The sequence below is a fragment of the Gigantopelta aegis genome, chromosome 3 (assembly GCF_016097555.1).
Source record: "Gigantopelta aegis isolate Gae_Host chromosome 3, Gae_host_genome, whole genome shotgun sequence".
In the NCBI taxonomy this organism is placed as follows: domain Eukaryota; kingdom Metazoa; phylum Mollusca; class Gastropoda; order Neomphalida; family Peltospiridae; genus Gigantopelta; species Gigantopelta aegis.
The window spans coordinates 71,527,254-71,645,497 of NC_054701.1; the positions used below are offsets into that span (position 1 = coordinate 71,527,254).

Consider the following 118,244-nt stretch of genomic DNA (forward strand, 5'->3'; position numbering starts at 1 on the left):
AGTGTACAGGTGTCCTCTATTGTGATATTGTGAAGTAATTAGCAATGCAGGCTCATTACTGCTTAAGCTTGTTTCACCAAGTTGGATCTAGTAGCGTCTAAAACAACGCAACTTATTTCAAAGCTGCACCGCTAACTACCTGTATGTTACATGTCGTAGGATGTTTTCAGTACAATATGCCCAATAAAGATAATCTTTAGCTCTTCCCTTTCAACTTGTCTGGTTTCTGTTTGCTTTACCAATTAAGTGTACAGAAGTAATTATGATAAATGTTTCACCAAGTTGAATCAAGTCGCGTCTAAAACAACACGCCTTGTTTTCTCCACTCCATACTGTGAGTAGAAGACGACATAAAACTCCAATTCTTGTCCGATGTTGTTCATTTTGATTTCTTTTCCCAATACAATGAGCAATATCTGTATTTCGTGCAAAAAGTGTGTTCGACCCCGCCAGGAAGGATTGCTGTGTGATGGGTGCTTTAAGTGGCAGCATCGAGTTTGCGATTTCGGTGAGTTGATATTTATTTTGTTATTATCGTCATAAACATATACATGTGGTGTTTACTCTTGAAATTAAAATAAAGATGTCAGTAAACAGGTGATTTGTGACCTTTATTAAAGATTCTATTTTCTACTCGTAGATAAAATTATTTTGTTTGAATCATTTGTGGGCGTATTAGTGTAGTTACTTAGAAATGTCTATAAATATTGGAGAGGGATAGGGGTGAACCGTCATCAGAGACAGTCAGAGGTAAATTATTATTAAATAGGTATATGGAAAAAAAGGACCTCCAGCCTCAAGTCCAAAGGATTGTCTCAGACTTTGAAGCGGCAACGTGGGCTGCGATACATGCAATTCTACCTCAGGTGGAAATAAAAGTATGTCATTAAAATTATTGTAGTCTACTACTATATAAATTGCATAATGTTACTTTTTAAAGTAAATAAACTGAATAATACTTTACTTTACTTTTCTTAGGGATGCCTATTCCACTGGACACAAGCTGTATTCAAAAGAATACGCCAAGAAGGGCTTGAGAAATCGTACAACGAAAGCGGCAGCGTACATAAATTTCTTAAACAGATCCTGTGCCTCCCATACCTGCCAGCGGATGAGATAGAAAGTCAGTTCGGAAGACTATGCAGTGTCAACAACATACCGCCAAAAGTGTTGAACGTCATGGCGTATGTTCGGAGAACATGGCTTCGAAGCACCGTGTGGAAGGTGGACAACTGGTCCATATTTGGAATGCCAGTAAGTATTGAATTTTGAAATGACAATAACAGCTTAAAAAGTTCTCCATGACATCATGAAAATGTTGGTAAAGGTACGTTTTAGTATAATTTATTGTACAGAAAACATGAGCACACCACCTAAAACTTGTAATTCTGTTAATTGTGTTTTGTTTCTTATAATTTTTTATGCTGTTTTTGCTGGACAACAAGACTGTATTTACATTATTTCTTATTTATTTATTTTTTGTTATTTACTTTCAGATTAGAACAAACAACAACACTGAAGGTTGGCATCGGCGAATTAACGCCAGAGCAACACGAGATGGAATACAATTTTACCTGCTGGTGCCTCTGCTTTTCCGAGAAGCCAAGTTGGTGAATATGACGATGGAACGAGTGAGCGATGGAAAGAGTTGGACGGATGCAATGGCTGAAGCATAGGACCCGGCAGGGAGGTCTTTGCCATTTGGAGATGCTACAGCAATGACGAAATCACTGCCAAAGAATTGATTCGTGCTGTTGCGAGATTATCCATTCATTAGTCGGCTGACTGGATAATATGATATTTGAATGGATATTTGAATGGATAATATGTTACCTTTTGAATGACATTTGTTGTTTTGTTGAATTGTTTTTTAATGTACATTTAATTAAATTGAAATTGAAGACAACACGTTTTTTTTTTATTTCGAGGTTATTGGGCACATGGGGATAACATGTGATTTACGCCATTGAAGGAGAACATGACATGGGGTGTGTGTGTGTGTGTGTGGGGGGGGGGGGGGGGTAATAAAGTCTTCTGACGCGGAGGCTTGAATAACCTATTTACCACATCGTGACATGTGAGATAATGTACTGAGCGAGTGTCGTAGGATGTTTTTAGTACAATATGCCCAGAAAAGATAATCTTTAGCCCTTCCCTTTCAACTTGTTTGGTTTCTGTTTGCTTTACCAATTAAGTGTACAGGTGTACTCTATTGTGATATCGTGAAGTAATTAGCAATGCAGGCTCATTACTGCTTAAGCTTGTTTCACCAAGTTGGATCCAGTAGCATCTAAAACAACACGCCTTATTTCAAAGAGGGTACAGTGGATAGAATTTACGCCATTGAAGGAGAACATGACGGGTGTGTGTGTGTGTGTGTGTGTGTAATAAAGTCTTCCGACGCGGAGGCTTGCATTACCTATTTACCACATCGAGTACGAGCGAGTGGACGAATCATCCGCATGATAATGAATACAAACAGTTAATAAAAACTGGATAGTAATGTTGAATTCTAACTCTATTTTACTTTTTTGGTTATAGTATACACAAAATAATGTTAATATGTTTGAAAAAAATGCAGTCATCGAGTGGACGAATTGTCCATTGTCCATTGGACGAACCGTCTGAAAAGCGAAATAAATGGCTTTAGAAGACACAACATCAATAATTACAAGATCATGATCATAAATTCCTAGTACACATATAACTAACTTAGTCTCAGCAGTATGACAAGAAATCACAAATATTTTATTAAAAGGAATTATAGTAAATGATGTATACTTTTTAATTTGATATTTTTGACAATGTGCATGAGACACGACGATAACATCAAGACATGGACTTGGATCCAAAATACACTGAAGATGGATCTGGGTCTGGCGAGTGTGGCAAAGTCTGGTGTATACTGACATCTGCGTCTGTAACTGTTACGTGTTATCAACATATATTGACAACATTTATATCTTTAGATATATTTTCTGCTAAAAACCCAACAATAATTATGCATATTCTACACTGAATTCTACCTTTCCTGTTATTTATTAAGAAAAATTAAAAATAAGATTCGAACACTGTGCATCTGCCGGTCTGGCAGTGTGAAAATATAGCGCATGCTCTATGCCATCTGTTACCAAATCTGTTACGTCTGTGCTGTGTTTTGTCATATTTGATTCAGTGCAATTTTTTCTTCAACTGGTACCATTCTCGCCAGACCCAGATCTAGCTTCAGGTATGTTTTGGACCTTAAGCTTCTGTAAATATTTGGACAATCGTGAACTCAACAATGTACAGGAAATGAATACCCTATGCCAGGAACCATACGTTTCAACCAAAAATATTGTACAACATTGTAAGAGGGACATGGACCTTTACTATCTTTAGTCTCAACTTTGAGAATACTATGTTAAAACTAAAATCTCTATGCATTTACTGCCAAACACAGACCAGTATGTGAAAAGTATGAAGAATAAAATTGGTATTGGTCTCGAGCTCGAAACAATTTCTACACACCAAGTCAAACTAGTTTTGTTCACTGAGACCAGTGAACAAGGTTGTAAGGCATATGTCTCCATATTCATAAATGTACCCAAGTCAACATATACTAATCTACATAATTTAAGTACTGTATGTTGATTTTTTAATCGTTTATAAATTCAGAGTTTGGGTAGGTTTTTGCCGTACATTCAATTTTTCAGGTTATTTTCTCCCTCTCACACGAAAGAGTTTTCACAAAGCAGACTGAATTTGACTTAAAATGCTGAAAAATAACATTTATTCAAGTATGGTATAGAGTTTCAGGTTTTTTGAAAATAATTATCAGCTCTTATTTATAAATGGGTATCATATCCCTAGGAAGGTTTGGCATTTTGTTTGTTTTTTATTGGAAAATGCCCATACTATAGGAGCTTGTTACTCGGCCCCACCCAGTGCAAGTCGGCAAGATTTTAGTTCCACCACCGTTTCAATATTTTCGTGCAGCTACAATTTTTTATTAAATAACATCAAAATATAGTCTACCTACTTAACATCAATAGCACCACTACACTGCAGACAGGCTAAGAACAATAATCTTATCTAAATAGGTTCATTGCAAGTATTTAATTCATATGGTTTAACTCATTAACTTTTCCAATTTTAGTAATGTTTTACTGTTGCAATAACAAGTTCTTGACACGTCAGTTTTATCTTGAAGGAAAAATAAAAATAAGAGAAACAAAAGAATGAAGATAGATATTAAATATACATACGTAAGTAGGTAGAAAGTTGAGCTGACACTGCTCAACTCATTTCTATATCACAACCATGAGTTTTTGTTTTTTTAAATGGTGGCTAAAATCCTACTGTCTAAAATGAGAAAAGTACACATAGGTTTTTTTGTTTGTTTGTTCAATAGATAATAAAACCAAGAGCAAATACAATCATTATATAGATACTATTGGCAGAGGCAGATGCTTTTGCCTGACTGGTGGAATGTTCACAGGATTAAACAAGATCTTTAAGAATAGGATGTACATTTCGAAACAAATGGGTCATCATAATCTGTACAATGGTATTTCTCAGCCCATGCTAATAAAGAGTTTTAACTCAAATCTTTAATAACTTAACATCCATGGAATTTGTATATGTTGTCATGAGTCTCAAAACATAGACTTTAGTCGAGACTTTCAAAAACATTTAGAAGCAAGGAGCCTGCTTTGAATGCCAGTCTAAATAACAGTCTTGTTGTTGTTGGTTTTTCAAATGCAATTAGGTTATATCATTTCAACTTATTTCCATGCTTATATCCAATTGAAGGTTCAAGCATGCTGTCCTGGGCACACACCTCAGCTATCTAGGCTGTCTGTCCATGACAGTGGGTTAGTTGTTAATTGTGCGAGAGAAGAGGGTGTAGTGGTCTTACACCTACCCACCGAGTCGCTAAAACTCGCTCTGGGTGGGATCCAGTACTGGACTGCAAACCCTGTACCTACCAGCCTTATATCCAATGGTTTAACCATGACACCACCGAGGCCAGTTAGGTTATATCACTATTACACTAAAGACTTCTACAATAATTTTAGTAATTACAGATCATTATTCAACATTTCTAACTGATTAGTTTCAAAATAGGTTATAACATTTTGTAATGTCTATGAGATGATTTGATTGGTTCAGCAAATCGGTTCAGAAGAGATCACATGAAACAAATAATTCAAATGGTTTTGAAAAACAAATTACACACAAGGGAAACAACTCTTCTTGAGTCACCACATGGGGACATAACATGACACATTATTTGTCATCTGGAATATTTATTAACAGGAAGCGATTTGTTCATTTTTGTTTTTGTTTTTTTGTCAAACATTTTTTCTTTTGACATCACCTGTTTTAATTATCAAGTGTTTTCTTGGGTTTTTTTAGGGTCATATAATAAAATAATACTGCCTTCTCCATAGGCGAGTATTCAATATTGTTTCCGTGGTTGTTTTAGCCCATTCTTGATGGTGACTGACAAAAACGGCTATACAGTCAACCAAACGAATACCATCACCTCTAATTAACACCCACCTGTCTTTACAGGTCAAGTTAATATTCTCTCAAATCATCTGGCCTGTATTAAACAGTCAATTGTCAAGCCTTTCTTTTTTTAACTCTCTTGGGTGACTGTATAACCTAAATTTGATAACCTAAATGTGACTATGGTAATGGATGATCGCTACAATGATCGGACAGTATGGAAGGTGTAGGACTACCAGCTAGCAGCATGTTTCTGGGCAGTTTCCTTGATGAAACTCTCGTGACTGGCATAGAGTTTGAGTGTTTTGCTTATGTCCATCCACTGAACACCAACGGCATCATCACCTGTAAGCAACAGAACAGAAAATTAGGATATTATGTTTAATGACATTTAAATACTGATAACATATATACTCCTTGCTCATGATATCGCGGCATTTACATTTTTGCCGTTTAGCATGTGCAACGCCCCCTGGTAGCACGTTTATTGTTTTGCCCGTTAACAAATTTGAAGAAATGTAAAAAATTTGGGTAAGTATTCATAATTTTGCTGTTTGGTCATAAAATAACAGTGTGATTTTACTGACACCCCCATGCTTATAAATAGTCCCAGTACCTAACATACACGCATACAATTCTGCTCCGACAGCTATCAGACTGTCGTCTGGTTGTTGACAATCAAAACAAGGCTATACACGGTCATGGTGTTACTATATTTAGAATGTGCGACCTCTAGAAAAGTATAGAAACATTTAAGGGTCATGCCTATATTTATTGGCAATTTAAACAAAACACATAACTTTTAATATGTTCTATTCTTGGTTTCACTCGATAAATATTGATTATATAACTGTTGAATCTTACTAATATGAAGAACAATTTAAAAAAATGCCCACTTTCTTGTAGAATTTAGAAGAAGAATTATTATTACCGACTTTTCCATTGGAAAATGTAAATATGTTACTACAATTGAAAAAACGAAGCGTTTCAAGTTGACTTTTCTTTGTTCTTGTGTTGAAGTTTGTTTACTAAACATTACTTCAACTTCATAAAGATGTGTTTACAAAAAGAGCCATTTTTGACTTGTGCAGTCCACCGTATTGTAATGTTTGCGATTTACCGCGATATCATGGTAACCTCCCTTGAACGAAAGCCAGTGCTATGGTGTACTTCCATCAACTGTTTTAATTTTAGAACTGCATTTATTTGTCAACACAGTGGCATGGACATGATGCAGATACAGCAAAAATTGCAACCCAAGTATGTTTACCTTCATATATGTTAGTGCATTTCTTTATTTCTTCCAAATAGTTAAGTACTGCGATATCGTGGTACCCCAGTATACCACAGGGCTTTAGAATTTTTACAAAATCCACTAGCCATGGAATCAGTGATTTTTAAAAATATACTAGCCAGCCATAATTAACAATTAACACTAGCCGTACTTTACTTAATACAATTTTACTAAATAATAGTAATAATCAGGAGCCTAATTCACAAAGCTCTCTTAGGCTCTGCTAGACAACAAAGCATCCTCTTTGCAAGTATTTTAGTATTGCACTGCGAGATAGCAAAGTTGTGAGAGTTTAGTGAATTAGGCCCCAGATATCTTACCTAAAGATGGAGATAGCAATTAAAAACACTAAGACTGGTGGGGTTGGGGGCATGGCAATAGTAGTTATTTACTAGCCCAACACTGAATATTACTAGCCATGGAAGAAAGTCTGAATATAAATATACAACTGTTGTTTCCAAGAAACCACGGTCATCATGTGTTTTATCCTGTTATAGCCCTAATGAACTTAATTCCCATTTTCATTCATTTCAACTTAATTTCGTGCTTATATCCAATTAAGGTTCAAGCACCTCAGCTATCTGGGCTGTCTGTCCAGGACAATGGGTTAGTTGTTAGTTGGTTAGTGAGAAAGAAGAGAGCGTAGTGGACTTACACCTACCTACTGAGCCTTTAAGAACTAGCTCTGGGTTGGAGCCGGTACCAGGCTCCAAACCCTGTACCTACCAGCCTGTAGTCCGATGGCTTAACCGCTGCGCCACCGAGGCCAGTCTTAATTTCCAAAATTCCTGTGGATAAATGTTTTGAACTGTACAGTGTACTGGGGTATGTCTACTTGTACGTACCATGTTTTTGTCCAAATCCATTTGGACTTTGAATGAAACCCCAAAATAACACTTGTGTAGAATGTCCTTCCCAAATATTCACAAACTTTGGTCCAAAATTTGTTTTAATATTAACTGTCCATCAGGGAAAATCTTCACACAAAAGATTAAGTCAGCCAAGTCATTAAATGACTATTTAAAAAGACCAAGGAGTGACAGAAGTCTTTAATTTATCATGTTCAACAATAAGAGCTTGTTACCTGCGTGTAATTTAAAATTAGCAACACTTTTACCATGGTCGTCATGGAAATTCATTGCAATGGTTTCCATCCAAGAATTATCTGTGTTTCTCGGATCATCTACGTAGCCTCTGTAAATCTGAAAGGTTTAATGCAAATCCACCTTCATTTCAAACAGAATGATGTAAACATTAGCAAATGCCATTTTTAAAACTCATATCTAGATTTGTCCTTACAATATAGTTTTTAAAAATATACCACTCTGACAATATTTGGATAAATATTCTATTATCTATATTATGATAAAAATAACACCATTTCTAACAAAATAACACCATTTTTTTCTAAAAGGCAACTATCACTAATTCACCAAGCAACACCACTAGCCGAAATTCCTGACCAAAAACGCATCTTAAAAAAAACGTAACTTAATGCTAAAAAACAATAACATACAATTTGATATTATTTTACACTTTTATTTTATTTTACTATTTATTATATATTTTTAAAAGTATTATATTATTTTTTAACACATGTATTTACAGTAATATAAAGAGTAATTAAAGAAAACAAACCTGAGGTGTGAAACCATAATAGATTGGTAAACAGATACATTACGCTTGCTTTGTATTACTATATAAAGAATATTTAGGGTACCAGTTCAGAGGAGATACTTTCCACATAATTGTTTTCATGAAAAACATTTTGCTTTACTGTTTAAATTAGACTTCAATAAAGTTATACTGGTAAGTAAGATTAACTTTAGAAATGGATATTAAATTACTGGAGGCTAAATATTCAACAAATAGTGAAGCTCAGAAATTTTTTTCTTTTCTTTTAAAGCACTAGCCCATCACACTAGTAGTTTAGTGTTTGTCATTAGCCATAATGGAAAAAACACTAGCCTCTGGCATTTGGCTGGCCTGTTTGTTTAACTTTGTTCTAATTACTGATATGCAAGGCAGGGGGTCCACATGCAACTATTTAAAGAAAGAAAGAAATGGTTTATTTAATGATGCACTCAACACATTTTATTTACGGTTATATGGCGTCAGACAGATTTTGAGGATCACACAGATTTTGAGAGGAAACCCACTGCCGCCACTACATGGGCTACTCTTTCCGATTAGCAGCAAGGGATCTTTTATTTGCGCTTCCCACAGGCAGGATAGCACAAACCATGGCCTTTGTTGAACCAGTTATGGATCACTGGTCGGTGCAAGTGGTTTACACCTACCCACTGAGCCTTGTGGAGCACTCACTCAGGGTTCGGAGTCTGGATCTGGATTAAAAATCCCATGGCTTGACTGGGATCCGAACCCAGTACCTACCAGCCTGTAGACCGATGGCCTAACCACTATGCCACCGAGGCCGGTACAACTATTTAAATAGAGGTTGCATATTGAATGTGCAATAAGTGGGAATTTTTTTTTTTTTATGAGCAAAGGGTGATCCAGACCAACTTGCACCCTCCATGGATCTGCACCTGCCTGTACCATTACATGCAAGTTATTCATTAGTTTATTTTGTTTAACAACACCACTGATTAATTACAGGGATGTGAGAGGGGCTGGAACAAAAAGGCTTACTGCGGCAGGGGTCCAGGGGCCGCTCAAGGGTCCCTGAAGAAAAATTGTTGTTTGCAACCCCTGGAACTGCCAAAAATTGCATTCAATGTTAACAAATCTAAACTGGTTATAACATATAATATAAGGGACACATCATAAACTTGAAACCGTGAAAACATGCAAATGAACCTTGTGTTGAACATCATGTTTTTGTTTTTTAAAAACGAAATGGAAAAGCGCATTTACACGTAGCTCTCACATCTCTGTAATTAATCATCGGCTACTGGATGTCAAACATGTGGTTATTCTGACTTGTAGTGATTATTCATTAGATAGTCAGAGATATCCATCTGAACAGGTTTGACTGTTTATTTGATGATTGAACAATACTTCAACATACCTCATCTCCTTTAGAAAACAAAGCATTAACAGCAGTTTCTATTTTCTTCTTTTCAGTAGAAGAGGCCTCCAGTTTGTTAAGAGCTTCTTCACTGAATTCACGTCGTATCGTGACTGTGACGGATTCACCAGGATCCACCATTCCCTGTAATTGTACAACATACATTTAACAACAACAGCAATCTAAGATAGAAAGAGAAAGAAACAGGGGATCTAACCCTTTGGCCCTCCATCATCAATCTAAGACAGAAAGAGAAACAAAACAGGGGAGCTAACCCTTTGGCCCTTCATCATCCCCATAAGACTACTCCAGGTAGAGTAATTTTTACTCCTGCTTAGGATATGAAATCACCTTTAGTTAGAAGTTTGTTTAATTTCTTTGAATAATAGGATAAAAAGAAGACTAATTTTGAAAAAAATTAAACATAAGCTTTGTCACAAAGTGAGCTGGACCAATGATATTCAGTTATTCACTTTACCAAAAGTTAGCTAATTTTCACAATATTGACATTTGATTTTACATAAATGTTTCAATTAAAAATTGAAATTTTACCCCAGGAAGTGCCCACTCTTTGTTGTCTCTGCGTTGAACAGCAATAAACTGCAGGACTGGTTGACCATCTTTATCCTTCACTACTTCATTTGTTTTATTTTGTCTTTTCCACCTGGTGTAAAAACATAAACTGTTAATAAAACACATAAATTATAAAACAATATTCAAAGAAATAATATTTGAACAATACTAAATTGGTAATCGAGGATCATCTTTTTTAATATTATACTTATCAAACTTTACAGAAACATTTGCTTCTTCGTAAAAGTACAGTAAAGTAAAGTTTGTTTTATTTAACGATGCCACTAGAGCACACTGATTTTTTTATCTTATCATCGGCTATTGGACGTCAAACATATGGTAATTCTGACACTGTTTTTAGAGGAAACATGCTGTTGCCACATAGGCTACTCTTTTATGACAGGCAGCAAGGATCTTTTATTTGCGCCTCCCACAGTCAGGACATATGAGTACAGATGCCATTAGCACAAGAAACAAACTAAGATAAAAGAAGAATTTCATAAAATAAAAAAATATATATTTAAATTACAAAAAACTACAACTGTTACAGTACTGCCGAAATGTTCCATAATCACCATCTAAGGAGTTACAGAAAATGGCTACATAAAAATAGCTCTTATAAACATGCAATTCAAAATATATACATCTGTATATGCAAAAAACATGTCTAAAATTACCTCTGTAGATATATGGTCATTACACCACATGTACATGTATTATTTGAATATGACCTTTACATAGGTTTGTCTGTATGTTAGTCAGAGTTATATTTCCTGCCACTGTCCATACTAGGTAGATTCTGCCACCAGATGTCGTCCTAAAGTACTTACCGTGTGACAATGGGATCTGCTGCATGATTTGGGCCCCAGCGACCTAACAAACCCCGTCCTCGCAAACCAGTTCTACCTATTGGATTTCTAAAATAGAAAAAAGTTATATTTGATTCAAAATGTTTGTTCTACATCAAAAGGAAAAATATATATTAAGTTTAAATAAAACAAAATAACTATATATATATATATATAAAGAGAGAGAGAGAGAGAGAGAGAGAGAGAGAGAGAGAGAGAGAGAGAGAGAGAGAGAGAGAGAGAGAGAGAGAGAGAGAGAGAGAGAGAGAGAGGGGGGATATATATATATTTTTTTTTTTTTTTTTTTTCTGAGTATTTCTGTGTAAACAAACATACATGGTAAAGGTAACAACAACTCTTGGTCTAAAACATGAAAGAAGAAACACATTTTGTTTTAGTTTATTTTCATGCTTATATCCACTTACAGTTCAAGGATGCAGTCCTGGGCACAGACACCTCAGCTATCTGAGCTATCTAGGACTCGAGTTGAGAGTTAATTAGTGTTCACTTAGATATAAGTTGATGTAGTGGTCTTGCACTTCCCAGAAATTAGCTATTAAAAAGTCATTTTGGGTTGGAGACAGTACTTAGAAGCAAAACAATAACGTACATGTACCAGCCTAAAGACCGATGGCTTTACCAATCCATCAACAAGTGCATAAGAAACCCACTTCTACCATAAAAACCACTTGCAGTGAGTGGGTTCAATGAGGGAGATCGATTACCATTTCAGTGTAAACTTTACCAGTGACTTAACCGCTGTGATAAGTCTACTTACCGAGGTGCTTGTGACAAGTCTACTTACCGAGGTGCTTGTGACAAGTCTACTTACCGAGGTGTTTGTGATAATCTACTTACGAGGTGTTTGTGACAAGTCTACTTACCGAGGTGTTTTATTGACTATCAGAGATCTAACCGTTGTGACAAGTCTACTTACCGAGGTGTTTTATCGACTATCTTGTATTCTCCTATATGACTCCTCCTATTCACATTGGCTGCCTTGTCGTAATCATTCCACTTAATAGAAGTGTCATTGGTAGTTCTGCAAATACAATCATTTCAGATAATGCTTATTTTTCAATGGATGTAGTTCTTCAAATGCAATAAAATAATTTCATTTGATATGATTTTCACTGGTAATTCTACAATAAATTACAATAATTTCAGCATAGGTCTTCAATGGAGATGGTTTTGCTTGTGTAATAAAATAATTTTATTTCTGCCACATATTTTGTACTTGCTTTATAGTGTTATCCAGTGAAATAATGGTATCCCAATATTGTTTACTGCTATTTTGTAATGTTATTTGGTGCAAAAATCGGAAAACTGATGGGACAAAAACAAAGTATGAGGTAAAAGTAGGTTTTTTTCAGCTAAAATACTCTCTGCCTCAGCATTTGTATTATAACTACCTAGACTAAGGTGATGTATATGTAGTAAGTAGCTCTGTTTACTAATACATGTACTTCTGTGATTGCAGATGCTAGCAGATTTTTACCAATCACTTGTTAATCAATAGTGCTCAGGCAATGTAGAAGCTAATTCAGACAGCTAAATAATTAAAAGCCCCACATTACTTGTAATTGCTTATATTGAATACATTAATTATTCAGTCGTACAAAAGGCAAGTCTGCAAGGACTTGATTATTCTTGTATTTCTACTAACTGCAGTGATGTGTTACAGACATTTGTTTTGATTGGCATAAGTCCAACTGCAACCCTGCAAAACGTCTTAGGAGTATAATAAAACAATGCACCCTTACTTTGTTTAACCGTCACCATTATTTATAATTTACCAGATCCAGTTCACAATGAATAAACCAACTTATGTTTGTTCGGTTTTAGCAGTGAACAAAACCTAGGTGAGCTTCACAATCAGTCTCCTGAAATGGTTGTAGCAGGGGTGGGGAAAAGCCCTTTTTTCCCGGTCTGGGACCGATTCTCGATCTCTGAGACCATTTGCCGGTCCCACTTTTCTCATTCTTGTCGGTCCGATGCACCTGTCCATTTCTATTATTGGAACAAATTCCTATCGGTCAGCCCAGACATCGGTATCTCGTGTTTCAGACATTTGTGATTTTAAAGTCTGCCTAAGTATATCGCCAGTCACTGAAGTCAGACCTACAGTAGTGTCAATCGACTGCCACTAGGTTAGACATTTGTCAAAGTCGCTGAGTCGGTAAAGAGATTACACAGACATTAACGATAGCACCATTCTTGGTTTAGAGAGCCATCAAGGTATTACACTCCAATTAAAACAAAGGACCCAGAATTTGGAACTGGTTACAATCAACACCTGTGTACGGAGCTCTGTCGGGTCGAGTGTCCTAGTCCGAAGCAAGAGGCTTTTGTGCAATACAAACTGCTTAAAATAGTATAAAATATAATGAAATAATCTATAAATGTATTTATTGTTGACTGTTCAATGTAGTGTATCCAATAATTATAAAGGATTTTAAAATTAACAAAAGGTTTCCACCTTTTTTTTTAACAAGTGGGGGTAAGCAGAACAGCTACATGTAATGTTATCTCATCTCATGAGCCAGTAGAGGTCAAATTTCATCCAATCAGTGATGACGTTATTACTCTCTTTGTCTAAACATGTGCTAGCTCAGGCTGTCAAACGCTTCAACGGTGCCATCTTTTATTAATTTTCAGGACACAGTACTGAATACTCGTACTTTTTATACATATATGGGAATTAAAATTCATAACTTTTATTCCTTTTTTATATTATTTATTCTATTATGTAAAATATATACAATTTGTGGGGGTTTTCACTGATCATATGTGATTAATTTTTTTTTAATTTTTTTTCATGTTTATCGTTTCGCGTTCATATATAAATATCACTATGATTTTTAAAAAAAACTACTTGGCAAATCGTTTCAAGGCATTTTCCATGACCATTTCAAGGATATTTTTTACTATCCTCGCTTAAATGTATGGGTATTATTTTTTAAAGAGAATAACTAACTGCATTAAGCATATATGTAATACTTATCATATGTGTATAACTTTTTGTAATTGCCTTTTAATGTTCAGAAAACATTCTCCGAGTACAACAACTAATTGGCCTTTTGTTCTAACAAGTGTTTAGTGTAACATGAAACAAACAGGTGTGGGTATATCGATGCCCAGTGTTTTGAGAGGGATTAGCAATTTTTTTTAATGCATTACTTTTAAATTTTAAGTAGCAAAAAAAAAAAAGGATTTAGATAGATTTTCATTTTCCATGACTTTCCATGACCAACATCAAAATTCCACGACTTTCCAGGCCTGGAAAATTACATTTACAAATTCAATGACTTTCCAGGATTTCCATGACCCGTATGAACCCTGTATTGGCATTTTGTTTTACCATGCATTATTCTTGTATTAACAACAACAAAAAATTCAAAGTAAAATATGACCAAGTTTGTGTTTTTATTAAGAAGTATGTTTCAAATTTAAATATAAGGATTGTCTTTTCTTTTAGATTCATCTGGATATAAAACAGTAAAACAAGCATGGCAAACTTTTATGTGACTGGCTTTGGCGATTCATACAATTTGTGCTTGCTTCCCCCCCCCCCCCCCCCCAAAATGAACCTAAAAGAAATTACAGACAAGCTTTCAATGAACATAAAAGAAAAGTTTGTTTCACTATTAAAATGGAAATAATATTCCTACATTCATAGCCTGTCATATTTATTATTACCTGCATGAACAGCTGGTGAATCTTTAAAAGTTGATTCTGAGTCTTACCTCACATCTGGATCCGCCCATGGTGGTTTTGACAAGACTGATGGAGCTGTGTAATCTGGTGGTTCATATTCCTGATACTTTACATTCCACGGCACCTTTTCATCTGGTACCTTGAACCGTTTAACGTCATCAGTACGAGGGTAGACCTCAATTCGGGCCTTTATGTGGGTCATCGTGGTAAGCCTCACGGCACGTCCTCCCATGTAACTACTAAACTGAAAGACACAATGTCATAGAAACACATCTCAAATGTGCTCAAGGTATTACGAACTTACATGTAAGAGGAATAGATGTTTAACAACACTCACAGGACAGTATGTATACATAAAAAAACCCACCTACCAGTGGTTGCAAAACAAGGTGTTGCGCGTCGCATGCAACGTTTACTACCCTCATTTCCGACGTCTGTTTTCGCCACAGTTTCTCAGACTCCAGTTCATATTTTCTTGGTTCTTGTCTGAATGTATAGCTCGGCTTCTATGGGTTAATTTTTTCAGGAAAACTTTGAGTTTCCCACGAATAAAGCGTCCATTACTGCTCATTGCATTTGTTTTTAAAATATATTTTGTTTTGATTCATGAGCACACTCACTGGTAGACCCAGTCATTTTCCGCGATCACGGAAAACAGACGGAATTCCCGGAATTCCCTTTTTGAAACAGAATTTACATTTGGAAACGGAATTACGATTTTCCGCGAAGCTAAAAATTTGTTTATACTATTTTACTATTGCCACAGGCTGTAAAACTGATGATTGACCCATGCGCAGTACTATTGGCAAACGCTAGACTGGATTATGCACTTCACAGTAAACCAAATAGTCACATTAGGAACCAATCAAATACTTCGCGAACGTTAGCGAAACTTTTGCTGGCTGAACTGGGGGCTGGTTTACTACTTAGTCTGTTGCGCCTGCGCAGATGGGACAGGGTTGTTTTTTTCCAGGAGTAAGCTTAGCCAGCAGTTTGTTGCTAACGCTTGTCTCGGAAGACAGATTTTTATGCTACACATTAAACCGAATGACCATTTCGGGAACCACCAGTCAAAATATGTTTGCCAACGTTTAGCAAAAAACAGCTGGCTGAACGTTGCAATGTTACTTTATTTCTGCTGTGTCATGAGCATACTTCAATTTGCAGACGACATTAGACTGTCAAAGAGATGATAAAATAAATGTTTACGTTTTGTGAACCCTAAGCCCCGTTGAATAAAGCAGTGCACTTAATTGTTGGACAATCATGCTTTATGTAGTTATTACAATTGTAGCCTTTGCTCCTGATGTGATTTTTCGCTACTCATATGTAGGCTTACTTTAATTTAATGACAAATAGCGACGCCAGTAAATTTTCAGACCCTTTAATTTGTCACAACTTGTGTTAGTTCAAATGTTAATTACATATTGTAGTCTGAAACGGAAATGAAACGGAATTTACAAAAACATGAAACTGAAAATAGCTTTTTAAAAAAACCCGGAAAACCACTGAGTCATACTTGTTCTATTAATGGGCCAACAATTTCACCAACTTTATGCATTACAAGTGGACTACATTGCACACTTCTGTGGTAACAGAGTCCAGCCCATAGAGCCCCCCCCCCCCCCCCCCCCCCATTACTGAGTGTCTGTAGCAGTTCCAACACCTACTAGTACTTCGTTTTGCAACCCCTGCCTACATTAGGTCCCATGGTATATTTTTGTTATGAACAAATAGTGAAGCACAGGAGCAAGGAACCATACTCATACAGATAAAATTACATGACATGTAGAAAAGCATACATGTGGATTATGTCCAGTAACCCAGGGCTTCTAGATTATGATAGCCCCAATCCCATGGCTAGTGATATTCAATGTTGGGCTAGTAACTTAACTACTATTGCCATACCTGATGGCTAGTGATTTTTGTGTGTCAAATGCTGCATTTAAGTCTGTTTTGTAACTGTGAATATCCTGCCCCTTCCTCCCATCAAATCTAAGGGTTTTTAAGCTCTATCTCCTTCTTTAGGTAACACATCCAATTATTCCTATTAGTAAAATTGTATTTAATTAAAGTAGGGCTACTGAAATTTTAATCAAGGCTAGTAATTTTTTTTAATCACTGATCCCATGGCTAGTGGATTTTTATGACAATTCTACAAGCCCTAAGTAACCAACCAACCACAAAGTAAACACCATGTGTATAAATCATGATCCATGAAAGTCCAAGTGGATTAAAGCTGCACACCCTAGTTCCATCCAGCGAAAATAAATTATAATTTGGTTAATCTACAAACCTGTAACACACTTAGATCACGTTTTTATCAAATGGAGTGAAAAAGCAGGTTTTATATAGATAAATACCATGGGAATCCCCATGTCCCAATTGCTTGAAATAATTTTGAAAGTTAGTATTCTGATGTCACCGGTAGATGTCGCTCGAAGTACAACAATGCCTACGTCACGACAAATTTCACAGACTTGGGGTGTTCTTTTCACCTCTCCTGTACATGTTCCAACTGTTCTGTCCTGGTTGTATCCCTTCTCCAGATATCGTAAGACTTAGCAAAATTATTGGTTTTAAGGGTTTGTAACGTTTTGTATTGAGACACTTACTTGTCTGAACTTTATTGTTACTAAAAATGTTCACAAACTGTGAAGAAAAATCTCACAAATGAACAACAACAAATCGGATATTGATTGCGCGAACCGTGCACGAGAAAACAAACCGAACCAAAATAATAACGGTCACGTGATATACCAATGTCGGTGACATTGAAATGGAAATATCCCCTCTAAAAATAGATTGGACCTCGCTTGCTTAACGTTTTTTTCTCGACAGAACGTCTTGTGAAAAAAATGCAAAAAATGCACTTCGTGGTTTTACAAACATCAGGATTACCAAAAAGCACTTCAGGTGAATGGAAATGTGTATTTTAAATAATAAAATGTAAGTAAAGTGCAATTTTATTTGTGAAAAATGGGGTTTAATAGCGAAAAACAACGCCGTAATGGTTAACAAATAAACGTAACTAGGGTGTGTCCCTTTAAGGCCTCTAAAAGCTAACAAACTACAACAAACCATGTAGATTACGGACTGACAGCCCATAAAAATAACACATATGAATTATGACCTATGATATACCTCAAGGATTGTGGGTGGCCTGTTTTTGTATAACAAAAAAACTACATTGTCTTAGCATTACTGGGTACAGATTATAATAAACCATAAGCAGAGAGGAAAGCAGCATTTCGAGAAACAAATTCAGAAATATTAATATTGGTGGTCGGGTTCAGATATTGGTCCCAGGGTTCCGGTTGCACAATAGTCTATAAATGACAGCCCCAATGCAAAATGTATCAGCTGGAACCATAATGTACATTTTAAAGGGACATGCATACCCTAGTTTCAACCAGTAAAAATTAACACTAACTTTAGTTAATCTACAAACCTGTAATACATTTGGATAAAGTTACAACTGAGTGAAACATAAGTCTGTGACTTTGAAATGGTGAAATACCATCTAAAAATAGACTAAAACTTGAATCCATAACTGTTACTTCTCAGACGCACAAGTGTTTTTAAAAATATGAGAAATGCATTTTGTGATATTAAAAACACCAGGATGACCAAAAACACTCCGAATGTAAGGAAATTGATAATCTAAACAATAAAATCTAATTATGATTTAAGTTATCAAAAACGGTTATAATAGTAAAACAATATGTTAGTGTTTAAAAATTAGGGCATGTCTGGAATTCCAGATAAATCCTGCAGATTTTTATTTATGTAAAAGGCAACACCATCACCTTGTAAAAACAAAAAACTAACCTTAATATTGAGAAAGCTGACTTTGGCTCGGAAGATATTTGGAAAGTAGAAAAAAGCAAATGCGGGAACAGCAAGAAGCAGACCACAGGTCCATATAACCAATGTGTACTGGTTGAACTGCTTCAATGCACAGCGCTCCTCTGAAATCAAAACATGCAAGATAAAACTCTGTTCAATTTACTTCATCAATTTAACACATGTACATGTAACTGCATGAAAATCATATTTTAAAATATAAACATGTCAGCCTTTGTTTGGTGGGATTTAGCTCAGTCGGTTTAATGCTCGCTGGAGGTGCTTGCGTCGCAGGATCGAACCACCTTTGTGGATCCATTCCACTGATTGGGCTTTATCTTGTTCCAACCAGTGCACCACAGCTGATCAACGTCCGAGGTATGTGCTTTCCTGTCTGTGGGAACATGCATATAAAAGATCCTTTGCAGGGGACAATATTTCGAAATCTGAAATAACCGGAAGTCGGTTCACGTGGTTTTTACCTAGGTAACCTGTGGATTACCTGATCGGTTACCTCAAAATTATGTTGAAATTATATTTTAAATACATAATTTTTTAGCTCAAACATAAAATTAAAACAAAATACAAAAGAAAACAGTTTCTTTAATGCTTGCAAATCGAAAGAAGTGACTTGTTACGTTGTAGATGTTTCTTTTGTTTTCGTACGATCGTAGCGTTGTAGATTTATTACTATTATTATTATTATTCACCACTTGCCATCGGGATCGCAAAAAGTCATTTTTAGTTTCCCGAATCTAAAAACCACTGTCCTTGGGCATCGGGCCACCGTATTCTAGAACCTCTGTGCAGCTTATGGAAGTTAATACTATTGTAAAAGGGCTAAATATCAGCCCATTACTGAAACAAAATAGATACATTTGGAGGAAAAATGCCCATTCCGTGGTGCATGATTAGACTAATAATTTTCTTTCATAAATAACAAATATTAAAGGCTACCATTTGTCAATGATATGTAAAATTTAGTATACAGCAGATTAAAACAAAAACCCGACAAAAACCCAAACAAATGTCCAGTTCCTCTGAACTATAAAACAGGATACTCATTGGTGCATGATTAGATTAATACAAATAAATCTTATAATAACATAAAAAGAAAGACCACAATTTGACACTGATATTTTGCGGTGGTGATGCTACTTTCACTTTATCGCTGGTACTTCTATACTACAGTGACGTTCCAAATGTTTGTTATTTAAAGATCATTATGCGATGTTAGTATTTGTGACATTTTTGCATTTTTGTATACGTTAAAATTGTTTTCAACCTTTGTAAAATTATAGGCAATCCAATATGTCTACATATATTCCTTTAGAGACAGAATAGCAGCAGATAATGTAGGCGCCTTAACGGTCATGTCCCCATTTCTTTAAAACTTTTGGCTCGACTCTATATTGAGCCTTTGGTTGGAAGTTACAACCGTTGCAATGTCTACTGGTTTGCCACGCATCAAGTATTTAAAAATCAGTCTAAAACATGTTTCGTAATACTAGTACTAGTAGTAGTATGTCTGCATGGTTAAAATTACGGTAATCATGAAGTCTGCAAGTTTTAATTTCTGAACGTCTACAGGTCACGACGTAACCGATTTGCGGTTCGTGTAAATTTAATTTTGCGTAAACGACACGCGAACAGAACGGCGAAATATTGTGCCCTGCTTTGCTGCATTTGGAAAAATGCAGCATGTTTCCTCTGATGATAGCCTGAGTACTCTGTAAGAGAGCTAGATGGACATTTGGACAGTTAGTTATACGCTCTCATTACAGTCAGAGACCAAGCTATGTATTTTTTTGGCAATAATGTTTCCTAAATTTTACACAGCACACCTTTAGTTTGATCATTTTTTAAGTTCACTCATATTGAACCTACAGGTTGGTAACTCATGTCTCAGAATAATGCAAGAATTATAATTTCATTCATGTGTCCCTCACACAAATATAAATCTGCCCGCACTCCCCCCTCCCCTAAGCCTAACCCTAACTAAAAATAATAATGGGGGGGGGGAGGGGGGGGGGACCAGGCGGATATTATACCCTAAAGGTATGTTGTGTTGGATTTATGAAAACATGTATTTCTGACACAGTTTGGTAACTATTTGGTTGTCAAACGTTGACAAACTGTTACATATAGCGGTGCGATGATTTACCCAATACTACCCCATACTACCCAATACTTACCCAATTAGTTACACGTGTTGTTTGCGGCGAATTGTATACACCGCAGACTCCAGTACGTTGACTTACCTCCCTTCGTTCACCCTTCTATAATACAAATAATTTTTATAAAATAAAAAAAGAGGTAAGTATAAAAAAATATATATAATTCTAATCTTGATGATATGGAAAAATTTTATCACATTACTGTGATCAGAAAACATTAAAAAAAAAACCTCCACAAAACCCCCCAAACAATTACAACAGGTGTGAAAAAAATAAAAAAAATTTTTGAAGCGTCTGCCAAATCAGGTACAAGACCTTTAGTCATTAGATATTATATATTTACATTACCAGTTTATTAGATGCAGTTTTTGAACGGGCAAGTCTAAAAATATTTTTTAATAAATTATTTACTTAGGCCCTAAGTGGAAAGGCCTCAATTTGTCATTTCACCAATTAAGACCAAACATTGTTTGCTTCTGGGTTATACAATTCGCCGCAAACAACATGTGTAACTAATATCCAGGTTTAGGGGTTCTTACGTGAAGATATAATAGTTAGTAATGGTATTGGGTAAGAACTGAGTAGTACTGGGTAAATCGTCGCACCCACATACAGTGCTCTCTAACCCTGTTCAGTGTTCTCACATAAACAGAAAAAGGTTAGATTACACAATGTGACAATGGTAAGCTACACCCACACAATAATTTGAATAAACCCCTGGGTGGGCGGTGAGAGGCTGTAATGTTATTGTACATAGTGTTTATTACATAGATAAGAATAATTTATTTGCATAACACTCGAATATGGGCTGAGCAAAAATAACAATATAATATACATTTATCTGCAGTAACAGTAACATAACCCTGTTCATTGTTCTCACATAAACAAAAAAGGGTTAGATTACAAAATCTGACAATGGTAAGCTACACCCACACAATAATTTGAATAAACCCCTGGGTGGGCGGTGAGAGGCTGTAATGTTATTGTACATAGTGTTTATTACATAGATAAGAATAATTTATTTGCATAACACTCGAATATGGGCTGAGCAAAAATAACAATATAATATACATTTATCTGCAGTAACAGTAACATAACCCTGTTCATTGTTCTCACATAAACAAAAAAGGGTTAGATTACAAAATCTGACAATGGTAAGCTACACCCACACAATAATTTGAATAAACCCCTGGGTGGGCGGTGAGAGGCTGTAATGTTATTGTACATAGTGTTTATTACATAGATAAGAATAATTTATTTGCATAACACTCGAATATGGGCTGAGCAAAAATAACAATATAATATACATTTATCTGCAGTAACAGTAACATAAATATACATTAATTACATGAACAAACATCTGAATCAACAAATACATATGTAATTTAAGCCTTATTACTAGTGATATTAGTATTTAGGTAAAAGCAAATATTGTCAGAAGTGTAGTGCCATTAAAAAACCCATCAACTATGGCGTTCGTGAATTATTTTTCACGAATCCACACACCCTTGTACATTCTCCATTAGTTTATACAGACGTGAAATGCAAACAATTTGAAATTACTTCCAAATCATATGCTTTCACGCAACTTAAATATAACACCACGGCATTACTCTTCAGGGTGTCAATGTTTGGGGTAACCTACCTGCGAGTCTGACTGTGAAGGAGGAATTTAACCGATCCTAGTTCATCAAGATAAACTCGAATGTAAGTGCACATTGTGCACAATGTGCACTTACATTCGAATTTATCTTGATGAACAAAACCGATCCCTACCTTAAAATAGTATACGGACACCTGTCTTGTATATTTATCATTGATTATAAACATTTGACAATATTTAATTTCAGACACTTAAACAACAGTAACATAAAATGATCCATGATCATGGTAGGAGTTTCCTTTGGCACTGTCACGTATAAAGAACATTATAAATACTTATCATAGAGAGTTAGGGTTAGGGTTAGTGACAGTGCCAAAGGAAAGTCCTTCCTAAATGATAAATAGTTACAGTTCGTTGTTTCATATAATTACTTTAGATACCTTGAAATGGTCGTCGATTGATACCCGTGAAATGAAACACGCCACTAACAGCAACAATGTACACATTAGTGACGTCATGTCATAGCATTTCCGGAAAAACACAGACCTTCGAGCGCATCACAATTGCTATCTGCGTAATGACATAAATTATGAAGACCTGAGAACTTATCGATTCTTTGAAGTAGATATACACCGATACAAGTATAGAAACGACAGAACGCGGACGTTACGTAAAAAAAAAAAATATCTGCCTACAATTTATTTCGATTAAATATACGTTCGTCAAAACCATGCATGCAGTCTTTCGAGTGGCAATCCTAAATCTGACCGACAGCTAACTTTAACGCTGTTTTGTCGGTCAGATTTCAATGCCGACTTAACAAAGCCTGTTTTTGACTTACACGCGTGTAACTACATGCATTTACAACGCTTAAATACCTGCATTTACGAAAAACAGGCTTCATAAATCCGGCCCCTAGTTATCGTGATCGAAATCGTATCTCTGCATAAAGCAGAGTTAAAGGCAGATACACCTATTTTAACAAGGCAGTGACAACGAACTACTGTCATGTGCTTTGTCTATATGAACTGTCACGCCCAAGCCGATACATCTTACACAGAGCCGGTTTAAGGATCCGCGATGCCTGTAGTACAAATAACAGCGCGACCTCCTTCCCAGGATATATATTTTGCAACACCCTCGAGGAGAGGGGAAAAATTACCTGGGGAAAGTAAATATACACATCACCGCGGGTCCCCCTGAACCGTGGGACCCGTAGCACGTGCTACATGTTCATTTCATTTCAACTTATTTTCGTGCTTATATCCAATTAAGGTTCAAGCACGCTGTCCTGGACACACACCTCAGCTATCTGGGCTGTCTGTCCAGGACAGTGGGTTAGTTGTTAGTTGGTTAGTGGTTAGTGAGAGAGAAGATGGTGTAGTGGCCTTACACCTACCCATTGAGCCCTTAAGAACTCGCTCTGGGTTGGAGCCGGTACCAGGCTGCGAACCCTGTACCTACCAGCCTGTAGTCCGATGGCTTAACCACTGCGCCACTGAGGCCGGTTACTACATGTGCTACTAGGATAAACCGGCTCTGGTTATACGATGATCTCAAATAGGCCTACTCCGTTGGTCGTTCTCCACTTAGCGATTGTGCTCCATCCCCCCCCCCCCCCCCCCCCCTCCCAACCGGTGTTACACGACTGGTACATCAAAGGTCGTAGTATGTATTGTCTATAAAAAGTGCATATAAAAGATCCCTTGCTTGCTTCATCACTTAGAGCAGCCCGCATTCCCAGTTATGCAGCCTTTGGAAGTAGTCGTAGTTGACTGTGCTGTGCAATTACCCCCCCCCCCCCCCCCCCCCACCTGGGGGGACTAATTGCAACTTATGGCTCCCTACTGGAGTATCGAGTCTCGTACACCGGGTCACGGGCAACCGTGATCTTGGTGTACGGAGACCGAATACAGAAGAAAGGAAGGTGGAGGAAAAGGAGACGTGCGTCAGCGGCGGCGCAGGGGGAGTCAAAACCGGTGGCTAAACCGCCGGCGGCGACTCCTTCTGTTCGACCGCCGAACACCGCTTACCCGAGCAGGAAGACCAAGACAGAAGCGGTTCCGGCCCCGGATGTCCCAGCTTCTACGCCAGCGAAAGAGTCAGAGTTGACGGAGTTTGACACAGAGATCTGTGACACACCGATCAACCGGCCACCTGCACCAGAACCTTCGCGAGCGCTTCCGGACTTGTCGCCGATTAATCGGCGACACCCGTTGAGGCGCAGGCCCGGAAGGGAGCAGTTGTTAAGAGGAAGGCGACCACTCCCCCGAGTGCCACTCCAGCCAAGCCAAGTCGCCCCTCTCAACCGCCGAAACCAGAGACACAACCAGTGGAGCAGTGGTCACTGCAGGCCGGCCGACTCCAACAGCGTTTCCAACAACTGGTCAAGACCAAACTTGAGGACGTACGCCAGCTCATCACCACGCCGAAAGAAAACTCTTACCAACCTGTGCCAGACAACCGTGAAGGGGAATTCGCCGTCCATCGACTCAGGATGCAGGAGGGACACAACGCAGTTTGCGTTACCATCCGCCGGAACGGAAGATATAACCAAGGACTGCTACTATCGGAGATGGACAACCCGACATTACATCGCGTCCTGAAAACCGTCGCGGGACCACACTACCCAGCCATCACCAAGGCCTTAGCAGACTCCGCTTACCGGCAGTTCCTCCCGCAGCTTGAGACCACCGAGTTCATCGGATCACCCTAGACGCCAACCTTTGCTAGGACAGGTATCAACCTCCTTTTTGGGCTAGTTAGACTTTAAACGTTTTCGATCGAGTTCAAAATTCTTATGTTTATTTTTTTATAAATAGTCTGACGCATTTTACTTTGGCGCCCGATCAATTGCTCAAAATCACCCTTAAAACTTTTCGGCCGAGCAGTCTTAACTATTTTGGGTCAAATTTTAGAGTCCAGACATGTTTTTGGATGCAGTTATTCTTTGCAGACTTAGGTTCTTGACAGGCTTTACCGAGGAATCGAAACTTAGCCAATCAGAGCACGGCTCCCACTCGGTGTTACTTGAGGTCTGCGAAGTGTCTGCTATTTGGTCCGCGCTTGCGTTTGACCTTACTAAATGACTTTTTTCCAAATTCTGCCCACTTCAAACTCAAGGGGATTCTACTTCAGGCAGCCGAACTATGAAGTTGTGTTCGCAGCTCGTGCAGATTTCTCTTCCCCCCACGCTTGGGGCCGTGTTATGTGAGCTTGGAGTTCTCTTCAAGTATCGCATTCAACACGATGGGAGCTCAGCAGTTGTCACTCTCATTTATGGGAGTGACAAACCTCAACGCGCACCAAGTAGAGGAAGGAGAAGGCGACCCAAGGCTACTCAGGGGGTACTAAACCCGGCGGTTCAACCGCCAGAGGCGGTCCCACCTGCTCCCAAGAAGAAGGCGAGACCGACAGGGGCGACTCAGGGGAGACCAAAGCCGGTGGTTAAACCACCGGGGACGGTCTCTTCTGCGTCGTCGCCCCCATCAGCGACTCAACAGGAGCCTACGCCAGGAGCGGCCCAGGGGGTACCAAAGCTGTCAGCTCCACTGACAGTGGCGGTCCCTTCTGTTCCAGCACCCACGCAGATGGAGACTGGTCATATGATCATTATTGATCCACCAGCCAGTCCACCAGCGCCTCCAGTTTTTGCTGTTGCCACGGAAGATGTCCAACGTGAACACAAGAGGAGGAAGGTGTCTACGGCCACCGATCACTCCCCTTGGACGATAGTGTGTGACAAGCTGCCGGCGAAATACCGTGGAGCTATCCAGGGCGACTTTACCGAGAAGTCACAGATCAACGGGCCGTGGAGCGATTCATCGTGGCGCCAACTTCCATCTCGCCAAGGGAAGTACCAGATCCAAGGAGCCAAGCACTCGGCCAAGTTGTATGTGACGGCGGAGCGGGACGGGCTGTTCCGACAGGGACTTCTTAATCCGATCATGGACAACGCATCACTACACCGCGTTCTCAAGATGGTTTTACAAGGAGATTACCAGGAAGTTATGAAGTCCTGCTACTGGAATCTACAAAAAGACCTCCCGAACTTCAACTTCGAACAGCCCATCAACTCGCCATGAGTCGCCTTAACCTAGGACAGCAACCTCCTTTTTTGGGCTTAGTTGGACTTAAAACTTTTTGGCCGCAGTTCAAAATTTTTATGTTTATTTTTTGGTAAACAGTCCAACGCAGTTTATTTTGGCAGCCCGTCTAAATTGCTCAAATCACCTTAAAATCTTTTTGGTCGAGCACTCTAATTTTATTGTTTGGACTTAAATGTTTGTAGCTCATTTTGGTTTTCGGTCTTTGACCTAACTACTAAATTCGTATTCCAAATTCCCCCTACCTCCAACTTACCCTCCCCCCTAGCCTGGACCATATAAATCGGACTTTAAACTTTTAGACCTCCGTTAAAAAATTATGTCGAAATTACTTTTTTTTTTTTATATTATTAAATAGTCCGATCCTCTCTTCTTTCTCTTATTTATTTTTGGACTGTCCTTCTAAAATGCTCAGCATTATATAAATATTCGGCCGAGCAGTCAATTCATTTTATTTTTGGCTTGTAATTTTTTTTTATTATTTTAATAATTTAATTTCTTTTACTAATTGTTAATTTCAAAAATTCTGTCCATTTCACACACACACACACACACACACACACCCCCCCATCCCAAGTTAGGCCACCGATCTTATCGGAGGTCGGACTCGGGATGGGCGTGTTCGGGGCCCTGGTGGTATACGAACACGTTAAACTAGTTATCTATCTATCTATTTTCTTTTTGACCGCCCGATCTAATCTAGCGACCAAATTTAATGAGTAGAATTTTCTTTATTAATTAGAGATTCGCATCAAAATTTTAAAGGCCCACTTTTGGATGTAAATTTCAAAATTGTCCCCTTAATTTTTTTTTCTGTCCCAGAGCAAGTCACTGGCTATCCAGAGACAGGCCCCGGGACGGACGTGCTCGAAATTCTAGTGGTATATGAGCATGTAAAAGCGAGTTTCCTGTCTTTGTGTCTGTCAGGGGCGGGACGTAGCCCAGTGGTAAAGCGCTCGTTTGATGCGCGGTCGGTCTAGGATCGATCCCCGTCGGTGGGCCCATTGGGTTATTTCTCGTTCCAGCCAATGCACCACGACTGGTATATCAAAGGTTGTGGTATGTGCTATCCTGTCTGTGGGATGGTGCATATAAAAGATCCCTTGCTGCTAATCGAAAAGAGTAGCCCATGAAGTAGCGACAGCGGGTTTCCTATCTCAATAGCCATTATGTCCGACGCCATATAACCGTAAATAAAATGTGTTGAGTGCGTCGTTAAATAAAACATTTCATTTCATTGTGTCTGTCGACCATATGTTAGATAGAGAGTCTGGTTCAGCCGGATGAGCGCGCCTGGGCCCAATTTCACTAAACACCGTAAGCCCAGTTTTGCACGTAATGGTAAATCTACGACTATTTAACCACAATTCTTCTTACTATTATAGTACAACAAATATAGTTAGAAGTAGCCTGCACATATTTCATATCCATTCGTCCTTAAAATACTCTATTTTCCGTAATGATGTACTTTTATTTGTGAAATAGATGCATAACACGTGTAAATGTATGCCCGGCATAACTGCTAGTCGCAGACGTAAACGATGTTTTGTGAAATTGGCTCCAGAACCTTAAAACAAACAGGGATGATCAAATTATTTGGCTTTACTTAAATATACATGAATATCAGTTATGGAGCATTGGTTGGGAACAACAGTACTTAACCAGCTAGACATACACGTGTGTAACTATGTCGATCCAAGAGCTTAAAGGATAATACATATTTGTATATACCGTATAAATTGTAATATAGATTTAAATATTGATTGTAAACAAAAAGGAAGAGCATATTCATACATAAATAGAGATAGACAGGCATGTGGTCTGGTGTGTGTGTGTGTGTGTGTGTGTGTGTATATATGACAGATTATTTGTAATACCAAATAATCCCATTTAATGGCAGAAAAATATATCTACGTTAAAGTTAACTAGGGGTTGAGACCCAATAAAAAGCGCCCCCTTTCAAACTAAGGGAGATAACTTTAAATGCATAGATTGATACTAGCTATATAAGCGCAACACATAGAAATATCAGTCTCTGCAACAGGCGGGTATATGCGTAAAATGGTATGGGAATAGGGGAATGCGGTGGTCGCAGTTGGATCAGTTTATCTCGGGCAAGTTGCAACATCAAACCCCACCTAATTCCATGATCTTGCAACTGGGGTCCAATGATATGGTTACGGTAAAAAACAGGGTCCTTATCCAGGAGATTACTTGTTCAGTTTTGCGACTGAGGTCACTACTTCCCTCTTAGCCCGAGTACTCTGACTGTAAGAGAGCTAGACGGACATTTGGACATAAACACGCTCTCATTACAGTCAGAGACCTACCTATGTCTTTTTTTGGCAATTCCTGACTACCAAACGGTAGGCAACGATTCCCGCTCTAATACCACAACAATCCTATGTTTGACGTCAAATACCTTTACATCAATCATTTTCGAGTTAAGTGATACAAAAAAATCCACATATTAATCACTAATACACATACTACAGAAAGAAACCCGACAGCACCCACATTCAGCTACGCTTTGTGACACTCCGTCGCAACAATTGCAAAGCTCGGCGATCTATTTCGAGACGTAGACCACGTGATCGCGCACTGGGCGATTCCGCCTTGTGCAGCAGTTACAGGGGCCGTCTCATATCAAGCGAAGTTACAACTTGGAAGAGTTGGCTAATGCCGTTTTGGATGAATTTGGATTTCATTACGTCATTAAACCAAAACAATTACACATTATTGATTCCATTTTGAATTTGAAGGATACATTTGGGGTGTTATCGACAGGATACGGCAAAAGTATGTGCTACGTACTGCCTCCTCTTATGAGATGACCCCTGTAACTGCTGCACAAGGCGGAATCGCCCAGTCTCGAAATAGATCGCCGAGCTTTGCAATTGTTGCGACGGAGTGTCACGAAGCGTAGCTGAATGTGGGTGCTGTCGGGTTTCTTTCTGTAGTATGTGTATTAGTGATTAATATGTGGATTTTTTTGTATCACTTAACTCGAAAATGATTGATGTAAAGGTATTTGACGTCAAACATAGGATTGTTGTGGTATTAGAGCGGGACTCGTTGCCTACCGTTTGGTAGTCAGGAATTGCCAAAAAAAGACATAGGTTGGTCTCTGACTGTAATGAGAGCGTGTTTATGTCCAAATGTCCGTCTAGCTCTCTTACAGTCAGAGTACTCGGGCTACTTCCCTCTGTAAGGATCATTTGGTCGAATATGTTGCCGCGCCTCTACTGGCATGGAGCGGAACATCCAAAGCAGGTGGACAAAGCTCGGAAAAGGGTAAACGGTGCAGTGAAAGCACTGGTCCTTGCAGAGGGGGGGGGGGGGGGGGGCAGTGATTGGGCACCCCGCTGTGACCGTAAAAGAGTTGGAGTTGTTCAGGAATGATGGAGTGCATCTGTCGAGCAAAGGAAATGGGGTGTACCTGGATGGAATGCGGGGTGCCGTGAAAGCGTTGCTCTTGGGAGGGGGAAAGGTTTTTCCATAACTGAGCTATTGAGGGTATGGATGGAGTGGATATAGACTCACTCCTGTGGCGGGACCCTCGGGGGACAGCTACAGAGCTAAGGTTCATCTGGCCCAGGGTTAGGTCCTACCTACTGGACAGTAGGGGGACAGGTCAATATAAAGGATTCACTCGAGACTGCCTGAGGGATCCGCTCCACCTTCGGGGCCGAAGGGGAGTTTTTCAGCCCACCTACGATTGCCGAGGGGGCAGGTTAATTAGATACGCTCGACCTTTGGGGCCGAAGGCGAGTTTAGCCCACCTACGTTTGCCGAGGGGGCAGGTTAATTAGGGGGGGGGGGGGCAGTTAACAGATTGGGAACCTTGGCTCGCTGACTTGCCACATACTGTCTAGTGAGGGCAGTCAGTATGTCCCCAGGGGGTTCTGTTATAGGTAATAGCTGCGGCCAGGGTTTATCCAAAACATTAAGGGGTTGGGGGGGGGGGGGGGGTTCACATGTACATAAAGTAAATATGAGGGCAAGTAATATGTAGTAGGTAACATGTATATAAAATTGAAGTCTGTAATAAATATGTAATATGATTCCTTCGTGTTGTGTATTTTATCTCGACATTAAATATATATATATATATATCTGTTATACAAAACATATATATATATATATCTCGACATTAAATATATATATATATATATATGTTATACAAAACATATTCCGAGGAAGAAACTATTTAACTACCCTACATGGTCACGAACTAAACCAGTGATTGATATATCAAAGGCTGTGGTATGTGTTATCCTGGCTGTGGGAAAGTGTATATAATAGATCCCATGCATGTTTGCTCTTAAGACTACATGTCAGAATTATCAAGTGTATAACATCCATTAACCGATGAATAAATCAATGTGGTCTAGTGGTGTCATTAAACAAAACAAACTTGATATAGTCGTGGGAGACATGCGCGCGTGTATGTATGTGTGTAATATGTGCGTCTGTAATGTGTGTGTGTGTGTGTGTGTATTTCGCTATTTTTACATTTATTTGCGATAAATAACAATTAATTAATCTGTTCCACACACAATACGTTTGATACTGCCTCTTTCAACATTATATGATTCATATAATAAGATTGCTATTATATTTCACCATAAAACTAAACAAACTAATGTCACCCTGGCCGCATTTGTTGGTTGATTTCCTCTATAGTTTGATTTTCCCTCGTCCCAGCCAGTGTCCCACGTCTAATACATTAAAAGTCGTGGAATGTACTGTCCTGTCTGTAGGAAAGTGCATAGAAAGTTCATTGCTAATTTTATTGGTAGGAGTAGCCTATGTGACGATAGCGGGTTATTCTAAATTTTATTTTTACTTGACTGTGATATTTGTTTTTTTTGCACAGCTCTTACACTGTTTTAGTTCAACTGTTGAATGTTTATATTGACGTTGAGCATCACTTCATTTTTGCATTTACCTCAGTTTGACACCCAACAGCCGAGGAATTTTTCGTGCTGGGGTGTCATTAAACATTAATTCAGTCACTCCCCCCCCCCCCCTCTCCTGATCTCTGTCTGTCTGTCTGTCTGTCTGTCTGTCTCTCTCTCTCTCTCTCTCTCTCTCTCTCTCTCTCTCTCTCTCTCTCTCTCTCTCTCTCTCTCTCTCTCTCTCTCTCTCTCTCTCTCTCTCCCCCCGTGCGTACATGCGTGCGTGTGTGTATGTATGTGGTATATATGTGCGCTCCGGGAGGGACGTATATTTGCCCAGTGGTAAAACACTCGCATCATGGTATATCAAAGGCCGTAGTGCTATCCTCTCTGTCTGTAGGATGGTGCATATAAAAGATCCCTTGCTAATAATGGAAAAAAGTAGCGGGTTTTCTCTGTAAAATTGTATATGTGAAAATTACCAATTTTTTTATATCCAACAGCCGATGATTAATAAATCAATGTGCTCTAGTGGTCTCGTTAAACAAAACAAACTCAATGTGTGCGTTCGGCTGACAATGTGAAGAAATAACCACAATTATGTTATATCAAATAGGCATAGTTTTAAAAATATGCTGAGGTGTCGTCAAACCAATATTAATTTTCTTTATTCGCAAAATAAAATAGAGAAAAGCATTGCACGACAAAATAGAGAAAAATATTGCAACATGTTTTCTCCAAAATAATAGTTATTTGCGTATTATATACCAGTCGTGGTGCACTGGCTGGAATGAGAAATAGCCCATTGGGCCCACCGATGGGGATCGATCCCAGACCGACCGCGCATCAACCATTTCTAAATTATTCTCTTTGATAGGCTTGGCCCGTATATATGCATGCAACTAAATCATGCTATTGTGAGCATCAATAAATGTTTTGATCATGGGGACATTTAGTGCCTCTCCAAAATATAGCCTATTGTGAAACACATTTACTGCTCAAACATAGGCTACTTAGGAACACGGAGGAAGCAAAATCTGTGATTCAAGTTAAAAAAATTTAATTAATAGAGAAAACAGTAAAAGCAATGGCAGGAATGGGCAATATTTCTGGTGATGGGATATAAACTTGTTTAACAATTTAGAAAGATGTTGAATTTTACTTTAAAATTATAAAATTTAATATACTAACCTGTGATATTTATATATTTCCACCGTGTTAATTTAACTTTTGAATTTTATACTGATGGTTTTAAATCACGAATTGCTTCATATACTTCATACACCTTTGTTTGACACCCACTAGCCAAACCATTATTTCATGCTGGGCTTTCGTTAATGGATGATGTTAATTTCTAAGTGTATGACATCTGTTTGTTTTTAGACACCATTGTTAATATGAGTTTTAGGATTTTTTTCTCTCTCTTTTTATGTCTTCTTCTCCGCACCTTGCCTTCATTTTGACTCTAATCAGTAAAAAAAACAAAAAAACAAAAAAACAAAACAACTCCGCATGAAAAGTAAGGTCTCACTACACAGTTCACTTACGGGTGAGAAAAAAATATTCTATTTAACGACGCACTCAACACATTTTATGTACGGTTATATGGCGTCAGACATATGGTTAAGGACCACACAGATTTGGAGAGGAAACCCGCTGTCGCCACTACATGGGCTACTCTTTCCGATTAGCAGCAAGGGATCTTTTATTTGCGCTTCCCACAGGCAGGATAGCACAAACCATGGCCTTTGTTGAACCAGTTATGAATCACTGGTCGGTGCAAATGGTTTACACCTACCCATTGAGCCTTGCGGGGCACTCACTCAGGGTTTGGAGTCGGTATCTGGATTAAAAATCCCATGCCTCGACTGGGAACCGAACCCAGTACCTACCAGCCTGTAGATCGATGGCCTAACCACGACGCCATCGAGGCCGGTTTCCGGGTGAGAGTTCATTGATCACCATTATAGTTCCTAATTGTGACACATGTTGTGGTTCACATATTATTCGCTTCTAGGAATTAGGGAAGAATTAAAACAATACCTTTTGTCTGTATTTTGCCCATGCTATTTTGTAATATTGTGCATTGACGTTTTGGGACATGGGTGTATAAGTAGCACAAAACCTTGTGCTTGGAACATGTATGGGGTACCTGTAAAAAAGTACTCAAATTTTGTACGAAACTAGGGGTGTTGTAGAAACATCTGGTTATACCGAAAATGAGCCATGAAAGGTATCATTTTCTGCAGTTAATACTTTGAGGTAGGGGTTGTAGTACTGATGTTTATAGATCATAGTTTGGTTGATATATTGCATATCGTGTTTTTAAACACAAACGTTAACATTGTCGCCTATGGGTATTTGGTATAGTCCAACCTATAGTGCAAGAGACAGCCGGAGTGAATCGGTTAATGAACCACCCGTTCGGATCGGTACTACAGCCAGATGCGGTCATATAGAAAAACACTGAGACGGAAATGTTCTCAATTTTTTAGTGAAAATAAATGCTTATATAATGTATGTTCGTAATGGTGTATGTTGTTAGTGCCAACGAGAACCAGTTCTATTGGCAATCTTCATTTGTGGTTGGGCAATTTAACATGGATTTCAATGACAGATGACATTTGTGTAGTGAGACCTAAGCAAAACGCCCGCAGTACCCGGGAGTAACCATACAGTGGGTTATATCCATGTGAAAGTTACACACATGCATACATGGTCACATATCACAATTATCGTCTAGTAGGGTATCCGCTCTAGTAGTCTTGTGACTGTGCTCATGTTATGGCAGACAGCTTTAAAATTTCAACTATTAGACTGAGGTTGACAGGGTAGAGCATATAGTTTGCAAATTTATGTTTATCGTCTCAGGCAGTGCACCACGATTGGTATATCAAAGGGTGTGGTGTGTGCTATCCTGTCTGTGGGATGGTGCATATAATGGGACAATGTAGCGGGTTTCCTCTATAAGACTATATTAGTCCGAATCGAATGTAGCAATTTACTAGCAAATAGGTTAGGCCTACATGTCAGAATGACCAAATGTGTTACATCCAATAGCCGATGATTAGTAAATCGATGTGCCCTAGTGGTGTCGTTAAACAAAACAAACTTTTAACTGTTTGCCAGTATTTGTAACTTGATAACACTGAAGACGTTTTTGTGGTAATTCCAGCCCAAAACAATATAGTGATTTTTTTATTATTTGTTTTTGTTTTGTTTGTTGTAAAATGGGTGCACTCCGGCCAGGTTTAGTGTGTATGTTTGTTTAAACCAATATCCTGGGAGAAAGAGCTTGGCAACAGGTATTCTTACACACCCGTTGGTGAGAACACCATGCGTTATTTTTAATAACACATACCGGTAATTGTTTACACAACAAAGTGTGTTAACAATTTCAAAACATACGACTGGCTGCTCCTAAGTGATAACCAGTTCACCAATGCCATACGTCCAATACAAAAACACCACGGTGGAAATCGATTACACTGTGACGTATAGTTAACCTGGCAACCATGTGGCTATGACGCGTAAGTCAGCTACAAGTGCAACGGCTGTAAATAACTTTTAGTCGAAAAGGATGTTAAAATTTGCTTAAAACCTGGTTTTTGGTGGGGGGGTTTTAGGATATGTAAGAAATAGAATAATACAATCGTGTCCGTTAGATACCATTTATCTCACAACTCGTTGTTTAAAAACGCACCAAACTCGCTTTCGCTCATTAAATACATTTTAAAACAACTTTTTGCGAGATAAATCGTATCTAACGGCCACTCATGTATTATTCTTTATTTTTCCTTTTTAGCATATGTTGCTCCCATTCAGGAAAAAGATGCATAATAGAAAAAACCCACGGGCCAACTGATATTAAGCACTGACGCTATATAAAAATATATAGTTATATACATAAATATATAGAATAAATAATTGTGGTCTGTGGCCATGTCATTCTAAATATGAATGTCATTACTTAAAATATTAATATTATGGTGGACAATAAAAGGTGGCCATCTTAGAATCAACACGTTTGTACCGATGTAAAAGGAACGCAGGTCCGTGGGAACCTCGATTCCTAGGAACAGTAGTCCTATCGGACCTCCATATCTTAGGAACCATAGTCCTACCCGGACTTTCATGCCTGATTCATTTTTAAGGTTTTTCCCTAGGACTTGTATTCCTACCGGACTTAAATTCCTTCTACAACAGTGACAGAAATACTAGTCCGGCAAATTAGATGTCCGTTTGTTATACTCTGCAATGTGCACGAGCTGTCAAAAATACACTAGAAAAAAAAGAGAGGTTTTGGCAGCCTTCCCTCAAAGTGTGATGGGTAAGTGTACGATTCTCATAAGATGATTGTGGGTCCAAATCTCTATATAAAAAAACCAACACATTTTTAAGTTTGAGTATCAACTTAATTTGGGTTTTTTTTTTACGTCATAGACATTTTTGTTAGCATATTGAAGTAGGACGAGTATCTTGCTTTGTTCATAAGTATATAGTGAAACTACAGATATAAAGTAGGCTATATGCAGGAAATATATAATTAAAAAAAATATGGAGCCCAAAATAGTTTTTTAAAACATATATACGAAAACTGGTAACTCAAATAAACTTAGGCGAACAGCAAAAGCCAATTTCTATATACACCAACATAATTTTTAATAATACGTTTTCTAAGTTTATATTTTGAATGTAAGTCACAATCTGATTAATTGTGATTTTCTTAATCTTTGTCCGATCGGACTTCCATTCCTCGGAATCCTAGTCTGTGGAACTTGTATTCCTAGGAATTTAAGTCTGTGGGACGTGTATTCCTAAGAATTTAAGTCCACAGGACTTTCAATCCTAGTATTCCAAGTCCGCTGGGATTTTATTTCCGATACTGTACTTAGTTCTAGTTGTTAGTACTAGTAAGTAGTACTATAATGACCAGTTACTACAGCATAAAAATAACAAGAATAATAAGCATGAAAAATTGCCTTTTATAGATGAACAATTAAAAATCGCATCAATACACGTGAAATTAATTATCACTGACTGCCTTACGGCAGTTTTGACCATCATAAGCATAAGAGACGAGTTGGGGAAAGGGTCTCTGTATTATTATACATGGCCGTTAGGAACATCATAAGCGTACGATACAGGGTGGAGGTGGGTGTCGGGGAGTAACTCTCCCCCAATGCTGGGGGAGGGGGGGGGGGGGGGGTTGACACGTTCGGGTAAAGTGAGCTGGCCTGAAAACTTCACCATGTATTTCCATCATTCTACTCACAATATTAGTTGTAATCCATGTAAAAATGCAGACTGATTTGTTTGGAATCTTATATAGCTGCTTGGTAGTAATGCGAATATATAAATATACGTTGTGTTCCTGATTCGGACATTTTCGTTTCAATCGGGCAATAAAAAATCTGCCTGTCCTTTCCACACATCCACACCCTTTCTCTCAAAAAGCGAGTCTGAATGTCTATTTTGACCAAAACTGTCAGGTGTAAAAGTGTCATGAGTAATTGGTCTGCAGACCTTCGTTTTTGACGGGCGCGAGTGCTATCACGCCCGTGAACCCCCGTCAACTCAATCTGACGGGCGCGAAATAACGCGCCCCTAAATTGAACAAATCACGTTTGTGTTGTTTGTTTTTTTACTCCGCCATTTTAATTGTTTATTGAATCCAATCCACAACGCCACAAATCTTTCCATTCTGTTCACAATGAACTTCCTAGAATACTTTTTACATACTGAAACACGATTGGTTGGTTATCTTTACACTGAGCCAATCAGCTAGGAGTTCACTTATTATTAAGATCTCGTCGGTTTTGTTTGTTTAATTTCGTACAATGCAGGTAATGATCGCGAAATGTATTTATACTGTCGTCGTTTTGATCACTTACAGGAAAAATAATAGGTGCGTTGTCCAATATATATAATGTTTAATGTATAATGTTTATACATGTTGATATCACAGTAAACGCGTACACAAACAAACAAGTAATTTAGTAAAGCAGGTTTTGTTTTCGTTAATAACATAGCGATGTACTCGTAGACATTTCTACTTTCTGTTTCACAATACTGCCACGTGATTTAAAGCAAAGGACATTGCCCTTGGTAGAGTCAGATTTCTAGTACATGTGATCGGTTGACGGGACCCTGAAACAAACATACACTGATTTAATTTCGACTCAGTAATTTGAATTTGCCAAGTGTAAAGCATGTATATTTTAAAATTAAATTTACATAAGGGTGGTTATGTTGGTTGTTTGTTGTTGTTGTTGTTGTTGTTTTGGGTTTTGGGTTATTTTTTTATGGGTTGCTATGATTCGAGTTAGTAGTATAATAAATGACGTGTTAACTACAGTACACAGATAATTAAAGTTAATCCAGTTTGTAAAAATATATATTTATAAAAATTGTAGTAAGAGGGAAGGGAACTATTTTAACGTGCCCACATCCTTACGGTTCAGGCACGCCTACCATGGATTCAGGTTCTGGCATAGACAGTCCGCGATTCCATGGCGGGAGGGGTGTAGTAAGATATATTTGGGTAGAAAACAATAGATGTTGATATTATCTCTGTTATGCCATTATTATTATTATTATCATTTTTAAGTAGAGACTTTGAAGGTACATGACGTATATTATGATATCATGATAAATGTGATAACCCTGTGCCATGTGGTTGTTACACTTTTAATTTCTTTTTAGTTTAAATGATTTACAAATAGGCCTACTGACATTATTTTTGTTAGTGTTTTATTAAATATTTTACAGTTAGAATTCTTAATAACATACCATAGTTGTTACAATGCCAATTCACATTCAGTTCACAGGTTTGTGTCCATGGAGAAATCATATCATTCTGCGATGAAGATTAAAATTATTGTACTTGTTTTAATTAAAACAGAATAAACACAAACAAATCAGTTTCAATTCTTTATTCATAAATAGTCAACAGATTATCATGATTCAGAATTTTAATGCAACATAATATGCATATGATATATAAGAAATCGATAAGTGTTGTGTTCATGGTGTTTCTTTTTCTTGTGAAAGACTGCAATGGCCCATTCCTTCATCTTTGAGAACAACTGTCATATTAGTTAAATTAAGATATTTATTTTGAAAACACAAAACATTAACTCTTAAGATATTTAATTTAGAAATCATTACTCCTCAAACTTAATCATGTTCATGGGTGCAATTCCTCTCGGTCTTTTGCCTCCAATTCTGATTATTTTGAGGGGTGCGATTTTTCCCTCCTCTGTATTTTGAGGAGTGTCATTTCTACTCCCCTCGTAAGCATTTTGAGGAGTGCGATTTTTTAGGACTCCTGGGTTTTTCAAAAACGAAAGTCTGCCGTGACGGTCTGTTTAAAAATATCTGTAAATTGTGTGTGCATATTATTGACAGTATGATAATTGTTCAGGTTTACTGTTTTGTTTTAGTGGGTGTTGTGACCTATTGAGCTGTTAAAACCCACTCTTAGTCATTGATATTTCTATTCATTGATAAGCCTTAATGAAAACTATTTTTTTTTATCTGGGGGCCTGGACTGTGGTAAGTAGAAATTTGCTTTGAAGAGGAGTGTTTATACCACGCCACCCCACCCCACACCCTATGTACACGCGGCTGCAACATTACTGACAAAAATGCACAAACTTAAAACATAAAATAACAAGATAATTTATATAACGCAGATATCACATTTTTATATTTGAATTATTATTATTATTATTATTATTATTATTATTATTATTATCAAATACCAGTACATAATGTTTAACAGGCAACTTTGTTGGTATATCAGGCAACTTTGTTGGGCAAGCTCTACTTATTTGCGAGTACTAATACGTGTAACATGCTTCTAATTATGGAAAACGTTTTCGAGTTTTCGAAGATTACTTTTAAATGTTTAAATTCCCAGTCTGGAACTCCACGCGGTAAGACGTGTTTGTTTCGCTTGTGCACACTGCACGTGCTTTCGTGTGCTCGACTTGGGGGTCCTTCATTTCGTTGTTTTTGTCAGCGAAATGAAGTTTTCTACTGGGATGTATGCGGCCATTGGAAATGATTGAACGCTGGAACGCTTCTCGTTTCGACAGTCTGCACCACCAGGTTGGATTCTTTTTCAGCGAGATTCCTCGCCTCCACGTCATTTCTCCGTCTGACTATGTTGACTTGTTTTTTCGTGACTCGTATGACGGCCATTCTGCAGAACGCCACGGTTGTTCGCGTTTAGTCTCTACAGTCCGAGCCTGTCCTAGCAGCACTGGAAGATTGACCGCCCCACTCTAAGAAGAAATAGGAAGCGGGGTCGGCCCCTACTACTCTTTTTCTAGACTTTACATTGCTTTATAGTGATACCATCTCGTATCCTCCGGAGTCGGGCCCGTCCGCACCACTATACCAACCCATGACGACTGGACTATACCCTAGTCTGATACTCTACTCGTTCAGACGGATCCGGCTTCTCAAGATCTGTATTTCAGCACAGCACTACACCTTCAACGTCTATCGACTGCCAATCTAGGGGTTTTCTTGACGGGATGCAACCCATCTTGTCCCTTTAAGCTGTGCACCCAAACGGCCTTAACGAGGCCACTCGCGTGGACATATCGATCGGACTTTAAACGTTTAGATCTGCGTTCAGAATTTTATGTCGAAATTACTTCTTTTTTGTAATATTATTAAATAGTCCGATCCTCTCTTCTTTCTCTTATTTAATTTTGGACTGTCCTTCTAAAATGCTCCAAATTATATAAATATTCGGCCGAGCAGTCAATTCTTTTTTATTTTTGGCTTGTAACCTTTTTCTTTTTTTTCTTTAATCTATTAACTTTTTTACTAATTGCTATTTTCAAAATTCTGCCCATTTTCACCGCCCCCCCCCCCCCCCCCCCCCGCTCCATCCCGAGTCAGGCCACCGATCTTATCGGAGGTCGGACTCGGGATGGGCGTGTTCGAAACCCTAGTGGTATATGGGCACGTTAAACTAGTTATCATCATTAAATGTTTAAGCATTTATTAGTTTGAACAACACGCAATGTATAAAGACTTTGGTTTTGCTCATGTGAAAAGGTCAACAAAATGTGTACATACTCTTGAACATGATATAAATGGAAAATAATGGAATCAATCAAAAATATTTAAATAAAGAGAGGCGCCAGTATCCTAAGTTAATTAAATAATCCAGAAAGGAAACGGCTTTTCGTTTTGTTTACATTATAATTTAATTTCTATGTGTACCACCGGACTTAAATTTTAATTGTCCAGGAATGCAAGTCTGGCCCGGACTTCATATCCTGGCAGTCAGACCAGCATTTCTTTAGGGAACGTAAGTCCTAAGACTTGCATTCTCAGGTATATTATACCTATGTCGTACATTCCTAGGAGATTAAGTCCGGGCAGACAACTGTTCCTACGGACTTGCATTCCGTTTACACCGGCACAGACAGCTTGGGAATAAAATGTATTGTCATTGTCATTGTCAAAGCATCAAGTGATCATTTTCTCTTAGCAAACAATATATAATGATGACACGTAGCGTCATGTAGTTAATTTATTGATTTATATCTTGTATTTATTTATAATTCCTAACTGGGTTACGGCTTAACTTCATTCCATGGATAAATAATGGGATAAACCGGACGTCTGTTTAACGACTGGTAGGTACTGGGTTCGAATCTTGGTACCGACTCGATTTCAGAATCAGCATCAATGGGTATGGGTAACTATATTTACGTGCCCCTATCCACGAGGGTTCAGGCACGCCCACCCCGGATTCAGCCTCTGACATCGCCAGTTGTCGATTCCGGGGCGGGAGGGTACCCAGCATCAATTGCAACTCGGTGGGTGAAGTGGCTATCTTATAACCTCTAAGCTTACTTCTTTCGAGCTTATAATCAGTATCATTAATGAATAGACAAGCCATGTGGCAATTTGACTAAAATCATACCACACTGCTTATACTACTCCAGGGGCCTAATTCACTAAACTCTCGCAACTTTGCGATATCGCAGTGCAATGCTAAAAGACTTGCAAAGAGGATGCTTAATTAAGAGGGGCCTAATTCACAAAACTCTCTTAGGCTCTGCTAGACAACAAAGCATCCTTTTTGCAAGTCTTTTAGCATTGCACTGCGAGATCGCAAAGTTGCGAGAGTTTAGTGAATTAGGCCCCTGGTTGTTAGTATAATCCAGACCCGTAGAAACGGGGGAGTAGTGAGGGAGGGGGAAGGCATAGACCCCCACTTGAAGAAGAAACTATATTTTTGTCCTACTGTGTATAAATAAAGATTTAAAAGTCTGGCCTGTGCCCCTCACTAGACATTGACCCCCCCCCCCCCACACACCCACCACACACACACAGTTGAGATATTGTCTAACGAACCTGTGATCTCTGATTTTAATTAGAATGGCCCAGGTAGCTGAAGTACTTGCCCAGCACAGAGTGCTTGACCCACTATCTGAGGAATTGGGGGCACAGTAATACAGAAGAGGAAAGGAATGTTTATTTTATGACACCTGAATACATTTCAAACTACTGGCTATCCGGTATTTAACATGATTATTTTGTCATATTGCACAGAGAGAGAGAGAGAGAGAGCGAGAGAGAGGGGGGGGGGGGGGGGGGAGTGAGATGACTGACATACAGAGAGAGAGAGCGAGAGAGAAAGAGGGGAGGAGTGAGATGGCAGACATACATAGAGAGAGAGAGACAGACAGAGGGGAGCAGGCAGGCAGGCAGGCAGGCAGGCAGACAGGCAGACAGGCAGACTGACCGAAACAGAGAAGTAACAGTAACAATAGTTTTCTATAAATATTTCGGAAAAGTCATGCCAATATTGTTTAATAACAATACAACAATAACAGCATGCTATTTTATTTGCCATCAGTATCGATCATGTAGCTCGTCACTACAACTGAAACACTTCCAAGTTTTGTTATTGTTGGTTTGTTCTTAAGCGGATATTGTGTCCAGCATTACACCACAAGTTTACTCCCACTTAGAATGTACCGATCTGCAATATTCCGTTAGTAGGGATATTAATGTTGCACCCGTCGCAGGTGTGAAGAAACCGAACAGCTTGTCAGTTCGTGGCATATTGTTCCGTGATTTGATTCATTCTCTGCACTGGAAATAATTTCTAATAAATGATTTAAAAAAAAATCATACTGCAATATCCTGTCTGACTGAAATTGAATCATGCTGTTGTTATTATAATTCTAATAAACCTATAGTTTCATTGAGACCGTACAATATCCATTTTTAATTGTTACAAAGTTTTAAAATCAAAGAAAGAAAAAAGATAGAAGAATTTGTTTAACGACACCTCAGTATATTTTGAGTTACGGCTGTTTGGTATCTAACATATGGTTAGTTCGACCTTTGGTATCTAACATATGGTTAGTTCGACCGTTGGTGTCTAACATGTGGTTAGTTCGACCTTTGGTGTCTAACATATGGTTAGTTCGACCTTTGGTGTCTAACATGTGGTTAGTTCGACTTTGGTGTCTAACATATGGTTAGTTCGACCTTTGGTGTCTAACATGTGGTTAGTTCGACCTTTGGTGTCTAACATGTGGTTAGTTCGACCTTTGGTGTCTAACATGTGGTTAGTTCGACCTTTGGTGTCTAACATGTGGTTAGTTCGACTTTGGTGTCTAACATATGGTTAGTTCGACCTTTGGTGTCTAACATGTGGTTAGTTCGACCTTTGGTGTCTAACATGTGGTTAGTTCGACTTTGGTGTCTAACATGTGGTTAGTTCGACCTTTGGTGTCTAACATGTGGTTAGTTCGACCTTTGGTGTCTAACATGTGGTTAGTTCGACTTTGGTGTCTAACATGTGGTTAGTTCGACCTTTTGGTGTCTAACATGTAGTTAGTTCGACTTTTGGTGTCTAACATGTGATTAGTTCGACTTTTGGTGTCTAACATGTGGTTAGTTCGACCTTTGGTATCTAACATGTGGTTAGTTCGACTTTTGGTGTCTAACATGTGGTTAGTTCGACTTTTGGTGTCTGACATGTGGTTAGTTCGACTTTTGGTGTCTAACATGTGGTCAGTTCGACTTTTGGTGTCTAACATGTGGTCAGTTCGACCTTTGGTGTCTTACATGTGGTCAGTTTGACCTTTGGTGTCTAACATGTGGTTAGTTCGACTTTGGTGTCTAACATGTGGTTAGTTCGACCTTTGGTGTCTAACATGTGGTATTTCGACCTTTGGTGTCTAACATGTGGTCAGTTCGACTTTTGGTGTCTAACATGTGGTATTTCGACCTTTGGTGTCTAACATGTGGTGAGTTCGACTTTTTGTGTCTAAACTGTGGTCAGTTCGACCTTTGGTGTCTAACATGTGGTCAGTTCGACCTTTGGTGTCTAACATGTGGTCAGTTCGACCTTTGGTGTCTAACATGTGTTTAGTTCGTCCTTTGGTGTCTAACATGTGGTTAGTTCAACTTTGGTGTCTAACATGTGATCAGTTCAACTTTGGTGTCTAACATGTGGTTAGTTCAACTTTGGTGTCTAACATGTGGTTAGTTCGACCTTTGGTGTCTAACATGTGGTTAGTTCGACTTTGGTGTCTGACATATGGTTAGTTCGACTTTGGTGTCTAATAACATGTGGTTAGTTCGACCTTTGGTGAAAAAGAGAAAACCTGCTGTCGCCGCATAGGCTACTCCTACCGAAAAGCAGCAGGGCAGGAAAACAGGAATCCCTTGATGGCGATTGATCCCACTACACATCGCACCTCGGATAATTTGTATTATGTCTGTTTAGAATTTGATAAAAGTCAAAGTTAAACACTTGGAAATATGTTGGTTGAATCCGAAAAAGGGAAAATGATTATGGATTAGTCTGGTTTAGCCATAATTTCAATCGTGTCTTATAATTAAATATACAGCTATGGTTTAAGCATGTTATCCTGGGTATGCAATCCATATATAAATGTCGTCGACAGTAAAGCAGTCATTCTGGACATTTTTTTTTTATCAGCGTTCCTCTGTGTCGGTATGGAGCGTGACAAATGAATAGGACATTCTTATTTTAAAATGTTATTTAATGCAGTTAAATCTATTTATGTAAACTGTTGAATATATCCAAAATTAAGCATAAAAAGACAACTCGTCCTATTACTTGAAACTCACGGTTATGGTTCTTGATCAAAGATCTAATAGAGGGCGCTATTAAGTAAAACAATTTGGTAATTAGTTAATCAACGAAGATTCCATTAAATAACCCTCCATCCCACCCAATACACTGAGTTATATAATTTTGGTATTCACTAGTAGAGTTTTCGTCTTCCGCTTATTTTGAATATTCAACAGTATGACATTAGTTTTTAAGGGCGTATAATGTTGCCCACATCTTTGATGACATGTTAAATTTAATTCATTACATATATATTGTTATGTAACTAGTTAGATATGTATATGAATATGTCAATTCTCGTCATTTATTACATCACCAATAAATGGCCTTTTTCAATTCAACTAGCTGTTCATGTATTTTATTCTAGTTAGTCATCAAACTTAGCAAAACATTGTAACAGGTTGACATAAAATAGTCTAAAACAGTTGTTAACAATTATAAATCGAAACAACGTACTTTTTGGTATGGTTCACAAAACGAATATGGGTTGAGGGGCATGCAAAAAGTCTTGTCATTGTAAATAACCATTGTACAATAATTCCGCACAGGTAGGTAGGTAACTAGTTTAACGTGCTCATATACCACTAGGGTTTCGAACACGCCCATCCCGAATCCGACCTCCGATATGATCGGGGGCCTGACTCGGAACACATTCCTCATATGATGTTTTTTGACGGTCTGAGTGTGTCGTAATAAAGTTTCAAAGTTTCAAAGGCATGCAACATGTCTGTAGCTGTTCAGTATACAACATTAGACGTTCCGTGTGATCTACTGATAGTACCACTGGTCAAGGAAGGAAGGAAATGTTTTATTCAACGACGCATTCAACACATTTTATTTACGGTTATATGGCGTCGGACATATGTTTGAGGAGTGGGTGGGAATTCTCCTCGGATCAGCTGTTTTCCTATCATGGAACATTGCGTTTCCTCGCATTTTCATCGTCCTTTCCTCCAAAAATATGTCAGATGGCACAGATTTTAACCAGGATTTCAAGAATTTACGGAACCCCTCTAGATTTCCTCTTTTTTACAGTTCACCAATTCCCACCCCTGCTTAGTATTTAGAAAAGAAAAAAAGTTTTGATAACACTTGTCAGTTATTATTGCTTATATTGTATCGCAGGATAATTTTGTGATTCTCAAGTGATTAGAGGCCTGGTAAGAATGTAGTCCCTGCAATTTAAAAAAAAAAAGACCACGGCAAAAAAAGAAAAGAAAACAAAGTGTCCGCGTGTTTCCAACTGGATTCATTAGGCAAAATTAGGCTCGGAAAGTTACAGAGGAAGGAAGGAAGAAAATGTTTTACTGCACGACGCACTCGACACATTTTATTTATGGTTATATGGTGTCGGTTATGGTTATGAACCACACAGATATTGAGAGAGGAAACCCGCTGTCGCCACTTCATGGGCTACTCTTTTCGATTAGTGGAAAGCTGCAGAGATGCATTTTGATCCTACATGATAGTAAACCAGTTCAGGTTTCTACAGGAATGAGTAACACTGTGCGGGACCGACATCGGATATTGGTACTGTCGTAGAGACAAATAGTGCTAGCACAACTAGTAGAAGTTCATTGCAGAACTAACTAAACATATTAAAATTGGAACTGTTTTTCATGTATCTCAGGCTTGATAAGGTTTTGTGTACCCTTTCATTCTTAAGGGTCCTAAAAGATCCCTTGCTGCTAATCGGAAGAGTAGCCCATGTAGTGGCGACAGCGGGTTTCCTCTCAAAATCTGTGTGGTCCTTAACCATATGTCTGACGCCATATAACCGTAAATAAAATGTGTTGAGTGCGTCGTTAAATAAAACATTTCTTTCTTTCTTTCTTTCTTGCGGGTCCATAGACCTCTGTTTTATAATTGCTAGGTTAGAATGCTAGCCACTTAGTGTGAGAGGAGAAACCAGCCTCCACGTCATCGGCTATTCTTTTAGATTAAAAGCATATTAAAAACTATAACCATAAGTCATAACACAGGATAGTTTTAAAAACGCAAAATCAAAATAGCGCTTGGTAATCAGTAACATTAGGCCTAATCCCACAACCAAGCGAAGAAGAAGAAACAACAACTACGATCCTTCAACCCCACCAAAAACACACAAAACTCCCCAACCAAATTAGATAGAAAGACCCCCCCCCCCCCCCCCCCCCCCCCCCGAAAATTACCACCAACTACAAACCCCCGACAAAAACAACAACAAACAAACAAACAACCCGCAGCAGTCTGTCCAATAAAGACGATCGACCATAAGACGCATTAATTCTTGGACGTGTGTACACGCTCTACCCAACACAGGCCTTGTCGTAATATGGGACGGAACGTAGCCCAGTGGCAAAACGCTCGCTTGATACGCGGTCGGTCTAGGATCGATCCCCGTCGGTAGGCCCACTGGGCTATTTCTCGGCCCAGCCCATGCACCACGACTGGTATAACAAAGGCCGTTGTATGTGTTATCCTGTCTGTGACATGGTGCATATACAAGATCTCTTGCTACTAATGGAAAAATGTAGCGGGTTTCCTCTCTAAGACTATTGGTCAAGATTACCAAATGTTTGCCATCCAATAGCCGATGATTAATAAATCAATGTGCTCTAGTGGTGTCGTTAAATAAAACACATTTCTGATTGTCGTAATATGATATCTCAGACACGCATGAAGAATATTAATAATAGGCATCGGTACAATCCGTATGAATCCATTGATTATTCCATAAAGTGAATACGCAGGTTTTTTATTTTCTTTTTTATTGACGCTGACGATTGTTCTACATTTATAGCAAATCATTTATTGCTAGTTATGAAATTCTAGCTCGCGTTGTCAAGTGCATCTAAAAATTTAAGGTGCGGGAAATAGCCCAGTGGAAAAGCGCTCGCCTGATACGCGGTCGGTCTAGGATCGATCCCCGTTGGTGGGCCCATGCCCATTGGGCTATTTCTTGTTATAGTCAGTGCATTACAACTGGTAAATCAAAGGCCGTGGTATGTGGCGAACTTAGAGGATGTGCCCACAACCGGCGTACTTGAACGGATTTATGATGGAAGCACACGCCAAACAAATTCCCATGCCCATGCCACAAAGCCAGGGGTCACCGTGTGTACATCTAATTAATGTTCACTATTGTCCACCTTCAAATATCGCCAGCCATTGGGTGTGGAGTGGAGGACCAAGTCAGTTTTCAAGCCAACAAATAAATCTGGCTTAAAACACACACACACACACACACACACACACACACACACACACACACACATATGGTGTCGGTTATGGTTATGAACCACACAGATATTGAGAGAGGAAACCCGCTGTCGCCATTTCATGGGCTACTCTTTTCGATTAGTGGAAAGCTGCAGAGATGCATTTTGATCCTACATGATAGTAAACCAGTTCAGGTTTCTACAGGAATGAGTAACACTGTGCGGGACCGACATCGGATATTGGTACTGTCGTAGAGACAAATAGTGCTAGCACAACTAGTAGAAGTTCATTGCAGAACTAACTAAACATATTAAAATTGGAACTGTTTTTCATGTATCTCAGGCTTGATAAGGTTTTGTGAACCCTTTCATTCTTAAGGGTCCTAAAAGATCCCTTGCTGCTAATCGGAAGAGTAGCCCATGTAGTGGCGACAGCGGGTTTCCTCTCAAAATCTGTGTGGTCCTTAACCATATGTCTCACGCCATATAACCGTAAATAAAATGTGTTGAGTGCGTCGTTAAATAAAACATTTCTTTCTTTCTTTCTTTCTTGCGGGTCCATAGACCTCTGTTTTATAATTGCTAGGTTAGAATGCTAGCCACTTAGTGTGAGAGGAGAAACCAGCCTCCACGTCATCGGCTATTCTTTTAGATTAAAAGCATATTAAAAGCTATAACCATAAGTCATAACACAGGATAGTTTTAAAAACGGAAAATCAAAATAGCGCTTGGTAATCAGTAACATTAGGCCTAATCCCACAACCAAGCGAAGAAGAAGAAACAACAACTACGATCCTTCAACCCCACCAAAAACACACAAAACTCCCCAACCAAATTAGATAGAAAGACCCCCCCCCCCCCCCCCCCCTCCCCCGAAAATTACCACCAACTACAAACCCCCGACAAAAACAACAACAAACAAACAAACAACCCGCAGCAGTCTGTCCAATAAAGACGATCGACCATAAGACGCATTAATTCTTGGACGTGTGTACACGCTCTACCCAGCACAGGCCTTGTCGTAATATGGGACGGAACGTAGCCCAGTGGCAAAACGCTCGCTTGATACGCGGTCGGTCTAGGATCGATCTCCGTCGGTAGGCCCACTGGGCTATTTCTCGGCCCAGCCCATGCACCACGACTGGTATAACAAAGGCCGTTGTATGTGTTATCCTGTCTGTGACATGGTGCATATACAAGATCTCTTGCTACTAATGGAAAAATGTAGCGGGTTTCCTCTCTAAGACTATTGGTCAAGATTACCAAATGTTTGCCATCCAATAGCCGATGATTAATAAATCAATGTGCTCTAGTGGTGTCGTTAAATAAAACACATTTCTGATTGTCGTAATATGATATCTCAGACACGCATGAAGAATATTAATAATAGGCATCGGTACAATCCGTATGAATCCATTGATTATTCCATAAAGTGAATACGCAGGTTTTTTATTTTTTTTTTTTTATTGACGCTGACGATTGTTCTACATTTATAGCAAATCATTTATTGCTAGTTATGAAATTCTAGCTCGCGTTGTCAAGTGCATCTAAAAATTTAAGGTGCGGGAAATAGCCCAGTGGAAAAGCGCTCGCCTGATACGCGGTCGGTCTAGGATCGATCCCCGTTGGTGGGCCCATGCCCATTGGGCTATTTCTTGTTATAGTCAGTGCATTACAACTGGTAAATCAAAGGCCGTGGTATGTGGCGAACTTAGAGGATGTGCCCACAACCGGCGTACTTGAACGGATTTATGATGGAAGCACACGCCAAACAAATTCCCATGCCCATGCCACAAAGCCAGGGGTCACCGTGTGTACATCTAATTAATGTTCACTATTGTCCACCTTCAAATATCGCCAGCCATTGGGTGTGGAGTGGAGGACCAAGTCAGTTTTCAAGCCAACAAATAAATCTGGCTTAAAACACACACACACACACACACACACACACACACACACACACACACACCAGTCATTAATGTGTAAGCAGTAACCTTGTTACTGCAATTAACCAGTCCAAGTTTTCGTTTTTCTCGAAAGAAGACACAAGTGAATTTCTTGATTTTGTTACGGGACAGTAGTTTTTGCCTTACACCACAATAATTTTGCCTCGGTCTAGATTATCAGGCGCGTGCGCAGGGGGGGGGGGGGGGGGGGGTTTGGGGGTCAAACCCCCCCTGCTCAAGGCGAATTTTTTTTTCATATCCCGTCAGACCCCCCGCCACGGGCTTCGCGCCTGCGGCGCTCGCGGTGTCGGGCTTCGCCAGACACCTCGACACCCCCCCCCCCCCCTGCAAAATTTCCTGCGCACGCCCCTGGTCTAGATTATCGTAAATTATAATTCCCATATAATTAAGTAATTAAGTAACAGATTTGACAATATCATCAATTTGTTGTAAATAGGTAGTCATGGTATATCCATTTGCATTATTAATACAATCATAGGCACGAAGTGCAGTACATACAATCACAACAAGGAGAACTGGTTACAGATCGAACATTTGGACTTTAATTGTGTTATTATTCTAATTGTGTTGTTATTCTAAGGAATTTCTGAGTTTTATTGTCGCAGTGATAGCGGGACCCTCGGGGGACAGCTACAGAGCTAAGGTTCATCTGGCCCAGGGTTAGGTCCTACCTACTGGACAGTAGGGGGACAGGTCAATATAAAGGATTCACTCGAGACTGCCTGAGGGATCCGCTCCACCTTCGGGGCCGAAGGGGAGTTTTTCAGCCCACCTACGATTGCCGAGGGGGCAGGTTAATTAGATACGCTCGACCTTTGGGGCCGAAGGCGAGTTTAGCCCACCTACGTTTGCCGAGGGGGCAGGTTAATTAGGGGGGGGGGGGGCAGTTAACAGATTGGGAACCTTGGCTCGCTGACTTGCCACATACTCTCTAGTGAGGGCAGTCAGTATGTCCCCAGGGGGTTCTGTTATAGGTAATAGCTGCGGCCAGGGTTTATCCAAAACATTAAGGGGTTTGGGGGGGGGGGGGGGGGTTTTCACCTGTACATAAAGTAAATATGAGGGCAAGTAATATGTAGTAGGTAACATGTATATAAAATTGAAGTCTGTAATAAATATGTAATATGATTCCTTCGTGTTGTGTATTTTATCTCGACATTAATACAATATTTAACATCTGATATATAGACAACCGTGTCTAGCAACGTTTTGTTTTACAAAAGGGAAACTAATATAAAATCTTTTGCTTGACCTTTATAAAAATGTTTGGATGCGACACCAACGACAATCACTGTAGCTACGATCGATATGAATTTTAGCAGGTCAGGCTAGGTTTCCATAGACGTTCACTGTTTACGTGTCCTGATTTAAGCTGTATCCTAGCCGGATGCGAGCGACGCGAGCGATGCGAGCGATTATTTTAGAAATCATTGATTTCCACCAAGTTGACGTAGACTGAGTTCCTTTGTCACCATACCATACCATACCATACCATACCATACCATACACACCATAATCTAATCATATCTAATCATATCTAATTATATCATATCATTTCCAACCAGTTAGCAACCAAACATCTATCAAAGATTTTTGTAAAATGTACCCAAAATCCATTCAGGAAGAAACTACATTTTCAACATAATGTAATAGTTTTTGCAATATGTAGGCTCATTTCGCTACAAAGCTATTTTTGCCAAACAACAAGGATAAAATTATTTACAAATCTAGTGTAATTGTACTTCGCTGTTCATGTCACACACACAAAACAACAACACGAGCATGTTCGTTCTTTTCTTTATTCGCGCGTGACCCATGACATGAAGGTGTAAAGTGACACGTGAACGCCTATGGGGCCTGCACTTTGAAAATGACTTGTTCGTTCTTCTGTTCACACGTGAATGGTGAAAAGTGAATCATGACACGTGAAAAGTGAACGTCTATGGAAATCCAGCCTTAGGGACGGTAGTTGTTTGTTTGTTTATTTGTTTTTTTTACGAAAGGTAGAACTTATTACTGTCAGTTGAAAGGGTCATTTTTGGTTTGTAAGTTTATGTTTATTTATTGGATAAGTTACTGGTTTAAAATGGCTATAGTCGGACTCCAAATTGCGGCTGCCTACGATATAAACCTATCACATTTGTCCTAGGTAACGCATTCTTAAATTCGATCCATAATTCTGTTGTTTGTTTGTTCAACTCCGTACGTTCTGACACTACATCAGCATGGTATTTATAGGGACATTCCTGAGTTTACTGCAATGTTTAAGATGTTATCGACTAACAGAGACTTTTTAACGATTGTAATTACATATCAAATATATGTTTCTGCATAAAATATTAGTGGCTATATAATAAACGTGTTTTTGATCGTTCTAATATTTATACTAGGTTAAATTTTATTTTATGTCCTAAAATATTTTTAGGAATCAGGAATGTCCCATTAACATATGGTTACCGAGACACTTGGTCTCCTTAACGAGACATCTTTCAAACAGCAGGACGATAGATTTTATAATTTTATAAATGTTTATTTAAAAAAAAAAAAATTCACAGATAGGACATGGTTATTATATGGTATGGTTTGGGACATTTTGGGCGCGCTTCCATCAGAAAAATGTTCAAGCACGTTTGTCGTGGGCACAGCCTCTTACTTCGACAGAGAGTTCTGTCCGAGACCAGAAATAAAACGGCAGAAAAAATGTTTGGAAGTACATATATATCATTTGTGAGACATCGTTTGTGACAGGTTGAAATGCAACGATTCCGCCGTGGGTAGTCGATCCCACGACTCGTTCTACCTCGCTTCAGGTGCTTGCTCCGCAGGATCGAACCACCTCGGTGGATTAATTCAACTGATTTGATTTTTTTTCTCGTTTCAACCGGGGCACCACAACTGGTCAAAGGCCGTGGTATGTGCTTTCCTGTCTGTGGAAAAGTGCATATAAAAGATGTAACAGGTTTCCTTTGATGACTGGTGTCAGAATGACAAATTGTGTTACATTTTACATCCAATAGTCGATGATTAATTTTATCAATGTGCTCTAGTGGTGTCGTTAAAACAAACAAACAGACTCGTTCCACATTAAACGTTCACTTTATATCTGCAAGTAAAGCGCTCGCTTCACGCGCAGTCGGTCAAGGTTCGATCCACTTCGGTGGGTCCTCTGGGTTATTTCTCGTTCCAGCCAGTGCATTACGGCTGGTAGGCTATATCAAAGGCCCTGGTATGTGTTAACCTATCTGTGAGATGGTGCATATAAAAGATCCCTTGCTACTAATGGAAATGGGGTGGGACGTAGCCCAGTGGTAAAGCGCTCGCCTGATGCGCGGTCGGTCTAGGATCGATCCCCGTCGGTGGGCCCATGCCCATTGGACTACTTCTCGTTCTAATCTAATGTGCTAACCTGTCAGTGGAATGATGCATATAAAAGAATTCTTGCTACTAATGAAACAATATAGTGAGTTTGACATCCAATAGCGGCCGATGATTAAAATAAATTAATGTGCTCTATTGGTGTCGTTAAACAAAAAAACCTTTATCTATATCTGAGCTAAACATCCACTCACCCACAATCGTGCAACAAACGAGTTTTTAAAACTTCAAACTAAATGCTGCAGGTTTTTCTCACGAATCCCTGTCAGCTAAAGGTTATTGAATCTTACTTAGATGAATATAATAAATACCAACTCTCATTATTTTAGGAACCTTTCATATGACCGAGGTACGGGACTCGATATAAAGAGGTTGCAATATGAAGAAAAGTCTCGTACTTAATAAGGAGCCGGACAAAGAAAACCGGCTCCATGTACACACATGAAAAGATCAAAGAGGGAGTCGGACAAAAGAATACTGACCCCCGCTACCCAAACCCAAAAACTACTAAAAACGAGTCTCCCATGAGTTGCCCCTGCCAATCGGCCATGTCCTTTTAAGGAAAGAAGCAAAAAAGAAATTAAAAAAAAGAATACAAAGCATGATCCCTCAAGAGATTAAGCCCCTTTAAGGGTTAAAAGCTAGGGGGCAACCACGGGAGGCCAACGACGACGGCCACAAATAGGCTAGATACACGCTACTCTTGGCAAACTAAGTTCAAATTAACATGTAGCTTCCTTTTTTCCCTTTCGATGAACCGTTCAATAATGCGCCAAAATTCCTGCAAGAAATTGCGCACTACTTTCCTACGGGATATTCAAAATTCAATAGCACCAAAATTGTTCCAGCCCGCTACCGATTCCAGTCGGGCTGCTGGTGCTTCCTTGCACTGTCCAGCGCGAGCGGTTCTCTCTCCCACCCACCCCAACTTTTTTCCTGTCCTGGGGCCAACTTCAATAAGCATCGTAAGTTTACGTCTGCTACTATTATAGCAGTTATACCGGCCGTGCGTTTGCACGTGTTTGGCAACAATTTCACCCAGAAAATTACATCATTACGGAAGCTGGAGTATTTTAATGACAAAAGAAAATGACATATGTGTTCTTCTAACTATATCTGTTGAACTATAATAGTAATAAGAATTGTAGTTTAGTCGTAGATTTACGTTTACGTGCAAAACTAGGCTTACATGTTTTGTGAAATTGGGCCCTGAATTGAGGAGCCGGTCGAGGCCGGTGTAACGTGGTATTTTCACTCCCGTTGAATACATGACAGGTGTGCGCTACAACAGCTTGTTCTGAATGTGCACGCAAAACACCATGACCTAACCTGAAGAAACATATGTACTTTTGCTTGGATTGCTACAGTTTAAACGCCTGTCATATGTTTCTCCACAAGCTGTTAATAAAACACACTCGTGTTTGTAATATAATACAGGTGTACCCTATCGAAAAAATCGATACAAGTATTTTATACAGTTGGTAAAATATTGCGTGATGTGACATGATATAGTAAAAATATATAAATACTCGTATATATTACAACACACTATCCCTCGTGTTATCTATTATGATAATGTCTTTATGTTTCAAAACGGTGGAAATATAATACATTCTCATTGTATGTGTGTGTGTGTGTGTGTGGGAGGGGGAGGGGGAGGGGGAGGGGGAAGGGTTAGAGAAGGAAGGGAGGACTGTTTTATTTAACGATGCCCTCAATACATTTAACGATGCCCTCAATACAATTAAGGTTGTACGGCGTCGGACATGGTTAACTATCACACAGATTAGAGAGGAAACCTGCACCCGTCATACAATGTGTTACTCTTTCCGATATGCAGCATCCCACAGACAGGATAGTACAAACCACGACCTTTATTACACCAATTGTTGAGTACTGGCTGAAACAAAAAATAGCCCAATAAGCCCATCGACGGAGATCGATCCTAGACTGACCGCGCATCAAGCGACCGCTTTACCACTGGGCTAGAGGGGGGTCGAGGATCGACATTTTTCTTGCTCAAAGCGATTTTTTTATTTCAATGTATATTCCGGGGGAGCATGACTCGAAATCTCCCCTCTCCGAAACTTCGCCCGACCCCTGCATTATTTAAAATGTCCTGCACACGCGCCTGGTGACTTCCATGGGAAAAGCCGTACTCCATTTACCCGTTGTCAAAGTATTTTATTCTTGAACATTGAGGGGGAGCTTGTAACCCCCCCTCCCCTCCCCCCCAAAAAAAAAGAAGAAGAAAAAACAAACAACAACATACCCCCAAAATCATAAAGATTCATTCAGTGTATATCATTTATAGTTATTTTCGTGCTTCTATCCAATTAAGCTTCAAGCACGTTGTCTTGGGCACACACTTCAGCTATCTGAGCTGTGGGTTAATGGTTAGGTGTTATTGGTTAGTGAGAGAGAAAATAAAGATATAGCTTCCATCAATGCAACACAACCCCTTTTTTCGCCGACCAGACCCCTACCAGGCCATTTAAGCATATACGCTGCTGAGATACTTGAGACCCCTTCGTTTCACAGTTTATTTGTAATTTTTGTGTTTGCTTAACTATTGTCCGACCTTATATCACAACATAAGGCAAATGCCAGAAGCTTTCGATTAGTGGTTGAACCACCGGACTTAAGGCTGGTAGTTACTGAGTTCGCCTCCCGGTATCGGCTCCCACCCAGAGCGAGTTTAACGACTCAAAGGGTATGTGTAAGACAACTACACCGACTTATTTATTCCTAACAGACAGTCCAGATAGCTATGGTGAAAAAATAAATGAATGAACTAATTCTAATGGCTTGGGCTAACTAATCCTTTAATCGAGCCTGTACAAGTCATCGTTAATCCTCCATTTGAAATGCATTCACACGTACGCACGCACGCACACACGCACACAAACACGCAGATAATCTGTTTAAAGGACCTATCCCAAATTAACTGCAGTGTACGATCTTTTGGACTAATGACATTTTGTAACTATGAGTATTACATATTAAATATATGTTCTTTGTTTAGAATATCGATATATGTTTGTATATGTATATTCAAGGTGTTTCAGATCACCCTAATGTTTGTAAGTAGCCCATTCTGGATTTGGTATACCAATTCTTCTTCTTGAAGCGTTCGATTGGTTGTATTATATCCTTTGTCCCGTGAGAGTCGCAAAAAGGGCTGTCAGGCGTAGAGCTTTTGCAGAGCCCCACAGCTTGGCATCCATCGTGGTATAGGGGCGGGACGTAGCCCAGTGGCAAAACGTTCGCTTGATGCGCGGTCGGTTTGGGATCGATCCCCGTCGGTGGGCCCATTGGGCTATTTCTCGCTCCAGCTAGTGCACCACGACTCGTATATCAAAGGCCGTGGTATGTATTACCCTGTCTGTGAGATAGTGCATATAAAAGATCCCTTGCTGCTAATCGAAAAGAGTAGCCCATGAAGTGGCGACAGCGGGTTTCCTCTCTCAATATCTATGTGGTCCTTAACCTTATGTCCGACGCCATATAACCGTAAAATTAATTTTGCTGAGTGCGTCGTTTAATAAAATATTTCCTTTCCTTTCCATCGTAGTACTCACAGGCCAGATTTGTTGCCTCTCTCTGTTATAGAGTGGACAGGACTGCGGGAAGTGTTGTGGTGTTTGGTCATCTTTTCCACAATCACAGAGAGCCGAGACCTGAATGCCAATCTTTTTAAGATGTCCTTTCAGTCCGCAGTGACCTGTCCTTAGGCAAACATTTCATACGTACGAAAAACAATATAATTAAGAAATAAAATGAAGTTTGACATAGTGCAAGCATTAGGACGTCCAGAAACACGTTTAATATACAAACACCAATATTTTATTTAGAAAAATGTATATTTAATATGTAATTAAATGAAGGAATGAATAAATAGTCTCTGTTGATCGCCATCATATTAACAATCGCCAAAAACTCTGGATAGTCCCTTTAAAGTTAAAGTTCGTTTTATTTAACGATACCACTGGAGCACAATTTGATTTACGAATAATCGGCTATTGGATGTGAAACATTTGGTGATTTTTGACATATCTAGTCTTAGAGCGAAAACCCGCTAAATGTTTTAATTTGTAGCAAGGGATCTGTTATATGTACCATCTCACAAACAAGATAGCACATACCACGGTCTTTGATACACCAGTCGTGGTGCACTGGCTGGCACGAGAAATAACCCCAATGAGCCACCGACAGGAATCGATCTTAGACCGACCGCGCATCAGGCGAGCACTTTACCACCGAGCTACGTTCCGCCCCAGTCCTTCCCCCCCCCCCCCCCCGAGTCTGCCTCCTTTGGTAAAATGTTTCCAAATAAAATTATGATATTGAATACATTTGTCTTGCTTAAAATATCAGAAGAAGAAGGAAGTGTTTTATTTAACGACGCACTCAACACATTTTATTTACGGTTATATGGCGTCAGACATAATTATTATGGGCCGCCCCGCTTAAATGGAGCAGCGAGAACACTGTCATATGGTTAAGGACCACACAGATACAGAGAGAGAGGAAACCCGCTGTCGCCACTTCATGGGCTACTCTTTCCGATTAGCAGCAAGAGATCTTTTATATGCATCATCCCACAGACAGGATAGTACATCCCACGGCCTTTTTTTTTTTTTTTTACACCAGTTGTGAAGCACTGGCTGGAACGAGAAATAGCCCAATGGGGCCACCGACGGGGATCGATACCAGACCGACTGCGCATCAAGCGAGCACTTTACCACTGAGCTACGACCCGCCCCTTCTAGTAGCAAATCAGACTTTATTTTACTTTCTAATGTGCACTTTTTCGTTAGTATGAAAGTATTGATGTGGAATTCCATTTTGGCCACTTCAAACATTATGATGACCAGAAACACATCGGATATGTAAACAATGATGTTAGTTCAAAATTATTTTAAGTATTTATTGTTAGAGAACCGTCAAAAGTGCGTTCAATTTTCTTAATTTTTTGGCTCGACGAACAAGTCAAATATTTGGCATTAAGTAAAATTTCCAAAATTTTAATATTATTATTCCTTCTATTTTGTTTAAATTGCAACTGGCAGATACCTTTATTATTGTGGGGGTTTTAAAACATTTTTTATCCCATCCACCTATTGTCTTGGGTAAAATGCCCGGCCTAAGTCAGACACTGTATCCACAACAAGCGTGCTTCAACATTTATTTGATACTTATATTTAAGCACGTTATTTCCCCGACATTTGACCTACCAGTCTCTTGTCATACTGATATTGTAAATAAGATAATGCATTTAATGGGTAATTTTAATCATTGGCAGCAAAAGGCAGGGATCTCATTAAAAAGACTGCGTGCGCGTACGTTCGAGTGTGTGCATGCGTGTGAGTTTGTTTGTTTTGTTTAACGACACCACTAGAGCACATTGATTAATCATCGGCTATTGAATATCAAACATTTGGTAATTCTGACTCATAGTCAGAGGAAATCCACTACATTTTGTTTTCTAATGCAGCAAGGGATCTTTTATATGCACTTTCCCACAGACAGGAAAACACATACCACGGCCGTTGTTCAGTTGTGGTGCACTGGTTGGAACGATAAAAAACCAATCAGCTGAATGGATCCACCGAGCTGGTTCGATCCTGCGACGCGCATGTGTGTGAGATGAATATATGATATTAATCATGCAAGGTTTTGGTCCAATTACAGAACTATTTGACAAACTGAGGATAGTCTCTTTAAGGCGTTTTACTACTTTTTAGGGTCATATCCTATAGAGGAAGAATATCAGCTACGGTTGTGCATAACACTTCTTTTTATTATATAACATTTAGTGAAATATCTTAAAATATCAGTGAAATAAAAGTGTTATCAGTCACCGAGTGACGATAAAACATTTTAGAGTAAAAATTTCACTCTAAAATGTTTTATCGTCACTGTAGAAAGAGTTATCTTCATTGTAAGAAAGCCGGAACTATTTTGCTGCTGGCATTTTAAAAATAAAGGTAAATTGCCAAAAATTATATAATAAATAGAAATTTAATGTTTTTTGTCAAATATGATTTATATATCATCTCGTGAAATTTGCAGTCATAGATCACACTCGTCGCGCAAGCGCGACTCGTGAGATATGATTGCAAACTTCACTCGATGAGATATAAATCATATTTGACAAAAAACATTAAATATCCTCTATATATCACATATATGGGATTACTTACCTTCACCGGACTTCCTTGGCAAACACGACGTCATACTTTCATTCGATTCTGTTCGCCAAAATCTCCACTTGGAACAGTCACCCTGATTATTGTTCAGCCATATGTTCTGTGTGGTTAATTCTAATCACAATATTCCCAAACTTTTAGTGCAGAAATATGACCTATTCCTTGTTCTATACTTTAACTAAATTCTAAAAAATGCTGCAATTAGTCGAGATATTATTTTAGAGATAATTCAATTCACATTTTAAACTGATTAACAAGTGACATTCGTTAATCTTTTGTTCTTTTTCTTTTCGGCTTTCAGCACCGTTATATTCAAAATGTTCTCCTTGATTAAACGTTGTCGTTTCCAGCTTCGGTTTAATACTCAGACAGTGTGCCCATACAAATTGCGCTTGATAACCTGTCTAAAAGTTATAACTGTGTTCCATCAGGCGTCATCTACCACCCACTGTTCACCGTCGGACGCTTAGGGCTGAAAAAGGACGATTTTTGACAAGGATGTTTGATATACACACACAAACATATATATTTATAACCAACGTTGCACATATGTTGTTGTAATTGCGAGCTGGAAGCAGCTGGGCTGACAATGGGAAACTGCGACAAAATATGACGTCGATAACAGAATGGTCGCATATATTGTCAAGTGTTCAATTATCATATATTCCGGCAAAGGCGGTTATACCTGGTTCCACATGGCTAATTTCCAGAAAGTTAACTAAACAGAAAATAGCGCAGTGGTTAAAGGCGCAGATCCCAGTTTCAGTCCGTGAAAATGGACAATAAGTTTAGTTAATCTACAAACTTGCAACACATTTGGATAAGGTTATAACAGAGAGAAACTAAAATATGTGCTGTTTAAACAGGGAAATACCGTAAAAAAAACAAAAAAAACCCCAACCTAGTTTGTCTCGATAATAATGACTTCTTAGACAAACGTTCGTTTTTAGAATGATAAACAATGCTTTCGGAATATTATAAAAACCTGAATGACCAGAACCACATCAGGACTACGAAAATAATTATTCTAAATAATTAAATGTAAGTACTTCTAAGTTAAATAAAAAACCCCAAACGACTTTAATATGAGAGAGAGGGAGGGGGAGGGAGGGAGAGGGAGAGAGAGAGAGGAGAGAGAGAGAGAGAGAGAGGGGGGGGGGGAGAGAGAGAGAGGGAGAGAGAGGGGAGAGGGGGAGGGAGAGAGAGAGGGGGCAAGCAGGCAGACATACATACAGACAGACAGACAAAGACAGACAAACCAGGTTTTCTCTACAGGTATATCAATATTAATGGTTGTTGTTTATGTTATCCTGTATATGGGAATTACACCTGAAAGATCTTGCTACTAGTTGATAACTTGTTTTGTTTTTAGTTTGTAGCGAGTTTTGAAGACAGGATATAATATTGCCTTCAGCGGATACATCGGGCTTTTTTCCACCCCATCCAGTGCCCCACGGCAGGCGAAACAAAGGGTATGCGCCGTCATATTTATGGAAATTAGTAAATTACAAGGCGCGTGTGCAGGAACTTTTGCAGACGGGAGGGGTCCAGACTGTGGTGATCGAAGTTTATAGGGGGTTCAAGTCAAGATCCCCCGGAAAATATACTGAAAACCCCCCAAACAATTTGCTTGATTAAGGGTGTGTTTCGAATCTTAATACCCCCCCCCCCCCCCCCCTGCAAACGGGCCTAAATTACGTATAAAAGATCGCTTGCTGCTATTCGGCAGAACAGAACAGAACTTTATTTACTCTCATGGCCTCCATTCGGTGGCATCAGAGGAATATAAATAATAATAAACATACAAATTGTCAAGATGATTTCAAAAACATATATACCACGATACAAACAGATTAGCAGCTAAATGTTAAAAACAGTTAAACTTACACATAAGTCAAGAAGCACAAAATTGTTTGTTAATAATTGATATAAATTTACACAATGTTTTAAGAACACTAATACGTTTTGAGCTGAAGAGTTGCTGGAATTTGTATATATTTGGTCTATTCACATAGTATTTGTTAAGATATTTGAGTCTTTCTTGTCTAAATTTTGTGCATATAAATAAATAATGAAATTCATCTCCAATAATATTGCCTTTACAAAGCGTACAGGTTCTATTTTCATATAAAATGTTTGTTCACCTCCCCTTTTCCCCTGGTAAAAAGTGATTTTAAATTCTAAATCGAAAATTTTGTGTTGTGTACATTGTTTTATCCAGAATGTTAAATTATGATTCTAGTTCCAATTTCTCTTTAAGTAGTTCCTTTGCTGGTCGTAAAGATATAATTTCTCCATGTTTGCTGGTCGTAAAGATATCATTTCTCCATGTTTGCTGGTCGTAAAGATATCATTTCTCCATGTTTGCTGATACCTCAATGGAAGGAAGGAAATGATTTGTTTAACGACACACTCAACACATTTCATTTATGGTTAAATGGTTAAGGACCACACAGATATTAAGAGAGGAAACCCGCTGTAGCCACTTCATGGGCTACTCTTTTCGATTAGTAGCAAGGGATCTTTCATATGCACCATCCCACAGACAGGATAGTACATACCACGGCCTATGTTACACCAGTTGTGGAGCACTGGCTGGAACGAGAAATAGCCCAATGGACCCACCGACGGGAATCGATCCTTGATCGATCGCGCACCAGGCGACCGCTGTACAACTGAGCTAGGTCCCGCCCCTATACCTCATAGGCAACATAAGCCTTTGCGGTAGGTCGAGTCTTCTCTAGCCATCGTGTACTTACATCACGTGATTAGACCACAGCTAGAGGGCACTCGAGCTGTGGGGACGGGACGCAACCCAGTGGTAAAACGTTCGATTGATGCGCGGTCCGTCTAGGATCGATCCCCGTCGGTGGACCCATTGGGCTATTTCTCGTTTCAGCCAGTGCACTACGACTGGTATATCAAAGACCGTGGTATGTGCTATTCTGTCTGTGAGATGGTGAATATAAAAGATCCCTTACTGCTAATGGAAAAAAATGTAGCAGGTTTCCTCTCTAAGACTATATGTCAAAATTATCAAATGTTTGACATCTAATAGCCGATGATTAATAAATCAATGTGTTTTAGTGGTGTCATTAAACAAGACAAAGTTTAATTTAAGTGTCAAAATACCTATACGCCACACACTGAATATGGTAGCTGTACTGTGGCTTATCAAAGATATTAAGCTTACATAAATCAAAATTAAAAAAGAGAAAAATATTATATAAAGAAAAATATCAACAGAAAGGAAATGAATGTGAAAAACCGCAGACGGAACGATATGAATAAGATATGAATTCAATTAACATTTCAGAAATTCTTATCTTTTCGCACAACTCAACAAAACAGCGTACCAGATCAACAAAACTATAGGATATGCACGTGCACACACAACGAGACATCCGCAAAACAGCAGGGAATCCAAAATAATATTTATATAATTATACCAGATTATGTGGTTCTACGCAGCAAGCTAAAAAGGCACACCCATTAGAACACTTTATGACATTTTATTTATCTTGTCGGTCGGTCGGTCGGTCGGTCCTAATGCCCGTTCGTTCGTTCGTTTGTTCCTACCTTCATGCGTTGTTTCCTCGTCGCTAAACTATGTGACAACGTTTATTTATTCAAATAATGTTGTATTTATTCAGTAAATTAATATTCATTATTCAGTGTACAGTTGATATATTATACTATATGTCACGGGGATCCTATAATACCCGTAACTGAATGAAACACGATTAAAAAAATATCTCTCCTAACTGTATATCTATTATATCTCTCTGTAACAGGCAGTTATACCCGCTGGCTCGTCTAGGTATGATCAGAGATAAGATCTTATATAAAGTATATATAATATAGCACGTTTAGTTCACTAGAAAACACAACAAAAACACAATACACTTTGGAACCTGTATTAACCTACGCTGACAAATGTACTGCCGCAGTAGTTAATTAACAACAACAAATAATAACAACCCAGAACTGATCACTTAATTAGTTAATCTCTAGGTGTCTAGTTTACACAATATGCTAATCACTTCACCGTGACACAACACCCACACGTGTGATAATTGAGAAACGCTTCCAGGAGAACTTAATTAATAAAGGAATTACAACTCTATTCCTAACTGGTTAATTTTTAATTAACCCTTACTACTCGTTCAATAACGTGTGATAATTGAGAAACGCTTCCAGGGGAACTTAATTAATAAAGGAATTACAACTCTATTCCTAACTGGTTAATTTTTAATTAACCCTTACTACTCATTCAATAACCTTGTAATACAGACTTAATACTGGTACCTATCACAATAAAGACAATAACCTACAGTTTACCTAGGTCCTCTAGGATGACTGGCTAAGCTTTATATATATAGAACAGTAAGCCTACAGTATTACTGCGTCAGATGACCGGCAGCACCGTCTAAATAATATTGGTATAATACAGTATTAAAATATTTAAAGTCACATCAATCACATCAAGGTTATACACAGAGCAGAAAATATATAATTACCAAGTCCAAACGGACAGCGATCCATGGGAGCCTTCCTATGTTTCTCCCTGATATCTCTAAAACCCTAGCTATTTATCATAAAATTCAGAATATCGCCTGGGGGCACAACGCGGTACCTCACGTATCATGAGATATTTCCCCAACTCCCAGAGACGCATTTTTCTCTTTGAAGACCAGACTCAATGACGCCTAGTCGCCAAATCACGGTTGTAAAAACCGCACTCGCGGAGGTATTACGTAACTACTGGCCACCTGGGCTTAAGTGCATATTGGAACTGCACACGGCCCTCTAAAACAATTAATATCGCCACAGGCGAAAACAAAATTAAGAGCATGTGCCGTCACACTATACTAGTGGACTGGTTGAGATCAGAATAAGGTGCCAAATACAATCCATATGCGATTTCAGGGGGAGGGACGTAGCCCAGTGGTAAAGCGCTCGCTCTATGCGCGGTCGATCTGGCATCGATTCCCGTCGGTGGGCCCATTGGGCTATTTCTCGTTCCAGGCAGTGCTCCACGACTGGTATATCAAAATCTGTGGTATGTGTTATCCTGTCTGTGGGAAGGTGAATATAAAATATCACTTGCTACTAATGGAAAAATGTAGCGGGTTTCCTCTGTAAGACTATGTGTCAAAATTACCAAATGTTTGACACCCAATAGCCGATGATTAATAAATCAATGTGCTCTAGTGGTGTCGTTAATCAAAACAAACTTCATCCATCTGCGATTTCCTGCAAATATGCGTGTGATGTACGACTGAAATATGTACGAGTTTATAATTCTATATATCAGGGGTCTAATTCACTAAACTCTCGCAACTTTGCGATCTCGCAGTGCTGTGCTAAATGACTTGCAAAGAGGTAGAGCCTCTAAGAGTCCAAATTTTGGACTCGGTACTCAAGGGTCAAACTCGACCCGGATCCGAGTACCCGACACTTACTAGATGATAATGAGACTAAAAAATAAAGTAAAATAGCATTATGCATCTTAATTCCAGCACTGAACATGGATGCAAAATCATGCCATTGTATTGCATTCCACGCATTCGACTTTTATTTTTTCTCAATGTCTCATAGCCCTACAATGTAATCGGCGGCAAACATATGGCAAAATGACGTAAAGATATAATTAAATGAGAGTGCTGTTTCTTGCACAGGTACTCGAGTCCTGTGAACGGACTCGAGTCTTAGGCCCTACTGGACTCGGCCCCTGTCCGAGTACTCGTACAGACCTACAAAGATGATGTTTTGCAGCGGCGTAACGTGATTTGGACCTGGCGGGGGGGGGGGGGGGGGGGGGGGGGGGGGGGGTTCGAATATGAACCAAGTGGACCTTTCTCTATTTTGTTTTTGCACCACCAGAAACTCCATATGTATAAACCTGTATGTTTTAGTTCTGAAAGCGGACCATTTGCTTCAGCGGAGGGGTTCGTCCGAACCCCCCTAGCCTACGCCCCGGTTTTGTTGTCTAGCAGAGCCAAAGAGACCTTTGTGAATTAGGCCCCAGTTCTATTAAAAATATGTAAACTTTATCGGAAATGAAAATTGTTTTTGTGCATGGAAACCTCCAAAAAATAAGCCAACAGGGGAGTTAACTTGGTAACCTTTGATCTGTGGTGTCCACGTTGGAGCACATATTTTCATTTATAAATCCAGACGGTTTGAAGATGCCTGCTCTCATCAATACTGACGTCGTCGTGGTTGGTGCTGGCATTGCGGGTCTATCAGCAGCAGCGCACCTCGTCAAGCAGGGAGTGCGACGCATCACGGTCTTAGAGGCGTCCAACAGGTGGCGTTGGTTACACTACTCAAAACAAGTTAAACGTCAGCAAATGTATTTTACCATAATACCATTATACTGAATGCAGTAACAGGTCTGTGTACAGTGTGTGTGTGTGTGTGTGTGTGTGTGTGTGTGTGTGTGTGTGTGTGTGTGTGCGCAATCTTCAGTGGTGGGTGGCAGTCTCAAGTAAGGGGAGAGGTTACAAAGCTAGTTTGTTTTGTTTAACGACACCACTAGAGCACACTGAATCATTGATTTTGATTAATTATTCATCGGCTATTGGATGTCAAACGTTTGGTAATTGTGACTCGTAGTTAACAGAAGAAACCCGCTACATTTTTCCTAATGCAGCAAGGGATCTTTTATATGCACTTTCTCACAGACAGGAAAGCACATACCACGGCCTTTTGACCAGTTGTGGTTCACTGGTTGCAAGAGAAAAAACCCAGTCACTTGAATGGGTCCACCGAAGTGGGTCGATCCTGCAACGCAAGCACCTCAGGCGAGCACTGAACCGACTGAGCCCGGTGTGTGTGTGTGTGTGTGTGTGTAAAAGCCAGGGCCCAATTCCACAAACATCGTAAGCCTAGTTTTGCACGTAAATGTAAATGTACGACTAAACCACAATTCCTATTACTGTTATATATATACATATATTTCATTTCATTTCGTCCATCTTCCGTAATGATGTAATTTTCTTCGTGAAATAGATGCCGAACACTTCTAAATGTATGTCTGGTATAACTGCTAGTCGCAGACGTAAACTTACGATGTTTTGCGAAATTGGCCCTAGATTTTTATTTTTATTTATTTATATAGAGGACAAAATAAACATACTTTGTCTTTCGTCAAGTACGGGCACATACACACACATACGCATACATATATATTTATATATAAAATAATATAATGTGCACACTGCGGGGAATGGTATGTAACATCGGGTTACAATCAATAAAATTCTATAGTAAATGGGTAATGCCTGCATAAGCAATAATATACAATATAATAACATATGTCATGTATCAATGTCTGTTCTATGCGTGGTAGCAGTGTTTAAATACTTACATAATTTAATTAGCTGTTTTGAATTGTCGCTGGACAGTAGTTGCGTTAATTTAAATGTTGATGGTTTATTGTAATAAAAAGGTTTAATATATTTATCTCTTATATTACTGAAGAAAGGACACACTAGAACAAAGTGATATTCGTCTTCTACTTCATTCATATTACACAGACGACAAATTCTATTATTCAGTAATATATATTGTTTCACCAAAAATAGGGGGGCCTGGGCCTCTTGGGCCCCCGCCTGAATCCGCGCCTGGGACTATTTTCTGGCTTTAAAATAGAAAGTCACAAAATATTTAGTCTAATTTATATTACCCATCTCTGTATGTCTGTCTGTCTGTCTGTCTGACTGACTGACTGTCTGTCTATCTATTGTAGAATTGGTGGTCGTATGAGAACCCAGCCATTTGGCAGTGGCATCATTGAATTAGGAGCGAACTGGATCCACGGGGCCAGTCTTAACAATTCTGTCTTCACCCTGGCGAGTCAACACGCCTTGCTCACACCGTATGTCACTTTAAACAGGTACGAATCTACTGCGGTTAAACTTCACAGACGATATTATGTGTTATGTAGAATTACAATGGTCAGAAAAGGTATATAAAATACGGTACCGCAGTCAGTTCTAGCGACCATGGTATTCCATGGTGCGTATAGAAAACGGCCATCTGCTACTGTTAACTTCTGCCCAATCCCTTTGTTCGCTGTATGCAATACATTTTAAAATATGTTTCAGTCAGTTAAGCACCGGTCACACTGTCAAGGATCGTCTGGCCGGATCCACAATGGATGAAAACCTCACGGATGACCCCGCGGTCCCCTATGGATGCACCACGGTTTAACTACGGTTTTCGACGAATAAACCAAGGATTATTAAGGATAGGGGTTAGTTGACAACGGGGAGCGCTACGGATCGGTACAGTTTAGTACGGACCACAACGGATTGTCACGAATTGATGCCGGATCGTATCCGTGGCTAACCCGGCGTCCTGATCCTTGACAGTGTGACCGGGGCTTTACCGTGCTTCTTTTCAAAATGTGTTGACTGAATAAAGCTTATTCGTTGGGGATTGTGTGAGGTGGCGTGAGACTGTTACCGTATGTACTTTTCTGTTGAGAATATAAAGCATCTCATGTTTGTTGGAAACGCTGTGATCGATCGCAACTTCTAGTTTCTCTCTGTCCAGTGAGTATTGCTATATGATATACATATAAATATATATGTTGATATATTTGGTAATGGTATCGTGATCACGATCTCTTCCAAGAAAGTAACTTCACAGACTAGTCTTTGAGTGGCAGTCCTCCTGGGTTGAAAGACAACACAGTCATACGACGGTGATTCATAGTAACAGTCATGATTTTGTAAACACATCCTTTTCATAGACATGGCATATATATGATTCTCAAAGTGATAAATTTTGTTTTGTTTTGTTGTTGTTTTGAGGGGTTTTAAAATAAATAATTAATAATAATAATAATAATAATAACTTCTATGATTCTCAAAGTCTTCTTCCTTTTGTTCCTTCTTGTAATGATATCACAGGGAGATGTTGGGATTCCTGGTCTCCATAAAGTTTGTTTTCTATGTTTTTCGGTGTTGGCCAGTGAGCATCTCTGAGTTGGCGGTGTTGTTGCTTTGTTTTGTTGTTGTGAAAAATATATTCTAAATTACAGTAGTATACTCATTACCACAATGTGGGTGGGGGTTGGGTTTCTCTCACAAGTTAACCATATACTAGTGATTATATACATACCAATGGTTTCTTCTTTCAGAATGGAAGGCTACTGCTACACTGAAGACGGACATGCCATTTCGACAGACGTCACAGAAAAAGTTGTATCTGCTTACCACCAAATTGGAAAGGATCTGGAGGAAAGTGACAGCTTCAAAACAAGCTATGTTTCGTATGAAGAATTTGTGGATACACGAATAGACGAATGCCTGTCAACGATGCGCCAGTCAGACCAACGCGATGCCAAAGCAGTGTTTAACTGTTTAAAGAACCGTGATCGATTCCACAATGGTTCAGATTTGGGGGATTGTTCACTGAAAGGCATTGGAATCTACGAAGAGCTTCCCGGGGGTGAGGTCAAAATACCAGGACGTGGCATGGAGGGCATCATTTCAGTGTTGCATAACTGTCTACCACACGGTACTGTTCACTTAGACACGGAAGTATTAACTATTCAATGGAGAGACACTTCAAGCAATAACCAAATCAAAATCGTTTGCAGTAACGGCGACATCTTTTATGCAGATCACATCATCGTGACCTCATCTTTGGGATATCTGAAAAAACATCATCGCAGTATGTTTGTTCCGCCGTTGCCAACGTGGAAACAAGAAACTATTGATAGAACTGGGTTCGGAACAGTTAACAAAATATTCCTCGAATTTGAAAAGCCATTTTGGACACGGGGTCGCGGAGGCGTCAAATTTGCCTGGACGGACAAAGAAGCAGAAATGAAATCGCCATCTGAGTGGTACAAGCGTATCTTTGCGTTTGACGAAGTGCTCAATAACCCCAACGTCCTGGTGGGATGGATCGCCACAGAGGCAGCGGTCCATCTCGAGTCCCTTGACGTCAGTGAAGTATCTCAAACCTGCATCGAATTTCTGCGACGATTCTTGTCTAGTCCTTCACCGGAGAAACCAAAACGAGTGGTCGTGTCTTCTTGGAAAAACGACCCGTGGGCATGTGGGTCCTATTCCTTTTGTGCTATGGAAACTCCAAATGATTTCGCAAATCAGTTAATGGATCCAGTGATGGAAGGAAGAAAGCCTGTGGTGTTGTTTGCTGGGGAAGCTACCCACTTTAAGTGGTACTCCACCATGCACGGGGCGCGATCGTCTGGTTTGAGAGAAGCAGAAAGGTTGCTTCATTTTTACAACGTTTCTTCACATCTGTGACAGCTGTACGTGTATGTAGCAAGACAGGGTCATGCTACCCCGACATGTATTTGTTTTTCACCCTATTTTTAAAGTTATCATAAAGATTATTTACAATGTTTCAGATTGCAACTAACAACATTTACAATTAAAACACCTAGCAGGTGTGTATGACCTGGCTCGGCCTTAAGTAGACTGCAAACATACTTCGGAATAAACTTGATCATTGTTTATATTTATACAAGCACACCTGCCTCTTCAGTTTCGAAATTATTTCTGTCAAGTACAGAGTACAAATCTAGTCTAGTTTTATAAAGGTTCTTCATAATAAAACAAAACAAAACAACTGAAAACCCCCACAAAAAAACAACAACCCCACAACAAAACTCCAGTTAATCTCTCTATCTCTCCCACTCTCTCTCTCTCTCTTTGTGCGTGCGTGTGTACGTTGGTTCAGGGCTTCTAGATTATGGCAGTCTCACTCCCATGGCTAGTGATATTCAATATTCAATGTTGGGCTAGTAAATGACTAATATTGCCATACCCGACGGCTAGTGAATTTATTTTGGTCAAATGTTCCATTAAAGTCTATTTTTGTAAATATGAATATCCTGCCCCTACGCTAACCCTCCAATGTTAGTGTTTTTAAGCTCCATTTCCTTTTTTAGGTGATATATCTGATTATTACTATTATTTAGTAAAATTGTATTAACTTAAAGTAAAGTAGGGCAAGTGAAGTTTTAATCATGGCTAGTAAAAAAAAATTAATCACTGATCCCATGGCTAGTGGATTTTCTCAAAGTTCTAGCTCTGGTTGGATGGATATACATTTGTATTGATTTGGTAGTTGTGTTACGGCTACGTATGTGGTTGTCCTAATGGTTTTATTGTGATTCATGGGATATGCTCATCATTCAGACAGATTTATATCACGCCGTTTCTGTTATTTTATTAGCATGTTTTATGATTCTGGTTACCTCATGTTTGAAGGCCGGCCGCAAATCCTAATCAAAATATTACACAACCACATTATGCTTTTTATATAGTCCTACGATTAAAACAAAATAGAACTACCCTGGCATACAAACCTGAAAACAGAATTCATATTACAACGACCTGTGATTACGGCTATACAAGACAAATTATCATAAACATTAAACTAATTGCCTTATATAGTTGATCAAGTTTTGCTTTTAAGAAATGAAATGCTGTGTCAGTATAGAAACTTTGAAACAGATTGTAACCCCTGCATGACACAGATTTCCATTTTGAGCGTGTTTTATGTGATGTATAAAATAAAAATTAATATCTTTCATTTGTTAAAGATAACGCTTTTATTCTTTATTATGTCTGTTGTCTAGAATATGGAGTGCTTAGAATTCTGCTGTCCGGAGTTTGCCGAAGTTTAGCTGAATGTGGGTGCTGTCGGGTTTATTTCTGTGGTGTGTGTATTAATGATCGATGTAAATGTATTTGACGTCAAACATAGGATTCTTGTGGTATTAGAGCGGGCATCGTTGACTACTTTTTGGTGGGCAGCGATTGCCAGAAAATTACATAGGTTGGTATCTGGCTGTAATGAGAGCGCATATAACTGTCCAAATGTCCGTCTAGCTCTCTTACAGTCAGGGTACCCGGGCTAGGCCTAACAATACACATATACACATTTGAATTGTTATGCATATTTTACAAATATAAAATATATTATAAATACTATCGATATTAGTTAAAACATTGAAAAATAGAATGCATATTCAACCATGTTTACAATATTATGCATTATAAGTGATATAAACAAAACCAAATGTATCGCATTTCTTAAGAATTTACTTCACCTTCCAAATAAGTAACCTTCAAAATAATGAATGAATGAATGAATGAATATTTAACAGCACCCCAGAACAAAAAATACATCGACTATTGGGTGTCAAACTAAGGTAAATGTAAAAATGAAGTGATGAACATCAATATAAAAATTCAACACTTAAATTAAAACTCAGTGTAAAGAACTACACAAAATATAAATATCACAGATATGTAAAAATAAAATTCTGTATCAGGAAGACATTTTAACAAAAGTTCAGGATGGATTCCATCACATTTCTTCAGCCTTTCAACATTCATCTATGCCAAAAAAAGGGGGTGGGGCGAGGACTGGACGTAGCCCAGTGGTAAAGCGCTCGCTTGATGCACGGTCGGTTCAGGATCAATATTCAGCTTATTGGGTAGAGTGCGATGTCGCGTAAGGTATGAAATCGATGGTTTTTATACTAGTCCCAACCATTGCCCAACTTGCCTCCAATCTTCTAACAATTGGGAGACGTCATTTGTTATTGTAACATGATGACAATATTGAACTAAGTGTGTAAAGCGGGTTGGGTGTAGGGTATGAATTCGATAGTTTTATTCTCGACCAAACCAGTGCCCAGTGATTTGTAGATCCTTGTCTGTACTGTGAACAGCCAAAATTCGCACGCGTGACGTCATTTGTCATTGTAACATAATGGAAATGTTGAGATTAAAGGGTAGAGCGCCATATTGTGTAGGATATGAAAGAAAGAAAGAAATGTTTTATTCAACGACGCACTCAACACATTTTATTTACGGTTATATGGCGTCAGACATATGGTTAAGGACCACACAGATTTGGAGAGGAAACCCGCTGTCACCACTACATGGGCTACTCTTTCCGATTAGCAGCAAGGGATCTTTTATTTGCGCTTCCCACAGGAATTTTTAAATTAAATATTTGTGTTACTTTCATCATGTGTCAAAACTGCATGATTTTGGGTGCATTTTTACCAATGTTCACACACCCCTCTATTAGAACCATACTTATCTGCCCTTGATTTGCATGTGCGCTAAGCGGCCCAAACATGCATTAAATTACTTCCGGCGCATTCACGCATGTCGCTTGCAACAAAGCTTTTTGTTCCTACGGAATCGTGAAGGAGTCGTCGACTTGTTCTTTTATATTTTGACATTAATAAAGTTTCCTATTTCTATTATTATTTGTCAGATTGTGTGCAATCTCCTTCTTTTACAGAAAAGAAAATGTACAATATTTTTTTGTGCTCAACAGAAATACTTACGCCCACGTCTTGGTGAGACCACAAAAAAGGGGCTCATTGATCCATGATTGACTTGTTAAAACGACATCTTAATAAACTTTTGATATTTGCAATTAATAAGCATGTGTTTATGTATATATCAATGTGTATGAAGGAAAGTGTACATTAAAATTTGACTACATGCGATTTTCTGTACCGCTAGCTGCATTATTAATTACGACCAATATTCCATAGTATGTATATATGTGTGTGTGTGTATATATATATATATATATATATATATATATATATATATATATATATATATATATATATATATACTGTAAAACGGGTATTATTCGCGAATGTGTAATTTTCGCGTTTTTCGCGTTTTTAATTTAGCCGCGAAAATTACACTTACGCAAATAATAAAATCCATTAGAACCAAAAAAAACCCCACCAAACCCCCCCCCCCCCCCCCCCAAAAAAACCCCCACAAAAAAACAACAACACAACAACAAACAGTTTAGCAATTTTGGCATGCTGTTCTGCATCATACAGTCTATTCACCGTGTTTTTGTTTACGATTTGTAGAAGTGTTTAATTTATCAACGGCATCATTGGCGGTCTGTGTCGATTGAACTTCTTCGATCGTTAAACACGTTGAAGGGTCAGGTAAACCAACGGGTTCAGGAGTGAGTTTGAAGTGGGCGGAATTTGGAAAAAAGCCATTTAGTACGGTCAAACGCGAGCGCGGACCAAATAGCAGACACTTCGCAGGCCTCAAGTAACACCGAGTGGGAGCCGTGCTCTGATTGGCTGAATTTCGATTCCTCGGTAAAGCCTGTCAAATACCTAAGTCTACAAAGAGTAACTGCATCCAAAAACATGTCTGGACTCTAAAATTGACCCAAAATAGTTAAAGACTGCTCGGCCGAAAAGTTTTTAAGGTGATTTTGAGCAATTGATCGGGCGCCAAAGTAAAATGCGTTAGACTATTTATAAAAAAATAAACATAAGAATTTTGAACTCGGTCGAAAACGTTTAAAGTCCAACTAGCCCAAAAAGGAGGTTGATACCTGTCCTAGGAAAGGTTGGCGTCTAGGGGGATCCGATGTAGTCTCAAGGTGGTCTCAAGCTGCGGGAGGAACTGCCGGTAAGCGGAGTCTGCTAAGGACTTGGTGATGGCACGGTAGTGTGGTCCCGCGACGGTTTTCAGGACTCGATGTAATGTCGGGTTGTCCATCTCCGGTAGTAGCAGTCCTTGATTGTGTCTTCCGTTCCGGCGGATGGTGACGCAAACCGCGTTGTGTCCCTCCTGAATCCTGAGTCGGTGTACAGCGAATTCCCCTTCATTTCGTCCGTCTGGCAGAGGTTGGTATGCTTCTTCTTTTGGTAAGCTGATGAGTTGACGTACATCGTTCAGGTTGGTCTTGACCAGTTGTTGATAACGCTGTTGGAGTCGGCCGGCCTGCAGTGACCACTGCTCCACTGGTTTTGTCTCCGGTTTCGGCGGTTGAGAGGGGCGACTTGGCTTGGCTGGTATGGAACTCGGAGGAGTGGTCGCCTTCCTCTTAACAACTGTCCCCTTCCGGGCCTGCGCCTCAACGGGTGTCGCCGATTAAAGTCCGGAGGCGCTAGCGAAGGTTCTGGTGCAGGTGGACGGTTGCACGGTGTGGTACAGATAGCTGTATCCAGTTCGTTCGGCTCGTCCTCGTCCGTGGGTGCAGAAGCTGGGACAGCCGGGGCCGGAACCTCTTCCATCCTAGTCTTCTTCCTCGGGTGAGCGGCGTTCGGCGGTCCAACAGAAGGAGTCGCCGCCGGCGGTTTAGCCACCGGTTTTGACCCCCCCCCCTCCCTGCGCCGCCGCTGGCGCACGTCTCCTCTTCCTCCACCTTCCTTTCTTCTGTATCCTATCTCCGTACACCAAGGTCACGGTTGCCCGTGACCCGGTGTACGAGACGCGATACTCAATCAGGCTTCCATAGGTAGCAATTAGTCCCCCTAAACTATACGGGGGGTAATTGCACAGCACACTCTACAACGTCTTGTCGGATCGGCTGCATTTTGGAACTGAAAGTATAGAATGGAACAGACATTCTTACTGGTATTGTTAAGCTATGAATAAACATTTAGAAATTAGTATAATGAGCCATTTTTAATTGGCCAATCAAAATAAAGGACACAAATGGTTTTGTAAACTTCCGGAAAAACGTCATCGACAAGTGACAAAAACAAAAGAGGTGAGACGTTTTTAACAACCGGTGTTTAAACATTAAAACAAGATTACTAGTACAAGTGTTTGTCTTTATTTCACACTTTCTGGAGATTTGATTGAACCACATCCTGGATTAATTTCATTAATTGTATATACAGTGTGGTCTCCGCTGGACATGTAGCTGCAGCACTTAGCGGAGTCGCTCAGAAAGGGATAATATTACGTATACCTCTGTTGACCACTCTAGTATCGATTTAATGTTATGTACCAAAGTATAGTTTTGTACGTGTTAGTAATTTAAAAACCAAAGAAACAAAAAACAAAAACCATGACACCGCGAAAATTAAAAACCGCGAACTGCCTGCATTTTTGATATCGCGAAAATTTACTGCTGCGAATAATACCCGTTTTACAGTATATATACTCTTCAAAAAAAGAAACGCAAAAGGGTACAAATGGGTTATAACTCCGATTTTATGTTTCCTACCAGTTCATGCTTTGTGAATATAAGGTCATTGCATGTCCCAAACACATTCCCACGGTTACATTCGATAAAACGCAGCTACTGTACAATAAAGTTCCAAAATGTGAATATTCGCAAAAACGCAGCCACGTGCAAACCATGTCACCACTGCACGTGCGTTGTCTGCACGTGCAACATGAACACCGACAGTATAAAAGTGCAGGGTGTTCGCTTGCCTGGCCTCTGTATCTGGCCGACAGTTGACAATCCAGGACATGCCACGTCTCAGTGAACCGCAGAGAAACAATGCCATCGGCCGACTAGACGCAGGCGAATCCAGAACGGCCGTTGCCAGGGCATTCCATGTGTCCCCAAGCACCATCTCCAGACTGTGGGACCGTTACCAGCAACATGGATCAACACGTGACCTCCCTAGATCCGGTCGACCAGGGTCACTACCCCCGGGCAGGACCGCTATATCCGGGTACGCCACCTTCGGGAACGATTGACTACTGCCACCTCCACAGCCGCAGCAATACCAGGTTTGCGCAGGATATCCGACCAGACCGTACGGAACCGCCTACGTGAGGTAGGAATTCGTGCCAGACGTCCAGTTCGAGGTGTCATCTTAACACCACAACACCGTCGACTCCGACTGCAGTGGTGCCAGATTCATCGACAATGGCCTCAACTACGATGGAGACAGGTGTGGTTCAGTGACGAGTCCCGATTTCTGCTCCGACGTCATGATGGAAGATGTCGCGTGTATAGGCGTCGTGGTGAACGTTATGCGGCAAACTGCGTGCAGGAAGTGGACAGATTCGGCGGGGGTAGTGTCATGGTGTGGGCAGCCATCTCACACACTGTAGAACTGACCTGGTCCACGTGCAGGGCAACCTGAATGCACAGGGCTACATTGACCAGATCCTCCGGCCACACATCGTTCCAGTTATGGCCAACGCCAACGCAGTGTTCCAACATGACAACGCCAGGCCTCACACAGCACGTCTCACAACGGCTTTCCTACAGAACAACAACATTAATGTCCTTCCTTGGCCATCGATATCACCGGATTTGAACCCAATTGAGCATCTATGGGACGAGTTGGACCGACGCCTCCGACAGAGACAACCACAGCCCCAGACCCTGCCCGAGCTGGCAGCAGCCTTGCAGGCCGAGTGGGCACCATCCCCCGGGACGTCATCCGTACTCTGGTTGCTTCAATGGGCAGGCGGTGCCAGGCAGTTGTCAACACACGCGGAGGCCACACCCGGTATTGACTCCAGATGACCTTGTTTGGTGTGTCCTACACTTGCTCAAAAACAGAGTAATTGTGAACTCCTGCACATTTGGTAATTATCGTCATTTCAATAATTAAATCAATTCTCCAAATGTTACGACAATGTAAAAGTAAAATAAATATCAGTTATGTATTGCTAATAGTATTCATATAATATATTTATTAAATAAGTCTATTTTACAGCAATCTGATTGGTCCAGCAATTCGATTTTTTTTAAGGCCTTCATGCAAACGTTCGCATGATGCGACCGAAAACAAACGATGTGCAAACAAAATAAATTCAGTTGTATGCTACCCTCTAAATTTAATTATAAGTAATTATTTTTGCATGTATGAACCGAAAAAAAAAATGTCCACACTTTTGTATATGTATATATCTCTCTCTCTCTCTCTCTCTCTCTCTCTCTCTCTCTCTCTCTCTCTCTCTCTCTCTCTCTCTCTCTCTCACACACACACACACACACACACACCCACACCCCCACACACACACACACACACACCATCAGTATTAGAGAGCAACCAACACAAATACATATCACGCAGACCAGTGTCATTGTCAGGCAATGTGCAATTGACGCACTTTTACACATATATATACGATGTACTAATCACCAGCAAATAATATCTATAGTCGAAAAGCACCATGATAACCAACGTTTTGCTCACATAGTACTATTGCCAGGATGGATCCTTGAAATAGCCTGCGATGTAGGAACATGCTAATGATTTGAGAAATGTCAATTTTCATAGAACGATGAATATGCATCAAGGCTAGTCTGGTCAATCTTCTCACATGCTGTTTCGGAAATAGGTTTTTTTGACACGCCGTAGTAAAAAAAAAGCCCCCCAAAATAATACAAGTGTAATTAATGTTTGCCACTGTTAGGCACTGTATATCACTTTTCTGTATCCAGTAGCAGCAAACATGGTGTGTGTGTGTGTGTGTGTGTGTGTGTGTGTGTGTGTGTGTGTGTGTGTGTGTGCCCCCCAACCCGTTACCACCTTCCTACGCCACTGAAATATGTACACAAATAAAAATAGATAAAACAATTTTAATGTGCGTGTTCGTCTGGGTTATGTTTTTGGTTGTGCGTGTGATGTGTAGGCTTTTTTTTTGTAGGCTATTATTGTTACTGAGGCTGTCTTCTGGGTGGTGGGGGGGGGGGGGGGGGTAAAATTGTTGCGGGATTTTTATTTTTAAAATATTATTATTTTTTGTTTTGCCTGCCACTTAAGCTTATAATCACTGGTGTCAGGATTCATATATTACCCTCGCTATCGCTCGGGCAATACAAAACTCCTGACACTCGTTTCGGAAAATCAGTAGGACACAATCTCGTATAATAATCTCTATAGAGTTCATCTGCTACATGATATCGCCCTCTGCTCTGTTGGTAAATATTGTGATTATGGTACAATGACAAATGACGTCACGTAATTGTTATACGCCTGGAAGGGATGTGGAACTCCTCACAGCATAAACAGCGATCTGAGAGTCGTTGGGCACTGGTTGGGAAGGAAGGAAATGTTTTTTAATTTCACGACGCGCTCAAAACATTGTATTATATGGTTATATGGCGTCAGACATATGGTTAAGGACCACACAGATATTGAGAGAGGAAACTCGCTGTCGCCACTTCATGGGCTACTCTTTTTCGATTAACAGCACGGGTCTTTTATATGCACCATACCACAGACAGGATAGTACATACCACAGCCTTTGTTGCACCAGTTGTGGAGCACTGGCTGGAACGAAAAATAGCCCAATGGGGCACTGGCTGGGATGAGAAAACCACTATCATATCCTACACGACATCCCGCTTTACCCACTAAGCTCAATCTTTGCATTAATTACAATAGCATGAACAACAAATTACGTCGTGCAATTGTTAGAAGATTGGAAGGGATGTTTTGCTCCTAATAGCATGAACAACGATCTAAGAATCGTTGGTCACTGATTAGGACGAGAATGAAACCATCAACTTCAGGAATATTCTTCACGTCATGGCACTCTAACCACTGGGCTCAATATTGCCCAATATGTTACAATGAGAAATGACGTCACGCAATTGTTAGATGCATGGAAGCGAAATTTGGCTGTCCACAGCATAAACAAGGATCTACGAACCATTGATCACTGGTTCGGTCGAGAATAAAATCACCGAGTTCATACCCTACACACATCCAGATTTACCCACCACGTTCAATGTTACCATTAGTTTACATTGTAAACTGACTGCGAGTGTGTTCTGTATTGTGATAGGTTAATTACATTCTTTTTTCGGGATCAAATAGACAATAACACCCAAAAGTTAATGACGTCATTAGAAAATGACATCATTAGCAATTGGAAGAGGCGAAGTTGACGATTCAAGGGTCTACAGTTAGATTGTAGCCAGTTATTTTTTTTCTCAAGAAATACCAAATATATAGTTAGTTCCGTAGAAAAACGATTCCGTTTACAGTGGACATAACCATATGGAGTTTTTAGATTTGCGGGTGTTATTGCTATTTGATGCCTGCAAACGTTTGACTCCCCACAGCATAAATGACCCTCTAATGGTCGTTGAGCTCTAGCTGGGACACGAATAAAACAATAGACTTAAATTCCTACACCACATCTTGCTCTACCCAATAAGCTCAATATTCGGATTATGTTATAGTGACAACTAACGCCACGCATTTTTGTTAGATGCTGAGAAAAACACTATCGGGTTCATATCCTACACGACATTCCGCTTTACCCACTAAGCTCATTCTTTGCATCAATTACAATGAAAATTACGTCACGCCATTGTCAGAATTGTGAAGAGACGTTTGGCTTCCAATAGCATGAACAACGATCTAAGCATCGTTGGGCACTGGTTGTAAAAAGAATAAAACCATCGACTTTATATTCTACATAGCATGACGCTCTACCCACTAAGCTCAATGTTGCTACTATGTTAGAATGACAAATGACATCACGCAATTGTTAGACGCTTGGAAGTGAAGTTTGTCTGTCCACAGCAGGAACAAGGATCTAAGCATCACTGGGCACTTGTTCGATGGAGAATAAAACAATCGAATTCATACCTTACACGCATCCCGCTTTATCCACTACGTTCAATATCAAGCCCGTAACCCGAACCCCCCTTTTTCTGAAGTGCCCTTTCAAACTAGGCTAGAGCCCCCCCCCCCCCCCCCCCGAGTCATGTCCTGCCACTCTGAAACATGCTGAAACCGACAATGTGCTCGCAAGTGCCCTTTTAATACCAAAAAGAACCCCTCTTCAAAACTCCTGGCTACGGGCTTGAATATTGCCATTATATTACAATAACAAATGACGTCACCCATTTATTAGACGACTGGAAGCGAAATGTGGCTGTCCACGGCAGAAACAAGGATCTAACATTTGTTGAGGCAGTGGATAGGACTAAAATAAAATCATCGACTTCATATCCTACACGACATCGCGCTCTACCCACTAAGCTGGATATTGCAATTATGTTACAATGACAAATGACGTCACGCAATTGTTAGGTCATGGAACCGAAGTGTGACTCCCCAGAGCATAAACAACGCTCTAAGGGTCGTTGAGCTCTGGTTGGGACAAGATTAAAATCATAGAATTCAATTCCTACACAACATCGTGCTCTACCCAATAAACTCAATAGTGTGACTATGTTACACTGACAACTGACGTCACGCAACTGCTAAACGCTTAGAAGCGAAAGTTGGTTCCCACAGCATAAAAACGCTGTAAGGATCGTTGGGCATTGTTTGGGAGGAGAATAAAAACATCGAGTTCATATCATACACCACATCCCGCTTTACCTACTGAGCTCAATATTTGCATTAATTACAATGAAAATTACGTCGTGCATTTGTTAGAAGCTTGGAAGCCAAGTTATGCTCCCAGTAGCGAGAACAACGATCCAAGAATCGTTGGGCACTGGTTAGGACATGAATAAAACCATCGACTTAATTAATATTCTTCACGACATGGCACTCTACCCAGTAAGCTCAATATTGCCATTATGTTACAATGAGAAATGACGTCACGCAATTGTTAGATGCTTGGAAGCGACGTTTGGCTGTCATCAGCATAAACAAGGATCTACGAAGCACTGGACACTGGTTGGATCGAGAATAAAACCATCGAGTTCATACCCAACACACATCCAGATTGACCCACAAAGTTCAATGTTACCATTGTGTTACACTAACAAATGACGTCACCCAATTGTCAGATGACTGGAAGCGAAGTGTAGCTGTTCACAGCAGAAGCAACGATCAAAGATTTATTGAGCTCTGGTTGGGACAAGATTAAAACCATAGAATTCAATTCCTACACGACCTTGTGTCCTACCCAATAAGCTCAATATTGTGATTATGTTACACTGACAAATGACTTCACGCAATTGTTAGACACTTAGAAGGGACATTTGGTCCCCCACAGCATAAAATCGCTCCAAGGATCGTTGGGCATTGGTTGGGACGAGAATAAAACCATCGAGTTGATATCGCACACGACATCCCGCTTTACCCACTGGACTCAATATTTGCATTAATTACAAGGAAAATTACGTCGTGCAATTGTTAGAAGCTTGGAAGCGAAGTTTTCCTCCCAATAGCATGAACAACGATTTAACACACTGCTTAGGACAAGAATAAAACCATCGACTTCATGAATATTCTTCACGACATGGCACTCTACCCAGTAAAGCACAATATTGTCATTATGTTACAATGAGAAATTACGTCACGCAATTGTTAGATGTTTGGAAGCGAAGTTTGGCTGTCCACAGAATAAACAAGGATCTACGAATCATCGGGCACTGATTCGATCGATAATAAAACCATCGAGGGCATACCCTACACGCATCCAGATTTACCCACTAAGTTTACCATTGTGTTACAATAACAAAATGACGTCACCAAATTGTTAGACGATTAGAAGCGAAGTGTGACTGTCCTCAGCAGAAGCAACGATCAAATATTTGTTGGGCGTTGATTGAGACTAAAATAAAACCATCAACTTCATATCCAACACGGCATCGTGCTCTACCCACTAAACTTAATAGTGTTATTATGTTACAAGGACAAATGACGTGACGCAATTGTTAGGTGCCTGGAAGGGAAGTTTGACTCCCCACTGCATAAATAACGCTCTAATGGTCGTTGAGCTCTGGCTGAGACAAGAATAAAACAATAGACCTAAATTCCTAAACCAAATCTTGCTCTACCCAATAAGCTCAATATTCGGAATGTTACATTAACAACTGACGTGACGCATTTGTTAGATGCTTAGAAGCGAAATTTGGCCCCCCACAGCGTAAAAACGCTCTTAGGATCGTTGGACACTTGTTGGGACCAAAAAAATATAAAATCAACTTCATATCCTACACAACTTTCTGTTTACCCACTAAGCTGAATATTATTTTGCATTAATAACAATGAAAACTACGTCACGCAATTGTTAGAAGCTATGATGCGAGGTTTCGCTCCCAATAGCATAAACAACGATCTAAGCATCGTTGGGCACTGGTTAGGACGAGAATAAAGTCATCAACTTTGAATCCTACACGGCATTCCGTTTTACCCTCTAAGTTCAATATTTCCATTATGATACAATGAAAATTATGTCACTCAATTGTTAGATGCTTAAAAGCATAAACAATGATATAAACATCGATGGTCACTGGTTGGCACGAGAATAAAAACATAGAGTTCGTCTCCTACATAATATCGCCCTCTACCCCGTAGGTAAATATTGTGATTATAGTACAATGACAAATGACGTCACGCAAGTGTTATACGCCTGGAAGGGAAGTGTGATTCCCCACAGCATAAACAGTGCACTAAGAGTTGTTGGGCACTGGTTGGGAGGAGAAAAACACTATCGGGTTCATATCCTACATGACATCCCGCTTTACCCACTAAGGTCATTCTTTGCATCAATTACAATGAAAATTACGTCACGCCATTGTCAGAATTGTGAAGAGACGTTTGGCTTCCAATAGCATGAACAACGATCTAAGCACTGGTTGTAACAAGAATAAAACTATCGACTTTATATTCTACATAGCATGACGCTCTACCCACTAAGCTCAATGTTGCTACTATGTTAGAATGACAAATGATATCACGCAATTGTTATATGCTTGGAAGTGAAGTGTGTGTGTTCACAGAAGAAATAAGGATCTAGGCATCATTGGGCACTTGCTCGATGGAGAATAAAACAATCAAAATCATACTTTACATCACGCTCTACCCACTAAGCTGGGTAGTGTAATTATGTTACAATGACAAATGACGTCACGCAATTGTTAGGCCATGGAAGCAACGTGTGACTCCCCAGAGCATAAACAACGCTCTAAGGGTCGTTGAGCACTACACTGGTTGGGACAAGAATAAAACCATAGAATTCAGTTTCCTACAATACATCGTGCTCTACCCAATAAGCTCAATATTGTGATTATTTTGCACTGACAACTGACGTCACTTAATTGTTAAACGCTTAGAAGCGAAAGTTGGTTCCCATAGCATAAAAACGGTCTAAAGATCGTTGGGCACTAGTTGGGACGAGAATAAATCCACTGAGTTCATATCCTACAGGACATCCAGCTTTACCTACTGAGCTCACGATTTGCATTAACAACAATAAAAATTACGTCGTGGAATTGTTAGAAGCTTGGAAGTGAAGTTTTGCTCCCAATAGCATGAACAACGATCTAAGAATCGTTGGGAACTGGTTAGGACGAGAATAAAACCAGCGACTTCATTAATATTCTTCTCGACATGGCACTCTTCCCAGTAAGCTGAATATTGCCATTATGTTACAATGAGAAATGACGTCACGCAATTGTTAGATGTTTGGAAGCGAAGTTTGTCTGTGCACAGAATAAACAAGGATCTACGAATCATTCGGCACTGGTTCGATGGAGAATAAAACCATTGAGTTCATACCCTACAGACATCCAGATTGACCCACTAAGTTCAATGTTACCATTATGTTACAATAACAAATGACGTCACCCAAATGTCAGACGATTGGAAGCGAAGTGTGGCTGTCCACAGCAGAAGCGACTATCAAATATGTGTTGGGCCGTGGTTGGAACTAAACTAAAACCATCAACTTCATATCCTACATGACATCGCGCTCTACCCACTAAGTTGAATATTGTCATTATGTTACAATTTCAAATAACGTGACGCAATTGTTAGGCGCCTGGAAGCGAAGTTTAGCTCCTCAATGCATAAACAATGATCTAATGATCGTTGGGCACTGGTTGGGACAATGTCAAAAGCATCATATCCTACACGACATCCCACTAAGCTCAATATAAATTTTTTTATTAATTATAATGAAACTTATGTCACACAATTGTTAGACGATTGGAAGCGGGGTGTGGCTCGCAATAGCATAATCAACGATCTAAAAATCGATGGGCACTGGTTGGGACGAGAATAAAAACATATAATACACGACATTGCGCTCTACCCACTAAACTTAATATTGTCACTATGTTACAATGACAAATGACGTGACGCAATTGTTAGGTGCCTGAAAGCGAAGATTGACTCCCCACAGCATAAATAACGTTCTAATGGTCGTTGAGCTCTGGTTGGGACAACAATAAAACCATAGACTTAAATTCCTACACCACATCTTGATCTACCCAATAAGCTCAATATTCGGATTGTTACATTGACAACTGACGTCACGCATTTGTTAGATGCTTAGAAGCGAAATTTATCCCCCCCCCCCCCCCCCCCACCACACACACACAGCGTAAAAACGCTCTTAGGATCGTTGGACACTTGTTGGGACCAGAATCACAAAATCAACTTCATATCCTACACAACTTTCTGTTTACCTACTAAGCTGAATATTATTTTGCATTAATAACAATGAAAACTACGTCACGCAATTGTTAGAAGCTATGAAGCGAGGTTTCGCTCCCAATAGCATAAACAACGATCTAAGAATCGTTGGACACTGGTTAGGACGAGAAGAAATTCATCAACTTTGAATCCTACACGACATTCCGTTTTACCCTCTAAGTTCAATATTTCCATTATGATACAATGAAAATTACGTCACTCAATTGTTAGATACTTAAAAGCAAAAACAATGATCTAAGCATCGATGGTTACTGGTTGGCACGAGAATAAAAACATAGAGTTCATCTCCTACATGATATCGCCCTCTACCCTGTAGGTAAATATTGTGATTATGGTACAATGACAAATGACGTCACGCAAGTGTTATACGCCTGGAAGGGAAGTGTGATTCCCCACAGCATAAACAGTGCACTAAGCATCGTTGGGCACTGGTTAGGACGAGAATAAAGTCATCAACTTTAAATCCTACACAACATCCCGCTTTACCCTCTAAGTTCAGTATTTGCATTATGGTGCAATGAAAATTACGTCACTCAATTGTTAGACGCTTGAAAGCGACATTTGGTTCCTCAAAGTATAAACAACGATCTAAGAATCGACGGGCACTGGTTAGGACGAGAATAAAAACATAGAGTTCATCTATATGATATCGCCCTCTACCCTGTAGGTAAATATTGTGATTATGGTATAATAACAATGACGTCACGCAATTGGCATACGCCTAGAAGGGAAGTGTGACTCCCCACAGCATAAACAACGATCTAAGAGTCGTTGGGCACTGGTTGGGATGAGAAAAACACTATCGGGTTTATATCCTACAGACATCCCGCTTTACCCACTAAGCTCATTCTTTGTATCAATTACAATGAAAATTACGTCACGTCATTGTCAGAATTTTGAAGAGATGTTTGGCTTCCAATAGCATGAACAACGATCTGAGTATCGTTGGGCACTGGTTGGAACGAGAATAAAACCATCGACTTTATATTCTACATAGCATGACGCTCTACCCACTAAGCTCAATGTTGCTACCATGTTACAATGACAAATGACATCACGTAATTGTTAGAGGCTTGGAAGTGAAGTTGTATGTCCACAGCAGAAGCAAGGACATAAACATCATCGGGCACTTCTTCGATGGACAATAAAACAGTCGAATTCATACCTTACACACATCCCGCTTTATCCACTAAGTTCAGTATTGCCATTATCTTACAATAACAAATGACGTCACCCAATTATTAGACGACTGGAAGCGAAATTTGGCTGTCCACGGCAGAAACAACGATCTAAGATTTCTTGGGCAGTGGATAGGACTAAAATAAAACCATCGACTTCATATATATGCACTGAGCTGAATATTGTAATTATGTTACAGTGACAAATGACGTGACGCAACTGTTAGGCGCCTGGAAGCGAATATTCGTTTCCCACTGCATAAACAATGATCTAAGGATCGTTGGGCACTGGTTGGGACGAGAATAAAACCATCGAGTTCTAATCATACACTTCAACTTCATATACTGTACGACATCGCACTCTACCCACTAAGCTGAATATTGTCATTATGTTACAAGGAGTAATGACCTGACGCAATTGTTAGGCGCCTGGTAGCGACGTGTGACTCCCCAAAGCATAAACAAGCACTGGTTGGGACAAGAATGAAACCATACAATTCAATTCCTACAAGACATCGTGCTCTACCCAACAAGCTCAACAAGCTGATAACTGACGTCACGCAATTGTTAGATACTTAGAAGCAAAATGTGGTCCCCACAGCATAAAAACGCTCTAACGATTGTTGGGCTGTAGTTGGGATGAGAATAAAAACATCAACTTCATATCCTACACGACATTCCACTTTACCCACTAAGCTCAATATTATTTTGCATTAATTACGTCACGCAATTGTTAGACGCTTGGAAGCGAAGTTTGGCTCTCAATAGCATAGACAGCGATCTAAGCATCGTTGGACATTGGTTGGGACGAGAATAAAACCATCGACTTCATATTCTTCATGAAATGGCACTCTACCCAGTAAGCTCAATATTTCATTATATTACAATGACACAAATGACATCACGCAATTGTTAGATGCTTGGAAGCGAAGTTTGGCTGTCCGCAGCATAAGCAAGGATCTAAGAATCATTGGACACTGGTTCGGTCGAGAATAAAACCATCCAGTTCATATCCTACACACATCCAGATTTCAATGTTGCCATTATGTTACAACAACAAATGACATCACGCAATTGTTAGACGATTGGAAGCGAAGTGTGTCTGTCCACAGCAGAAACAACGATCTAAGATTTGTTTGGCACGGGTTGAGATGAGAATAAAATCAGCGACTTCATATCCTACACGACATCACTCTTTATCCACTTCATTCAATGTTCGCTTGGAAGCGAAGTTTGGCTCCCTACAGCATAAACAGCGCTTTAAGAATCGTTGGGCACTTTTTGTGACAAGAATAAAACCATCAATTAATTATCCTACATGACATCGCGCTAATAAGGTCAAACTTGTCATTATTATAATGACAAATTATGTCACACAATTGTCAGATGCTTAGAAGCGAAGTTTGGCTCCCTACGGCATACATAACGCTCTAAGGACCGTTGGGCACTTTCTGTGACAAAAATACAACCATTAACTTCATATCCTACATGACATCGTGCTCCACCCAGTAAGCTCAAGATTTTCATTATGCTATAATGACAAATAACCTCATACAGTTTTTAGATGTTTGGAAGCGAAGTTTGGCTCCCCACAACATAAATAGCAGGCACAGAAAATATGTACTGATCACCTATGAAAACAGTGCTACATACGTTCGCTTTGTGCAACGAGTCTCTCAAAGATATACTGTAACAGTACTGTGTGTCACATCAAAATCAGTGCTATGATCATGGATGACCGCAATGAGGATGGACAGAGACCAAAAATGAAACGCTTCTCTATTGGTGCTGTCGTGGGGCGGGACGTAGCCTAGTGGTAAAGTGCTCGCTTGGTGCGCGGTCGGTTTGGGATCGATCCCCGTCGGTGGGATCATTGGGCTATTTCTCGTTCCAGCCAGTGCACCACGACTGGTATATCATCAAAGGCCTTGAAGAACCCTTGCTGCTAATCGAAAAGAGTAGCCCATGAAGTGGCGACAGCGGGTTTCCTCTCTCAATATCTGTGTGGACCTTAACCATATGTCCGACGCCATATAACAATAAATAAAATATAGTTGTTAAATAAAGCATGTCCTTCCTTCCTACTGGTGCTATCAGTGTATGTGAAAGAAAGAAAGAAGTGTTTTATTTAACGACGCACTCAACACATTTTATTTACGGTTATATGGCGTCAGACATATGGTTAAGGACCACACAGATTTTGAGAGGAAACCCGCTGTCGCCACTACATGGGCTACTCTTCCGATTGGCAGCAAGGGATCTTTTATTTTACACCTACCCACTGAGCCTTGCGGAACACTCACTCAGGGTTTGGAGTCGGTATCTGGATTAAAAATCCCATGCCTCGACTAAGATCCGAACCCAGTACCAACCAGCCTGTAGACCGATGGCCTGCCACGACGCCACCGAGGCCGGTCAGTGTATGTGAATGTTGAAAGGATGTTACATGAAACATCACGTGATAAAATAAAGCAATACAATTGGCTATCGATCCGGTAACAATATATTAAAATCCATAGAGTAAATATTAAAATAAACTAAATTACACAAATATTTACTTCCTCTACATACTCCCCGCAGTTAAAAATGTCATCCCGATATTTAAATTATGGCTTAAAGGAACTTGTAATGATCTGGATAAAAACATTCACTTTATCAGCCGGCATGTTATTAAACAACGTCCTAGAGAAAATGACAGTAAGAATACTGACATGTTCTTTCCAGTCACAACCAATAGACTGGGACATGACGTAATCATTCTGAGTCATCCATCTAAGTGAATGTCTGTCCCGTGTAGAACCCCTTGGAGCAGGCACTGGAATACAAAGATCTTCTTCAGACTCTGGAGAAAAATCTTAGTCTGATCCACCCGAAGCATCCTCTACAGCTGATGCGTCAGTCTGTTTCAGCTACTTCATCAACAAGAGACGTCTCTGAATCCCCTGATGTCAAAGCCCTGGCTGTATCCACGGCACATACAGAATCCGTGTCAGCAGCTCGTGGGGTGCTACATCTGTAGGTTCTAGGACTGCTGCATCTCTGACCAACACAACAGAGTCCACATCAACATCGAAATCCTGATTCAACGAATCTGAATCGATGTGCTACTCTGGCGAAGATACTCTCGCAGCAGGAATGTCTAATTTTCTTGGTCTAGGTTTTGGTAGTTGTGGGCTATCGTGGTCATGTAAATCATTGGGAAAAGAAGATTCCTGTGCAGTGTTCTTCTCCTTCACTACCCATTCTCCTCCCGCACCACAAACACTGGAACATCTGTCAATAATGATGTAGCAATTTTCCTCCCATCTATCTGCAATTTTATTTTTACCATCAAATGAAATTTTTTTAACCAAAACTCCATTGACTGTCTGTAGAATGAACCCTCAAATTTTGACATCATAGTTCTTCTGTTGTCTTCAGCTGCCTATGAAGCCAATTTGCAAGAATCCTCCAAGCTGTAGCGTAAAGCTGAAGCGTAATCATTCAATGCTTTTCTTGTCCTGTTTTCATTCTAAACCTAGAGCAATATCCACCTGTAATCGTGTATTCCTGCCAAACATACGAGAAAATGGTGAATAACCCGTAGACTCATGCCTAGTACAATTGAAAGCATGAATCAACGAGGCTACGTGATTCTTCCAATCACCTTTTCAACAGGACCAAGGGTACCAAGCATGTTTAACACCTTCCTGTTAAAGAGCTCAGTCATACCATTGCCAACTGGGTGTTATGGCGTTGTCCTGGATTTCTGTATGCCTGAAATATAACACAAAGCCTTCGAAAGTTTACTTTCAAAATCTGCACCCCATCGGAATGCAAACGCTGAAGAAAACCACAATGAAAACTAACATTGTTAAATAAATCCTCTGCAGTTATCCTAGCAGTTTGGCTCCTCATAGGTATAGTTTGAGCATAACAGTTAAATGATCTGTTATGATCAGTACGTTTTGAAAGCCACCTTTAGATGTTTCTATTGTTAGAATGTCCAACATACTAATAAAGAGGCTGACTTGTAGTGATGTTGATAAGTGGTGCTCTGTGCTTAGTTTGTTCTTTCCGATGAAGACATCTGTCTCAGCCTTTGATCCACTCGTCTACACATTTGTTCTAGGCAGACCAGTAGAATATGTCCTTTAAAAGAGGAAGTGTTCCCTCTCGAGCCATGTGTTCAACATCATCAGGAAGACCTCTATGTGCTATGGCACGAAACTTCGCAGTACGTACAGCGAGGAAGAGCATCAATGGATGGCCTGCTACCTTGAGACAACTTTCTCGGGAATGGCTCAATAACTGCATCGTTGCTTTGATGACGTCTCCAATTCCTGGACGTTATGTTACTGACTGAAGTACCATCACCATCGTCAACACTACTGTATATAATTTATGGCATCCTTTAAGCAATAGAGGAAGAGAATACAGGCGTCACTGCCCATGAAACCTATACTGGGCAGGAGCTCCTGCACCAGTTTGACAACCAGCTGGGCCGTTCCATGGTATCACGTCTGAGTCACATAAGCGTACGACACAGGGGGATGGGGTGGCAGGATGCATGTGGGGGCAGGCGGTGGGGTATCGGGGATCGGGGCAACTGCCCTCACGGTATGTACAGCACACTGCAAATAGCAACAGGCTTATGTGAGAAAAGATACCGACCACCAGGCAAACACTGATGCGGCTCTTCCAAGATCATTACCAAGACGTCGAACTGAGCACGACATCCGGTGGCTGAGAGATCAGGCCGACACCATACCCGACACTCAGTCCCTTTAAGGCCCGAGTGGTAGCCCTTTTAAAGGCCCCAACCCCCAACACATTGATGTTCGCATTATATCTCGGATATTCATTTGGAATAAATAAAAATAAAGAGTCGGACCATTTCATTTTGGGTCGAACCGCTAAAAATTCAGCGTCCAAATCACCTTAAACAATTTAGGGCGCGCACTATTATTTTTGGGGATTAATTCTCCTGAGAACATTACGCCCCTCGCAGTCCAGGATAAAAAAGCTGGCAGTTGTCACAACTTGCGCCCTTAACAGGCGTGTGCTATAACATCTTGTTCTAAATGTGCACGTTAAACACGCTCTAAGTTTCAAATCGTCTAATAAGATTGCATGAAATTATGTCTGTTATTTCCCCTGTTATGAAAGCCCGCTGGGGTAATGACTTATGGTAATCAGAGACCTTTAACTATTAGTTTTATGGTATAGCCGTACGACTAGCTCGTGTGTCATCTAGCCCTGCCCTTTTGGTTTTGAAACCATCATGTAAACAGGGCAGGGCTAGAGGACACTCCAGCTATTTTACGTAATGTGATACCAGCGGGTTTCTTATCACATGAACCGATTAACATATGCGCGTTCAGGGGTGTATAATGAATAAAATAACAAATAAAATAATAAGTGTCTTAACACTAATGTTATTGGATTGTTGTTGGGTGGGTTTTTTTTGTCTGATGAGAGACCATGAAGAAGACTGAAATTGTATATTTAGACCGCATTATACTCAGCGAAACCGTATATAGTTGCTTGTACCAGTCTTTTGTTTTGCAAAAGAAAAATGGAAAATGGCCGCTTCCATTGGCAAACAAAAGTTAAATTATTCCATTGAACAGTGGTCGAGTTATTCGTATAACTATATCCCAGAGTGAGTGAAATTCTAGGATTATAAATCTCAAACAATGCATTACAACATTATTTTTGAATTTAATTCTAGGGCAATATTGAGAGCCGTTTTTAACTACGAGTAAGAAGTGGGCAATTTGATCATTTTATTTTTAGATCGTGTTCACGAATGGATATTCACAATCAATTTTAAAATGTGACTTCCATTTTGGATGTACAAGCCATATATAATCCACTAGTGTTTAAGTTAATTACTGACGTTCGTTACTAGAATTTTATTAGGCTACAACTTCCCTAGATTGCATAATCTGACATCTTGGTGCGAGTTTCAGATTGACGACAGTCACATTTCGCACCCATGTTTTGGCTTCGTAGACAATAAATAAAACATATCCAACTGTAATTTTTCTATATGCTATATTTGACAAAAGGTACCTTTTATTTCTTTTATCTTTTAAAGGGACATACCCTAGTTTCAACCCGTGAAAATTAACACTAAGTTTAATTAATCAACAAACCTGTGACAGTGTTACAGTAACACATTTGGATAAAGTTACAACTGAGTGAAACATGAGTCTGTGACTTTGAAATAGTGAAATACCCTCTTAAAAGAGACTAAAACACAACTCCATAACTGTTATTTCTCAGACGCACGTGCGTTTTTAAAAATATGAGAAATGCATTTTGTGATATTAAAAACACCAGGATGACCAAAAACATTTCGAATGTACAGAAATTGATAATCTAAACCATAAAATCTAAGTAAAGTATGATTTCAGTTATAAATAACTGCTATAATAGTCAAAAATACACATTAGTGTTTAAAAACTAGGGTATGTCCCTTTAAAACTTAAACTTAATATTTTGTCCAGAATTATTATGAAAAATAAAAACATCCTATACTAATACAGCGTTGTCTGCTTGTTACAAAATTTTAACAGGCGTCACGGTTAGTATACCAGTTTTTATTTTAATGTGGTGAAACATTGTAATAGTATAGCTAATTTTGAATTTGAATGACGTCAGTAATTCAATCACGTCACTTTGCATTTCCTCACAATTATACAATAACCATAATATGGATACATTTAATGTTACCATTTTAAGAATGCTGGAAAAATTCCAATGCAAAAGTGCTATTGAATTTGTTTTTGTTTGAACATTACTAATGCACCTGAATGTTGTTTTAAAAAGAAAGTCTTGTCATTAAAAAATAGTACCTTTTACGAAATATGGATTTTAAGTAAAATTACGGTGAGATATAGGAAAGCATCATACGATTCATAGGTCTCCTAAAATAAAGAGATTGCTAAAAATAGATTAATTCTTAAGACACCATATGCCATGTGGATAATGTTGCAAAAATAAGGAGGAAGCATTTAGTATGAATATTAAAACAAAAAGAATGGAACTTTTGGCATTGCACATAAAATGACGGGCCCTACTTTTAAAACACCATATAACATAGTTTTCACTATTAAAGCTGCTTTTGATCATTTAAATTAGAAGTACTTAAACATTTTATTATTTAGAATATTATTAATTTTTGTACACCTGAAGTGGTTCTGGTTATCCATGTTTTTGTAAACACAAACATTAACATGGTCGACAATGGGATTTTATTTGGTATAGTACTACAGTTACTGAAGAAGAATAATGCTGTATTCCCATGGTTAGGTCGAAGTTCACAAGCAGAAAATGCAATGTGATTAAAATTATCTCTACTGGTCTCACCAGTAGATCTAACAGCATTGCGTGGACTCCCATGTCCAAGTGACATTTCATCTATAAATAACAATTTAAATATCGACCAATTACACTTCGCCTTTTATAATGTTATTCAGGAGCATACAAATTCTAAAAATATCGGTCCAGACTATTTATGCAATAGGCGAACTTGTTGGTCTATTTCAATATTGAAAAAGCAGGGTGGAAAGTGCAATAATAAACACTGGATTGTATACTAGCATAAACAGATTTTATGGCTATACCATCACGGTTTGTTTTTCGTCTTGAAACAAATTTTATACTGAAATTAGTTTCCGGCATACTTCGTAATTCACCCAAATCATTTTGTATACCTTTGGCACAATCCCGAATGTTTTCAAAATCTTTTCAAATCACTGTCATGATTTTGCAAGTAATGTTTTGATTGGTCGAATGAAAGGTCAACTGGACATGAGCTCCAACGGGCTGCTGTTAGATCCACATGTAATAGTGGAGCTAATTTTAGTTAGATTGCAAAAAATGTAGCCAAATTATCAATTAAAACTTAAAAAATGGCAAAAACTTATTTCCTAACAAAATATTAATTATTTCATGAAATTATTTTGCCAAATCAAAATAAAATTTGCAAACTGTTTTTTTAAAAATTAACAGTTGGTGAATTTGGTGATTGACACAGAGCTAGCCCTGATTCCAATGAATTTGTTGTTGTTTCTACGATCTTCCGACTTGAAAATAGCCTGCAATATGCTTTACAGTTTGTATGAAAAATAAAGTATACTTGCCTTTTGTGTGCAATCAGAAATGTTTAATGATTGCAAAATTGGTATATAAACTACCCGAGGCCAGTGGTTTTTAGACTTGGGCCACCAAAAAATTACTTTCTGTGAGCCTGATGAAAAAACAACACTATGATCGTACGAAAACAAAACAAACAGCTACAAGTCACTTCTTTTAATTTGCTTTCACATTCAACATTTCACTAACAAATACAGCTGTGTCCAGGTCTATGGTCTAGACCTACTCTGCATAATTTTGTGTGCATGTATCTACCTCCATCAATACCTTTTCCCTGTCATTGTGCTCAGAAGGCTGGATATGCCATATTTGAAGACCAAACATTTTATTAAAAATTTTCACGGCAAGTATGCCTACCAAATTTCTGATAGGTTTGGGTCCTCAAAAACCCATCCTGAAGGCCACCACACTAACAGTGCTCCCCCGCTCCCAAAATCACTCAATATTTTCGAATATGCTACTCGGGAACCCAACTTTGTAAATGTTTGTAACAACATTAAGTACAGCAATAGTATTGGTTACCTTAAGAAGTATGGGCAAGGGAAAAAAAATATGGGGCATGTGGGTACCTGATTGGCATTTGCCCTGTGGCAAGTATATTTTTATTAGAATGTTGAACCCCTGACAATGCATTGTGATATTCAGGTTTTGATATTTAGTTAGGTCGTATTGGTACATGTACATAGAACTGTTCAGTCATGGGACGTTCTAGCCCGAGTACTCTGACTGTAAGAGAGCTAGACGGACATTTGGACATAAACACGCTCTCATTACAGTCGGAGACCAACCTATGTCTTTTTTTGGCAATTCCTGACTACCAAACGGTAGGCAACGAGTCCCGCTCTAATACCACAACAATCCTATGTTAGACGTCAAATACCTTTACATCAATCATTTTCGAGTTAAGTGATACAAAAAAATCCACATATTAATCACTAATACACATACTACAGAAAGAAACCCGACAGCACCCACATTCAGCTACGCTTCGTGACACTTCGTCACAACAATTACAAAGCTCGGCAATCTATTTCGAGACTGGGCGATTCTGCCTTGTGCAGCAGTTACAGGGGTCATCTCATAAGAGGAGGCAGTACGTAGCACATACTTTTGCCGTATCCTGTCGATAACACCCCAAATGTATCCTTCAGATTCAAAATGGAATCAATAATGTGTAATTGTTTTGGTTTAATGACGTAATGAAATCCAAATTCATCCAAACGGCATTAGCCAACTCTTCCATGTTGTAACTTCGCTTGATATGAGACGGCCCCTGTAACTGCTGCACAAGGCGGAATCGCCCAGTGTGCGATCACGTGGTCTACGTCTCGAAATAGATCGCCGAGCTTTGCAATTGTTGTGACGGAGTGTCACGAAGCGTAGCTGAATGTGGGTGCTGTCGGGTTTCTTTCTGTAGTATGTGTATTAGTGATTAATATGTGGATTTTTTTGTATCACTTAACTCGAAAATGATTGATGTAAAGGTATTTGACGTCAAACATAGGATTGTTGTGGTATTAGAGCGGGACTCGTTGCCTACCGTTTGGTAGTCAGTAATTGCCAAAAAAAGACATAGGTTGGTCTCTGACTGTAATGAGAGCGTGTTTATGTCCAAATGTCCATCTAGCTCTCTTACAGTCAGAGTACTCGGGCTAGGGACGTTCCTATCTTTCTTCACAAGAGTATCATACTGTATTTAACTAAATATATAATTTATTATTTGCTTTTATTTTCAGGAATGTTTGCTATGATAAGCCAGGTGACCAATCATCCAGATGGTCGTCAGATTCTAATAACCCTCCACAGGTTAGAATATTTAATATTTAAAAAAAAAATAGATAAAGAGTATTTTGTTTAACAGCTCCACTAGAGCACATTGATTTATTAATCATCGGCTGTTGGATGTCAAACATTTGGTAATTTTGGCATAGTCTTAGAGAGGAAACCCTATACAGTTTTTCATTTGTAGCAAGGGATCTTTTATGTGCACCATCCCACAGACAGGACAGCACATACCACAGCCTTTGATATACCAGTTGTGGTGCATTGGCTGGAATGAGAAATAGCAGAATGGGCCCACCGACTGGGATAAATCTCAAACCAACTGCCCATCAAACGAATGCTTTACCACTGGACTACATAAAGCATATTTGATGTTTTATGTTTAAAATTGTGGTGTGTGGGAGAAAATTTAGCTCAGTCGGTTGAGCACTTGCCTGCAGTACTTGGGTCAAAGGATGGAATCCTCTCCGTGGACACATTCTTACATTGTCTAATTGGATTTTTTCATGACCCAACCAGTAGTGCACATCTAGTATATATCATAAGCCATAGTATGTACTGTCCTATCTATGGGAAAGTGTGTTATATAAAAAATATCCTTCTCTACTGACAGAAAAATGTAGCAGGTTTACACTGAAGACTACATATTACTATTACCAAATGTTTGACATCTAATAGCTAATGATTCCTAAATCAACGTGTTTTAGTGTTGTTGTTATACAAAACAAACTTTAGCTTTTGTTTTAAATGCTCAAAATGAAGGATCACTAAGATGTGACAGGTGAAATTATTTTACGATGCAGAAAAGCCGTCACAGAAATCTTGTGAATAAAACTTGTTGAGAGTTGGTCCTAATTGAACCCTTAAATATTATATATCATTAAGAAGTATTATAACAACTACATACATGTGCATATATTTCAAAATTATTTTGTTACAGCTCAAAACAAAAATTCATGTTTGAAATATAATAGTATTTTTGACTACACTGGATAAATATTTGATTAAGATACTGGGGTGTAGCCAGAGAGGAATTTTTTTTTAAAATCTGGGGAAATTCCAGATGAGGCAAGCACCTCGTCTGCCTCATGCTGGCAACACCATTGAGATATATGTGTTATGTAATTACACAAGTTAAAATATACCATCTCTCTCTCTCTCTCTCTCTCTCTCTCTCTCTCTCTCTCTCTCTCTCTCTCTCTCTCTCTCTCTCTCTCTCTCTCTCTCTCTCTCTCTTTCTCTCTCTAACTCTGTTATACATTAATAGAAGTGTACAGTCAATCTTTTTGTTTCCAGTATTTGCTACTCAAACTCGATAGACCTGCTATAGTGGATACGATTTTGTTTGGGAAGTATGAGAAGACTCATGTGTGTAACCTGAAAAAGTTTAAGGTGTATGGTGGCCTCACTGAGGATCATCTCATTGAACTTCTTGACAAGTAAGGCTCTTCAGTGGGACTTGACAGAAGTTGTCAGCGAAACCTTAAATTGAACAAAAATTAGATTATTTGTAAAGCCATTTATGTAAGGAAGAATTTCAGCTTAAGTTCATAAATAGTGATGTATACACTTTTTTGTTTTTATTTTCACATTTAAGCATTTTTATGCAAACAAATTTCACTTACATGGACTTCAGTAAATTATTACTATAAAAACTACTTTAATACATCTAGTGTTTTTGTTTATAAATTACTGACATTATACATATTGTTCCTGTCCTGGATGAAGGAGCCGACATGGGTCGACACCTGCGCCCATGACAGCCATGCATTACAACAGCTGAATATGCATGTTTAGCCCTATGATCTGACCTGATTTGACATATTGCTTTAAATTTTGAAAATACTTTATTTTGGGACTATATGTTATAGTTTATTTAACTAACAAACTGGATTTGTTTTCCTTGTTTCAGTGGTCTGAAGAACGATCATATTCCTGAAACATTTTCTCTAAGAAATGAGATTGATAGCAACCCGTTTCCTTGCAGATACATCAAAATAGGTGTGTACCTCTTTATCTCTTTATTTTCAATATATATCATAACACTTTCCTTTCTTTTGTAGATCATAGACATGGCATGTGAAACAAAACCCCAAACAAACCTCAAAACACTTGAATGGACAGTGGTATTCAGATTTGATACCCTTATTTACTTTAGCATACATTTAGCCTAGTGGTAAAATGCTCACCTGATGAGTGAACAGTCTAGGATCGATCCCCATTGGTGGCCCATTGGGCTATTTCTCATTCCAGCCAATGCACCACGACTGGTATATATATATCAATAGCCGTGATATGTACTATCCAGCCTGTGGGATGGTGTAACATAAAAGATCCCTTGCTAATAATAGAAAAAAGGTTGCGGGCTTCCTATCTACGACTATATGGCAGAATTACCAAATGTTTGACATCAAATAGCCAATGATAAATACATCAATGTGCTCTAGTGGTGTCATTAAACAAAACAGACAGCTCTGGTTGGGATGGGAAAAACCAAATGGGTTGGCCAAGGAAGTTCGATCCATACACCTCAAACGAGTGCTATACCAACTGAGCTAAATCTCGCCCCTCTAGCTGTATCCTAGGTTTTAACTTGTAATGTCGGGTGCTTAAAGTGTTTTAAAATGTCTTGTTTATTTCAGTGCCAATTCAAGCGTGGGGTCCGAGCTTCAACTTCAGTATTTGGTATGTTGAGTTGAACGGACGCGACAACTGGGAAGCTGTTAAGCCATGTATGAACTGGTACAACACAGTATGTATAAAATTTTATTACAACTTATCTTTTAAATGTGTTTTGTCAACTGGGGGTTGTGGATGTTCAGAAATTCATTTCAAGTTAATTTCATTTCGTTGAAGTTTAATATTTTAGTGGTTTTGAGGTGAAATATTTTGAGGTCAACATGTTTGTACTTAATTTGGGCATGATTATTTGAGCATATGTATTTCGGTAACAACCGTTTTTAGACTTTACATTTGTGCAATCTGCAGTGTAATGGAATTTGCTTCAGTGTTTTTCATTGTGGGCAGTTTCATAAATCACATGAAAAGGCAGGTTGCATTAAGAACAATATCTATTCATTGTCCAGATAATAATAATTAATTTAAAGAGCTATACATTGAAAACAAATTTGTGATAGACCTGCCAGCCATGAAATAATAATTACTCTATCCCATGCCTCTTTGGGACAGTCCTAAACAAAAATAAAGTTCAACATAATATTTAAATATTGAACTGGAAACTGATATGTTTTAATATTGCTTCCTTCTTTTTTTGTTAAAGTATCGAGAAAGAGAGGCCATAAGATTGTGTTTAAAACATTTTCGACAACGAAGTTACATTGAAGCGTATGAAGCCCTTCAGAAGAAAACCAAAATTGCCTTAGAGCACCCTGTTCTAACAGAGCTGCATACATTATTGGTTAGTTTATTTTCTTATACACCTCTTGCAGAAAATATCATGCAAGATTTCTGGTATCACACAGTGATACAACAGAGGTGATATCTATTTAAAAAATTTAAAGACATCTGATTGGCTGTTGCATGGTGATGATCTGGATGCCAAAGCCATATAATCCAATGAAATAAGCATGGCCAAAATTGATTGCTCTGTGATGCACAAGTTGACTGCAAGCATAGTCAATTAGTTTTAATTGGAGGCATTTAAATTTTAGTTCAGCCTTGTTTTTGAGGATATGTAACAGAATACTTTTGAACGTTCAGGGAACATTTTGTTTTGAAACTATTGATTAATGATATTTCTAATCAATTGAAAATTTATTAGCAGTTACTGTTTAATGTTTTAAAATTGTATTGCAATTTCTGAAACTTGCGTTGCGAATTGTGACACGATACTGAAAAAAATGTTCCTTGTCGTTAGATACATTTTGAAACAACTCATAGTAAATTAAATGTTATCTAATCGAGTGGAGTGGAATTTTACAAATATGTATAAGCCTGTTGCCAATCCACTTCATGTTGTCAAAAAATATTAATTGAAATGTTCTATATTTTTAAATTTTACTTTCAGGTCACAAAAGGTGATTTTGATGAATGTGAAAAGTTGATCACAAAAGCTTGTGAAGGTGAGACACTAATTTTGTTCTCCACCAGATAGCAACCATCTTAGTGGTAGTTAGTAGCTTTGTCTGTAACTGTTGGCTAGTATGTAATATGTACAGTGACAATGACAAAAATTAATTTAGTTTTAAAGTCACTCCAGTGGCCTAATTCACAAAACTCTCTTAGGATCTGCTAGACAACAAAGCATCCTCTTTGCAAGTCTTTTAGCATTGCACTGCGAGATCGCAAAGTTGCGAGAGTGTAGTGAATTAGGCCCCTGGTTCCAAGGTATATGTACCTTTTCTTCAAGACTCAAAATTGGTGGGGTTGGAGGGGTGTGGCAGCAATGCCACACAGAATGCAGTTTGCTTTCTGATACTTCACAAGCAGCTTTTCTTTCTATCTTATTTTTGACAGTATTTCAGATCTATGTTAGAAATTAGTCTCAAAATTAGACTTGTAGTTTAACTCTTCTTTTTTTTTTTTTAGCAAGATTTGAGACAAATGCAGGTAACAAAATCAGATTTCTGTTATCACTTCAGAATTTTTTTGTTTTGTTTAATGACTCCACTAGAGCACATTGATTTATTAATCATCGGCTATTGGATGTCAGTCACTTCAGAGAGTCATTAAGATGCAAAGCAAAAGCTGCTTGTGAAGTTGATTATCAGAAAGTGTAATTGTGTGCATTTTGAGCAATATTTTCTGTCTACACACTGTCAGTTTCAAGCCTTGTTAATAATTATGCTTAGGGAAACAGGAAACTTGATTATAAATTTCTTAATAATGTTTTTATGTTTCAAAAAAAATCTTGTCCATTGACAGTATTTCTTTCTATTTACAGAAGGTTTATTTAATATGTACATTAGTCAACAAGATTACAAGCCAAAGTGGACAGCGATACAGCCGATAAGTAAAGGTAATGTTTCTCACTGAAAACTCTTGTGTTCAATATACTACTACTATGTGTTGTCCAAAAGGCAATCTATTAGTAGAATATTTAACATGAGCATGTGACTTGTACAAAATTAATAGAACAAGTTTGTGAACAATGAATTTTGTGTGAGTTATTTGTGTTTATAAAAACAATTATTTTAGAGGCTATTTATTCAACAGAGATGTTATAGAACAGTTACATTGAAATATGTACATTACCATTTATTTTGAATTTTATTAGTATGCTACTGAAAATGTTCTGTCCTCTTTTTGTTAACTTGGTGCGAACAGTGAGAATAATAATGTAAGATGTTTTAACTTGCCTTTGTGTCATACATACATGTATGTCAAGTTTCAAGCTTTAAGATGTGAATGTTGGGTACACTTGTATAAGCATTGTGTCTGGTAATCCATTTTAGTAAAAACATTTTATCAAAAATGTGATTAGCAAACGTTTTTAATCATTAGAAAATTGATTAGCAACTATTTAACATATTGTAACTTTGTAGTCATCTCTGAAACTTGCAGAGTGAATCACAATGCAAAACTGAACAAAATATTCCCAGCATGTACAGATGGTCATAAAATATTGGCCTGGTATTCTATAGGTTATGACACAATTGTCTAATTTACATTTCCATTATTAGTCCCCTACCAGTCCAGCTGGAGGGGACTATATGTTTCATCTGTCCTTCTGTCCATCTGTACCACATAGTTTTCAGAATGGTTTTTTTCACAATGCCTTGAGATCTTGAGCTGAAATTTTATGTATAGCTTTATCATGTACTGTTACAGATCAAGTTTAAAGCTGCAGTGTCTGGAATATTTTTATTATTTAAGCATTTAGAATAGATGATTCAGTTCTGTTTGGTACATAAAAGGCCCACCACATCGCTATAGTTTCGCAATGCTCGCTTATCTACATTATCTAGGTCAACTGCAAACCCAAAGGCCAGCTTGTTTTTCTTCAGTTAGCGGGACGCCAGTAGAACTGGGAATTTACGCGATTTGCGCAGGCGCTGAGCTTCTCACATGATTTTGAACAAATTTAACTGTCTTGATTGAGGGTTCCTCCAAAATATATTTATATCCATAGAGGTATGGTACAATACCTTTCCAGGGGTCGGTTGGGGATTTGCCTTGACATTTTGACAGTGACCAGCGGTTGGCATACGTGTTACGGGGGGTGTTATTACTGTTAATAATTATGTAACGCTCAAGGGGTAGAGGAAGAGGGTGGTATGTTTGATATACGTAACATTTATGAAGACTATATGTTATTTCTATTCATTACTTAGACCTAAAAATGTGTTTTTTTTTTTTTTTAATGCGTGGTCGGTCTAGGATCGATCCCCATCGGCGGGATTGTTCCAGCCAGTGCGCAATGACTGGTATATAAAAGGCCATGGTATGTGATATCCTGTCTGTGGGATGGTACATATAAATGATCCCTTGTTAAAAAAAAAAAAAAAGGGTTTCGACCCCTAATACCCTCCCCACTGCACATGCGCCCGTTTCCTCTCTTAGATTATACGTCAAAATTACCAAACGTTTGACATCCAAAAGCAGATGATTATTAAATCAATATGCTCTAACACTGATGTCGTTGAACAAAACAAACTAACTTTACCCTTTCCAAACGAAATAATATTTATTTGAATTTGTCGATTTTACCACACGTAAAATTAAAAGGTGAAAACGGTCATTTTCTACTTTAGTATATTTTATTAAAAATATATACATGATCAATGTGTTATACTTAATTCTTAAATAGAAAGGTACGATTGTTGATAGTATGTTGTCAAGATCAAAACCGGTTTTAACGAAAGAATAGTACGTATCTTCAACCAAACGTTCTTTGTACAGCGCAAGAATTCTCATTTCAATTTTTTGAGACGAACCCTACAATTTTAAATCCGCAAACGCACCTGTTAACTGAAATTGACAACAGGCTGTCGTTTGTGGTTTGCCGAGCAATGGCCGCACAGGCGACGAATCGAGCGTATACTTTTGATGTTCTCCGTTCATAGCAAACACACACAAATTTTTAAAAAGTGCATTTGAACTTGTATTTCATATTTGTGCATGATATTATTATATGGTAACCAGACACTGTAACTTTAACTTTCATGGCAATTTACCCAATTTTCACAGAGTTATGATCCTTGAATTAAGAAGGTATGAACATTTGTTGGGCTCGGTAGGGTACATGTATTGCTTTAGCAATTCTCCCAGAATGCTTGTTATTACTATAAAGTCCCTTCACAGACATGCTGATGCTTTGTTATAAATATCACTGTGCTCATTGTAGTGATACTTGCATGAGTATCTTTCATTTGAATAACACAAGTGATAAAAAATTAAGCAGTGAATAATAATATTTGTGAACTAAGTACCATTCTTGGCTTTCTTGACAGATGCTCACCCCCAAGTAACCTGAATGACAGTTCTCAACTTGTTTCAATGCCTGGTCTAGCTATGTTGATAATTAATGTTACTTTTTCACTTGCTGTGACTCTTAGTTGTAATTTCGTGTGGCCGTACATTTCAGGATCGGAAGCTGGCTCAGAGTGCAGACCAGGGATGAGAGGCGGTCACCAGATGTGTCTCGATATACATACAGGTATTTGTCATCCAAAGACACTGAAAAATCGAGTCTGTGATTGTTTTGAGCCTTTTTTTGTTTTCTCACATCTTTATCAAGACAATTACACATGGGAATCCTTTTGTCTATTACTATAAGTCTCTTTTTTTCAAAATAAGAGGATGAAATAAAAATACAAAAGATCTGAAACTACGGACATCTGTGGAGGGATACATCTAAAGGTAGAAAATGTTCATTGATTTTACTCAACATTTTTAGTGCCTCTATTTAAAAAAAATTGTTTTTGAAAACTTATTTTTTGATACTATTCTGTCCCATACTAAAACTAACTGTCAAACACCTGAACATAAAAAAGTTAAAACATACAGTGATTTTTGTTTATTATTATTTTGCAGAAACTATTTATTTGTATGGTGGTTGGGATGGTAATCATGACCTAGCAGATCTTTGGGCATACCATGTTCCTTCCAAACAGTGGGTGTGTATTTTAAAGTCTGCAGAGGATGAGGTAAGTATCCATTTCACCTTTATGTAGATCTGTGTTTGTAGTGTGTGCAATCAGCATTTTGTGTCAAAAATTAGAAATATTATTAGATTATATTGATAATCACAGCAAAATCCTTGACACTATTTCTTTACTAGCTCATGGAAAACGTTATTAAAAAGTTCTGTAATTTGCTTGACAACAAAGTTTATCTTGAATTAATCAGTGTGCTCTAGTGGTGTTGTTAATCAAAACAAACTGTTGTATTAATATAGATTTTTTTCACTTCTAGGGAGGTCCAAGTGCCAGATCGTGCCATAAAATGTGTTTAGATTATGATAGAAAACAAATCTTTACACTGGGAAGATATCTGGACTCATCGATGAGAACTCCAGAGAACTTGAAGGTAATTCACATAGCCATGTATTTTTTGAAGATGTTTTGAAACAATATCTGTATCGTATGATAACTTACCTTGATGGTGGTATCGTGGTTAAGCCATTGAACATAAGGCTGGTGGGTACCGGCTCCCACCCAGAGCAAATTTTAATGCCTCAATGGGTAGGTATAAGGCCACTACACCCTCTTCTCTCTCACTAACCAACTAACAACTAACCTACTGTCCTGGACAGATAGCTGTGGTGTGTGCCCAGGACTGCGTGCTTGAACCTTAATTGGATATAAGCATAAAAATAAGTTGAACTGAACTTGGTTTGATGCCACTTGGACAGCATTATTATGCCTGTGGGGTTTCAAATTTTGGTCTCACCTTGATGAAGTTAAAAGGTGAGATAAAATTATTATACACTATTACTTTACCGACAGGGGGCGGCTTTAGCTTCAACTTTTATGTTTAGTTCAATGTTAAGTTTTCGCATTTGGCTCCATTTCTCACAAACTATTCAACAATTACATAAAGCTTGGGGGAACAAGATAATCATTGTATGTATTATAAAATATTTTATAGACGAGTAGTGTGGTTTCTGTGAAGAGTTACATAACATTTCCAAAGCAATGTCACATTTATATCCTAATGAAAATGCGACAAGCCACAATCAGATTTATCGGTCTTTTTTGTATCTGCTGTCCAGCAAAGTTGGTTGTATTAAAATCAGTTTGTACAAACATTTCTTTTAGCCTCCACATCCTCACATTTACACTCAGTTGCAATGCAATAGAATTGGACAAACGTGTGTAGAAGCAGGTGCAGATGCAAAACCCCTGGTTAAATCTGACCACGGCTTAAAGGTGTTGTTTGTTAAGGCATCATGTAGTGTTTCCCTAGCTTGTTTTAACACCATCTTGCCTTAATCAGCACCATGTTGCACTGAGATTAAACCAGCCTTTTTCAATAATTAATTCTCAGATTGCGTTTATAAAACACTCAGAAAGGTATTATTAATTTATTAAAATATGCCTGTTATATTTTGCCATTCATTTATTGTTATTTCAATGCATTTAGTTTTTGTTTTTAAAGCAAAGAAGTGCCCTAAAAATGGTGAAAATGCCCCCAAAGTGTTTAGTCTACAATGCCTTGTAAAATGTCTAGGGAAAACACTACATCATGACTAGTCTTGTATGAGGATATGCACATTTTGTGGACATTATTTCGAGGGTTCATCTATGTAAAAGGGAAATGTTTTTGTGATATTTCAGTGTGATTTTTACATGTACGACATTGGGTCTGGCAAGTGGACGTTGATCACAGATGATGCTGGTGCTATGGGTGGACCGAGACTTATCTTTGATCATCAGATGGTCATGGACATCGAGCAACAAACGATATACGTCTTTGGTGGTCGGGTACTTACAAGGTACTGTGAATAAGTTTATTTATGTTTAGGGTTTTAGGGTTTTTTTTATACACCTTGGGGATAGCTCTTGGTGATTATTATTATTAAATTTACAAAATTTCAGAAATCCAGTTTATATGTTTTTTTAAAAATCCAGTATTACCTTGAAATTATTTTGCCAAAATTAAAATAAAATTTACCAATTGTTTTTAAAAATTTGCAATTGATGAATTTGTTGAGTATCAGAGATAGCCCTGACCCCCATTGAACCACTGGAAACAATGCCCTGTGAGATGTTTGGTATCAAGTACTTAAACTCACTTAAAGTGCACAAGTATCAGAGATAGCCCTGACACCCATTGAACAACTGGAAACAATGCCCTGTGAGATGTTTGGTATCAAGTACTTAAACTCACTTAAAGTGCACAAGTATCAGAGATAGCCCTGACACCCATTGAACCACTGGAAACAATGCCCTGTGAGATGTTTGGTATCAAGTACTTAAACTCACTTAAAGTGCACAAGTATCAGGGCTAGCCCTGACACCCATTGAACCACTGGAAACAATGCCCTGTGAGATGTTTGGCATCAAGTACTTAAACTCACTTAAAGTGCACAAGTATCAGGGCTAGCCCTGACACCCATTGAACCACTGGAAACAATGCCCTGTGAGATGTTTGGTATCAAGTACTTAAACTCACTTAAAGTGCACAAGTATCAGGGCTAGCCCTGACACCCATTGAACCACTGGAAACAATGCCCTGTGAGATTTTTGGTATCAAGTACTTAAACTCACTTAAAGTGCACAAGTATCAGGGCTAGCCCTGACACCCATTGAACCACTGGAAACAATGCCCTGTGAGATTTTTGGTATCAAGTACTTAAACTCACTTAAAGTGCACAAGTATCAGGGCTAGCCCTGACCCCCATTGAACCACTGGAAACAATGCCCTGTGAGATTTTGGTATCAAGTACTTAAACTCACTTAAAGTGCACAAGTATCAGGGCTAGCCCTGACCCCCATTGAACCACTGGAAACAATGCCCTGTGAGATTTTTGGTATCAAGTACTTAAACTCACTTAAAGTGCACAAGTATCAGGGCTAGCCCTGACCCCCATTGAACCACTGGAAACAATGCCCTGTGAGATTTTTGGTATCAAGTACTTAAACTCACTTAAAGTGCACAAGTATCAGGGCTAGCCCTGACCCCCATTGAACCACTGGAAACAATGCCCTGTGAGATTTTTGGTATCAAGTACTTAAACTCACTTAAAGTGCACAAGTATCAGGGCTAGCCCTGACCCCCATTGAACCACTGGAAACAATGCCCTGTGAGATTTTTGGTATCAAGTACTTAAACTCACTTAAAGTGCACAAGTATCAGAGATAGCCCTGACACCCATTGAACCACTGGAAACAATGCCCTGTGAGATGTTTGGTATCAAGTACTTAAACTCACTTAAAGTGCACAAGTATCAGAGATAGCCCTGACACCCATTGAACCACTGGAAACAATGCCCTGTGAGATGTTTGGTATCAAGTACTTAAACTCACTTAAAGTGCACAAGTATCAGGGCTAGCCCTGACCCCCATTGAACCACTGGAAACAATGCCCTGTGAGATTTTTGGTATCAAGTACTTAAACTCACTTAAAGTGCACAAGTATCAGGGCTAGCCCTGACCCCCATTGAACCACTGGAAACAATGCCCTGTGAGATTTTTGGTATCAAGTACTTAAACTCACTTAAAGTGCACAAGTATCAGGGCTAGCCCTGACCCCCATTGAACCACTGGAAACAATGCCCTGTGAGATTTTTGGTATCAAGTACTTAAACTCACTTAAAGTGCACAAGTATCAGAGATAGCCCTGACACCCATTGAACCACTGGAAACAATGCCCTGTGAGATGTTTGGTATCAAGTACTTAAACTCACTTAAAGTGCACAAGTATCAGAGATAGCCCTGACACCCATTGAACCACTGGAAACAATGCCCTGTGAGATGTTTGGTATCAAGTACTTAAACTCACTTAAAGTGCACAAGTATCAGGGCTAGCTCTGACACCCATTGAACCACTGGAAACAATGCCCTGTGAGATGTTTGGTATCAAGTACTTAAACTCACTTAAAGTGCACAAGTATCAGGGCTAGCCCTGACACCCATTGAACCACTGGAAACAATGCCCTGTGAGATGTTTGGTATCAAGTACTTAAACTCACTTAAAGTGCACAAGTATCAGGGCTAGCCCTGACACCCATTGAACCACTGGAAACAATGCCCTGTGAGATGTTTGGTATCAAGTACTTAAACTCACTTAAAGTGCACAAGTATCAGGGCTAGCCCTGACACCCATTGAACCACTGGAAACAATGCCCTGTGAGATGTTTGGTATCAAGTACTTAAACTCACTTAAAGTGCACAAGTATCAGGGCTAGCCCTGACACCCATTGAACCACTGGAAACAATGCCCTGTGAGATGTTTGGTATCAAGTACTTAAACTCACTTAAAGTGCACAAGTATCAGGGCTAGCCCTGACACCCATTGAACCACTGGAAACAATGCCCTGTGAGATGTTTGGTATCAAGTACTTAAACTCACTTAAAGTGCACAAGTATCAGGGCTAGCCCTGACACCCATTGAACCACTGGAAACAATGCCCTGTGAGATGTTTGGTATCAAGTACTTAAACTCACTTAAAGTGCACAAGTATCAGGGCTAGCTCTGACACCCATTGAACCACTGGAAACAATGCCCTGTGAGATGTTTGGTATCAAGTACTTAAACTCACTTAAAGTGCACAAGTATCAGAGATAGCCCTGACACCCATTGAACCACTGGAAACAATGCCCTGTGAGATGTTTGGTATCAAGTACTTAAACTCACTTAAAGTGCACAAGTATCAGAGATAGCCCTGACACCCATTGAACCACTGGAAACAATGCCCTGTGAGATTTTGGTATCAAGTACTTAAACTCACTTAAAGTGCACAAGTATCAGAGATAGCCCTGACACCCATTGAACCACTGGAAACAATGCCCTGTGAGATGTTTGGTATCAAGTACTTAAACTCACTTAAAGTGCACAAGTATCAGAGATAGCCCTGACACCCATTGAACCACTGGAAACAATGCCCTGTGAGATGTTTGGTATCAAGTACTTAAACTCACTTAAAGTGCACAAGTATCAGGGCTAGCTCTGACACCCATTGAACCACTGGAAACAATGCCCTGTGAGATGTTTGGTATCAAGTACTTAAACTCACTTAAAGTGCACAAGTATCAGGGCTAGCCCTGACACCCATTGAACCACTGGAAACAATGCCCTGTGAGATGTTTGGTATCAAGTACTTAAACTCACTTAAAGTGCACAAGTATCAGGGCTAGCCCTGACACCCATTGAACCACTGGAAACAATGCCCTGTGAGATGTTTGGTATCAAGTACTTAAACTCACTTAAAGTGCACAAGTATCAGGGCTAGCCCTGACACCCATTGAACCACTGGAAACAATGCCCTGTGAGATTTTTGGTATCAAGTACTTAAACTCACTTAAAGTGCACAAGTATCAGGGCTAGCCCTGACACCCATTGAACCACTGGAAACAATGCCCTGTGAGATGTTTGGTATCAAGCACTTAAACTCACTTAAAGTGCACAAGTATCAGGGCTAGCCCTGACACCCATTGAACCACTGGAAACAATGCCCTGTGAGATGTTTGGTATCAAGTACTTAAACTCACTTAAAGTGCACAAGTATCAGGGCTAGCCCTGACCCCCATTGAACCACTGGAAACAATGCCCTGTGAGATGTTTGGTATCAAGTACTTAAACTCACTTAAAGTGCACAAGTATCAGGGCTAGCTCTGGGTGAGCAAAATATTTCGCCAAATTGTCTATTAAACTTAAAAAATTGCAGAAATCGACAGTTATTTTCAAAACATTTCAATTATTACCTGAAATTATTTCGCCAAATTAAAATAAAATTCGCCAATTACTTTCAAAATTCGCAATTGGCGAATTTGGCGAGTGCCAGAGGTAGCCCGGGAGTATGATTAACAAATTAATTTAAAATGTCTTTTTTTTTTATTATATACACATGTTAGGGGGGAAAAACTTTTTGGAGTGATACAGCGATCTCCCACTTGTGTGGGATATCAGTATAAAGACATCTGATTGGCTACTCCACTTCAATAACTTTAGTAATACTAAAACTGATTGCTTTGTGATGTATAACTTAACATGGCAAATACAAGCACTATAAATAGATTTTAGTTGGAAAAGACATTTAAAAAATTTCATAAACCTGGGGTTTGTTTTTAGGATAAAGTAAGAAATAGAATACTGCGTTCATGTTTGTCAGATTCCATTTTCCTTACAAATTAATTAAAAATATATCCAGCTCACTTTTGCTTGTTTAATACAATTTAAAACAATTTGATGGATAAAACAATATATCTTAATGGCTAGTCGTATAGTATTTGGTATATATGTCAGTGCTGGATTTCTTTTCATGTTCACGTTGTACCTATTATAACATTAAATATTTCAGTTTTTAATATTTATAAATGTTCAATAATATTTTTACAACAATGCAAAGCATACTTTTTTTTCACTAGCCATTACAAAAATGTTGATATTTTTATTAAATGTATTTCTTTGCTATTTAGTGCTGGTGAGAATGAGAGAGGACATGACCCTGTCTTCAGTGGACTGTTTGCATATCACGTTCCCACGAACACGTGGCAGAAACTTCTTGATGACAGCAGTGAACTCCGGTCTAGGATTGGTCATTCTATGTTGTTCCACCCTGTAAGTAATCAGCAACCCCAAAAAATAACCCCCAGTCAGTAGCATGACAGCAAGCACTGAAATAAGTCGAGAACAGTTATTCAGATTATCAGAAGGTTAGGCCTTAAAAAATGTTTTTATGTTTTAGGAAATGTGCCGAACAAATTAAGTAGAGTAGGTTCACTTTTTAAAATTTAAATTTTTAAACATTATTTTTGTTTTACTACATTCACTCCTATGGGTCCATATAAAATAGTTTGTGTACTCTTTCACTTTCATATTAATATTTAAATATTTGTTGTTATAATACATTGAAAAAAAACATTTTCCCCCTTTTTTTATAGGCAGTCATGTTCCCCAAAACATAATTATGTCAATAAAATCGAGACAGTTGGTCAAATGTCTCAGACATAAGGGTCTTGTTGGTAGATGTGTAAAGTGATAAAAACCTCAAAAATTATATTGTCTTTGTCTTGATATCAAAGGCTGTGATATGTGTTATTCTGTGTGAGATGGTGCATTATAAAAGATCCCTTGCTACTAATGGAAAAATGTATCGGGGTTTCCTCTCTAAGACTATGTCATAATTACCAAATGTATGACATCCATTAGCAGATGATTAATAAATCAATATGCTCTAGTGGTGTCGTTAAACAAAACAAACTTTTAGGTTTTTTTTGCTCTAGTGGTGTTGTTAAAGGAAACAAACTTTAACTTAAAAAAATATGTCATTATGTATGATTATAATACTAATTTAGTTACGTTAATTTTGTTTCAGGGTAAAAGAGTGTTGTACATATTTGCTGGTCAGCGAGGCCGGGAGTACCTGAATGACTTTCTCATGTACAATGTGGACACAGGGATAGTGGAGCAGGTTTCTGATGGCACAAGAAGAGAGGGCTGCCAAGGTGGTGCGTGGCTTTTGTTGTTGTCTTCCTTAGACAAAGTGACCCAGTTGCATGGCTCAAACTTAAGAATTTGTTACATACAGCGGGCGGGACATAGTTCAGTGGTACAGCACTGGCCTGATGCGTGGTCGGTCTAGGATCGATTCCTGTCAGTGGGCCCATTGGGTTATTTCTTGTTCCGTCAGTGTACCACTACTGGTATATCAAAGTTTGAGCCCTGCAATTGACATATTGTATGTTAAAACAAATTGTGGTTGAAGTTTAACCTACATTCATTGTGGCATCAATATATGAAAGTTTGACACCCAATAGCCGATGTATATTTCTTGCTGGGGTGTCATTAAACAATCATTTATTCATTCATTCATTCAATATATGAAAATTATTTGGTTTTTGATACATAATAATGGTTAAAACTATCCATGTAATTTATGTTTATTATACCAATATATTTATTATCCGTGTTGTTGATAAAGGATGCTGTGCCATATAACAAACATTTTATAATGATCTCAACACATCTCTTTAGAAATTTCAGTGAAATTAACAGCCTCTGTATGTTAGTTTCAAATGTGTCCGTGGTGATTGAACAAACTGTATTTAGTATTCAACTAGCATAAGTTTTGTTAACATATCTGTTTTACTTTTAGGTTTTACACAAAGAGCAACACTGGATCCAGACAAAAATGAAATTCACGTTCTTTCAGTAAGTGAAATTATTTTTAAAAAAATTCATACGATTAAATACTATTGCATAATACGATTTCATATACTGGATATGTGAAGAAGCAGAGTGCCTTGGTTGCATTAGTATTTTCAGGTTGTCTTCTGAATAAATAAAAAAAGAATAACAGTTTCTTTTCACCTAAGTTTTGCTGGTCAATTGTAAATGCAGTTTCTTAGTTACATGTGGAATTTTGGATAGAAGCAGTAATTGATAATGTATTTGGAAATAATGTGAGATTAAAAAAAAAAATCTATATATACATTCTTATTTTTTGGGGGTTCAGGGTTTATAGAAGCAGTAATTGATAATGTATTTGGAAATAATGTGAGATATTTTTAAAAATATATTTATATATACATTCTTATTTTTCTTGTTTCAGGGTCTTAGTAGGGATAAGGAGAAGAGAGACAATGTGAAAAATTCATTCTGGGTTTATGATATTGGCAAAAATAAATGGTAAGCAATTTAATTCATACTTTAAATTAATTACCTGTCTATATGTTATATTAGTATTGTGTAAGTGTTGTATACCAGATACATAGATATATAATATTTAATTGAGATTGAGTCCTACCATATAATGATCTTGTAAGCTTGTCAGATCACCATTTCTGTGTTGTAATAATTCTTTATTTTATATTCTGCAGTGTTTTGAATCAATCCTTATTTGACTTAATTTACTTTACTTGTATTATACATCTGTATTTTTATTTGCAAGATTTTGAACTGAAGGTGTAATGTATATCATACAATCGATCATCCTCAATGGAGTCAGGGTTTTTTTTCCTGTCCTAGTACATCAAAGGTTGTGGTTTGTGCTGTCCGATCTCTGGGAAAATGCATTTTCCATTCTTACGTTCCCAGGATAAAACCGATAGCCTACGTCATTATCTAGTTATTCTCTATTTAATCTACAGGGCTTGTATCTACAAGAATGAGAATGTGGGACAGAGGTACTGGAACAAGCAGCAACACGTAGAACCTGTGCCACGTTTTGCACATCAGCTGGTGTATGACCATATCAGAAAAGTCAGTGACTTATTATTATCTTTCTGTAGAAACATAGTATTGTAGTTTTGTAGTAACGTTTCTCAGTAACTAGAATGTTGCACACATTTTGTGCAGATTTTTGAAAGGAAAATGCATTTAGAAATTAAGACACATATGTTTCAGTTTAATGAACTATGTTAGTTATTAATATATAGTTAAATTTCTGTTACATTCATTACAATGTAATGTCATCGGTCCAGACGTAGCAATGTGAGTTTGTTCATTTTTCGATGAACGTAAAAATTAATTTGTCAGGGAACGTCATATCTGATGATGTCATTTTATATGGGCAAGTTGTCTTATTGAGCGTTATTATTTATGGATAAAAAATAATTCAAAATAAAGTATTATATTTTAGTGTTATTATTAGCCTGTATGATTCAAATTGAATTATAAGTAGTGTCTGTTATTTCTTTTACGCTCATCTGGGTATGAACAAAAAGAATCATCCACAAACTTAGTGAGAACGGCTTCACCGATTCACACAGTTTGCGAATGATTTTTTTTGTTCATACCCTAATGAACGTAAAAGAAATAACGAGACAATCCAAAATTAAAAAACCCACTAAAATTGTTTTGTTTCAAATTGCAGATACACTATTTGTTTGGCGGTAATCCAGGAAAAGATAACTTGCCAAAAATGAGACTTGATGACTTTTGGTCATTAGAGGTATTGGTTTATTTTTATTTATTTTTGTCATTGAAGAAACAGAAGAGCTCTTTTCTTTTTAAAATTTTATCTAGTTATTTCAAAATTAACAGACAAAATGTAGATTGCTGCCTTGCATGTAACGATTTGTATTTATAATGTAGCTGAAAGTATTTGTTGTGTTTGTACTTTACTTTTAAGAAGTATATGTGTTTTAGTCCCTTACTGTCCGTGCATCTGTCTATTTTGTCCCAAGTGTAGTTTTCCTAACAAAATAATTTCACAGTGATCCAAGATATTAAACTGAAATTCACTTGTATGGTGATTTACCCATTTTTTGATGGAGTAAATTTGGTGTCCTGTAAGTGACAATTATTGCTTTAGCAGTACTCTCTGAATGCTTGTTACACATTCATTTGTTAATTTATTCATTCATTTGGATTTTTTTCACAGTTGTGCCGGCCGTCTCCTGAACACCTTTTAAGACGGTGCCGATATCTGATCCGAAAATACAAGTTCCGCGAGGTTGCCGCTAGGGACTCGAAGGCAGCCATGGTTTATCTGCAGACACATCTTGCCCAGATGGTAGACCACAGTGATTCTGATGAGACAAAAGAGGTACTGTGCAAGAGCTGGTGATTTTTCATCATTAGTTGATTGCAAACATATTTTATTGTACAAAGAACAAAAGAATTGGGCACAAGTTTGACAACTTACGAGGCCCTCTTCTATATTCATACAATATACTTGGCGACCTATATTACATAGCTGTAAATATAAACTACATGTATACATTCAAAGGATAACCCAGTGTAAGGAAATGTATTATATACAAAAGAATGTGAAGGAAAGAGCAAAAAATATGATACAAAAGATTACACAAATAGTACATCACGTGCAGTTAAATTCGCTATCACATTTATAAATAATCCTTATGGTAATTTAAATAATACTTTATTAATCAAAACGATGAGTTTTTTTATATATATTTGAATATAAGTAAATATTTCTTTATTATTGGCATCGCTTAATGTGCTTCTACCATATAACAGTAATTGTAAACTATTGGTTGAAAAAGCTGTAAGGAAACTTTTTTTCAGTGTGTATATAAAACACATGGTTTCTTTTCAGTTTCAGTTGCTGGCCTCAACATTATTTAAAGATGCAGATGAGGAGAATGCAGAAGGTAAGACACTGATGCGGTTCATAATTTATCATAGATAGGACAACCATTACCAGCAGACCAGTTCATAATTTATCAGAGATAGGACAACCATTACCAGCAGACCAGTTCATAATTTATCAGAGATAGGACAACCATTACCAGCAGATCAGGATTCGGATTCTGTTTAAGACATGCTCATTATGATTACCATTGCTTAAATGCTACTTTAAATGAAAGCTTTTTAGTAATGCAATAAAAAAAGATTTGTATAATTTGTCCAGACATCATATGTGGAATGGCCCTGAAGTAAATGTCTACATTTTACTAACACAACGGGCTTTAATCTGTTGTCAGTATAATATGCTTAATGTACAATAATTTAGTCAGGTTTTTTTTATATTTTAAGTTCATTTTGTAAAGGACTATCGTAAAGGGAAATATTTTCACATGCTAATATTTTGTGATTGGCACAACAGACGGGATTTTGTGGAAAATAAATTTGAGACAGCACCAGTAGAGAAAAGAACAGTGATACAAATACAAAAATCCTTGCCATATACTGGCATCAGTTATACTAGACCACACTGTAAGTACATCAGTAACTAACAGTCACTGTATACAGTAGCAGTACTATATAAAAAGGTAGACTGGTGTCAACAAAAAACAACCATGTGTGTACATAGATGGCTTACCAGTATTTTCTAAATTACAATCGATATGATCAAAATGTAAATTAAATCCCCTTGGTTAAGTAAGGATCTTAGATTAACCTGGAAGTTAAAGTATGTATGTTAACTTTGACCCATCTCATATTGTCCTAAATTTACATAAATTTCAATACTAGGCTACAGTCATTGCTCAATTCCACAAATTGATCTTTAACTCATGGGATTCATGTGACTAGGTCATTCATTAGGTACTTATAATATATATAGTAATTTTTATAAAAGCTTTAGAATATGTTTAATAACATGTAAACAAATGATACATTTTGACGCCATATAACCGTAAATAAAGATGTGTTGAGTGCGTCATTAAATAAAACCTTTCTTTCTTTCTTTCTTTTATTTTTTACTGGTGTTTATTGTAATTTCTATTTTTAACAGGTTCTGAAATGAGTGAAAACTTTCAACACCGAACAGAGCTGTTTGATTTGTTGGTGAACTACTTTCCCGACCATATGACCCAGCCGAAGGAAAATCTTCTTGATCTGATCCCACTGGACTGAAGACAATCATTGCTTACTGTTAGTGAACTGGGAACTGTTTTGATCAGTTTGCAAGTATTACAACTATCGAACAAATACTCTCAAATAAGAGGCCAAACTGTCACAACTAGATTCCGATGGATCGATGTCGTTCGTCAATCACCTAACTTAAAACTCCGTTGTGCGTGTCTGCTTCAATCAGTGACACTGACTACCACTCTCAGAGTGTATTTCAACCAAGGGACTGTCCTGTGTGGTAGGGATGGAACACTTGATGTGTGCAATTCAACAGTATTCATGAAACTAGATGGGGAAAAAAAAACTACAACTGAAACTGATGCCATCTCCCAAATAGCAAGTTCTGATTTTTTACATGCTAGTCGGAATATCAGGAATAACTAGGAATGCCACACACCTGGACTAGGAATATCTTCAGGAAAAACACACCAGGAATAACTAAGAAAATAATGCATTAGAATTGTGATGTACCAAAAATCTCTACAAATATCTTGCCATGGATTAATTAGGAATACCACACACCCTGAAATAACTAGGAATATTACACCCTAGAAGTAACTGGAATATTACACCCTAGAAGTAACTGGAATAACACACACCAGAAATAACTAGGAATATCATACACCTGGAATATCACCAAAAATATTGAGCCAGAAATAACTGAAATAGTACATCCCGTTATAAACAGGAAACAACACACACCAGGAATAACTAAGAATATACTGATAGGAAAAAAAAGAATATACTAATGGAAATTAATACGGGAACACATGACATTTTAGATGAAAATTAATTCACTGCTACAATATGTCTATATAGTTATGTCTGTATATAATGAAAAATGTAATGTGTGCGAGAATGTAATTAATTATAGTGTTTTATATCGGTAATATGTTTACCTTCCTGACACTATGATCAATATTTGCTATTACTAGTTACGTGTTTCCGTATTTCTTTTCATCAGTATATCATATCGTACACTATGAAAATCACACCAGAAATATCACACGCTAAAAATATACAACATCACATGCCAGAATGGACTAACTAGGAGTAGCACATGCCAGGAACGACCATTAGTGACAATGCAGAATCTAAGATGATGTGATGTCTTTAACACCAGTAGAGAATCTATGCTTGTGCCAAGTTATTGTATCTTTATTGTGGATTTTAATAACCAATCCCAGGAGCAGAACTGGTAGAGTCTGCAGGACAGATATTGAACTCCTTGTGTAAAATGGATGCATTCTGGATTTCCAAGAGACTAATACATGACACAAACCAGCAGTAAACCAGTATAGGTGGTTGGTTAGGCTGTCATCTTCAGCCAGTTCCTCAAATTGCCTGTATGGATGTTTAACTGAAAGTAAGGTGTAGAAGTAGTTGGAACAAACTGAATGAAAAAAAAGAAGTTTGTTTTGTTTAACGACACCACTAGAGCACATTGATTTTTATTTATCATCGGCTATTGGATGTCAAACATATGGTCATTTTGTCAGTCAGAGGAAACCCGCTACAATTTTTTCATTAGTAGCAAGGTATCTTTTATATGCACCATCCCACAGACAGGATAGCACATACCACAGCCTTTGATATACATGTCCAGTCATGGTGCACTGGCTGGAACGAGAAATAGCTCAATGGGCCCACCAAAGGGGATCAATGCCAAAGTTCCAAACGGACTGCACATCAAGCAAGCTCTTTACCACTGGGCTACGTCCAGCCCAAATACTGAATGAGGGTCCTAGGGTTTGCATTTGGTGAGTGACATGACTACTAAATTTGAGGAAACAGCTGTGTGTTTCTACAGGTAACTTACTCATTGGACTTTATTGTTGGATTTGGGGCGGGACGTAGCCCAGTGGTACAAGCTCTCGCTCGATGCACGGTTGGTATGGGATCCATCCCAGTCGGTGGGCCCATTGGGCTATTTCTCGTTCCAGCCAGTGCACCACGACTGGTATATCAAAGGCGGTGGTATGTTCTACCCTGTCTGTGGGATGGTGCATATAAAAGATACCTTGCTGCTTATCGAAAAGAGTAGCCCATGAAGTGGCGAC

The 118,244-nt window shown here is 38.8% G+C and overlaps 3 protein-coding genes across 5 annotated transcripts; 2 read left to right on the top strand and 1 right to left on the bottom strand.

Moving 5' to 3' along the window:
* Window positions 1-4,890: 4,890 nt before the first annotated feature.
* LOC121369021 (ADP-ribose pyrophosphatase, mitochondrial-like) lies at window positions 4,891-59,975 on the bottom strand. 3 transcript variants are annotated; one of them, XM_041493826.1, is made up of 10 exons: window positions 23,026-23,044; window positions 21,001-21,084; window positions 18,791-18,930; window positions 14,989-15,203; window positions 12,180-12,284; window positions 11,225-11,311; window positions 10,374-10,485; window positions 9,822-9,965; window positions 7,875-7,992; window positions 4,891-5,841 (listed from the first exon to the last, which is right to left on the bottom strand). In XM_041493826.1, the coding sequence occupies exons 4-10, from the start codon at window positions 15,189-15,191 to the stop codon at window positions 5,729-5,731; spliced, it is 882 nt and encodes a 293-aa protein (XP_041349760.1). In that variant the 5' UTR covers window positions 15,192-15,203; window positions 18,791-18,930; window positions 21,001-21,084; window positions 23,026-23,044; the 3' UTR covers window positions 4,891-5,728. The 3 variants fall into 3 exon arrangements, with proteins under 3 accessions (XP_041349760.1, XP_041349759.1, XP_041349761.1); XM_041493825.1 differs by lacking the exons at window positions 21,001-21,084; window positions 23,026-23,044 and adding an exon at window positions 59,494-59,975; XM_041493827.1 differs by lacking the exon at window positions 21,001-21,084 and having other exon boundaries at window positions 23,017-23,041.
* A 5,707-nt stretch (window positions 59,976-65,682) lies between these two features.
* LOC121368825 (spermine oxidase-like) lies at window positions 65,683-70,176 on the top strand. Its single transcript, XM_041493571.1, has 3 exons — window positions 65,683-65,812; window positions 67,256-67,402; window positions 68,654-70,176. The coding sequence occupies exons 1-3, from the start codon at window positions 65,691-65,693 to the stop codon at window positions 69,789-69,791; spliced, it is 1,407 nt and encodes a 468-aa protein (XP_041349505.1). The 5' UTR covers window positions 65,683-65,690; the 3' UTR covers window positions 69,792-70,176.
* A 21,251-nt stretch (window positions 70,177-91,427) lies between these two features.
* LOC121369022 (muskelin-like) lies at window positions 91,428-117,702 on the top strand. Its single transcript, XM_041493828.1, has 21 exons — window positions 91,428-91,513; window positions 95,751-95,820; window positions 97,093-97,235; window positions 97,709-97,797; window positions 98,439-98,548; window positions 99,077-99,214; window positions 99,824-99,878; window positions 100,700-100,774; window positions 103,343-103,414; window positions 103,792-103,904; window positions 104,173-104,286; window positions 105,537-105,694; window positions 110,340-110,481; window positions 111,239-111,371; window positions 112,019-112,074; window positions 112,475-112,551; window positions 113,013-113,124; window positions 113,738-113,815; window positions 114,248-114,412; window positions 114,926-114,980; window positions 116,066-117,702. The coding sequence occupies exons 1-21, from the start codon at window positions 91,434-91,436 to the stop codon at window positions 116,185-116,187; spliced, it is 2,157 nt and encodes a 718-aa protein (XP_041349762.1). The 5' UTR covers window positions 91,428-91,433; the 3' UTR covers window positions 116,188-117,702.
* The last annotated feature ends 542 nt before the right edge of the window (window positions 117,703-118,244 follow it).

Bases quoted from the DNA above. Each gene is read 5' to 3' on its own strand.
- LOC121369021 (XM_041493825.1), bottom strand. From the start codon at position 59,527: ATGACGTCGTGTTTGCCAAGGAAGTCCGGTGAAG. The intron at 18,931-59,493 runs GTAAGTAATCCC...TTTTGATTTCAG, and splicing joins GCCAAGGAAGTCCGGTGAAG to AGGAGCGCTGTGCATTGAAG. The intron at 12,285-14,988 runs GTAAGACTCAGA...TTGTATTTGCAG, and splicing joins TGGGCGGATCCAGATGTGAG to AACTACCAATGACACTTCTA.
- LOC121368825 (XM_041493571.1), top strand. From the start codon at position 65,691: ATGCCTGCTCTCATCAATACTGACGTCGTCGTGGTTGGTGCTGGCATT. The intron at 65,813-67,255 runs GTGGCGTTGGTT...TATCTATTGTAG, and splicing joins GTCTTAGAGGCGTCCAACAG to AATTGGTGGTCGTATGAGAA. The intron at 67,403-68,653 runs GTACGAATCTAC...TTCTTCTTTCAG, and splicing joins CCGTATGTCACTTTAAACAG to AATGGAAGGCTACTGCTACA.
- LOC121369022 (XM_041493828.1), top strand. From the start codon at position 91,434: ATGGCCGCTTCCATTGGCAAACAAAAGTTAAATTATTCCATTGAACAG. The intron at 97,236-97,708 runs GTAAGGCTCTTC...TCCTTGTTTCAG, and splicing joins CTCATTGAACTTCTTGACAA to TGGTCTGAAGAACGATCATA. The intron at 99,879-100,699 runs GTGAGACACTAA...TTCTATTTACAG, and splicing joins GATCACAAAAGCTTGTGAAG to AAGGTTTATTTAATATGTAC.